The 108,780-nt window shown below is 42.3% G+C and overlaps 1 protein-coding gene and 2 long non-coding RNA genes across 4 annotated transcripts; 2 read left to right on the top strand and 1 right to left on the bottom strand.

The window, feature by feature from the left end:
* Positions 1-16,645: 16,645 nt before the first annotated feature.
* On the bottom strand, positions 16,646-61,484 carry adgra1a (adhesion G protein-coupled receptor A1a). Of its 2 annotated transcripts, none has more exons than XM_074663729.1 (7): positions 61,397-61,484; positions 59,744-59,997; positions 37,961-38,088; positions 36,104-36,227; positions 21,907-22,058; positions 21,357-21,452; positions 16,646-21,273 (listed from the first exon to the last, which is right to left on the bottom strand). In XM_074663729.1, the coding sequence occupies exons 2-7, from the start codon at positions 59,744-59,746 to the stop codon at positions 19,794-19,796; spliced, it is 1,983 nt and encodes a 660-aa protein (XP_074519830.1). In that variant the 5' UTR covers positions 59,747-59,997; positions 61,397-61,484; the 3' UTR covers positions 16,646-19,793. The 2 variants fall into 2 exon arrangements, with proteins under 2 accessions (XP_074519830.1, XP_074519829.1); XM_074663728.1 differs by having other exon boundaries at positions 59,744-60,002; positions 61,397-61,483.
* A 762-nt stretch (positions 61,485-62,246) lies between these two features.
* On the top strand, positions 62,247-96,603 carry LOC141785293 (uncharacterized). The gene is made up of 4 exons (XR_012597515.1): positions 62,247-62,371; positions 62,510-62,574; positions 91,962-92,034; positions 92,338-96,603. It is a non-coding gene; the product is annotated as an uncharacterized LOC141785293 (long non-coding RNA).
* Positions 83,207-84,157, top strand: LOC141784747 (uncharacterized). The gene is made up of 3 exons (XR_012597476.1): positions 83,207-83,290; positions 83,558-83,722; positions 83,809-84,157. It is a non-coding gene; the product is annotated as an uncharacterized LOC141784747 (long non-coding RNA).
* Positions 96,604-108,780: the final 12,177 nt, after the last annotated feature.

Below are 108,780 nucleotides of genomic sequence, written 5' to 3'. Positions count from 1 at the left end.
CTGGACATGATTTAGTTTTATTAGTTCAGAAAGACAGGGGGAAATGTTTATTCCTAAGTATTGAATATTCCCTAAATTTAGATTAATATCCTGATTATTCTGGAAAGTACAGTTGATGGGGAGAACAGTAGTTTTTGACCAATTTATGGAGTAATCAGAAATTGATGAAAATTTCTTAATGAGTGTGATTGTATGAGAGAGAGACATTTGTGAGTTCTGGAGGAAAAGTAATACATCATCAGCATAAAGACTTGTCTTGTGTTCTATTCTTTTACCGTGAATACCTTTAATGTCTTTGTTTTGTCTGATACTAGCTGCTAAAGGTTCAATCAAGATAGCAAAAAGTGAGGGAGAGAGTGGGCAGCCCTGTCTAGTACCCCTTTGCAGATTGAAGCTTGGGGAAGTTTGATCGTTTGTCCTGACTCATGCATTTGGGTCATTATATAAAATCTTCAACCAATCAGTAAAGGATGGGCTGAATCCAAATTTGTTCAATGTTGCAAATAAGAACTTCCAGTTGACTCTGTCAAATGCTTTTTCTGCATCTAAAGAGATGATTGTGGATTCTAGATTGTGTGTGGTGGCATAATCTATCAGATTTATTAGTCTGCGCGTATTAGTGGAAGAATGTCTACCCTTTATGAAGCCTGTTTGGTCAGGATGTATGATAAGAGGAGTAACTGTTTCTAATCTTCTGTCGAGGGCTTTGCAGATTATTTTGAGGTTGGTGTTTATTAACGATATTGGCCGGTAACTGGACGGGAGTGTGGGGTCTTTCCCTGGTTTTAGAAGTAGGGTAATGTTTGCGGAATTCATGTTTTTAGGTATTTTACCTTTTCCCTTGATCTCTAAGACCATTTTATAAAATGTAGGTCCCAGCATGGTCCAGAATGCCTTATAAAATTCTGCTGGGAAACCATCTGGACCTGGGGCTTTATTACTGGGCATGTCTTGTAGTGCTTTATAGAGTTCCTCTGTTGTGAAGGGAAAGTCCAGATCCATTCCCTGTTGTGGTTGCAGTTTTGGGAGGTTAATATTGCTCAGAAATTCTTCAATACTGCTGTCGGGCGGGTCAATTTGTGATGAATAAAGTGTCTCATAAAAGTCCCTAAAGATGTGATTTATTCTGTCAGGGTCATGGGTGATATTTCCAGCTGAATCTTTAACAGAGTTGATCATTGATTTTTCTTTGTTAGTCTTCAATTGATTAGCTAGGTATCTACCAGATTTGTTACTATGTTCAAAGTTCTCCAAGCGTAGTCTTTGGAGCATAAACTGAGTTTTCTTTTCAATTATTTCATTCAACTCAAGTTTAGCCTTCCTAATACTGTTCAGTGTTTGCTCGTCGGGGGATGCTCTGTAAACTTCTTCTAGTGATTTGATTCTCAGCTCCAATTCAGTTGTTCGCTGCTTCTCTTCCTTTATCTTGTGTGATGAGAATGAAATTATTTTTCCTCGCATTACTGCCTTTCCTGCTTCCCAGAGGACACAGGCTGAGGTCTCTGGTAGGTCATTATTTTCTCTATATAAAGACCATTCCTTTTCAAAATAGCTGACAAAATTTGGGTCTTTAAGTAATGATGAAATAAATCTCCAGCTTCTTGTTGGTGGTTTTATTTTCTTATTATTTAGAGTCAGTGAGACTGGTGCGTTATTACTGATGGTGATGGGATGAACTCTAGTTTTTAATATATCGCTCATTTTTGAGTTGCTAACTAAAAAGAAATCTATTCTGGAGTATGAGTGGTGCACTGATGAAAAATATGTGTATTCTTTAAGAGTGGGGTGGCGTGAACGCCAGACATCGCAAAGCCCAAAATCCTCCATGTATTGTTTAACAACCTTAGTGGACTGCCAGAGCCGATGGTTCCCTGTTGTACTCAGCCTGTCCATTCCTGAGTCCAAGGCCATGTTGAAGTCTCCTCCTATGATGAGTGTGTTATCTAAGTGGTCATAGAGTGAAGTGAACAAGGAGTAAAAAAAAGAAGGGTCGTCAACATTTGGCCCATATATGTTAGCAATGCATAGCTTCACACTTTGGATAGTTAATGTGATAATTAAAAATCAGTCTTCTGGGTCAGTAATTGTGATTTCCACATTGAAGTTTACCCTTCTGTTTATTAGTATGGCTACACCTCTTTGTCTGGAATTGAGACAGGCTGAATACACATGAGGAAACTGTGCAGTGGAGAGTGAACCCACTGCTGTCTCTGATAAATGAGTCTCTTGTAGCAAAACCATTTCTGCCTGTAGATCTTTCAATTTATTAAATATTTTTAGCCTCTTTTCCCTGGAACCAGCTCCACGTATATTCCATGAAATAAACCTGAGTGGTGTCATGTCTCGGCTAGCAGAGTAAGTCAACTAGGAAAACTATGTGTATGTGTGCAAGCAGTTATGTATGTATGTGTGTGCCTGTATGCATGCATCCTTGTGATCATGCATTTTACACTCATGTGCGTCAGTGAAATCCCCTGTGTGATGATTCTGTATCTGTTTATGTGCATTAAATCCACATGCTGGGAGTGTGTTTCTGTGCATGGTGAGTGTTGATATGTGGCCACATGCTGATTGAAGTGCAGAGGTGCTATAAGTGACATGTTTTTGGTTGGACTTGTCTAAGACCCAGCTGTTATTGCAGGATAAAAGAATAAAATTCGTAATATTCATGTTGCAGTTAGTTGTGGAAGGGAGAAAAGGAGAGAGAAAAAAAGAGAAAAACAAGGAAAATAGGGGAAAGAAAAAAACAGAAACAATGCAAACATTCAAATAGAAAAAACATCAAAAGAAACAACAAAAAAATAATAATTATAGTAATAAAAATAAACCCACACCTGGAGACTAGCAGTGAGCTTTCTATTATCTGTTACTGGTTACTTAGTACGTTAATCATGTTTATTTTGTTGATGAGTGGTGAGTAGTGTTATTTACCTGACGTTAATACAGCCAAGGAGTGATACCTGGATCGCGATAAAGTTGGTTGTTCACAAACAGCTTGTCAACAGAAATTACAGCTCGGGCACCTCCTTCCATGAACGTCTGACTTATTGGGAACAGGACCTTGCGTCTCTCCAAGATCTCTTAAGGGAACTGGTCGTTGACGCTGAAGTCCATCCCTCTCAGCTCCCTGCCCCGGCTCTTAACCTGTTCTTTCTGTTTGAAACTGACAAACTTAGCAACAATGGGTCTAGGTCTGTTTGAATCAGTCCTCTTACCTCCCAGACGGTGGACTCGGTAAAACGAGATTTTACTTGCTTCAGCTGTTTTCTGATAAAGGCTGTGATCGTGGCTTCTGGATCCTCCTCAGCCTGCTCGGGGATGCCTGCGAAAACCAGGATCTCGCATGCTACGTGCCTGTAGATCAAGGACTGTTTCCTTGATCTTCTTGTTTTCCTCAGAGAGTCGGGTCATCCCATCGGAGAGAGATTTTACCGACTCTCTGAGGCTGTTGTTCTCCGCCGCGAGCGTATCCACCTGGTGTTGGCTATACTCCAGCAACTCGCGCAGCGCCTGAAACTCCTTGTGGAGGACCTCCAGCAAGCTCAACCGGCCATCCAGGGTGGTTAACTTCTGTTCAATAGAAAAAAGGATATCGGTTGTGTCGCTACCTGGAGGCGAGATAGCGCCAGATGATTCCCCGTTGCGCGGTCTCTTCGCTTTGGATGAGGTGGACGGGGTCGATGTCATGCTAGGCTTCCCCATGACGATCCTTTCGTAGCACCGATCGATGTAGTCCGTTAAGCTGGCCAGGTCCTCCTCGTTCTTCTCCAGAATGACCCTGTTGAGATATGAACTACTTTTCGACAGATTAAGTTTGAATTGGCGAATGTATTAAGTTATGAATGAATGTTTTGAGCACGCCTAGACTGAGTCTGCCGTCTCACGGAATCAACGTCACAGTATATGCGTCACTTACCTGCGACCTTAAACTTTGATCCAACCTGCTCAACAGCTTAAAGCCCCGACCAATGGTGATTCTCCCAGCCGGGGAACACCTTCCGTAGAAGTGGCAGGAGTAGAGGGCAGACTTGACCAGCGCGAACTCCTCTCATCAATCCGTGACGATATCTCCCAAATATTCAAAGCCGAACTAAAAGCTGCACTAGGAAATGATTTAACTTCAATTAAAAGTGAACTTAAAGCCATTAAAGAGGAGCTATTGACCAGCATTGCTACAGTTCAAGCTACCGTGGTGGGGCTAACAAGCACGGTGAACGACATGGAGCGCTGCCTCTCCACCTGCACGGATGATATCACTACCATCCAGGGAACAGTCGAACGCCTTTCTGCTGAAGTACTGAGACTGAAGAATAAATGTGAGGATTTAGAATCAAGGTCTCGCCATAACAACATTAGGATTATCGGCATTCCCGAAGATGCTAACATAGCCCCAAACATGCTAGCCAACATACTTAAAGAGGCCTTTGGACTGGAGGCAGAGCCCCGGCTTGATCGTGCACACTGCACACTCCAACCGAAGCCCAAACTGGTAAATGAATCAGCACCTTAGTTCATCTCTGACCTTTTAAATGTCTACACTCCCAAGCGGTCCCTGAGGTCTGCAGATCACCTTTACCTCGCCAATCCAAAAAAAACTGGTTTAAGAACCCAGAGTGACTGAGCCTTCTCTGTGGTGGCTCTGAAATTGTGGAATGATCTGCCACTAGAAATAAAAATGTCCCCCATCCTAACAACTTTTAAATCACATCTTAAAACTCATTTTTATTCTTTGGCTTTTAATTTAGCATGAGAGTTGTGTGATCTCTGTTCTTTTGTCTTTTGTGGTCCTGACCACTGTGCCTTTATGGCTCTTGTTCATTTTCATGTATTTTCATTTTGTTATATTTATTTGTTCTTATTTGTTTTCACTATGCAGCAGCACTTTGCTAAACTTGTTTTTTTTTCTATTTAAATGTGCTCTGTGAATGTAGTAGGTTGGATTTGACTGGGTTGTAAGAAAAGCAGTGCAAATTTTTCAGTCTTCACAAAAAGCTTCAGTTAAAGTGAAAAAGCTCACTCACAGCACCCAGATGGATTTCATATTTGTACTTTTGACAGTAAACTCATCTGACATGGGACCTTTTGTGTATCTGAACATTTGGACAGACAGAAAACGACATGCTACCATCTACAACAGGACTTGCAGTTATTTCAGAAATCCCTGTTGTTGGAGGCTAAAGGTTTGTCTGGTACACTGAAACTGTGTCAGTCTTTTACTCTATGAACCCAGGGCAGTGAAATCTCTTCATTACCAGTCCCCCCATCTTATGATTAATGGAATGTTTAAAGCTGCAGGTGCTAATTAACACTGTTAGAGTCACAAGTCCTGGCAGCAAAAAAAAACAAAAAACATTAGTCTTACTATATTTAATATATTCAGATATGATTATTTATGGAAGTAAATAATTTTTAAAGCTGTAGATGCTGAGTAACACTGTTTGTCAAACAGGCTCTCTCTGCAAAAGCTCGGGCAGGTCTGCAGGCTTCTCTGGGCTTTAAAATAGGTCATGCTCACATCAGAGACGTCTGCATAATTTTTCTGACTCGTGTGCTGCTGAAGTGGTTCAGGCCAGAGGCAGAGGCAGAAGAGGGAGAGGAGGGGAGCTGAGTATGGGGGAGGGCAAGTCATCACAGACAGCGAGGCTGACACACCAACAGAGCTGACAAAGGGTGGAACAGCACAACAAGATATCACTTTGGTTTGCTTCCTTGGTAACACTTTAAATCAAGGTGCTTGTAATAAGCTCTTATTAATAGGTAAAAAGTCACTTATAACACGTTATAACATTTTACATCCTTATTAAGAAAAATAAGTCTATGTGATAGTAAAGGCATCATTAATATCTTTATCATGTTTTGTAAGACATGTTTTGGTATTTATTAAACATTTTTTAACAGTTTCTATACCACCATTATCATTAATATGATGTTTATTTAAATTAATGAAACTTCTTAAGGAAATAGAAATGCCTCATAAAGATTATTCAGTACTTTATTATGCGCTTATTAAGAACTAATAAACCTTTGCAGGTACTGGATCTCTACGTATAAAGATTAATAAGTACTGTATAATGCACTTAAGAGGTAAGACAGTAGGATGCTGCTGACACAGTGGTAAATGTGCGTGCCTCCCCAGACAGGGAGCCCAGGTCGAATCCCACCGGAGGTTCCTTTCAAATATACCTCACTCGCTGTCTACCTAATGTCTTCCACTATCCTATTTCTCCATAAAAGACACAAAATGCCAAAAAATGAAACTTAAAAAAAAAAACTATAATAAGCTCCTTTGTAGAGTCTGGAAAAATAGTAAAAAGATGAGTATAATCTATGATTTATTGTTCATGAATAAATGATGTGGTGGGGAAAAAATTGTGTATACATATCATTCAGTTGTCAGTTTTAACAGCTTTTTGGGTTACAAAAAAAAATCTTAATTTGATCAGAAATAATTACAAGTGGTAAAAAGCATAAAACAATAGAGATGTCAGAAACGTATTTAAAAAAAAAAAAAGAAGTTAATTAAATGATAATCAGTACAACTTAAACTCTTAGGGGTGCAATAGTTCCTAGTAATTTTACATTTATCAAATAAAAGGTTTGAAAAATGCACAGAAAAAAAATAAAACTTCTTTTTTTGTTGTTTGTTTTTTTAATTAATTTATTTTCTAACAAAAGTTTTGACAAACCAACATAAATGTAACCCCTAACTCAACATTAACCAACTGAAAACTTAAAACTTACCTTAAAATTACCTACCAACTTGAAAGTTACCCTTCCCCAGGGGCAGTAATTTTGATCTCTTCAGAGCCTGGACCTGGTCTTGGTTACCCAGGGGGAGGCAAGATGGCGGCAACCAGGACAGGTGTACTTGCACCTTTTCTTTTATACGTGTTTTTAACAGGTGTCCTAAAGCATTATGTTAGCAGACAGATTTTGAAGAATCAATTTCGTTTAGTGATGGTCTGAACCCGAACTGTGCAGTTAAGGTGCAAACCCTCTTCAAACCAAACGAACAAACACTTTGGCTTTGGGAGACTCTTCTTTGTTGTCACATTCATCTATCCGTCTCTACAACCGATCGCCAAAACGCACCAAAGTCATGTACAAACTTCAACGAAGCCACACTTTGATCTTCATCTGCTTCTTGCTATCCAGAGATATTCATCAGTGTCCTGGCCCGGAAAACAACGCCATACAGGATGAATCCAGCACTGCGTACACAGCCCAGGGAAGCAATACCACCTTCTCCCAGGTACAAACCATGTATGTCTTCATGAAAAACTACACCAAGGGACCGCATTCTGACCTGGCTGATCATATCACCTCTCTGAGCGGCACCATAGACATGGGGTTTGCAGGAGATGTACCTGTCAGCATGCTGGGTGGGAGTGGCATGCTTCCATGGCCTGGACGGGCCCAGTAATTACAGGCCTTTCAGCATTTTACCAATATTGTCCAAAGTTGCAGAAAATGGGCAGCTGAGCAAATTATACACTACCTGAACAACAGCATTTTTCATCTGCATCCAATGGAGTTTGGCTTTAGATCTAACCACTCAACTGAGACAGCAAATTGATTCCTTAATTAAAAAATCAAGTCACTACTGTTACAAGTGTGGGTGCATGAATGACTGACAGAGTCGGGCTGTGTCTCTTAGATATCTGTATTCTCCGGCTGTGCACATTACAGAAATGAGGAGAGGGTTAAGCAGAAGCAGGCAAGTACCAACATACATCTGTGCCCCCCAGGGGGAGCTATTACCTGCAACTCATTACCTACAACTACTAAATACACAAAAATACTCATCAGAATGGTGCAATGAAAATAGTGCATCTCAAAGACACATCAACGTGAAGTCTTTGCAGATCCTAGCAACAACTAATATTGCTGAAGCAAAATACAAGATCTGAATAATCTGTGAACATAACACTTTTCTTTTTTTCCTCTTTTTTATCTTCCTTGTTTAATGAAGTTACAACTGTCCTGTTTATCAGTCTTGGCTTGTTTTATGACCTAGAGGTCCAGTCTGTCTGGAGGCTTAATAAGCCTCCCACTCCGGGAGAAGACCCCGCTCTGCAACTCACGGCATGGTGTGGTAACAGCCTGTGGAGAAGATGGCAGCGACCCCAGGAATGACCACCTTGGAGACCTGGCTGGGCTGCAAACGACTCCCTCCATACCTCCCCTGCCTACATGGTCCCCTTCAGCTGCAGTCGTGCCCACAGGCTCCTCTGGTGGCTGTTCTGTGAGGGCTGACAGCTGTGTAGCCGCAGCCTCCTCTGGGTGGAGATCAGTCCTGTTGCGATGATATGTAGCACCTTCCACATTAACAAGATAGGATTGCGGTCCCACCTGCTGCATGCAGACACCTCTCTTCCACCGTCCCGTCCTGTCACCTGGGTGAGGTTTCATCCTGATTTTCTGACCGATGCTCAGCTCTGGCAGATCCCTCGCCGATCTGTCATAAGTCGGCTTCAATGCTTCACTCTCAGCTTATCGGTAATCCTAGTGATGACATGAGGCTGTAGCAGCTGGTCAGTCACTGGGAGTAGAGTCCTCAGCCTCCGTGACATGAGCCGTTGTGCTGGGCTGCAGCGCATGCCCTCTGTGGGCGTGTTCCTCCAGTGAAGAAAAGCCTTCCAAGGGTCCTCATTGGTGCGGTCCGCTTTCCTGCACAAACCTTTCACAATCTCCACTGCAGACACGGCTTTGCCAATAGATTTTGGGTGTCTTGGGGAGGACATGACATGTTCGAAGCCCCACTCCTTTGCAAATGCCCGGAACTCTCTGCAGTCAAACTGACCTCTACAGTCAGAAATGACCCGGATGGTTGTTTCTGCTGACAGGTCTGGCAGTAGATCAATCTCCCAGAAATCAGAGTAGTGATCCAACATGATGAGGAAGTCCTGCCTTGCGTAGCTGAACAGGTCTATGCTTACCAGCTGCCAGGGACGTGTGGGGAGAGGATGTGACATCATGGTCTCTTTTTGTTGTTCGTGTGCATACTCATTACACACTGAGCACTGCTGTACAAATTTATTAATTTCCCCCTGCATGTTGGGCCAGAAGAGAGTATCACAGGCCTGTCTGTAGCAAGCCTCACCCCCTATGTGGTTGTAGTGTATCCTTCTCAGCATCTCAGGACACACTGCTTTAGGAATAATCACGCGCTGGCTCCTAAAGAACACCGTCCCGTGCGTGATGTTTAGAATAGAATAGAATAGAAAATAGAATAGAAAATACTTTATTTATCCCCGAGGGTAAATTCAGGAGCCACAGCATTTAAGAAAACAAAAGTAAGAAAGAGTATAGAAAGTGCAAAAAGGTCCATAAGAAAATAGATGACGACATCCTGTCCACCACTCGTCCACCACTCTCCAGCCAGTCTCCACCTCCACAGGGTTCAGGACTGAGCCTCCCCAGCAGTCTGTCCAGTCTCTGACTCCTGGATCCTGTCTGCCCACAGCAGGCGAAGCTCCTCCAATGTGGCGCCGGCGTCCTATGTCAGCTCCGTCAGCCACGTCTGTGAACAGCACGATGCCACTCTGCCCTCCGGCAGCGCCTCTGCTGCTGGGCTAGCACGGCTAGCTCGTCCATCCCACCAGAGATAGATCCCACATTCCCAACAACGATGGATGGAAGGACAGGTCCACGTCGTCACCTCCCAGCTCATACCTGAGAACCAGCACAAACACAGGAGAAAAGTAGTAAAAATATCGCTGATGCAACAAAAAGTTTGGTGTCCGTGACCAACAATGAACCATACAAAGTAATGATCCACTCCAAATACAAAGATAAGGAAAAAGAGACGAAAAAAATTACAAGAAACGGACAAAGATGAGAGAGCTGCTGCAACAGGCAGCTACTTGGGCAGCGCCTAGCAACAGAAAAAAAAAAATAGATAGTCTGCTTGCTGAATGGCTGCTGTGTCATACTGCTCCTGCTGCATGCTGCAGATCATTTCACGTCTGTACTGAGTGTCTGTTTTCTGTGGCTGGGTGGTGGCTCTGCTGAGCCTGTCACTTTCGTACATTTCAGGGCCTGGCTTGTATACCACTGTGAGGCAGCAGTTCTGAAGCGTAAGGAGCATGCTCTGCAGACGCTTTGGTGCACTGAGAAGGGGCTTGTTGAAGATCGAAATAAGTGGAAGGTGGAAGAGCCTCTGACTGCAGAGAAGTCACATCACCCCTCCCATAGAGGTAGTAGTGGAAGCGTTGACAAGCCAATACATGCTCCAGCACTCCTTTTCAATCTGCGCATAGTTCTGCTTTGTCTGGTTTAGTGCACAGGAGGCAAATGCAATTGGCTGTCCATCCTGAAGCAGGCAGCAACCCAAACCAGTCTGACTGGAGTCCCTTTGTATAATGACTGGCTTGGTGACATCGTAATAGCGTAGTACTGGTACCGCAGTGACCAGCGTCTCGATTTCCTTCATAGTATCCTCATGCTTGGGCAGCCAATGCCATGGAACCTCTTTGTCCAGCAACCTTCTCAGCGGTTCACACACCTCACAGGGAACATGGCGCTTGTGTTGGCACGCCGTCTGTTTCACTCCCTGAATGTTGTGTTTGCTGTTGCTCTGTTTCTATTGCTTCATGCCTGTCGAGATGTGTTTGCTCTATGGACATATGATTGCCAAACTCTCTTAAAAATAAGAGCTTCATCAGAGATCCCAGTGCCATCAGAACGGTCATTATACGACTTGACAACATTTTCTCCTGTATTGGCGGACATTACCGATCACCTGCGCCGACAGCCTTGTGTGTCTCCCAGGAGGGAGCGCGGCCAGAAGCCTTAATCAGCCGGTTGTCATCACTGACTCCGGCTGCCTTGCCTACTTCCCCTCCACCAAAAAAAACTCCACTTCACTCCATCAGTGAAATATGTCCTACCACATGTATTTCTGATCATTTGCCTGTTCTGTTCGCCTTGACACTGTCATGTCCAGTGGATAAACCATCTGCCCCTCTGTGCCTCAGGCAAGCTATTAGTCCTTTAACTGCTTCTCAGTTTCGCTCTACTTTTAACGAGTCTTGTAAGTTCCAGATTGATAAGTGTGGTCTCAGTGCGGATGACATTTTAAATGTTTTTAACTCTAATGTACAGAGATCTTGGACTGTATTGCTCCTCTCAAACCTATCCGTCCAAAAGCGTGTCCACAGCCTTGGTTGAATGAATCTACACAGACTCTTCGACGTGCTTGCAGACGTGCTGAAAGGAAATGGAAGAAAGACAGACGCACTGTTTCCCATCAAATTCTTCATGGCTTTTTCTCAAATTTTCTCAAATTCAATGAATCTAAGACAGAAATCATTTTCTTTGGAGGATATACCCCCACAACGGCCTGCTTTGCTGAAAATCTGGGCTGAAAATCTTGAGTTCTAACATTCAGTCTAATGTTCGGAACCTTGGTGTCATCTTTGATAACCATTTTCACTTTGATAAGCAGATCAGTGCCATTGTAAAAGCAAGCTTCTTCCAACTCTGTCTCTTAGCTAAGACTTAGGCTTACTCTTCACAGGCAGATCTTGAAAAGACTATCCATGCCTTGTTACATGTAGATAGGACTACTGTAACTCTTTGTACATTGGCATGGATAAGTCATCAATCACCGCCTTCAGCTCATTCAGAATGCTGCTGCTAGACTCCTCTCTGGCAAGAAAAAAACGTGACCACATTACTCCAGTCTTGGCATCCCTCCACTGGCTCCCAGTCTGTTTTCGCATTGATTTTAAAATACTTTTAATCCCTTTTAAAGCCCTCAATGGTCTTGCCCTGTCTGAAGTGCTGCATCTCCACTCCCCAACCAGAGCCCTAAGGTCTTCTGACCAGCTGCTGTTGGAGGTTCCCAAAACCAGACTTAAGAGGTGACAAGGCCTTTGCAGCGGCTGCCCCTAGACTGTGGAACAGTCTCCTCATCCATATAAGAGCCTCCCGGACCATAGAGATTTTTAAATCTTCCTTAAAGGCCTACTTTTTCTCCCTGGCGTTTCATTAATGAGCTCATACAAATTCCAGGCACCTTAGTTTTTAGTTTTTCAAATTCTTACTATTTTATTACAATTTTTTCTATCTTTTTAATTGTTTTTATAGTCATATTTATTCATTTCTATGTATTTGTGTACAGCACTTTGATTGACAAAAGATGAGCCCCACTATCAATCAATCAATCAACTTTCTACTGTGCTGTTTCCCATAGATGGAGTTGATTTTATCATGGGAAATGATATCGCAGGGGGTAAGGTTTATCCTGCTCTTGAAGTTGTTGAGTTACCCATCTCTCAGTCTGGAAAGGATGAGTTAGCTATGAGCCATCCAGATGTGTTCACGGTTAGTGTGTTAACCAGGGCTCAGGCTCGTAAGCAGGACGAAAGTGTTGATTTGTCTGACTCTTTTCTTGCTTCTGTTCTGTCTGCAGATAGGTTGGCACCACCTGCTGGTGAACAGGTGAACTGCAAGCCTCTGGAGCAGAAGGAGGTAAAGCAGACTGTTGCTGGGCCTGCAGTATTACTGCCACTGACCAGGGAGGCTCTCATCACTGCCCAGGGGGATGACTCCTCCCTTGTGAAGTGTTTTAGAGCTGTTCAGGAGGACTGCAGTGGGAGTAACAAAAATCATTCTTTCATGTTGGATGAGGGATTGTTGATGAGGAGGTGGGTGTCTCAGGTGGAGGTTCCCATGAATGATTTGGGTGAGGCAAACTTGATGATGGTGTTACTGGGGTGTGCAGAGGTACAGTCAGATGTGAAGAGAGTGTAGAGCAGAGGGCTCAGCACTCAGCCCTGGGGGGAGCCGATGCCGAGGCTAATGAACCCAGATGTGTGGTCTCCCACCCTCACCCTCTGCCTGTGATCCAACAGCTGTAGATTCACGTACAGTTCGGAAGTCCAAGGTCACCCAGTTTACCCACCAGTTTGTAGTAGTCCACAAAGAGCATCCGCCCCTGCTGCTCCAGGTGGGACAGTGACATGTGGACCACTGTGGCTACAGCATCCTCTGTTGAGCTGTTAGACCTGTGGGTGAACTGGTGGTGGTCGAGACTCTCGGGGAGGAGTGGGGTGATGTGACGCCGTACCAGTTTCTCAAAGCACTTCATCACTTCATCGTGAGAGCTACTGACCAGAAGTCATTGAGGCAAGAGATGTGTTTTTTCTTAGGCAGGGGGAAGATGGTGGAGGACTTCAGGCATGGTGGAACGATGGATTGGGACAGGGACAGGTTGGAGATTCTAGTGAACACTCCAGCCAGCTGGTCAGCGCAGTCCCTCAGCACCTGTCCAGGGACAACGTCGGGTCCAGCCACCTTTCATGGGTTGACCCATGTGCGCCTCACGTCGTGCTCCTCCAGTGTGAGGCTGGAGTTTGCTCTGGACCGCAGGGTGTGGTGTAGCTGCCTCCTGAGATCAGGCAAAGAAGTTATTCAGCTCTTTGCCAGTGAGGCTCCTCCCTCAGCAGCTCCAGTGTTGGCCCTGTAGTTCGTGAGGTGCTGGACCCCCCGCCACACCTGTCTGCTGTTACTGGACCTCGATCCTCCTCCTATAGTCTCTTTTAGCCTAGCCTCTCTGATGCCCCTCTTCAGGTTGGCTCTGGCTGCACTGTACAGAGCCCTGTCACCAGCTCTGAAGGCGGTGTTTCTGTCTTTAAGCAGCTGCTGGACCTTCTGTGTCATCCAGGGCTTCCTGTTTGGGTACACCCGGATGGTCTTATCTACTGTGACGTTGTCTGTGCAGTTTTTGATGTAGCACAGAACACTGTCCGTGGGTCTGGATGTTCAAAAATGTCCCAGCTAGTCCTTTCAAAGCAGTCCTGCAGCAGCTCAGAGGCGTCATCAGGCCAGGTTGTGATCCTCCTTCTGGTGCTAGGGGCAGTTTTCCGAAGGGGGGTGTATGCAGGGATCATGATCAAGGACATGTGGTCAGACTGGCCCAGGTCTGCCAGCTGTTTAGCCTTGTAGCCCAGCTTGATGTTGGAGTACACCTTGTCCAGTGTATTAACTCCTCTGGTGGCACACTTAATGTGCTGATGACAGAAGTGACCCTCTGTGTGACTTCCTGTCCTATCTGGGGGGGGGGGGGGGGGGGGGGGGGGGCACGGTCCTGCCTGGGATTGCCTCCATGGGGGCGGGTTGGGGCATGCCTCTGGGGTCTGGTCTTTGCTCTGGAGACCATGGAGGTTTAGGTAGGGGGGTGCAAACTGTCCCGCAGCTCAGGAGGGTAAAGTGGCCCAATGTCCACGCTGTTCACAGTGAGGATGGGGAGCTGCTGACCTCAGCTGAGTATGTAAAGGATTTCCCAGATTCAAATATACTTATATCAATGACAAGACGACAGAATCAACTTGGCAGCCTTTGGGGATTTTATTGAAGTCACACAGCTCGAAACACAGCAATCATGGTAGATGGACGGACAGACTCTCTCCCTCAGCCTCGAACATGTATCTTTATGGAAGGTTTCAGTGATGTCATCGTGTGTCTGTTTTTGCCAACTCGTCACTATGGGGATAGTTTGGCTCCAGCCAAACTACCATTGGTCACGGCATGAGATTTCCTGTACTCTCCTACCAGGGTGGAACGTTTTTGGCAAAGGTTTCGAGTATTGTTTTTCGCTGCTGAGAAACTCACCTCTGACCTCTCTCACAAGCATCTTTTCCGAGAACAAGCCTGCTGCAGGTCTGGCTGAAATTACCTCAACTATAATCTCACAAATATCATATTAAATGGATATCTGTATGTTTTGCCTTTAAATTCGCCCTAACAAGTATAGTCGGGCGGTGAAAGGAATGCACCAAGGATCTCCTCAATTCCACCAACATGCATTCTGTCGAGGAAGCAGAGCCGGAGGACTAATGGACTAATGGACCAGACTAGGGGTTGGGCCCATCCATCACCATGGCTGAAGTTGCTAAGGCAGCTAAACAACTCCACAGCGGCAAAGCTCCGGGGGGGCTGACGAGGTCCTGAGTTCCTCAAGGCTCTGGATCTTGCAGGACTGTCTTGGCTGACACGTCTCTGCAACAATGCATGGACATCAGGGACAGTGCCTCTGGATTGGCAGACTGGGATGGTGGTTCCCCTTTTTAAGCAGGGGACTAGAGGGTGTGTTCAAACTACAGAGGGATCACACTCCTCAGCCTTCCTGGTAAGGTCTACTCCAGGGTGCTGGAGAGGAGAGTCCGACGGTTGGTTGAACCTCAAATCAAAGAGGAACAATGTGGTTTTCGTCCTGGCCATGGAACATTGGACCAGCTCTATACCCTTGTAGGGGTGCTTGAGAGGGCATAGGAGTTCGCCCAACTAGTCCACATGTGCTTTGTGGACTTGGGAAAGGCTTTTGGCTGTGTCACCTGAGGTATCCTGTGGTGTGTGCTCTGAGGATATGGAGTCGATGGCCCGCTGTTACAGGCTGTTCAGTCTCTGTATTCCTGGAGTGAGAGCTTGGTCAGTATTACCAACAGTAAGTCAAACTCGTTTCCAGTCAGGGTTGGACTCCATAAGGGCTGCCCTGTGTCACAGATTCTGGTCATTAATTTTATAGACAAGATTTCTAGGCCCAGTCAACTGGAGGAGGGAGACAGGTTCGGGGGTCTCAGGAGTCCATCTCTGCTTTTTGTAGAGGCTGAGTTAGCAGTGATGTAGATGCTATACCGGTCTGTTGTGGTGAGGAGAGAGTTTAGCCAGAAGGCAAGGCTCTCAATTTACTGGTCAATCTATCCTACCGATCCTATCCCTACCAGACTGGTCCACGATTTTATTTCTTCCAGGGTGGACTTCTGTAAAGCACTAGCAAAAGCCTGCAGAGGCCCCAATACATCCAGAACTCTGCAGCTAGGAACCTGATGAGAGTGTGGAAACATAATCACATCACCCCCATTCTTTAATCATTCCACTGACTCACCGTCTGCAACAGGATTGAGTATAAAGTTTCCCTCATTACACACCAGTGCATCCATGGACATGCCCCTTCCTACCTCAAAGTACTTATCCATCCTCCGATCACAACACGCTCCCTCCGCTCCATCCACTCAAACCTCCTCCGCACACCACTAACCAAGCTGAGGACCATAGGTGATAGGGCCTTCTGTGCTGCTGCCCCACGTCTCTGGATTGGCTCTCAGGATGTTATCAGGGACATTAAAGAATTTATCTATCCTTTAAGACTCTGGCTAAATGCTCGTCTAAAGATCTGTGTTAATCCCGAAGTTACCTCCATGAGAGAAAATCTAGCTTCGTAGTACAGGCCTCAGGGGTCTGAACCTGATCAGAGCGGTTGGTGTCTGGGTGAATCAAAATCAGAATCAGAAACTACGTCTGCATTTAATAAAATCTAGCTCTGACAGGGGAGAAGACAGTGTTAGATTGACAGGTGAGATATATCCGAGAGCTATTGATTAACATTCTGAAAGAAAGGCCCACAGTTTAATTTATTCAAGATGAATCTTTAAAAATATGACCTGTTGCCTTAAACCACAGGATAGTCATCACAATGTGTGTGTGTGTGTGTGTGTGTGTGTGTGTGTGTGTGTGTGTGTGTGTGTGTGTGTGCGTGCGTGCGTGTGCGTGTGTGTGAGTGTGAGTGTGTGTGCGTGTGCATGTGTGTGTGTGTGTGACTTTTTGATAAAGCAGACAGCAGTGACTCAGGTTTCACAGTTGGTCTTTATTGTGGTGCTGTCACACAAGGTGCTAAAGGTGTCTCTTTGTTGTTGACTCTAAAGGTGAGAAACACTGAATGTCACATCAAATCACAATGTTTAGACAGGATCACTGGCGATAAAGAAAGAGTGGGACCAATCGGATCACTGGTGATAAAGAAAGAGTGAGACCAATCTTTAGTGTTTCACAGTTAAAAATAAATGTTTAACATAAAAATTTGTGAGCTTCAAAGACAGACAAAAGGCTGATAAAGAAGATCAGAAATAAGACAACTCAGACTCTTAAACCATGACCATGGCCTTAAAAGCTGGATTTCTTGGATTAACTTGTTAAATTGAACCAAAACCACTCTTTCCATTCAGCTGCTTAATCCTAGGTCTGATAAAAAAATCTCCCCCAAATATAGAGAAGCCCAAAGAACCTCCAAAAAGCATGGCTTAAACTAACAAGTCTTGAATAAATCTGCAGTAGGTTTGGTTTAAAAAGTCTGGATAACACCGTAGACGTTTTAGCTTGAATAGTCTAGATTGAACCATTGGAGGTTCGGTTTGAATAGTCTGGATCAAAGCATAATGTGTTTAGGATGACAGACTGTTTTAAAACATAGTAGATTTGGTTCTGATGGTCTGGATTAAACCAGAGTACGTTTGGGATGAGAGACTAGGTTAAACCATAGTAGGTTTGGGCTGAGAAACTTGTTGATACCATCATGGGTTTGGTATGGAAAGTCTGGATAAAACCATAGTTGGTTTGGGATAAAAATCTGGATTAAACTGTAGAAGTTTTGGATTTGATAGTCTGAATTAAACAATAGAAAGTTTTGAATGAAAGTCCAGATAAAACCATAGTGGGCTTGGGATGAGAATCTGGTATAAAGCACAGTAGTTTGGGTTTTGATAGTCTGGATTATATCATAGAAGGTTTTTGTTTAATAATCTAGATCAAACTATTGAAGGTTTGGATCAAACTATTGAAGGTTTGGTTTAAAAAGTCTGACATAAGTCATGGTGGGTTTGGGATGACAGCCTGGATTCAACGATAATAGGTTTGTTCTGATAGTCTAGAATAAACCATAGAAGGTTTCATTAAAATAGCCTGGATTAAGCCATAGTAATTTTGGTTTTGATAGTTTGGATTTATGCATCAAAGGTTTTCTTCTGATAGTCTGGACTAAACCACAGTTGGCTTTGTAAAAGAAAAATAAAAGAAAAATGTCTGTTTTTTTTAAGTTTGAGGATTTACTTTTATTGTTGCTGATGATTCTTTTGAACTGAGATACAGTTTGTTTGGTTTTACAAACTGTGTGCAGTTTGTGGTGTGCACCTCATTTTACAATGAAAGTTGGAATGACCTGTTTGTTCTTTGGAGCAGTAAGATTTTTTTTTAAATGGTTCCTCACCAGACAAGGTTAACTAAACTCTGTTAATGCAGCATTTGTTGATAAGAGTCTTTTTGCTGCAAGAATCGTTCTTTTTTTTTTTTGACAAAATCATCAGTATTGTCAATACTCATAAAAGGGAATCTATCATAATTTATTTGAAATACTAACCAAACCCTGTCTCAGAAACTTACTCACGCACTGATGCACATATAGGAAAGACATACATGCTGACACAGTTCTAAAGTGTTTACACGTGTAATCACTCCAGAATAAATCACGTCACCTGAAGCACAAAAACATGAGCACGCAAGGATCATTTTAAAACAAACATCTAAAGGTGAATTCAGTGTTCCCCCACTTACTCTTTGCATAAAACTATGAATCATCATGTTGATGATCAATGCCTAATCTATACCTGCTAAGAGTTAACAGTTCATTTATTGAAAGAGAGAACTGTACTTCATATCTGTGTGCAAAACTTTCTAAAAAAACTGTTTGTTTCAAAAATATAGACACATTTAAGATCATTTAAAAAGGCTTAATCTGCAGCAAGTCTGCTGACTGAGTCAAATACAGATTTAAGATTAAGGTTCACACCTGTCTGGGAAACATTTATATAAAGGCAAAAATCATGCATCCAGATAGTAATTTTCATCAAAACCTGATCAGCAGAACTGGATCATCAATACTGGATTGACAGGGCCACATCAACAAAACTAGATTAACAGAACTTGATCAACAGAAGTAAAAAATATAAAAAAAAAACAGCCTAAAAACATGGTCTTCAACCAGACTAACACACAAGTTTGAACTTGACCTTCAACCCTAATTGAACTTAAATGTTACCTGACTTGAACCATAATAAAACCTGACTTGAACTCAAGTTTAAACCTAGTGAGGACCTAACTTACACATGAGTGTTAACCTGGCTTAAACTCAAGTTTAAACCTGACTTGAACCTTACTTAAAGCTGAATGTTAACCTGATAACCTGAACTGAATGTTAAACTTAAACATTTTCCTACATTTGGTTCTTGCTGAAATCTTTGGACTAAAGGAGAAATCTTTGGCAAAGAGTGTGTGTGTGGCTGTGTGTCCGGTGTGTGTGTGTGTGTGTGTGTGTGTGTGTGTGTGTGTGTGTGTGTGTGTGTGTGTGTGTGTGTGTGTGTGTGTGTGTGTGTGTGTGTGTGTGTGTGTTTGTGGGTGGTGTGTGTGAATGGTTGACTGTCTCTGTGTCTCGGCCCAGGGTAAGACAGGGTAAGTCAGCTGGCTCCAGCCATCTGCGATCCATAAGAAAATACTTGACAGAAAATGAATGAAATAATGTTTCTTTTTAAGAATGGGATGCCTTATTCCAAGAAAAGATCAACTGCATTACAAACAAGGCAAAAGGGTGTAGACCACAGGAAGCATAATAGCCCGTTGCCAGTGATTCCCCATGTGCAAAGTGGAAAAGATAATTAACACCTAAAGCATGTTTAAAAAAAATCATCAGAACACGCCATGCCGTACTCTTCTTATGAAGACAAGAGACAGTTTGAAGCAATAAATCAAGTTGAGAAAGGAGGGCAACATTAACTTCAGTTCAAGTGCCTCTAAAAATGGAAATGAAACACTCACAGATCACGTCACACAGATGGATGAGGCCTCACTGAGAAGTTTACATGTGGTTTAAGGGAAAAGTTGAAGGCATTAAGACCCAAACACTTTCAGAGAAGCTAAATAAGTGGGTGCCTGAAGGAGTGACAGGTGAAAAGTGAAGAATACTATACAGTGGTTTCATTCTTCCAAGGTCCCGTCCGTATATTCCCTGTAGAGTCTGAACCAAAAAGGCTGTCTTCCTGAAGGCTGCGGTTTCGGCCAATGGTTTCTCGCCTGGTGACAGCCGCATGCTGCCGTGGCAGAGTATTTCGAGGGAAACCTTTCTGTTCTGGCTCCACACACAGGCTGCCCTTTTCCTTTTCTGCTGTCTTAAATGGATACATGCCCAAGTCCTGCTGGTACTCAAAGGTAAAGGCTTCAGGTCTCTCACAGCAGCTGGCAGGAGAGGAGTGATCAGGTGAGCTATACAGGTGCCACTGGCAGGTGTGGACCCCATGAGAAGGCAGGAGGAGGCTGTGATAGGAAGTGATGCTGTCATGCATGTTGTGGGAGTTGCTGTGGCAGGAAGCCAGTGAGTCTTGCACACTGTGGCAGGAGGTCTGACGTTGCAAGGTGTGGCAGGAAGCTAGCTGTTTGTCCAGGTGAGGACTGGGGCAGGGCACCTGGAGGTCAGGATGTGGGCTGCTGGGAACCAAAGACGAGCCCTCCAGGTGTGGTGCAGCATGAGGGCTGTCCAGGTGAGAACTGTGCACACTCCCATCCACACTGGTAGATGTCATGTGAGAGCGGTAATCCTGCAGGCAGGGATGTGGGCGGTTGAAGGAGCGGGACTTTGATCTATTGCTAAGGCAGCTCTGGAGAGCTGGCACAGGGCGAGGGAGCTCTTCGGAGAGAGACTGTGGGCGTGGTAAGGACACTGGATCAGCAAGGGGGGGCATAGGGGTTGGACTAACAGTACCCACCACAGCCACACAGCAGGGGCCTGTCTGATTGGTTGTCGGGCTCTGGGGGGGCTGTAACAGTTTATGAGAACTTGACATATGGTGAGGGGAGAGCAGCTGCTTTCTAGAGGTGGGGGAGCTATGGTGACAGTGTGGCTGGTGGAGCTCTTGCAACGGGTTCTGTCCATCCCCATTCCTCTCCTTGGTCTTGGACTTGGATAGGCAACAGGCCCACCATCTATGCCACACGTCATCCCGTTTGGCACAATGCTGGATAAGGAGAAAAAGTCCAAGAGTCACACAAAAAGCACCGTACAAGCAGCTGAATATCATGTCCAAAAAGTGTCCCAGAGATACTGCCAGGGCTCCAAGAGCCCAGGTGGACAGAAACAGGAACAGAGTGAAGGCTGTGGCTCGCAGCTGAGATTTAAATGAGTGTTCATTGGCAAGAACTGACACGCCTGTTGCAAATGCTGGACAGTCTCCAACAGGCCCTGAGGCTCCAGAGTCGATGTGGCAGTGGTTAGACTCGCTGGATGAAAGCTGCTGCTGCTCCTCAGTCAGAACTTTCAGCTCATACTTCCTCTCAGGGTGGCGTTTGAGCTGGATGAAGGTACACAGGAAGTAAACTGACATGACAAGGACCAGAAGGCCTATAGGGGCGTAGAAACCTCCTAGACTGGGTTCCCAAGCCATCCAGCAGCTAAGAGACAGAAATGTACAACATGAGTTACATACTTAAAAAAAAATAATCCCAAAACTTGTTTGTAAATACAGACTACTTACTAAAGTGCATCATCCCTGCTGCCATAGTTATCCAAACCAAATGCTGCAGTGACTCCAACGATAATGACAGGAACTCCATCACTAATGAGGTAAAACCTGCAGAGAAATAAACATCATGACTCTGACGCCTGGTCCAATCAAAACAAAAAGATATGAAGCACAGGCTGAGAAGAAGAGTCAGTGTTGGATTAGTGTGGAATCAAAGGAACCGTCCACTGCACAGAAAGTCAGAGGTCTATTTCCAAATCAACACTGGCAGATGGTTGTAATAGTTTCAGGCATAGACACAACCTGTTAGCACAGTAAGCTAGGCTTTTCTTTGAGGTATCAATTTGATCCTTTTTGATACCAAAAGATAGGACATGTTCAGCTCTAAGGATATCAAATCACTCCATGAAACGTCTCAGCAGAAGGTCTCATCAGTGACTCCCCAAACTGGTCTGGATTGTTAAGTAGTTAGATTCACACTGAGATATTCTGACTGATTCTAACCTACATCCTGATTCATTCGCTCATTACATCTAAACTCTGCACATGATGACCTGCTGACCTGAGGACAGTGGGTTTAGAACGGGTCTGAGCTGCTCCATTCCGGTCCAAGATCTGAAGGGGGTCTTTGGACACATCTTTACAGATGTTTCTGGCAGTGAAGGTAAGCCACAGCATGGTGGACAGAGACGCATAGTGCAATACGATCCCCACCTGTCAGAGATAAGACAGTTTACAAACATGTCATGTCATAGAGTGAGTCCTTGAGTGTGTGTGTGCGTGTGCGTGTGTGTGTGCCTGTGCGTGTGTGTGTGAAGTGCTTGGTGTTATCTCAATCTGAAACTTTCTCCATCACTAGATAGATCTTGGGATTCAGTTTGTTAACTTGAAGTTTCAGAAATCGGAATCAGCTCTTGTATTAGCCTCACCTGCGAGTTACTTCTGTTTTTGTTATCTGTGTTATCTATTTAGGGTCCTCGGCCATAGGCCGAGGGCACTATTGTTCCAGCTGCGTTTCTTTCTAATTATTCCGTCTGCACTTTGAGCTCTAATTAGACCCCCTAAACCAGTGTTACCCAATCCTGGTCCTGGGGGACCCCTGCCCTGCATATTTTCGATATTACCCCACTCCAGCACACCTGATTTTTTTTTTTTTTCCCTTGTCCTGTTCAGCATCACGACAACAGAATTATGGTCCGGCTGCCGTATTGTGCAGAACACATTTGCTTTTCCAAAGGGAGCCGTTAGTGTATAAGGCTCCCCTTGAGTTTTAAAATTATACTCTTTATTAGTGTTTTTGATATATATTTTATACATAAATACACATACATATATATACATACATACACACATATGTATATATGTACATACATACGCATACATGTATCCATACAGTTTCCCTCCCGTATATTGCCAAGTTTGAAGATTACTGCTTAACCAGAACAAGGTGATATCAGGAAAGAAACAGTGATAAAGGGAAAGAGTGTAGAGAAGAGACTAGAGAGAAAGGGGGGAAAAGAGACAACAAAACAACAGTAGAGAGCAACCACAACAACAGAACAAATGACTACAGACAGGAGAAACAAACAACCAGCTGCTGAGCCTGAATAGAGACAGTATCCTGAGGTCTTTGACATCATAATCACAAGAAGCACCTGTGGAGAAATTAACTGGAGAAATCATGAGCAACAGTGAGCACATCAATGACCATTGTAAAAAGGTACATATACGTGTATAGAAATATACACAGAAGCATATACTCACCTACACATATAGGGGCACAGGTGACAGTACAGAATATTAGGTTTGATTTAGGTCAGGTGATCATGCCAAGGAGTGATCATGCAGATGTGGCCCCGCTGCTCCCAGAGGCCAAACACGCACTGAGACAGCCCTCATCCCCGGGCATCTAGCAGCCACAACAGAGCACAGAGCCCAGACAGTCCACCACGGAGACAGCAGTACGCCAACATAGGAGGAGGCAAGGAGGGGGCGTCTCGGGAAGGCAAGAGGCAGGCCCCGGACACTGCAGAGGGAGGACCCCAGGGGGCCAGAGACTGAGGCCCACAGGCCCAGCTAGATGCAGGGCCCCCGATCGAGTGCGGGGGATAGGACCCGGGGTCACCTGTGCCCAAGGGCCACCCAACCCCGGGGAGAGAGGGCTCGGCCAGGTACCTGGGAGGATGGACCCAGCCCAGGCCACCACCCACCACGAGTCGGTGCCAGCCCCCAGTATACCCGGCCAGACACCGGAGACCACAGAAGTCCTCTCCCCAAGACCAAGTGTCCCCCATACACAACCCCCCGTCCCAAACCACCGCTATCCCCCTCCCATTTGTACCCCAGCTCACCAGCCCTCCCCCCATGGTCCTATTGGTAGCAATAGGCACCCCAGTTCCCCGGGGCTCCCCGGGGCACACACATCTGAACGTGCACCCACATCTGCCCACAAACGCCCCCCCCCCCCACACACACACACACACACACACACACACACACACATACACACACACACACACACACACACACACACACACACACACACACAGTAGGGGCTGGTTTACCCTCTGGCCCATTAACCCCATGGTCTCCAGAGCAGAGACCGGACACCAGAGGCATGACCCGACCCGCCCCCATGGAGGCGAGCCCGGGCAGGCCCATGCCCCCCTGGCCCGGGCCAACCCCTTCCCCAGGATGGAGAGCAGCCCTCAGGCACCAGGGCCCACAGCCCACCTCCCCCCACAGGTTAGGAGTATTCCAGCTGTCCAGCCTGGTGCTGGCAGGCCGCGCCCAAGGCCCACCGCTGCCGGGACAGTCCCAACCCTCCCAACCCCCCTGCCCACCCCCACCCAGCACCCCCATCCAGCCAGACCCACCGCTGCCCCCACGACAGCCCAGCCCGACACCCCACGGGACCACCAGAAGCGCGGGGAATCCCAGCCCTCCCAGCGCCTGTCCAACCACCAGTAGACTCGGAATCCCTACCTATCACTGTCTAAGTAGTCTTTTGTAGAGTTCTTAAGCTGATACATGGAGGTTTGGCTTTCCAGAGGAACTTATTGATGACTGAGTCTAACGATTTAAACCAGGCGGAAAGGGGTTTGGTGGGGAGCATTGAGAACAGATAATTGACTCTAGGTAGAAACCATCATTTTTATGGTGGCAACTCTCCCCATGAGTGATATGGGTAAGGATGTCCACGGTATGAGGTCATCCTCTTTTGCAGTGGTCGGCAACTGGTGGCCCGCAGGCCGAATGTGGCCCGCCAGAGCCTTCCATGTGGCCCCCAAAACATTACTGAAAAATATCCTAGTGTGGAGAAAAACTATGGTTATTATTTTTTTTTTTTTATCAAATTGAACAAACGCCCTTAAAGTGATATTCTGGGATGGAACAAGTTGGGTCCTATCACAAGGTTTAGGGCAGAAATTACCCCTACAGCAGTGTTTTTGTGCAGCAGAAGCCCAGGGTGCTCGCACCAAACACCCCCTCCCTGCTCCTCTGCTGGTTTCCTCTGGACTCAGAAGGGGCCATATTTTACGTGACCAAAAACACAAATAAATGGACTCCCACCGAAAAAATCTGATATCGGTCTGCATTCACGCTTTATTTAGAGAATTTTCAGCGCATTACTTTCACACAAAAACACCGCTAAATAAGGCTCTAGTTCTCGTCGTGTCTCTTCGTCCTGGCAGACTACCTGTGTGTGAAAGTAACCATAGCCTGCTTTCAATCAAAAATAAAGACAAACTTGCTCTCATTTAGCATTTATTTTATTGTTTCAAGTTCACAACTTCCCTTGCTTCTTTCTCAACAAAATAACGCAAAATTGCAGCATCTCAATGAAAACCGTTAACAAAACAGGTTTTTAAGAGCCCTGCACATGAGCAAATCTAGATATAACAAATAATAGCGACAGGCCTCAGTTATTAGAAATGTTACTCTTACATAAAATTAAAGTAGCCTGTGATCCAACAAATCAAGACAAATATAACAAAACCAAGCCTGAAGTACTCACGTCTGGTTAATGGGAGAAGTTACATTTCCCCTCCGACACTATCTTTTTAACATTGGGAGTGACAGCTGTCAGGCTAATGCGCAAGCAGTCCTCCAAAGACTGGTTTGACAGTCGGTTCCTCCCGTGTGTTTTTATTGAGTTCAGATTTGAAAACGCAGCTTCACAGGTGTGCGTTGATCCGAACATGGTAAAAACATAAATGCCCAATGTCTTCAGCGTTTCATACTCCTGGGGACAAGCCACCCAAACGGCGCTTAAGCTTTCAGCACCACGGAGAGCAGCCTTCATGTCACCAGCTGCTTGAATGTCAATCAGTTCACTTTGAAAAGCTGCTTCGTCCAGCAGCATCAACTTCCTCACGTTAGCGGAGAATTCTCCATTTGGGCTGATAGTGAACGGGTCATGCACAAATCCAATGACATCCCCGGAAATGGTAAAGTCATCAAATCTTGCAGAGAAATTTTCTCTTAGCTGGGTGATGAATTTCCTCATGTTTTCCGTGACCTTGCTGTGACCCACTGTCTTAAGTGTGCTTAAGTGTAGCAGCCTCCCTGACATCAAATCTTTTTGGAAAAGATCAAGTTTGTTTCCAAAGGCATCAAGTTTTTCCACCATGTCCACCACCGTTTTTTCTTTCCCCTGTAGCTGTAGATTTAGTGTTTTCAAATGGGAAAATATATCTGTTAAAAATGCAACATTGCACATGTATTCTCTGTCTTGCATGATGTGAAGGTTGGTCAGCTGCCGATTTTGATTGACTTTGCCTTAAAAAATCCACAACTTGATCCCTAAGTTCAACAAAATGCTCCAGTGCTTTGCCCTTACTGAGCCAGCGCACGTCATTGTGGAGTAACAGGTCATCGTGATGAGATTCAGATTCCGCCACAAATTTTCGGAACAAACTGTGCTTGAATTTTTTTGTAAATTTCCTGAACAACCAGTGACCAGAATGAAGCAATTAGAGGACAGGTCCACATTAAGTGGAAATAAGTTCCTGTTTCCTTTTTACATTTAATACAAAATTTAGTACATGTGTCGTATTTACTCCGGGTTACAGGAGTGACATGCAGTTTGTTTATAACTTTATATTGTACTTCATGTGACTTGTTTGATTTTGTAATTTGTTTCACATTGGCTAATACTTTGCTCCATATCTGGTCACTTATTTTAGTGCCAAAATCAAGTTCCCAACTTTGCTTAATATTTATACGGGTGTTATTATTTTCAGAAAGTTGATCATATATATATGTCATAGTTTTACCTTTCAATGCAGCTGCCTTAAGTAAAATATTATCTAACACATTTGTTTTACCACTTTCTTTGTAACAAGGAATAGAATTAAGATAGCTTCTTATCTGTAAATATCGAAAGAAATGTTTTTGTGTGATATTAAATTCATATTTCAATTGTTGGAAAGACTTAAGGGTATTATATGAGTAGAGATCTAATATTTTTAAAATACCAGCTTCTCTCCACTCATTAAAAACAGCATCTAAGCAGGTATATCCAAAGTCTGGATTATTAGCAATGGGTGCTAGAAATGAATATTCTTTAAGCCGCAGATATTTACGAATAGCACTGAGTGATCTAGTAATATTTTTCAGTATGTAATTATTTTTTATCTTGGTATATATTTTAGTAAAGCATATAAATGGAAAATATTCTTGCTGAATCCCATACAGGCCTATACCTTCCAAATCAGGAAAGCGGAATTGGCTTTTTTAATCCATTCTGTCACAAATTTTAATTGTGACGCCCAATGATAGAATTTGAAATTTGGAATACTAAGTCCCCCTTTTTTAATGGGTAGCTGAAGCTTTAAAAGTTCCATCCTAGGCCTCTTGTTCTTCCATACAAAAGCTCCCACAGCGCTAGGTATGTTTTTCTGTGCATGGTGAGTATTGATATGTGGCCACATGCTGTTTGAAGTGCAGAGGTGCTATAAGTGACATGTTTTTGGTTGTACTTGTCTAAGACCCAGCTGTTATTGCAGCATAAAAGATTCATGCTGCAGTTAATTGTGGAAGGGAGAAAAGGAGAGAGGAAAAAAAGAAAAACAAGGAAAATAGGGGAAAGAAGAAAACAGAAACAACGCAAACCTTCAAATAGAAAAAAACATTGAAAGAACAAAAAATAAAAAAATAAAATGAAATATTAATAATAATAATAAACCCACACCTGGAGACTAGCAGTGAGCTTCCTATTATCTGTTACTGGTTACTTAGTACGTTAATCATGTTTATTTTGTTGATGAGTGGTGAGTGGTGTTATTTACCTGACGTTAATACAGCCAAGGAGTGACACCTGAATCGCGGTAGAGTTGGTTGTTATCAAACAGCCTGTCAACAGAAATTACAGCTCGGGCACCTCCTTCCATGAACGTCTGACTTATTGGGAACAGGACCTTGCGTGCTCCAAGATCTCTTTAGGGAACTGGTCATTGACACTGAAGTCCATCCCTCTCAGCTCCCTGCCCCGGCTTTTGACCTGTTCTTTCTGTTTTAAAAATTGACAAACTTAGCAACAATGGGTCTAGGTCTGCTTGAATCAGTCCTCTTACCTCCCAGACAGTGGACCCGGTGAAACAAGATTTAACTTGCGGTTTCCTCTGGAAGCTTCAGCTGTTTTCTGATAAAGGCTGTGATCGTTGCTTCTGGGTCCTCCTCAGCCTGCTCGGGAAGACCAGGATCTCGCATGCTACGTGCCTGTAGATCAAGGACTGTTTCCTTGATCTTCTTGTTTTCCTCAGAGAGTCGGGTCATCCCATTGGAGAGAGATTTTACCGACTCTCTGAGGCTGTTATTCTCTGCCGCGAGCGTCTCCACCTGGCGTTGGCTAAATTCCAGCAACTCACGCAGCGCCTGGAACTCCTTGTGGAGGACCTCCAGCAAGCTCAACCGGCCATCCAGGGTGGTTAACTTCTGTTCAATGGAAAAAAGGATATCAGTTGTATCATTACCTGGAGGCGAGATAGCACCAGATGATTCCCTATTGTGCGGTCTCTTCGCCTTGGATGAGGTGGACGGGGTTGATGTCATACTCGGCTTCCCCATGGCGATCCTTTTGAAGCATCGATCGATGTAGTCTGTCAAGCTGGCCAGGTCCTCCTCGTTCTTCTCCAGAATGATCCTACTTTTCGACAGATTAAGTTTGAATTGGCCAATGTATTAAGTTCTGAATGAATGTTTTGTGCACGCCTAGACTGAGTCTACTGTCTCACGGACTCAACGTCACAGCATATGCGTCACTTACCTGCGACCTTAGCAGCACATCTGATTTAAATGAATGGCTCGTTATCAGGCTCAAGTAAAGCTTGATGACGAGCTTATCATTTGAATCAGGTGTGTTGGAGTCAGGAACATGAAAAACATGCAGGGCAGGGGTCCCCCAAGACCAGGATTGGGTAACACTGCCCTAAACACACTCAAAAACTCACCAATTTTCATATAATAACAAACAAAACCCCCAACATCCCACCCATAATATGCCTGCTAGCGCCACCTAGGCACTCAAAAACACACTAAAACAGCCCTAGTATCACAGGAAGCCGGCAATTTGCCTTTCAAATTAAAATTTCAGTTTTCAGCTCCATGCAGGCTGCCACATTTGGGCGTCTAGACAAAAAAGTAAAAGTCGTACAGCTTTGAAATTGATATGAATAAATTCCTGACACAGTTTCCTACAAACATATCTTGCACAGATTAGGTCAACATTCTGGCCTATATGCTGAGTTATTTGTAAATTTTTGTGATTTTTTTTTTTAATTGAAAGTTTGCGAAATACAAACATCACGAACAATCAGTCATTCCAGTTCATGAACAGTGATATCAATGCATTCGTAAACGATTGTATAATAATAGAAAATTCATTGTTGACCAAGCAACAGATTAATACATAAAGAACATAAATAAAACGAACAAAAAAATAGAACAAAACAATCTGTAGAGGCAGACTTCATGTAAATATTGTGTAACATACAATTTATTCATGACAGTTTAACTATTGAATAGCTTTGTATCAACCATTTTCATATATTTCTTATTGGTAACTGTTTTAAGAGACTTGAAATAATATTCAATTTCAATCAGGAATAGTTTAATACTGGAGTAGCTCTTTGAAACGTATGTTTATGGATGTGAAATTTCCCTAATAAAATAAAAAGATTAACAACAGTGCATACATTTTTTTTTCTTTGAATTCAAAGTAGAAAATAATATCCTTCTTGTTAACTTTGATTTCATGAGATGTTTTTCTGAGAATGTAATTCTCAAGTTCTTTCCAAAATGTGTTAATATATGAGCAATCATAGAGTAGATGAGTTATGCTTTCAGGTTCAGTTTTACAAAAGGTGCATTTGTTGTCAATGTCATGAAATCTTGATATATATATGAGTTGGATGGATATATGTTTTGTAGTATTTTTAGGTGTAATTCTCTAATTTGTTACACAGTAACACTGTGCCAGTTAATATCACAAAATTAGCATTCCAAAAGAATTTCCCTCGGGTGTTATTATCTTGATATTATAGAAACATTCTCTGATATGCTTATTAGAACATTTTTGACTTAAAATATCAATACCATTGATATAAAGTTTATCAACAGTTGTAGGTTGCATATTTTGTTTTTTGTAGCTTTTTATTAGTTCTATCATGCTGCTCGGTATAGAGTTTAAAACAGAGCTAAATTCTTTAAATTTAATAGGGAATGCTTTTTCTGTGATAAAATCGTTATAATTAAGTAACTGACCATTGCAGTTAAATAGATCTTTCAAGTAAATTATATTTTTATCAATCCAAATTTGTAAATAGAGCGATTTTTTTCCTTTGGTGATATATTCATTATTCCATATTATTGATTTGTGTGGGGAAAAGTTATGTAAATAACACATTTTCCATGCCAACATAGCTTGTTGATAAAATTATGACATTTTAACGGGTAATCTTGTAATGTTATAGTTATATGACAACAGGAACTGAAGACCGCCAACATTTTTGGAAATGTTATGTGGAATGAAGTGCCATAATGAATCAGGAGTTTTTAAACATTCTTTGAGCCATTTAATTTTAAAGGTGAAATTCAAGTCCATGAAATCGAGTAAATCAAAACCTCCTTTGGCTTTAGGGAAGCAGATTTTTTTTTCAGATGATGGTGCTTATTCTTTCATACAAAGTTCCCAAATATATCATTAATATCTTCACATGTAGAATCAGAAACATTAAGACAAAGGGCTGGATACACAAATCTGGAAACACCCTGAGCTTTAGTCAAAAGAATCATTCCTAAAATTGATAGGTCTCTTTGAAGCCACAAGTTTAGTATAGTTTTAATTTTTTTGATTATGAGGGAGAAATTACGTTGTTGACGCTCTTTAACATTTTTACTGACATGAATGCCAAGATATTTAACACATTCTTTAACAGGGATATCAAATAAGCTTTTAGCATTTGTTTGGTACAAACATAAAATTTCACATGTAGATTTGTTAAGTTTTAATCCAGAAGCAACTAAAAATTTCTCTATTGATGAAATTGCATTTTCAAGCTAATGTTTATGTTTTAGGAATAATACTGTATCATCAGCTAGTTGGGTTAGTCTGACTTCCTTTCCAAAGATGGATAAACCTTTAATAACCAGATTATTTACAATATGTAAAGAAAGTAATTCAACAACAATTAAAAACAAAAAAGGTGAAATCAGACAACCCTAATGAACAGATCTCAAGATTTGGAATCTTTTAGATGTGTTTGGATATAGCATAACGCTACTGTTAATATCTCTATACAGCATTTCAATAACAGATACAAAATTTTGTCCAAAACCAAAAGTTTTGAGTGCATTAAATAAAAATTAATGTTCTACTGTATCGAAAGCTTTATAAAAGTCCAGAAAAACGATGAGAGAATCAGTATCAATATTATCAGAGTAGTCAAATAAATCAAGAGCCAGCCTTATGTTAGAACTGATATGGTGGTTAGACATAAAACCTGTTTGTGTTTCACCCATAATCTCTTCAAGATCTTTTTTTTGACCTTCAAGCATAGACCAGTGAGATAATTTTGCAATTTATACTTAAGAGAGTGATAGGTCTCCAATTTTCAATTAACAGGTGATCTTTTTCAGGTTTAGGAACGAGAGATATAACACCCTGCTTCATGCTCGGCGACATTTCTTTTCTGTCAATGCATTCCATAAATAAAGCAAATAAAGGATCTACAATGATGTCCCAAAAGTGTAAATAAAATTCTAACGAAAGTCCATCATTGCTTGGAGATTTGCCTTTCTTCATTGACTGGATTGCTTCTGACATTTCAGGTTTTGTCATGGATCTTTCACAATTTGATTTAAAGTGTTCTGAGATGGTAGGAGTGACATTTTTTTATAGACTCAATGAATTTGTCACACTCGTTATTGTTGGAATCTGACCTGTATAGTTTCTCGTAAAATAAACCAACATATTTGGAGATTTCTAAGTGATTAGTAATTATGTTTTATTTAATCTTAAGTGAAGAAATATTGTTTCTTTTTTGGTTTCGTTTCTTGAGGGCAAAGAAGTAGCTGGAGTTACTTTCACCGAGTTCAAGTCATTTGGCTCTTGACCGTATGAAAGCCCCTTTGGCTATATTAATATACATATTATCTATATCCTCTCTTAGTCTTTTCAATTCATTTTCTTCCTCATCTGATAATTTATCTTTTTTCATTAATGTGTTTAATTCATTTATGATGCTGATCTCTTTAGCAGCATTCCTTTTTTTATTTTCCTTACTCTGTCTCATAGCTGTTTCTCTTACCTTGAATTTAAAGAATTCCCATTTCTGTGTATGATTCATATCAGTATCCCCAAATATCTGTTCTGCTGTTTTTTAACTGTATTACAAAATGTATCATCATTTAATAATTTATTATTTAACTTACAGAATCCATGTAAGTTCATTTTTTTCTTGTTTCCTGTCTGCTAAGCAAATTGTGATTAATTTGTGATCAGAAAATGGCGCAAACTCATGATTGGATTCTGAAACGAATTGTAGACATAAAGGTGAAATAAACCAGAGGTCAATTCTGGACTTCAAAGATCTATTTGCATTACTCCAAGTAAATTTCTTTCTATGTCAGGGTTTTAAGTATCACCAAACGTCTATAACTGAAAATTGTTCACAGATAAATGTGGTGCTTTTAAATCTTGAGTGTTGAATTGTTCTTACCCATATTCTGTCTATGAGATCATCTGGGGTATCGGTATAATCTCCCCCAAGAATTAAGTGAACCTTTTTATATTTCAGTTTGAGGGATTCAAGTTTCTGACATAGTTGTATACACAAATTTTTTGCCTGAGTTGTGTTATTATGGTTATACAGATTACAAACAATAAAGAAGGTGTTATCCAGTTTGAAAACCAGGATGATCCATCGGCCCTCATCTGAAAATAATGACTCAATAATGTCACCTATAAATTTATTTAAAAAAAAATAGCTACACCTGTAGAATGTTGAGAGGCATGACAAAAATAACATTTATCACCCCACTGCATTTTCCAAAATTCTACATCATCATCACTTGAGTGAGCCTCTTGTAAAAAAAAAATCAAGTCAGCATTTCTTCGTCTACAAAATATGAAAATAGATTTTCTTTTGGTACTGTCACAAATACCTCTGACATTCAGGGATATTATTTTTAAAGAACCATGGAATGAGTCTGCCATGGAAAAAGAGAGAAAAAAACAACTGGATGTCTGTTCAGATAACTACGAATTAGAAATTTTAAGATATTTACACTCCTAAAGGTACTTTCGAAAGAGAACTCTAAATTCTGAGTACCATAATGAAGTTTTGATTGAATTCGTCTGACAATTATCATTAAATAAAGCAAAGAATTGCATTAAACAATTATTTTTTTACCAATGTAATAAGAATGAGCATTAGAACTTGGTGATGACTATACACATTGTAGCCCAGTGAACCTGAGGTATTGAACCATCTTAACAAGTTTTAATCAGTGTTACAGTAACCTGAAACTGATTATGTTTGATCGAGAATGCTTTCATTTGTAGCCTAAAGTATCTTATAAGGTAAGATGTATCTTATAAGGTTTGTGTTTTACTTAGTGAACTATGGATCACCTTATTGATTTGTAACTTATGCAGTGTGTTTTACACCATCGATAATGGCCGCAGGGCCAACCCACTCGGTTTTCTTTCCTTTGCTGTGAGCTTGTTTAACAATTGGCCAATTTTCCTCTGGGATGATCTGAGCTATTATATGCATCACCTCTTTTCCCACATCCTCATTACTGTGTTCTGGAAGATTTAGAAGACGGAGGTTCCAGCGCCTACTGTATCATCCAGTTTCTTCACGGTGTTGTTTGTCTGTTCACATTGTATCTCCAGCGACAATTCCGGCGGCGTTTTTAGTCACCATTTGTTTAAACGTAGAGAATCGGTCATTCAGCCCATAATAGCTTTCAATGTATCCGTATTAGATACTGCTTCCTCTCACCTCAAGGGTTTCGGTGCAGATCTTCTTCGAGTCAGGGCTTTTCATAGGGGTTTCTGGAAGAGGTTCGCATTCACCTGCGAAGGATTTCTCGGGTTCCATGTCCATTATGAGTCCCCCCTTTCTTCTAACTTCATTTTGGCCATATTCGCGGGCTTGCCTCAAGGCTGCTGGTTAAACCTTGTTTGAGCTAGCAGTCAACTTTCTCTGTAACGTGTCACCACAAAGATGTCGGTTTTCTCTTTACTTGGTAAAACAGTCCAACTGGTGGTGCACGAAATACAAGTGCAATTGTTCACTTCTATGAAAAAGTTATTTGAGACCGTCCAAGTCATTTAAAATGTTAGGTATTCATCGGGAATTCACGAGCTCACAGGAAAGCATCAGCGCTGGTCGCCATCTTGGCCCCCCAACTTTTGTGAATTTGAATCCTCCCTCTGCTTCTGTGACGATGTCACACACTGATTAGGAGTTCTATGAAGCTGGTCATGTGACTCAGCAGAGGAAATAATACATGATATCAACTGTTATACCAAGGTCAGTGAGAATTCCAATGTCAACTGGCGTGTTTTAGATTGGTCTAATGCACGCCAGTTGACAGTTAGTTCAGCAAGTTAAATCACCATTGTATCACTCCGCTGTGCATGTTACCATAGCAACGCATCACACACATTTCAACGCATGCGAGAGTAGCCTGCGCTCCTACTGGCCCCCATCTCTAAAGCCTGGCTCACACTACAGGATTCTCGCCCCGATTTTAACCAAGATTCGGTCCTCCCGACAATCGGAGAAGAAATCTGGTCGGGGACTAAATTCGGCCCCGACGTTCGGGCAAGGCTATCTTCTAGTGTGAGCAGTTGACAGATGAATCTTTAGCCCCACGATCATCTCACAGACTCGTCGGAGCCGCCCCGATAATTTTCAAACATGTTTGATATTTTTCTGGATGATAACAACATTCATTCTCACTGAGGATGACAACAGACAGTTAGAAAGAGCCCCAGAGACGGGACAACAGACAACAAACGCAGGCTCAAAGTGCAACTGAAAGGCTCCAGGTCAGCTGACTGCACGCTCCACTGACCCACTCGAGCCAGTTCAATTATGCCTTTGAAAATAACACATAATCACGCCATTTTTAGTAGGGAACTGTTGTTTTGTCAGTGATCGGTGTGAGATCATGCCATTATTCGCTGATGCAGCAACTGTTTCACCTCTGTCCCTCTGCGTGCGCGTAATGGATGAAAGGCACCGCTGCAGACAGCGCCGCTTCTCTCTCCTCCTGTCCCACCAGTGCGCTAAAAACCTCAGATCAAACAACTGAGCACATGTGGTGCATCACTCTCTCTGATCGAATAATCTTGTTGAAATTCTGTAGTGTGTGGTGGTCAGTATTTTCAAATCTTGTAGTTAGTGCGTGCTTAAGATTTAAGAGAAGATGATCTGGGAACATTCAGTTAAATTTTGCTTTTATCTTGACAACGATTGCTAAGACAAAAAACCTTTTTTGGTTGACTTACAAAAAATAGTTCCTATATTTGAGCACATTTAGCAAGTTTAAAGCAATTATTTATTTTTTATTTTAAAGTTTAGTTTGTGGGACCATGGTACAAGCGGATTAAACAACTCGGAAGTGTGCATTAGATCGTTCTCAGGCACTCCACGGAGTAACACCACTCCGCTGCGCGTCGTGGTGTTCCCACTCCATGTCATGTCTCACAACGGTCTAATGCATGTTTCCTTGTTGTTTAATCCTTACTTATAGCACAAAGAGGGCCAGAAAGTGATGAAACCCTAACAGTGGAGGTAATACCTTGACAATAGAGGGGAAACTGGTATGACAGACCGGCAGAAGGGACAGACGAGAATGCTAGGACACGTCCAACGCTGCTTGGAGCTTTTCTTATTGTTATTACTTGTCTAAGAACATATCTTCTCATAGGGCCCCACCTACTCAGGTGACACCCTTAAATTCTGTTTCAGGCTTTTTGAAATGGCTTTAGTTGCCTAAAAAAACAGTAGATTTCTGCTGTCTTCATACACCAAAGATCCAGATCAGATCAGTTCCTCAGGTGAGACTAATAATGTGTATTTCAAACTACTGATGTGTGTTTTACTGAGCCCTGTGAGTGAGTGTAATTATTTCTGTGATCATTCTAATGCTGGTTATTTCACAGGGATGTGTGAGTATCAGGATGCAGAACAAGATCTGTGAAATCACACTGAGAACATAGAAAAACAACAACTCACGATCTGACACATGAAGGGTAAGTTAATCTGATTGATGCCTCCGGCAAAAACTCCAAATGTCAGCCCGGTGTGGAACAGGAAGTTGAGGAGTGTGTGCCAGCCATTCCTGCTGATCTGAATCACACTGCATGAAAAAGAATAAGCGGAAGTGTTCACAGAAAGACATCTTTGTTCAAAGGGCAAGTCTGTAAAGTATATGACTTATTTTACTGTTTCACTCTGCAGCATCACTGTGTATTTTACTTACAGCACTAGGACTAATAAGATACTGAAGTTCTGAATCACAATTTCAAGCTTTAAAAAAAACTGGCTCAACACCACCAAGTCATTATGTCCTTCACCGTTTTGGGCAGAGAACACCAACTGTAGCGTTCTGTGCTGGTGAATGATCTGTTTTGATACAACAGCCATGTTTAAATGAATGAAGAACTGTAAACGTTTGCCTGTCGAGTAAGCTCCGCCCATGCATTGGTGCAAAAATTTTTTACAAAATGCGGAGAGAGTTTCTACACAGAAGATGGTGCTGTAAGCAGCAGCTTTGCTGCACAAAGCAAGCTGGGACACAGTAATGTGGACCAGGCAATTACATGTCTTTTTGTCACCTTTTATTGGTTACAACCACAATACCACACTACAGAGACCTGTGGAGAGGCAATTTGATTGAGAACACTCCTTAGTTTCAGTTACTGGTAGAGAATGTCACATTTCATGATATGCTAACTGCTGTGACCCAGAGGCGTTTTCTCCCAGAGGCCAAGGGATGCTATGCGTCCTCTTTTTTTTTCAGACTGTAGCTGTGATTTAATGAAAATACCCCTTATAACAGTTTTGGTAATTCATCTGTATTTCCTCACAGTCATCTCTTCCTCATTTCTCTCCTCTACTTATTGAGCATTTTACAATGTGTCAAACAGCGCCTCCCTAAATGTTATGAGAGGGCCGTGGGCATCGAGAAGCCCACGTAGAGAAGAAAAACTGGTCACAGATATTTCAACCTCCTAATATACAAACATTTATCAAAGTTATATGTAGAAAGTTCACTCTGGAAATACTGTGAACGAACCAAATCATTCTAAATAAATGAAACTTACGGTCCAGTGTGACTTGTATATGTTGTTGTTGTCTTCATGACACATTTTTTGACTGATACGGCTTCAAAATTATGTATAAATATACTCCAGAAAGTCCAGAAAGTATGGTACTTAGTTTTATTACTGAAAAATCACTGATGTAAATAAATATTTAAGCAGACAGTGTTTCTAGCTAGATTTTTAGTTTAGTTTTCATATTGTCAATTAATCTTTAACCTTAACAACTTTCATTGAATGCAATAATAAACTCCTCCTTTTGTAACTTTCTTTCAATGGTCTACATATTTTCATATTTAAGGAGCACAACCGTTTCAGAGCTGAATACCTGATTTATGTATTCTTTATTTGAATGTGCACAGGGGTCATTTACATCTAAAAAGGTTGTAAATCAATTTCAAGTTAACTTTACCATGTCATCATCCCCTTTAATCACATTAAACATAATTATCCAACAACAAAATTGTGGCCAGTGAAAATTCTGAGTGGCTGGTAACTCTGGGAAACCACTAGCCACAGTGGCTGGTGAGCAAAAAAGTTAATGTCAAGCCCTGAGTGTGTGTAAGTAAAATGAGCACTCTGGGCACTCTTAACAGGTCATTCCATTGCATTAAAAAGCGATAGACAAGCTGCAACATAGTCTTTTATGTACCCCACTCCCTAAAAACATACAGATTAGAGGCTTTGTCTCACTTGGCTTCCTCAAAAAATATCCCCACGCTACACCACTGCTGTGACCACTGTGACAGGTTGATGGATGTACTCTCACCTGTGGTGGATGAGGTAAGTCATGATAGAGACAAGCAGACAGAGGAGCATGACAGCCGTGCAGGCGTATACCACAGGATGCAGGTAGTCCCCAGGGTATGGTGGGAAGGACAGAACCCTCTTCAGATCCTGCAGACACCAAAGTTTAAACATCAACCACTGAAGAAACACATCGACATATTAATACTTTCTAGGTAAAAGAAATCATTAGGACTGTGCTCATCAGACAATCAGGACCTGAGCACCTGTATATGCTTCTGTCAAGGCTCAGGGATATCTTGGGTCTATATCAAACAGCAACCTCTGGTCTAACAATATGCGACAATGCTGAAGAACTACAATTTGCTGTTTCTTCATTGTCCACTTTAGGCTGGCTCTGGAAGTACCAGAGGTCTCAAACACACCAGATTACAAGTTTGCCCATCAAAGGCACAGCTCACATGACTGACAGGCACCCTATGGCTGTTAGTGTGGAGACTCAAACCCCACACCACTTCCAATATGGCCGTGCCAGACAGCTTATTTTAAAAATCTGTTTTGGAAACAGCGATGTTGGGGAGACTACTTTCATTAATTACACAGTTCATGCCACAGCTATTCATTTAAAAATTTGGTCTGGCCTTCCTGATTTTTTAGTCTAAGGACATTAGCTAGGCCGCACATTTTTGGCAGCAATGTCAAGCTGCTGTGGCCTTCTCATGAGCTATGCAAGTCTGCTTTATTGTAGTACAGTTACGGTTGTAAGATGTAAACAAACTCTGAATTTTAGCGGCCCCTCATGAGATCCCTCAGGACAGTTTGTCCAAAACACAACATGTATTTCAGTGTGGTGTCTTTGGACATTATAATCTTTCAGCACTGCAACGCACTCTTTGCAGATCAAAAACATTGGTTTGGATTTTTGACTTGGTGGTAAAATAAATACTTTTCATTCTACATGGGATTAAACCAATCATTTTCCTTGCCGTTTTTTTTGTTGTGGGTTAGAAAGAGACATTATATTTTCACCTGTGTAGGACTGCTAATGTTAACTTTTCAAACGCACCTTCTCAATGACACAATGCATGGTGGGTTAGTTGCTAGGTTATGATAGGTGTTGAAGCCAATATGTGTAATGTTGGAAGTTTGTAAGAACTTGTCAGTTAATGATGCTTTTCTCATCCCACCCAAGTGCATTCAGGCCACTCAAGGGTTGCTTTTGGGCGGCATGGGGCCTGCGGGCTGCTAATTAAATAGAGCTGGTCTGTGGGCTGCATGAGCAGTTATCTTCCTTTAAACAAAGCTTGAAAACAGCACAGAACCAACTCCAATCACTAACCCTCCTTAAACTACATCCAGAGAACAGGCCTGATCCCCTTCCGCAACCAAACCCTCCGCACCCAAAAAAAAAAATCATCGGATGAGCACTGTAAATTTAGATTAGATTTTGGAGTTGAATAAAGCTGCGTTTCCACCAAGCAGTACGGGTCGGTTCAGTACGGTTTGGGACAGTAAAGTCTGATCCCGTTTGCGTTTCCACAGCAAACTGTGCCCTCTCGTGGTGAGCGGCGTGTAAGCCGCATGCCAGAAACCACAGCTGGTAAACAATAGCGCGACGACGTAGCAGCTTACCCCGCGATTAAATCCAACAAAGAAGAAAACGCGACACAGTAAACAAAGAGCACGGATGGACGACATGCAGCATTTCGTCCTCTGTGATTTTCATGTAACTCTCTGTTACAAAGTGCAATCAAGCTTCGTTTCAGAGAAGTCTGTGTGCCGCAAGGAGAAATGCAGCCGCTGTCGGGGTGAGTGACGATTCGTTTGACCATTCAACCGTCTGCAGTGTGTTGCTCCACCTCCCGAGAGTGGATCGGTTCAGTCTGGCACCCATACGAAAGGGTCCCAAAAAAGTGGGACGGCTCGTCTCGGTTTTTAGGGATCCGTCCCGGGATGAGTCTGTGGAAACGCCGCTAAAAGCGCACCGTACCGAGACGAACCGACCCGAACTGCTTGGTGGAAACGCGGCTTATATATATATATAGATATAGATATAGATAGATATGATAGTTATTTGTTTTCTATAATTAGATGTTTTGCATATTTATTATCATTAGTTTTGTTTGTCTGGTAATAATTAACTGTGGGCACCAGATGTTATTTAGGTAGGTAGGTGAAAGACAGCCAGCATGCACCAGGGTGGGCCTGTGGTTTTTTACCAGCGTGAGAGAGGCAGCTGGAGCCACAATCTCCTTTGTTCTTTTGTTTGCTTGTTTGCCAAAGAATAAACCATTGGAAATCGCATAAATTTTGGACATTGGACTTCTTTTGCCTGCAAAAATCACTTCCCCACAGTGCATCAGTGATCCATTAAGTTTGGTTAAAGTTTCAGCTTGATATTTCGATCTTTTCTTTGAGTACTTTAAACAAGTGGTCCCTACATTTAGTAACAAGCACCCACTGTACAGGGGGTGATTCTTTTTCTAACTCAGCCGTTCCTGAGCTTTCTGGCTGATATTTTGGTCATTTTTGAATGCTGGCAGTGCACTGGCGGAGTGGCACAGTTGGATAGTGCGCTTGGTCGGTGATCGGAAGGTTGCAGATTCAAGCCCAGCTCTGGGCGATACATGGTGACATGTCCTTGGGCAAGTCACTTAACCCCAAGTTGCTCCAACCGCTGCGTCAGTGGTGTGTAAATGGGCATGAAAGGGCGTGAATGTGTTAGACATACTGAAGGACACCTAGAACAGAAAAACTGTGAGCGAGAATGGGTGTGAATGGGTTAATGTGACCTGTGGTGAAAAGCAGCTTTGAGTAGTCCATGACTAGAAAAGCGCTATATTTACCATCCATTACCATTTACACTCTAGTAACAATTGTATGGGTTGAGACAGAGTCTACAACCCATACAAGTGGCTCAGGTAGTGCAGCTCATCCAGGATGGCACATCAATGCAAGCTGTGGCAAGAGCATGGAGGAGGCGCTACCAGGAGACAGGCCAGTACATCAGGAGACATAGAGGAGGAGTAGGAGGGCAGCAGCAGGACCACTATGTCTTCTTTGTGCAAGGAGAAACAGGAGGAGCACTGCCAGAGCCCTGCAAAAAAAGCTCCAGCAGGGCACAAATGTGCATGTGTCTGCTCAAAGGGTCAGAAACAGATTCCATGAGGGTGGTATGAGGGCCCGATGGGTGTTGTGCTTACAGCCCGCACCATGTAGAACGTTTGGCATTTGCCAGAGAACACCAAGACTGGCAAATTGACCACTAGCACCCTGTGCTCTTCACAGACGAAAACAGGTTCACACTGAGCACATGTGACAGACGTGACAGAGTCTGGAGACGTCGTGGAGAACTTTCTGCTGCCTGCAACATCCTCCAGCATGACCAGGTTTAACAGTGGGTCAGTAATGGTGTGGGGTGGCATTACACAGTCCCCCATGTGCTCTCCAGAGGTAGCCTGACTGCTATAAGGTACTGATATGAGATCCTCAGACCCCTTGTGAGACCATATGCTGGTGCAGTTGGCCCTGGGTTCCTCCTAATGTAAGACAATGCTAGAGTTCATGAGGCTGGAGTGTGTCAGCACTTCCTGTAAGATGAAAGCATTGATGCTATGGACTGGCCGGCCTGTTCCCCAGACCTGAATCCAACTGAGCCTCAGTTTGACTTGTTTTAAAGACATTACATAAAAGTTGGATCATCCTGTAGTTTGTTGTAAATTTTGAGTGTGACTCCTAATCCAGACCTCCATGGGTTAACAAATTTGATTTCTGTTGATATTTTTTGTTTGATTTTGTTGTCCGCACATTCAACTATGTAAAGAACAAAGTGTTTAATAAGAATATTTCATTCATTCAGATCCAGGATGTTATTTTAGTTTTCCATTCATTTTTTGAGCAGTGTATTTTTCTGGAAAATAATTGTCTTTCACTAAACCCGTAGTAATATTGTATCAATATCGAGATATGAGTTTTTGTCCATATCATTCAGCCCTAGTTCTGATGTGTTATCTTTCTCTTCTCCAAGTCTGTTTTATTGTATGAATTTTGATATGATATGAAAAGTACTAAAATGTTTGTTTTTTTCCTTTCTTATCAATTTTCCTAAACTGAAATGTTTAAGAATAAATCTGAGATTCTCTCTTCAAGGTCTATGTTTGTCTGTTACAACATTACATTCTCAAGACAATTTAATTTTTCCACCATCAGCTGAATGGATAAATGGGAGAAGTATTTGGATATGCATTTGACATTAGGTGCAAGGGATGCTGAACTTAAAAACAAAAAAACAAATCTTTACACTGGCTATGTTGCTCCCACTCAATTTATTATGACAGCATTTGTTTTATCTTGTTACTGCTTATATTTTGAATAACAAATAACACAACACAACATTAAACAACAGTTGAACTGGTACCAATGCGCAGATGTTGATATAACTTATCAAGTAAGCTTTGGGGAGGCTTCAACAGTCAGAATGACTAACTAGAACAGGTCAGGAATGCAGGGTCATTACATTATTTAACATTTAATATCTGACAGAATGTGGGGCAGGAGACAATTCTTGTAAAAGTTTTCAAAAATAGTAATGTTGTTTGCCCATGCTGGGTCTTTATGAATGAGCATGATTTCAAGATCCAGGGGAGTCCATACCACCAGATGACAGGTGCCAGCTCCTGTCAGATACAGGTTGCCCCGAATCTGATGCCAGTGGTTGTGGGTCTGCTTCAGAGTCAGAAACCCAGTGACTTCATCCAGTTTGAGAAAAAAGTCCTTTGCTTCTGCTGCCTGAATTACAGCCTTCTTTCTGGCTGCATAGGTACATTTTATCTAAATGATGCAGTCATCGGATGCTATGCCCATCTGGGGAGCCACCAAGCAGGCGGCTGCAAGCGAGGAACACTCCGCTCTCCTGGATCGTCATGCCAGTGCGCTTTATGTATTCCTCTTTAGCCTTTTGGACAATTCCCCATTCACAATCCTGGGGGCAAGAAAAGAATTTAATACACAATGTGTATGGATAAGAGAGTTAAAACATTTTAGGTGAGGAATTTTGATTTTACATAAATTTTGAAAATGTGATTTCAAACATCTTTAAAGGTCAAAAATTCACTGTGGGCAAATTTACAATCCTTTTGTCCTCTTCTGACTGTTCACAAACTTTTGACCCTCTAAAAGATGTCAGATAATTTATTTTTCAAACATTTTTTACCCCCTAAAGGCAGGTACACACTACAGGATTATGGGGCTGATTTTTTTGCCCCGATCACCCCCTTATGATCAAAGCCATCAAAGGCCTGATTGTCTGATGACATTATGGGCTCTAATTTCATGGCGCACCGCCATGCGCTGCCAATTTCACAATTTGGTAGATTTTAGAGTCTGAAAAAAAATATTTCTGCTTTGCCCTATATGTCCATCATGTTTGTTTACACAGAAGTCACATTTTACTACGCAAGATTTGGAATCTTGAGCCCGAAGAAGCTGCTGAAGATTCTGCCAGTGTGTAATGTCCTCACACTGATCAGGAAAGAGAAATCTTGAAATCTTGGTAAGAGTTCCTCTTCACCACTGCCAACACAAAGCCAAAGGTGCTGGCTGTGAGCCTGTTCTTACAATATGCCATTCTGTTATATAGAAACACATAACAGTTAACCTAACTGACTTTAAGTACACCTAAAAACTATGGAAACTATCTTTGTATGTATCTTACCCAAAAGGCATTCTTAGTTTGCCCACATGTGGCTCTCTCAATGTCTTTCTTCTGCCATGGGCTTATAGCAAGGGATGAAAGCATATACCAAGCTTTGTGCTCTGCATCACCATAACTGGAGCTGGCCAGACTCTTATCAAAAGTTTTGTTGTGATGGCATGGGTCAAATGTCTGTACCAACAAATATCACTGAATCAGGAAAAAAAACAACAATTACATCCATGCAAGTCAACGATGTTCACTGCCATATACATATTTTTATCTAAACGGTGTGAAATACATTTAAATACAGTATGAAAGGGTTGATTTATGATTTGCAATGGTTTAAATCTGTGGATGTCTGAGTGAATTTATCATCTTTAGAAACAAGGGTGTGCTGGGATATCCCGATCTCATTTGTTAATGATTTAATGAAGTTTATGTGTGATGTTTCTGATAAAGTTGCACATGACACTTCAAAATACAAAAGATAGAAGTCAAACTATTCATTTATAACAAACCTTAAATCCAGGCTTGGAATTTAGCACGGAATAAACGTAGGGTCAGGATTTTTTAATGATAACAAAACAGAAAGCACGACTGCTGACCTCTAATTACTCCAAGTACTAACCTTGTGGCGTAAAAGGTGCAATCATAGACTCCTTCTTCGCAGCGATGTCCTCTGTTTTTGGGTGCCGTGGGTCTCTTCCACACACACTCGACATCCGTACAGTTCTTCTCGGCCCAAATGAGAAGAGCAGCTATGTGGTGGCACTTGGCCAATAGCACAGGAGCAAGTATTTGCCCTCACTTCCTGTCCCTCAATGTGTACCTGAGTAAAAACAACTTTGCAAGCCCTCACAAAAAACACTAACACTGCTGAAAAACAGAGAGCAACACTCTGTGTTGCGTTAGGTGGTACTAAAAGCTACGTAACATCCTTAGCTGTCCAACCTGTATTGGGCTTGTAAGACATTTCCAGGGCCAGTTAACTTGTCAACAAACCATATAAACGTATTCTAACATACCTAAACACACAATTAGAGCCCAATCGATATGGGATTTTTGGGGCCAATGCCAATACCGATACTGGGGGCAAAAAAAAAAAAAAGCCGATATCTGATATATTGGCCAATATCCGATATATCAGCTGATATGTATAATAAATTCATGAGAATCTCAAATAAATGAGAAACTTACACGACGTTAAAACGCTGTATTATAATCTTACATTAGATAATGGTGGACGTGTGAATTAACAGTATCTCTGTTTATCTCACAAAAAAGCAACTAACACGATGTTAAAACGCTGTATTATGGTCTTACATTAGATAATGGTGGACGGAGGGGGCAGGCACAAGGGCAGTGTACAGCCCAACACACAGACACACAGGAGCAGGAGCGACAGAATCTCCATGGAGCAAAAATTTTTACAATCTGCAACATTTTGGCCGATGTTGATTAATCGGTGACAGGCATAATCGGCCCAAATTATCAGCCAGACCGATAAATCGCTCAGGCTCTACACACAATAGTTAATGTTACACAAGTACAGTAAAATTAGCTTGATGACTGACACTCAACTGTTAGCTAGCTCCTTACTCACTTCAACCTTGTGAATTCTACTTTTCATTGAAGCCTTTACTATGCCTTTCAGACTTCCACCTGGCAGCACACGAACATTTACAACTCTATTTAAGTGGTAGGAGTTCAAACCCCTTTTCACTGACTTTGGGAAGTTGGTAAAATACGATGTGACCATGAAAAAAGTGACCGGTTCCCTGGCTACAGCCATTGCTGGTTAAGTTAGCCACAGCGGGTTGGACATGGAAGTGACATTGTGGGCCTTCATGAAATCACACTAGCCATCTCCATAGCTCCAGATCACAGCAGAAATAATTTAGAGATACCTAGCATAAATCCGGTTTATGCCTTGTTTTTTATTTTAACATTGTAGTGGACACTAGAGGGAGATCTCACACTAAAATAGACAGGAGGAAGTGAGTTAAGTGATGACGTGAGACCAGGGCTGGTTATAGATCAGTGTGCTGTTGAGTTTTGTTGGTTGGAAGTCGCACAGTAAACTTCAGAGCCTCCATACTCGAGTCTGCTCGTCTCTTTTGTTATCGACCTCCACATTGGTGACCCTGACGTGATTATGTCGGTTGAAGCCGGTGGCGACGGAGGGCTTGGAGCCTCAGCAGTAGCTTCTGCTGGTTCTCCGGCGGTTTTTGCTGCTACAATGAAGCTGCCGGAATTTTGGCAGCACGACCCGGAGCCGTGGTTCCAGCATATCGAGGCACAGTTTCACCTCCGGGGGATCTCGGTGGATGAAACAAAGTATTACCACGTGGTGGCAGCCTTGGACTCGTCAACTGCCCGTAGAGTCATGGGTTTCCTGAGGGAGCCACCGGCCGCGGGGAAGTACGAGGCTCTCAAGGCACAGCTCCTGCGGTTGTTCCGGCTTTCAGACACAGAACGAGCAGATCGCCTGTTGTCCCTTAACGGATTAGGAGACAGCAAGCCCACGGAGTTAATGGAGAATATGCTAGCGCTACTTGGCGCAGGTGACGTCTCGTTCCTGTTTGTGCACCTCTTCCTACGGCAGCTCCCGCCTCAGGTACGAACAGCTCTGGCAAACTCACCGCTTGTGCGCACCAAAGATTACCGCGGATTAGCAGAGGAAGCAGACCGGATCCTACTAGCATCCCGCCAGTATAGTATACAGGCTGTATCATCACCCCAACCCCCTCTCCTGAGAGCGGAGGAGCTGACGACTCCTGTGGCTGCCGTGTCGGATCGGCGGAGAGAGGACGGCGTGTTATGCTTCTATCATCGCCGTTTTGGCTCGAAAGCTAAGCGGTGTATCCCGCCCTGCTCTTTTGCTGTCCAGGGAAACGGGAGGGCCGGCGCTCGTTAGCGGCTGTGAGTGCTGGCAACGCTGATAAGCTGCTGTTTATTGAGGATTCGTTGTCCGGTCGGCGTCTGCTGGTGGACTCAGGAGCACAGCGGAGTATCCTACCTGCCTCGGCTGCGGAGGCCCTGGGAAATGGACACGGACCCCCGCTGGACGCGGCCAACGGCACCCCCATTCGTACATTCGGCACCAGGTTTGTGACTGTGTGTTTTAATGGGCGCCAGTTTGGATGGGACTTTGTGTTTGCTTCTGTGTCCGTACCTATATTGGGCGCGGATTTTTTATGCGCTCACAGGCTGCTGGTGGATGTTTCAAACCGCCGCCTTATTGATGCGGTGTCCTTTGCTACGTATCCCTGTACACTGGGGGGGCCGGGACCCCTCCCCCTTGCTAACATGCTTGCCACAGGGGACGTTTATCAGCGTCTCCTGGCCAAATTCCCAGCTCTGACTACCCCCACTTTCTCTGCTAAAGTGGCCAAGCATGGAGTTGAACATTACATCACCACTGTTGGTTCGCCTGTGTATGCAAGAGCACGCCGTCTGGATGCTGCTAAACTGGCTATAGCAAGGGAGGAGTTTTCTGCAATGGAACGGCTGGGCATTGTGCGCCGCTCAAACAGCCCCTGGGCCTCCCCACTGCATATGGTGCCCAAGGCTGACGGCAGGTGGCGTCCCTGTGGGGATTTCCGTCGCCTTAACAACATTACTACTCCGGACAGGTACCCAGTTCCACACATTCAGGACTTTTCTGTACATCTGTCTGGAGCCTGCATTTTTTCCAAAGTGGATTTGGTGCGGGGTTATCATCAGGTGCCAGTCGCTCAGCAGGATGTGCCTAAGACTGCTGTAATCACCCCCTTTGGACTGTTTGAGTTCCTGCGTATGCCTTTCGGCCTCAAGGGGGCAGCACAAACTTTTCAGCGGCTAATGGACTCTGTTTTGCGGGATCTGCCTTTCCTGTTTGTCTATTTGGATGACATTCTGGTGGCTAGTGCTTCTGCTGAGCAGCATCTGACACACCTTAACCAACTCTTTGAGAGACTGAGTGAGCATGGACTGATTGTGAACCCAGCCAAGTGTCAGTTTGGACTGCCAGCGATCGATTTCCTCGGCCACCGTGTCTCGCCTGAAGGAGCTGTCCCTCTGCCGGCTAAGGTTGAGGCGATAGCTGCTTTTCCACGACCCCGCACAATCAGGTCCCTGCAGGAGTTTCTGGGTATGGTGAACTTCTACAACAGGTTCATAGAGAGAGCGGCTCAACTGATGCGCCCTCTGTATGAAGCGCTGAGGGGGAAGAAGGATAGCCAGGAGGTGGACTGGTCTTCAGAGAGGGTCCAGGCGTTTGAGGGTGCCAAAGCAGCTTTGGCCAACGCCGCCATGCTCTCACACCCCTCCCCTACTGCACCTATAGCTCTTACTACTGACTCCTCTGACTATGCAGTGGGTGCAGTATGTGAGCAGTGGGTGTTAGGATCCTGGCGGCCTCTTGCCTTTTTCAGCAGAAAACTGCGTGACAGTGAGAGGAAGTACAGCACGTTTGATAGAGAGCTCCTGGCCCTTTTCCTGGCTACACGTCACTTTAGGTTCATGCTGGAGGGTCGCCAGTTCACCGCATTCGTGGATCACAAGCCCCTTACTTTTGCTATGTCCAAGACTGCCGAACCCTGGTCGGCACGGCAGCAGCGTCAACTCTCTGCTATTTCTGAGTTCACCACAGACATTCAACATGTGGCTGGAAAGGACAATCGGGTGGCGGATTGCCTCTCCCGGGTACATGTTAGTTCAGTGCACCTTGGGATCGATTATGTTGCCATGGCCGCGGACCAGCTGGTGGATGTGGATATTCAGGCGTTTAAGAAGGAGGAGACAGGCCTAAGGTTGAAGGATGTGGAGTTTCACGACTGCGGCACCACGCTTCTTTGTGATATCTCCACAGGGCAGCCTCGGCCGATGGTTCAGATGGGCTGGCGACGCAGAGTTTTTGAGGCCATGCATGTCCTGTCACATCCGGGGGTTAAAGCCTCTGTTAAGCTGGTGAGCTCCAAGTTTGTCTGGCCGGGCCTCAGGAAGGATGTGAAGCAATGGGCTGCTTCCTGTATGGCCTGTCAACGCTCTAAGGTGCACCGTCACATCAAGGCCCCTCTAGAGCCATTTCATATTCCAGAGAGGCGGTTCGAGCATGTCAACGTGGACCTGGTTGGTCCACTGCCCCAATCCCGGGGGTTTACTCACCTTCTCACTATGGTGGACAGGACCACTAGGTGGCCAGAGGTTGTTCCCTTGTCATCAACTACATCTGCAGAAGTAGCCCGGGCATTCATATCTGCATGGGTGGCACGTTTCGGGACGCCATCTGACCTCACCTCGGACAGGGGTGCCCAGTTCACCTCTGAGCTGTGGAATGCTGTGGCTCAGAACTTAGGGGTGAAGCTCCATCGCACCACTGCATATAACCCACAGGCCAACGGGTTGTGTGAACGGTTTCATCGTTCCATGAAAGCTGCCCTTCGTGCAGCCCTTAAGGACAGTAACTGGATGGACCGCCTTCCCTGGGTTATGTTAGGCTTGCGTTCAGCCCCGAAAGAGGACCTTAAATCCTCCTCTGCAGAGCTTGTTTTTGGGCAGCCATTGAGGCTTCCTGGGGAGTTTCTACCAAAAGCTTCATCACCCTGGTCTGTGTCTGCTCAGCGCTTGGCTTTCAGAGATGCCACCACTGCCTTTTCCCCTTTGCCTGTTCATCACTGTCTACCCCAGACCTATATACCGAAGGATCTAATGTCTGCTGACTATGTTTTTGTCCGGCATGATGCCCATCGTTCCCCCCTGCAGGCCCCTTATGACGGACCCTTCCGGGTTCTGGAAGTGGGGTCAAAGAACTTTGTTGTGGACATGGGAGGGCATCCAGAGCGGGTCTCAGTGGATCGTCTTAAGCCTGCTCATGTACTGAAGGAAGAGCCAGTTGAGCTGGCTCTGCCTCCCCGCCGTGGACGACCTCCCAAGTCTGTTCCTCTCCCAGGACCCGTTTCCAGTCCCAACAACCCCCCAGTGGCTGCTCCTGCCCCATCTGTCCGGTCTCGTCGATGGCAGGGGCGTCCCCCAGCCCCTGTTCCTACTTTTTTCCCTTCCCCGGTCACTGTGAAGCACAGTCGTTATGGTCGGCTGATCAAGCCCCCTTTGAAGGATTGAGACTGTGCCTGTATGGGATGGAGGACTGTTTTTTTTTGTTTTTTTTGTTATTGTTGTTCTCTGGTTTATTTTCCTGGCACAGTTTGGGGACATTTGGTTTGATTCATAGGTTGTGTGTCTATTTTTGGTGTTCCGGGGGGGCCTGTGTAGTGGACACTAGAGGGAGATCTCACACTAAAATAGACAGGAGGAAGTGAGTTAAGTGATGACGTGAGACCAGGGCTGGTTATAGATCAGTGTGCTGTTGAGTTTTGTTGGTTGGAAGTCGCACAGTAAACTTCAGAGCCTCCATACTCGAGTCTGCTCGTCTCTTTTGTTATCGACCTCCACAACATACTAAATAACCAAATGTTATTCATCTGATTTAAATGACCGGGGGCTGTTTGTATATTGCGTTCACATTTCTCCTCGCGCTGTTTTGTGCATCGCAAAGTTCCGCCACGCGCACACCCATGTGTGCGCATTTACACATACAGACAAGCACATTCCATATTGCAGACAGACAGCTGGGAAAAACACCACAAGAAACATTTTCCAGCGTCTTCTCTGTGAACATGCAATACTCGCTCTCCTGCGCTCGCTACCTCCCCCCTGCTGCCAACAGTGTCACCGTCCCCCCAAGGCTGTTAACCGAGGTAAAACACTGTATTGGTAACCCAAACCATGAAAAGAAACCCACTAATGGTTATGGCCTGAATGTTTCTTGGAGGGATAGCTTCAGGGAAACGAGTTGTAACATCCATGACTAGGGATGGGTACCTTTCACATTTGAAATGATACAGTAGCGATGCCAGGTACCTGGCAATTGGTACCGGTACTCAAGGGTACCAATTGCTGGTACTTTTTTGTGTTTATGTGATAAAAAATATAATTTTTTAAATAATAAAATACATATATATTTTTTTTATTCTTCAATAAATAACCTTGTAATAGTGTGTTCATGTCCAGCATGGAAAATCACCTACTCTTCCACTCCTTCACAGTCACAGGAATGTGTTTAGGTACCCAAACATGGTACCTTTTGATTTTTCATGAATAGGTACTTGGTACGTTTAACAGAATTCAGTCAGTACCTGTAAAAGTACCTAGTTTGATAGCCATCCCTTTCCATGACAGTCAAAAGGTACTCATTATCTTTCTTAGCTTTGGGCAAAGGACCAACACAATCAATAACCATCTTGGAATAAGGCTTCTCAACCACAGATACAGTGGTCAATGGTGCCACAGGGATTTTCTGAGTGACAAAAACGGTAAAAATTAACCACATTCCAGTGAATCTTAGGCCAATAAAAGTGTTTCATGATCTTTGCCTGAATTTTCTTAATGTCTAAGTGACCAGCTAAAGGGGTCTCAAGTGCTAGACGTAACACCTCTTAACGGTAAGCTTGGGACAAGACTATCTGATGATGCACTCCCCGCTCATCCATAGCAGGCTGAGTTGGAGGCCTCCACTTCCTCACAAGCACATGATCTTTGAAGTACAATCCCTCAGCCATGTTTTCAATCGCAACCTCAGTACCATGTCCCCACATGGAGTCCGGTCCTTCTGACAGGACTCCATGGAGGATCCTGACCCTGAGTTGTTAGTTGGAGACAACAAGCTGGTTACCACCACCTGTTTACGAGCTAGTTTGTTTCCCTAAAAGAGTGTAACTCTCTTCTTTTCACTGGGAGTTCAGGTGCCACTGCCACCAGAGCATAGCCAATGAAAATATTGGTTCCCTGTAGATTGTAACATCCTATAGAGGGGGGCAGCACTAAATGTGCCCCCAAAACCTCCAAAACCCGAAAGCACCCATTTCAGGCAGATACATAGTACCTGCAACAAAACCGACTGACTTGATGCTGTGTCCTTAAGGAATGGAAGCTAGCGTAAGTTCATACAGGTTACGGAAGTCATACACCCAACTGTGATCAGCTGACTGTTGGCTGATGTTCAATCTCTAACCCCTCTTAACCAATCACAGTGTGTGTCTGACGACAATGCGGTGTATTTAAATCATATCTTCACTCTGTCTTATCCCTGCTACCTCTTTGTTACATAGCTGCTGATGTCTCATGTACTAACGTATGAAAACATTCTTTTAGAGTTGGCTGTACAGCTTCCTTACCATCTCTTCAGCTAAGATGTTTCATCTGGAGCTCAACTCTGGAGATGAGTGCATAAGTGACTCTCAGTCGAGGAAGAAGAAAGGCCTGAAGCAAGCTGTAGTATGATGTATGACCAAAAAGCTATTAATAATCAAACGTTTCAAAAATTGTTGAAAAATTGATTAAAGCAAAAATAGAATAACCAGTGCTTAAGCTAAGCACAACAGTAAGAGATGGATCATATAAAGATATTTAGAGCCTCAAGGCAACTAAGTGATATGACTAAAAAAGCTTTTGATAGTCAAAAGCATTAAGAGATGCTCTAAAATTGATTTAATCATGAAAATAAAAAAACAGTGCTTGAGTCAAGTACAGCAATAAGAGATGGGCAAAATAAAAGTGTTTTGAAGATTCTAGGCCATATGACCAAAAAGCTAACAACATTGAAAGGTTTTAAAATTTAATTTAAAACTGATTTAGGGGGGGAAACAGTGCTTGAGCCAAGTACAGCAATGAGAGATGGAAAAAAGTGAAGATTCTGGGTCACATGACCAAAAAGCTATTGACAATCAAAAGTTTTAAAAACTGATAAAATATTGACTTATTCAGGAAAAAAAAAAAACACTGCTCGAGCCAAGAACAGCAGTAAGAGATGAACAATACAAAAAAAGATTGGGGGCTTCCAGCTTTCTTGACCAAACAGCTTTTGATGATCAAAAGTTTAAATTTAAAACTGATTTAGGCAAAAATAGCAAGAGCCAAGTACAGCAATGAGAGATGGACAAAATAAAAGAGATTTGAAGATTCTAGGTCACATGACCAAAAAGCTATTGATGATCGAAAGTTTTAAAAATTGCTCTAAAATTGATAGAACAAAAAAAATGGAAAACCATTACATGAGCAAAGAACAGCTATAACAGATGGACAAAATAAAAGTGTTTTGTATTTTCTAGAGCACCAGATGAAAAAGGTGTACCTATCATGACTTCACATGTCAGTTGGAACCCTGAAATAATCCTTAAGAAAAACCCTGGACTACAGATAAAGGGCAGATACTCTTCAGTAAATGTCAGGACCCTGTTTCAGGTACTGATGTGACATTTGTGAATGAGTTGTTCAAAAAGAAGGAATCATCTGGGTGAACGAAGTGATCTGAATCACTTATTCATAAGATTAACTTCCACTGCGCTCTCCTCTTTCCCGCCTCGTGTCTTTCATTCTCTCTCTCTCTCTCTCTCTCTCTCTCTCTCTCTCTCTCTCTCTCAAGACCATAAGGGTCGCCCAAGCCTGCCCTCCCTCTCCCTTTCATGTCAGTGATATAAATTATATATACTGACAAAAAAATAGACTGGTGAAAGCACACTGGCAGGAAGGGTCAGATCACTATTTTCTGAGGCAGCTTAGGTCCTTTAACATCTGCAGGAAGCCGACACTAACAGACTGAAGCAACTGATGTCTTTGTAATTGTTGTCTTTTTAGTTCTTGTGTCTTTTGTCGTAAAGACCCAGATGCTTGGACACAAATACAATCAATGTTGAATGTTTTTGTATGTACTTGTCAACAACGAGCGTTTTGATTGGTCAGATGTGGACTCATCACAAGTGAAACGTTGGAAAAAGCCATAATTTCGCTCAGTGAAAGAACAATGCTGGTGTGAAAGCTTGCATTGAAAAACAGTGGGACTGACAAAGTAAATAACGTGCAAAATATTCCCGCAAAAAATACGCCTGGTGTGCAAAGGGCTTAAGGCTCAGGGTCCTGCATGGATTCTACGGGAATCCCTCTTGTTACACAGACCATGTTTCTGCTAAAGAGTTATCCACATTGTTTAGTATCCAAAAAGCTGTCCAGGTCCCAGCAGCTCTGATGATATTGCTCTCTTGACGACATTCACCGAAGAATATCCGCCCCTTCTCTGAAGTTGAGGGTTTTTTTACGGATGATTTCAGGGTTCCAATTGATATGTGACGTCATGATATGAGGAGAGCATTTAAAGCACCACACTGCATGCATATCCCACTACTTTAACAGAATTAGTGCACTATCAAATCAAGCTTCTCTTCCATTCTGGTGAATACTTGAAATTTCTCCCAGGCTCTGCCACAGCCGATATCCAATGTAAACAGGAAACGTTAGCTGACTGATTTTGTGACATGCTTCGATGAAGACAGAGAATAGCGCCATGGTTTTATACCTTTTCCAGCTTTGTGAAATTATTTTGTGGTCCGTGATATTTATTTGTGTTCTGTGAAATGTATTTGTGTTTTTTTTTTTTTTTCATTTGTGTTTAAGACATGTTTTTGTGTTTTGTGATATTTATTTTACGCTATTTGAAATATTTATTCCCATTGGCCTTCAGGGGCCAATGGAATCAAGCAAACAAATGGTGATCCCTTGAAGAAGTAAAGCATTGCTCAGATATGTTGTTCCTTATGACATGACAGCCCAAACACAGCTGCTGCAGATCTGTAGCTGAACATTCGTGATGAGAATCTCCTCTTCCTCCACATCTTAGAGGAGCTGGACTGAGACCTGGTGAGTTTGGTGGCCGTTGGAGTCCAGAGAAGTCATGGTTTTGTTCATTAAGCAGTTGATGATCGAGATTGAGATGATCTGAGCTTTGTGACATGGAAGGTTATCCTGCTGGAAGTCTCCATCAGAAGAACTGTGGTCAGGGGATGGACATGCTCAGCAACAATATTCAGGTAAGCTGTGGACTTTAAACCGGGCTCCGGTGGTACAAAGGGGTCCAAAGTGAGACAAGAAAATCTCCTCCACACCATTACACCAGCAGCAGCAGCTGAAGCATTGATCCAAGGCAGGATTGATCCATGCTTTCATGAATCCTTCAAATCCTGAGCCAACCACTGAGAATGTAACAGAATTCCAGACTCATCAGACCAGACAAAGTTTTTCAGTCTCCTGTGGTCCAGTTCTGGTGAGCCCGTGTGGACTGTAGCCTCAGTCTCCTGTTCTTAGCCGACAGGAGGGTCACCCGGTGTGGTCCTCTGCTGCTGGAGCCAGTCTTATGGAATGAATATCCTATCTTAAATCAAGAGCATTTTAAATTGATTTGAGAGCAGTATTATATTGATTTCATGCTCAGATTTTGTGATATTGTCTCTCAAAACTCTGCTCTTGCGCTCAAATTTGCTCTGTGCGTGCTCAAACGGTGGCCCCGTGCTTGGTTATAATGCTGCGCGTGCTCAAACTGTGTCCTCGTGCTCGGTTAACATGCTGCGCGTGCTCAAACTGTGTCCTTGCGCTCGGTTATAATGCTGCGCGTGCTCAAACTGTGGCCCCGTGCTCGGTTATAATGCTGCCCGTGCTCAAACTGTGTCCTTGCGCTCGGATATAATGCTGCTCGCGCAGATTTCCTGCGCTCACACTCCAGTTCTTCCTCTCGCGCTGAGGGAATGTTTGCTCATTGATCTCTGTGTGCGCTCGAAATTTTTTGTGGATCAACCAATAGGAGGCTGACTAGTATTGACCAATCAGATTATCCCTGTTTGTTTATGGATGTGTTTGCTGTTGTTCACGGAGCGTCACATACGGGCGGGCACTCTTTCAACCTGGTTTATCAGCCCCTGACCTCCAGAGCAGTAATAAATGTGATTTCTTTAATGTTTTTGTCCAGTGTTTAAATCAAATATCATTCAATAAATACACGAGCACCCGTGTTTTTAACTGAAATGTATACCCATAGCTGCATGACACAGTGCTCTTTGCGGTGTGCTGGTGGAGAAAACAGTGTCACCATCATGAAGCTAGCGAGACAACAGCTCTCATTAAAAAATGGACCGACAGAGTCAAGAAAATCAGGCAAGTTGTTTTAAATTCATTCTAATGAAAACTATATTGTGCTGTGCACTGAATATTTGATCATTTACCTAGCATTATGTCTGAACAATACTACACCTGTATGACAGTGAATAAGCTACCTTACCCTGATTAGCCAATGCATTAAGTAAGGTATAAATGCCCTTATGCCCTTCGTTATCAGCTATAAATGAACATTAATTACTGATATTAGGAAGCCTCGATCAAATATTCAGTGCACAGCCCAATATAGTTTTCATTAAAATGAATTTAAAACAACTTGCCTGATTTTCTTGACTCTGTCGGTCCATTTTTTATGAGAGCTGTTGTCTCGCTAGCTTCATGATGGTGACACTGTTTTCTCCACCAGCACACCGCAAAGAGCACTGTGTCATGCAGCTATGAGTATACAATAAAGCTATTTCAGTTAAAAACACGGGTGCTCGTGTATTTATTGAATATTTAATTTTAACACTGGACAAAAACATTAAAGAAATCACATTTATTACAGCCCTGGAGGTCAGGGGGTGATAAACCAGGTTGAAAGAGTGCCCGCCCATATGTGACGCTCCGTGAACAACAGCAAACACACCCATAAACAAACAGGGATAATCTGATTGGTCAATACTAGTCAGCCTCCTATTGGTTGATCCACAAAAAATTTCGAGCGCACACAGAGATCAATGAGCAAACATTCCCTCAGCGCGAGAGGAAGAACCGGAGTGTGAGCGCAGGAAATCTGCGCGAGCAGCATTATATCCGAGCGCAAGGACACAGTTTGAGCACACGCAGCATTATAACCGATAATTCAGAGCTGGTGTTATCTTCACCATGATAGCTAAATATAGCCATTTGAAAGATTTTACATCATTCTGTGAACAATGTGTCAGGGGGGCAAACACTAACCCTTAAGAGCAGGGATGTCAAACTCGTGCCATGGAGGGCCAAGAGGCTGCAGGTTTTCTATCCAACTAAAAACTTCACCAGCTGGTTTCACTGATTAGTCCCTGCTCTCTTCTTGAAGGTGAGGTAATCAGTGAAGTCAGCTGGTGGAGTTTCTGGTTGGAAAGAAAACCTGCAGCCTCTTGGCCCTCGATGGCACGAGTTTGACATCCCTGCTTAAGAGGGATAAAGATTCAGACTCAGTCTTGCTTTTGTGCCCTGGTCTTAAAATAGCTTCCATCATTAAAGATGTAAAACTCGCTGACACACTCTACTGAAATATATATATAAACTATCAGGGTGGAACAGAGAAACCAGGTTTGTGGTCAACCGAAACGAGACTGAAACCTTCCTGACCCTGCTGCCATACACAACAACAACCCTAACACTACCTGTGTTTAAGGGCTACAGTCACAATGTTGTTCTCGCTCTCATACTGAACTTTTCAAAAAAGAGTCTGTTGAATTAAACCATTTCATAGTACAACAGCTAATTACTTAAGGTTATAGTGAGTTACGCTTAAAATTAACTAGCTATAGTAAACAAATTCCGCTCTAGCCCTAACCCAGCCTTAACACAGTAAAACCTAAATTGATGTACTTTCAGAAACATTACATTGTGTCTGTGAAAACCAAGTCGTCGTGCCCCTCCCCCCCCCATCTCTTGGCCGGACAGCATGCTCTCTCATCCCTCTTGACTCAGTGAACATCATCTCCTACATGCAGCCTGACTGATTATTAAGATCCAGAAATAAAAGAAAAGGAAAAGGGAGCAGTCAGAACCTCTTTGTCTGCAGCTCCCCCTGAAATTGAGATCCAATACCCAGCCCAGGCTCACATAATCTACATCACCAACACCATCATCATCATCATTACTATCACCAACATTGCTTTCTTCTGCATCATTATTATCACTGCTTTCTTGACCCAACTGGGAAACAGTTGAATGTATATTTCTCTATGCATAAACACAAAAGAGGCAAATCAAACCACTATGAACAAGACAAAAACAAAACTTCTGTGGATCAGAGGGAGGCCAAACTATGTACTTAAAAAAAAAGGTACTAGACTTATACTGACAAAAAGGTGGTCCACTGAGCTATGGACAGAGCTTTTGCGGTGGAAGCCCCTACTCTCTGGAACAGTCTGCCTCTAAACATCAGGACAGCTCAGACTCTTGAGAGCTTTCAGTCCTTACTGAAAACACACCTCTTTGCACTGGGTTCTAATACAAGTTGAGCAAGACATCCATGTTTTTACTTTTCTATTTATTATGGGGTCCTCTTCTGTTATTTATTGTAAATTTGTTGTTGCTACTGTTTTTCATTCTCTTTTAACACATTTTTTTATTTTTTTAAACACTTGCTTTAATTTGATTGTGTTCTCAGACTTTGCAGCACTTTGGTCAACCTTGGTGTTTTTTAAATGTGCTATACAGATAGGGCTCTAATTTCGTGGCGCAGCGCAGGGGGCGCAAGCCTGGCGCAAGCCTGGCGCAAGCCTGGCGCAGCCTGCGCAGTGCTAATTTCATGCGGCGCACCACCGTGCGCTGCCAATTTGACAATTTGGTAGACTGTCTGAGCACAGATGGGTGTGACGGCGCGCCAGGGGGAGTTGATGGCGCACCAGGGGGAGGTGTCAGCAGATTCATGTTGGCGCAGTGACAATTTCGTGCCAAAAAAGTGCGCTGAAAGCTCGCCAGCTCCAACCTGGTCTATCCTCAGCGCAAGGCGGAGCACACCCTCCACAGCTGTAATTTGGTGACAGGCGCACATGTCATCAAAGCCTCAGAGGCAGGTTTCCAGAGTGTCAGGCACATTTTAATGCAACAAACAATCACAGCAATAGCTATTTAATGTAACTGTCTGAACCAGCATATATATTTATATCTATATTAACTGTCCGTCACATCTGATGTCAGATTGAAGCCGTTTGTCATAATGGAAAGTTAACCTGACGGCAGCTGGAAGTTTGATGCACATCTTACAATTAAACAATAAACAGCCTTAACATCTGATACTGAGTATATATCTGGTTCTCTCATTTCATTTAATTCAAAGAAAAGAGGGAGAGAAAAGACGAAGAAAAAAGAGACTAAATAAATGTATGTCACTCAGGATTTACCCATGATTTCCCATATTTCTCTGTTTTAGTCTTTATTTTTAACGTGATCTAAAAAGATGGAGTACATTGTTGTAAGGAGCATGAGGTGGAAACACTGGGAAAGTTTACAATATATCACCAAAGGCTCTGCTTGGCGATGACAAACCAGGAGTGCAGGTGGATCAAAAGTATTCTGAATAGATAAGCCAGCTGTGTAACTGTCTCTTAATGTTGTACTACTATTAAAGACAAAGGAACAGATTAAATCTGTCCCAGGAGCTGGCCCACACGGTGACATGTGTCATGTCCTCCGATGTGCCCCGCTGTCCATTGACCTGCTGCAGGCACAGCGGCTCTGACCGTCTCCGCTACCAGCACTCTCTCCACGGTGCTGTGGATCAGTCAGACCAATCAGACGCTGCGCCTCGGCCGCAGGGCATTCAAAGGCAAGGAGAGGCGCTCATTTGATTGGTGAAAACAGCGCTCGGCTGTGTTAAACCCACTCACGGCTTCTCTCCTCCCTCTCTGCCATTTGCGCGGAGGGAGGCGTGGACACACAGCTCTGCGCTCATCTGCGCCTGGACTGCGCCTCTCTTGGCACTGCAGGAAACTTGCAAAGTGCGCCAGTCACGCCCTGTGCGCACGGCGAAGGTCGGCGCAGGGTAGGTGCGCCTGCGCCTGCGCCTGGTCTACGAAATTAGAGCCTATAAACTTGATTGATTGATGTTTGTGCTGCTCCTGACAAAGTGATCGATTTCCTGAGAAGTTCAGCATCATATTGTTTGTATTCATCGCTCTGTTGGAGAAAAGCTTTGTGCACAGGAGCAAGGAGCTCACTCCTTGCAGAGTCAACTACACAGAACAGACACACCATCAAATGGTCTGACATGCTGACCACAACTGTGTACCACTGATGGAGTAATGTCAGTGCGAATCAGGGTGTGTAGCCAGCTAAGGGGCCACCTGAGTCACCATACTGAACAATGAACTCACAAACAGAAAAGTTTTGGACAGGCAGGCCGATGTCATGGACAATAATATGTTTGGGTCTCACCATGAGTCTTGGTTCAGGTTTTCTTCAGGTCTGGATCTGAACTGTCCTGGGTCCCTAGCCTGGACCCTGCAGATCCATGAGGAGGAAGAGGAGGAGGATTGTGATGATTGTGGTCTTCTGTATGTTCTCAGGTTCTGTTCAAATGTTCTGGTTGTTGGTTAAGGTCTAAGTTACTCATCTCTAGTTCAGGTCCAGCACACCAGGTCTCTTTGGCTTCAGGGTCAGCAAGGTATGCAGGGTATGACCACCACCATCTAAACTAGATCAGAGTGTCACGAGTCATTTCATATCTTTATCAGAAGGTACCAAATCAGACTCCAAATGTTAAATCCTAAACCAAGTAAATAATAAATAATAACAATAATAATGCTAATAACAACAATAATTAGTATAGTAATAACAAAACCATTTAGGGATAATAATAATAATAATAATAATAATAATAATAATAATAATAATAATAATAATAATGATAATAATAATAATAATAATAATAATACAGTTATGTCCTGATCACCTTTCTTGTCCCGATCTGATTTTCATTTTCTCAATATTTGATGATACTCAGTCAAAGTTTTGGTACTTCTGTTAGTTCAGATTGTGTTTTCACATGAGGCAAGAGAGTAGTTGAATACTTTTTCTTTCTTTCTTTTTAAATTTGCCTATCAGTGTTTTCACTACTGACAAGTTGACTAAAAAGTTTGTGAAGTCCTGCATTTGTACAGCAGTTGTTTTCACTGTAGTTTGTTTGGCTTTGGGTGTAGTTCCACATCAGTGTCCATTTATTATTATTTCATCACTAAGTAGAAAATCAAGAAATATAATCTGGGACAAACTCTGTTGCACTCTTGCATTACAGTTCAGATAGTGTTCAGTGACAAGAATGATATGAAGAGATGATCGCCCAAAAGACGATCATCCTGTGTAACCTTACCTGTAACCAGAGTAAATGCTGAACTGAGAAATGGATCCTCTACATGTGATCTTTGGGAGATGTTTGACTAAAGAACTGGGTAGATTTTATCATGCTGCTGAATCCAAATCAGCCAAATTCAGCTCTGACTAAATAGTAGAGGTGGATAGAGGTAGATCAGGACATAAAAATAGTTAAACTACAAACAATTGGGTTTGAACATTATTCTTGTCATGAACAAGCCAGGGTGTTTTGTGTTACAAAATTTAAATCATTAATTTCTTGTTTCTCTTTCAAAATGTAAAATAAAAGAGTAGTATAATAATAATCACACATAAATCTGGTTGAAACAATGACCTCATAAAGCAATAGTGTTTTACTGTCATGGTTATAAGCATAGTTTCTGGTGTGTGTGTGTGTGTGTGTGTGTGTGTGTGTGTGTGTGTGTGTGTGTGTGTGTGTGTGTGTGTGTGTGGTGGTTGGGGGGCATCTCAGCTCTGTGATTTTTTTTAAAGTCTCAGATTAAAATGATTAAATGATTCAGATTCAGATTCAGGATTTTTATCAGACTATCGTAATGAATCAACTCGTTTTTAACCCGTAACATTTACGTTTTATCGGTTTCAATGTAAAGTCACTCTGCAAATCTGACTGTGCTGCAACATGTCGAAGCCTTTAATGTGTCACATGATAAAGAGACATGAAATAATAAATATTAATATTTTCATTAAATCACGAACCTGCTGCGTAGTCTCCTCACACTGGGATCCGGAGCTCTAATCCAGGTCACTGAAGATCGAGGCTGCTCTTCATTTTCTCACCACGACGTGCCGATGACGTGTTGTGTGATGCTATAAGCAGGGCGGAGGCAGACCCCTACCATACATATCTATTCCGTGGTATAAACATGATATAAATAATATTGTAACAGTTCTATTTTAATTATGTCCATCCTCATAGTTTCTATGAGAACCGGTTAGAAGGCACATGAAAAAAAGAGCTACGTTTCCTGCAAGCCCTGAGACAAAAGAAACACTTTTGAATTAACATACCTGATAAAATCTGTTTAATCATGGAAATGTTTTTAACTCTAATTATTCAATATTACAGAAATGTTTATGGTAGCGCTATTTTTAATAACTGTGAAAACATTTTTTATTGATGTGAAATCATAGTTCTTGACTATTTTGTTCAAATTGTGTAATTGTTCCAATTCAATAATACTTGTTATTATTTTCATAATTATTTTATGATTTATAAGATTTTAAAAATCATTCATAATGTGGCCAATAAAACAAACACTGGAACCTCCAAACGCACAAAACAGGAAACACAGCTGTGCTGCGTGATGCTACCTTCAAAATAAAAGCAGACCGATGTGCAATGAAAATGTAATAAACTTCTGTTTTTGTTTTTTTTTTTTTGTTGTTGTTGTTGTTGTTGTTTTAATTATTATTTAAGGCAGAAAGGCCATGCATATCGTTATCAGATTAGTTTGACAATGTACTTTTGAATCAGGTTGATGTTTAAAGGCTAAATATTGACAAATAAATGTGGATGTGACGTTAACTGTTAAATACCGACCTGTAACTTGACACTAGTTTATGACGTGATCAGCACGCTGCGCTCGTGTTACTGTGACAACAGGAGCAAACATGTCCGGTTTAGAGACTTACCCGAAGAAAAAAACGAGAGGAAAGGATGAAAGTCTTCAGGTATTTTATTTATGTATGAAGTCCTCAGTCTTTGTGACCGTGCTCGAGTGATGATACATGCAGAGCTGATAGTGTGATTGAAGAACTCATGAAAGAACACGTTTGTTTTCGCTATCGTCTTGTTTCTGTGCCAAACAGCCTCCTGACCTGACGGATCAGTTGCTCTCACGTCTGATGGGAATAAGCGATGATCAGCTGCTGATGTAAGTGACTTCCGAAATCACAACTTATCAATATAGAGAAATGTCTAACAGTTAAAGCTCCATGTACAGAGCCTGACATATTTGAGTCATTCTTGTAAATTAAAACTACAGAGGGGTTTGGGTTTGTAGCCATGGCGACTCCAAAACTTGTATAACATTTCTGTCGGTCCGTATGTAAGATTAACGCCAGCAATGATAATGAATTGCACAGAGTCATGGAGCTATTTGGCGTCTGCTCCACTTTTCACCTGGAGCAGACTAAATTGAGCTGTTAGCATCCCCACCCTGTGCTACACAGAGCTGCTCTCATCCTGGCTGAAAAAAAGTCCAATCACATGATCAGTGGCGTGGCGTGGGGATTTTTCTTGAGGAAGCCAAGTGAGACAAAGCCTCTAATCTGTATGTTTTTAGGGAGTGGGGTACATAAAAGACTATGTTGCAGCTTGTCTATCGCTTTTTAATGCAATGGAATGACCTGTTAAGAGTGCCCAGAGTGCTCATTTTACTTACACACACTCAGGGCTTGACATTAACTTTTTTGCTCACCAGCCACTGTGGCTAGTGGTTTCCCAGAGTTACCAGCCACTCAGAATTTTCACTGGCCACAATTTTGTTGTTGGATAATTATGTTTAATGTGATTAAAGGGGATGATGACATGGTAAAGTTAACTTGAAATTGATTTACAACCTTTTTAGATGTAAATGACCCCTGTGCACATTCAAATAAAGAATACATAAATCAGGTATTCAGCTCTGAAACGGTTGTGCTCCTTAAATATGAAAATATGTAGACCATTGAAAGAAAGTAACAAAAGGAGGAGTTTATTATTGCATTCAATGAAAGTTGTTAAGGTTAAAGATTAATTGAAAATATGAAAACTAAACTAAAAATCTAGCTAGAAACACTGTCTGCTTAAATATTTATTTACATTAGTGATTTTTCAGTAATAAAACTAAGCACCATACTTTCTGGACTTTAATCTATATATACTCTGGAGTATAATCATACATAATTTTGAAGCTGTATCAGTCAAAAAATGTGTCACGAAGACGACAACAACATATACAAGTCACACTGGACCGTAAGTTTCATTTATTTAGAATGATTTGGTTCGTTCACAGTATTTCCAGAGTGAACTTTCTACATATAACTTTGATAAATGTTTGTATATTAGGAGGTTGAAATATCTGACCAGTTTTTCTTCTCTACGTGGGCTTTGGTTCGTTCACAGTATTTCCAGAGTGAACTTTTTACATATAACTTTGATAAATGTTTGTATATTAGGAGGTTGAAATATCTGTGACCAGTTTTTCTTCTCTTTGCTGGTGAGATCAGTGCTGTGTGAGCTTAAATGAGCTCCATCCGATAAATGTCCCCACTTTTAAAAAGTTAAGGGAGTTTTGACACTAAACCCCGGAATCTGTTAACAATAGAGAGCAAAAAAAGATAGAGAACCAGATATATACTCAGTATCAGATGTTAAGGCTGTTTATTGTTTAACTGAAGCTGTGCATTAAACTTCCAGCTGCCTTCAGGTTAACTTTCTATTATGACAAACCGCTTTAATCCGACATCAGATGTGACGGGACAGTTAATATAGATACAAATGTGACACCTCCCCCTGGTGCGCCGTCAACTCCCCCTGGCGCGCAGTCACACCCATCTCTGCGCAGACGGTCTACCAAATTGTCAAATTGTCAGCACACGGTGGTGCGCCGCACGAAATTAGCACTGCGCAGGCTGCGCCAGGTTTGCACCCCCTGCGCTGTGCCACAAAATTAGAGCCCCATGTAGCCATAGTCCTTCTCAACAGCCACCGGTCTTGCTCTGAACCTCTTATGGACTTTGCTCCAGGAGATTTTGAACTTGGGCTCACCAACACTCTCTCCGTCTTGAAAAATAGCCTGTTCAAAAACAAAAACATAAAAATGGGTTAAAGATGTCATATAATCTAAGTAGAAAATAATGTGACACACTATTCCTTAACCGAGAAGAGTTATGACTATTTACACACCTGTTCCCTTTTCACATTGTTGTTAAGATCCAGAGCAGCAAGCATGTAGGCATGGATCATCACATCATATTCAAAATGTGTTCTCTTAGGGAGGTATTTGAGGTAAATGGAATGGAATGCCTGAAAAAAATATAATTTAAAATTATGAACTTAATCAAATGAATAAGTCTGAGTCACACTGTGCCATTGAAATACTGCCTAATGATATTATTGTAAAACTTTCTGCGGGATCATACATATATACACACCTCTAGTGATGTTGTGTGGATGCACTTTGTCAGATGACCCAGATCTTTCAGAAGGCGCTTGTCTTTCACTGTCTTAACCAGTGCGTTGTGGGCTTCAGATCCTGGCTTTAACCACAGCTTACTTCTCTGGCTTGTCTCATCAAGAGGCTGGTGAGCACATCGATGATAGTGACAATTCCCTGGCCAGTCGTGTCGGTTGGTAACAAAGTGTATTACAGACACCCACTTCTCTCTCAACTTCTCTGCATCCCCCTCACAGCTTTGTGCACTCCACCAGAAGTGGTTTATGATGGATGGAATCCACCCACCCAGAACTTCACAGTCCCTCCGCTTAGCTGCAGCTGCCAGTTTTTTAAAAACTTCTTTCACTACATGCCAGGGCTCAAATTCATGGTGTTTTTGTTGATGAGATACTCTCATTTCTTTAATGATTTGTGGATGTCTGTCAGTGGAAATAGTAGAGACATTCACACCAGATTCTTCAATGGTTTTAAGGGCTTCCTTAAAGCCCTTAATTTCCATGATATTAGAGCTTGAAACTTGGGTGCAGCTCATGACCTTAAAGTCCAAAACCTTTTGGCTCTGCACATCCAAAAATGTGTATGTGCAATATTTCGCCGAGTGACCCGGAGAGTCACACCGCCCATCCCCACACTGGACAACCTCAGCTTCTTGCGATTCCATGTTTGTTAACACTGCACTCTGCTCTTTGGCCCAAGTTTTTTTCAATGACAGGAAATATAACCTTTCGCCTTAATGTCGTGTATGTGTCTTCACAGATTGTTTTCAGATCAATGTTATTGCAGAATCGTTGAAATTTAGCAAAATAAATGCCACTGAAGAAAATTGATGCTGCTAAAAGCAGATTTCCTGCCCCTTTAGTCCCACTCGGAGTAGGTTGAGACTGCCATGTATAACAACAGCCACTGGTACATGTGAGCCGTAATGTCAGCTGGGACCCTTCATTTTGCAGTTCCTTCACATCTTCCTTGACTATCAAGGCGCCACACTTTAAACAGTGCTGAAGCAGCTCTTTAAGTTGTTCCTCAAACACTAAAAGCAGTCTGTTTTCTTCATGTGTGTCAGTTGAAGCATGTGATTCTTGGGTGCTCTGTGAAGGCTTTGATGAACTGACATTATAATCGGGATCAGACTGTCTGTACTGTGGCTCACTGCCCTTGCTGAAAAAGTCATCATCTGAGAGGAAAAGATCCAGCGAGTGACTGTCTTCCTGAAACTGTTTTTTCAGCGTATTTTCATAATTAGCAGCAGCATAAACGTGATCATTAGTAATAAGTTGATGTGCATCAGCTGGCCACTGTACCGCTGCATCAGATGTGTATTTTTCCGTCTGAGTTGCGACATCATTCATTTTTGGAGAATACTGTACACTTACGGACCGCTGTGTTGACTGACTGTAGGATTCCTCGACAGGTTTCTCTGTGATTGTGCCCCATTGGTTGCCACCAGAGGCTACGTCAGCAGTAGCGGTTTGTTTACATTCTCCCAGGAGATAATCCAACATCTCCTGCCTTTGACGTTTCCTCAAGTGGACTTCAGTGGTTTCCCGAGGAAGTTTTGTCGGTTTGAGTGCGAAAATAGTGGGCACAGCATTTGGGTTTAGTCTCCGTTTATAATTACCCCCACCTGTCAACTCTTTCATCAGTATGGGCCGGCTAAATGAATCAAATGCTTCTGGGGAGAAGTGGCGAGAACATAGCCGCAGGTCCAATGGAAGTTGTTTACGCCCACAAGCGATTTCCCACAACTTCCTTCTTTTCTTGTCTTTTGGGAAGCTGTGCAGACTAACATCAGTCTTCTTGTTTCCTTTCGACTGAAAAGTGCACCCAAAAGCAGCGCATTGTGGCATTATAACAGTTTTTTTCACTCCTGAAACCTAATGACTTAAGGCGACTAGTAGTGAGTAAACGGTGAAATCCAGACTCTCGGCACCAAGCAACCAATCTACGTCATCAACCAAGAATGCACTGTGGCAGTAAAACAATGGCTGCGCCCATAGGATAGAAACAGTGTTTTAAACTGTATTTTTTTTTAAAGAAAAAACAATTCTTTGTGTCTTTTAACAACAAATTCTTGTTTGAGACAAACATTTAAGCATTTTAATGCCTATTAGTCCTTCCAGTCGGGGTTCCCTTTAAGGTTAGCTGGAAAGATAAAAACTAAACTGAAAAATCTAGCTAGAAACACTGTCTGCTTAGATATTTATTAACAACAGTAATTTTTCAGTAATAAACTAAGTACCATACCTTCTGGACTGTAAGTCACTCTGTAGTATAATCATACATTTTTTGAAGTCATATCTGTCAAAATATGCGTCATGAAGAGGAAAACAACATATACAAGTTACACTGGACCATACATCACATTTGTTTATTGATTGACAATATTTCCAGAGTGAACTTTTTACATCAACCTTTGATAAGTGTTTGTATATAAGGAGGTTTGAATATTGTTCCTACAGCTCATTATATCTGTGACCAGTTTCTCTTCTCTTTGTGAGCTCCTCTCCTCTCCCCCTCTCCTCCTCTGCTCTAGGTGAGTGTTGCTGGTGAGATAGTGCAGCGTGAGCTTAAATGAGCTCCATCCGATAAATGTCTTCACTTTTTAAAAGTAAAGGGAGTTTTGACGCTAGTTTGTGACTTAAATCTCGGGATCTGTTTACATTAAAGAGCCAAAAAGACGCAAGTGAAGTTCTAAATGACGGTATCAGGCGCTAAACACTAGGAGCTGTCAGGTTGCCCAAGTCGGGGACCAGAGAGCTCCAGGCAGCAGTCACGTCAGCAAAAGACTTCGCGAATGGACCGATGAGCAAACACTGTGTGCAGGCAGTGCTCATGGGAGTTGTAGTGTCATAGTCACATACTGCAATAGGTTTAGTATTTCAGATGCCATTTCAGAAAACTACAATACAATAATTCAATCCGCCAAAGTGGCTAGTAGGAGTGACGGTGTTACCCACCACAGCTGAAATCCACCCACATTTGGCGGGTTGGCGGGTGTTAATGTCAAGCCCTGGCGATTGAACACAAGAAGAGGAGGGCTTGGGATGCCAAGAACCTCAAAGTGATCAGAATTTGGAGAGAACTGGGTACAGGCCTTCCTCTTTGAGACATGGAGGAAAGTCTAGGCTCAAGCAAAGTGAGTATCGCTGTTACGTCTTCTTTGTACATATGGAAGCTGTCTTGGAAAATCATTTCATCAACTTGATTCAATGGATTACTCCGATCCGATCTGCAGCAGATATCAGTCTTCGTTTAAATATTGCAAATACTCCATGCTCCCAAACCATTTGTGTGCTCCCTTTTACAAACTGCACTAAGCTAAAGTTAAACCTGCGTGTTTGCAGGATTAATGTAAACTTCAATTTGGTCCTGGAGTCACTCTAACCCATTGTCTTGCTTTTGGCTTTGTTTAATCGAGAACAGACAAAATCTATGACTATTTTAAGATTAATCCGTGCAAGTGACTTAAGTTAAACCAGCTCAAACTACATTCTTGTCTTTGACTAGGCTTAAGTCTTGTATGTGAAACCAGGCCATGTGGTATTTAGTCAACTAAAACTAGCCTAAGACTAAAAGGGTTCAGATGACTAAAATATGACTAAAACTTATTATTGTGAGATTCAAATACTTAGACTAAGACAAAATCAGAATTTGCCGTCAAAATTAACACTGGTAAGCAATTTGTGACACAGCCTTGGTTGTTGTTTGTAAGGAGTGAAAGGGTAACAGTCTACAATACAAATCAATGTCTCGAGAAATTCAGAAAATTCAGTATCATGAAATTCGATTTCAATATCTGAATAACTAGGAAGAGGCAATCAATCCCCGATCAATGGGCTCTGAGCACAGATTATTTCCAGTTACCGAAAGAAGACACATTATAAAGTGACAGTAGACGGGGTTGGGATGGTAGAGATTGATAAATAAGGTGTTTCCTCGAGTTGCTTGAATTGTCCCTCAATGATATTCAGACAATCATCCAGGTATCTTGTACAGCGCCATGTAGTAAATCGAATAAGGACTTTAAAATGTACGTAACTTTATTTCTTTGGAGCTTTGCAGTAATTTGCTTGTAGTTGCTAGCCTGAGTTAGAAGACTTGCTTTTGTGTTTAAAGTCAAGTGCTTCAGATCAATCATACTTTAAGATAAGTTTAGTCATGTGTATATACCTCTCACTTCATGTGTTTGTACTTTTATTGAAGCAAAAGGTAGAAACAAGGCGACAAGAGATCTCCTTGAGAACCCACTAATACATAACTCTCTAACAAGAGATTCCTTTTCCATTCGTTATACATCTAGATGGAGGTTTATATCGTTCTGGTAAAAAGAATAGAATAGAATAGAATAGAATAGAATAGAATAGAATAGAATAGAATAGAATAGAATAGAATAGAATAGAATAGAACTTTATTGTCATTGTGACAAGTACAACGAAATTGAAGCAACAGGAGCAAAAGAAGTAAAAATGTTACTGAAGCCACAAAAAGTTGTCACCAACAAATGAACCATACAAAGTAATGATCCACTGCAAATACACAGATTGCCAAAAAGAGATGAAGATATTACAAGAAAGGACAAAGAACAGAGAGCTGCTGCAAAAGGCAGCCATAGCCAACAGGGCGGTGCTTAGCAACCCCTTTTTCTATTTTATATATATATATATATATATATATATATATATATATATATATATATATATATATATATATATATATATATATATATATAAAATATATTATTCTACATTATTCATTCCACATCTGGAGCTCCTACATATAAAACCCAGCCCTATGCTAACATACAAAGGAAAATTGTGTTGATATGCTAGCAGTTAGCATACAAGGACAAAACGTCAGGTTTCAAGCAAAAATCCAACTTTCATCACTAAACACAAAAACAAGTGTAGTACTGTCTGTAGTACTGATTCATTTTTTTAACATGTTATAAAGCTCTTAATCTACCAAAAATGATATAGAGCACTTGGCAATAACTTGATTCTAACGTACATTGGTAATTGCATGGATATGCCAGTTCACATCAATAAAACTTGTTTTTTCAGCAGAATATCAACTTTTATCACTGAACACACAAACAAGTGCACATAACTTCATCACAATAGATTCATTTTTAAACCATTCTACATTTCAAATCTCCCCTAAACCACACAATAGTGATGTAAAGATGACTTAAAGAGCCTGAAAAGGAAGCTTATGTGTGATTACACGCAATAACTGAAAAATTAGACCACAATTAAAAACATCAACGTAACCATTAACATTAACCACACAGCAATGATGAAAAAAGAACAGTTTGGATGTTTTGACAACAAGCATCTTTTTGCATCATACAATAGCTGGGCATTTTACGGTAACCAGAAGTAAACGTGCAACCTGATTTTCAACCAGATATATGTCATGCTTGCTTGTTGAGTCTATTGATCAGGGATCGATTGCTTCTCCAATTGCTTCACCTTTGGTTCCCTGGTTGATGACATTGAATTTTCTGACACTTAATTCTCTGGCACTGAACTTCGCGAGGCATTGATTTTTTTTTTTTTTACGTTAGACATTTTTTGAGATGTTGAACTTTTTACACTGAATTTATTTCAAAATGGACAAAAAATGGAAATAAACAAATCAGTGCTTAAAATTTCATGGCTTTTAAAATTCAAAGTCTAATCTGGTACTGAAAAAATTCAGTGTTAGAAATTCATATTCAATACCTGATGGCACCTATTTACTTCTATAAAAATAATATTAACACTTTTAACCAGAAAGAGCTCCAAAAAGTATTTAATTTTCCAATCTGTCAGGATAAAAAGAACGAATGTATCTGAATTATTGCATTCTTTCATGTTGTATATCTGATAGACATATGAGTATTACTTGATGTGTTTATGTTTCAGGAAGGTGGATTTATTTAAGTTTTCTGTACTTCAGGTAAACAGATGAAGTTGTTGGAGACCTTGATGGAGTTTGTTGAAGCTTTAAGTCATCAGTGTTTGTTGTCAGAAAAAGAAACCCTGGTTGAAGACACAGAAGAAGTCTGTGCTTTCATCAGCCACCTTAAAATAGGTGAGACAAAACTAAAAGGCCCTTTCAGTATTTTATATTTGTGGAAAAAAAGGTGTTTACTCAACACTGTTCTTTCAAATACTACACCTGTACCTCTTAACACTGCACACTATCTTTAAATGCTACACGCTTTACCCTTAAATACTACACACTGTACCTTCAAATACTACATGCTCTACCTTTAAATACTACATGCTCTACCTTCAAATATTACATGCTCTACCTTTAAATACTACATACTGTACCTTTAAATACTGCATGCTCTACCATTAAATACTACATACTGTTCCTTTAAATATCCCAGAGGGGATCCCCAAGGGGAAAATTCAGGAGTCACAGCAGCAACACAAGAAAATGCATAGAAAGTTTAAAAAGGTTCATAAGAAAAAAAAATTTGATAACAGCTTGGCTATCATTCCCCAGTCAGCCGGCCTCCACCTCCACAGGGTCCAGGACTGAGCTTCGTCAGTAGTCTGTTCAGTCTCTTATCCTGTGTCCTGTCTGCTCACAGCAGGTGAAGTTCTTCCAGTGTAGCGTTGGTGTCCAGTGTTAGCTCTGTTAACCACCTGTGAATAGCATGATGCTATTCTGCCTTCTGGTATTCCCTCTGTTGCTGGGTTAGCACAGCTAGCTTGTCCATCTTATTGGAGATAGATTTTACACACACGACGTCACATGAGCAGTAAAATGTGGCCTCAGCCAAAAGCCATAGGTCTAGGCATGAGGGTTATAGCCAAAACATTTCATGCCTTTAGCTCAAGGTAGCTGGAGGGGCTGAAATTGTGAACCCCTGGGTGACGCTATGGAGCATTAATGTTGATGCAACCAGAGATAGAAATGCACTTAGGCTGTGACACTGAACCTCTCTGTGCACTTTGGTCCTGATCCAACAATAAACAAGAGAGCTAATAAGGTTTTCATGAAGCAGCCAAAATGGTCAACTTTGACAATCATTTGTGGCCATGCACATTGGCGTAGCAAAAATCCATTTGTAACTTTTAACTGACAATGTGAGTAGTGAACACAAGCCATGTTTGAAGTTAATCAGACAAAAAACCTAGGAGTTTTTCCATGTAATACATAGGCTGAAAATCGTCAAAATGTGATGTTTGCGACCAAATAGCGAACTTCCTGTTCAGAATTGACGATGGTCATAATAAATATTTTTGTAGCTCTAGGCATGGTTGTTATGCTTGTAGCTCAAAGTAGCCAGAGGGGCTGAAATTGTGAACCCCTGGGTGACGCTATGGAGCGTTAATGTTGATGCAACCAGAGATAGAAATGCACTTAGGCTGTGAGAGTGAACCTTTGTGTGATTTTTGGTCCTGATCCAACGTTGTACCTGAGAGCTATTGAGATTTAAAAAAACAGGCAAAATGGTCAACTTTGGCGACCATTTTTGGCCACGCCCCTCCAAAAATATCAAACATATTATGATTATTAATCCTCAATGTGTCTAGTATTGACATGGTAAGTTTGGAGTTGATCTGAGAAAAAGCCTAGGACGAGATCATTCAAATACGTACTATATGAACATAACTTTTGCCAATTTCAGGCCATTGCCATTAGGGGGCACTGTACTTTTAGGTGACAAAAATGGCATGGCTGCCTCTGGGGCACAACACTGAACATGTGAGCCTGTTTTTCGTGCAGATCAGACAAAGTGGGAAATGTCAGAACTTTGAGCCCTTGTCGTAGCCACACCCAAAGAAATTATAAAAAATGTATTATGATTATTGATCTTCATTGTGTGTAGTATTTACAAGCCGAGTTTGGAGTTGATAAGTGAAAAAACCTAGGACTAGTTTGTTCAAATACGTAGCCCATAATTTGCCAAATTGCGATGTTTAGGTCCAGATAGCGCAATTCATGTTCAGAAATCACGATAGCCATATAAGACTTTTTTTGTAGAGCTGGGCATGCTGTTTATACACATTATATTTCAGGGCTGTAGCTCCAAGTAGCCTGAGGGGCTGCAGTTTTAAGCCTCCAGGGGGGGCTATGGAGCATTCAAGCAGCAGATTCATAAATTTTCTCTGGCTGGGGAATTTTGGGGCTAGGCGGGTTTTTCCAGGCAAAAGGCACGCAATCTGGGGTTGTTTTGGCGGAAAGAAATTATAAAGTGGAAGAATAATAATCGCAAGGGTTTCAATAGGGGTCTCGGGCCATAATTAAAGCCACAAGCGGCAATAAGCAGGCTCTTGCCCATTGATGCGCCAGTCAGGTTTGTTGCAAGCCCCTGAGAGAGATTTCTGAGCACAATTGAAAAGAAAAAAAATATATATATATATATTTATATATATATATATATATATATATATATATATATATATATATATATATATATATATATATATATATAAATATATATATATATATATAGAGAGAGAGTGAGAGAGAAAAATATATATATATATATATATATATATATATATATATATATATATATATATATTTCTCTCTCTCTCTCTATATATATATATATATATATATATATATTAAGAGAGAGTAAAACACATGACTTCCTGTTGACAGTAGGGGGCGTTTTTCTTTAATCAGAAAAACACATATGAATGCATTAAAACTATGACACTGAACGTGTTCATATTTTGGTCCTGATCCAACTTAATACATTAGAGTTATTTACCTAAATAACTCTAGAATGATAGTTATTTACCTAAATAACTCTAGCCTGAAAAAGGTCAAACTTGGCATCAAGCCCAAAAAAAGACAAATTTGGCAGCCGGTTGCAGCCACTCCCATTGAGTTACAAAAAATCATTTGACAAGTTTTCATCATCAAAGTGTGTAAACACAAGGCAAGTTTGGAGTTCATCAGAGGAAAAAACTAAAGAGTATTTTGTTAAATTACATACCCCAAAATGTAATGACTTCCTGTTGCCATTTGGGGGTGCTTTACTTCAAGGTGAAATAATGACTTGGGCCATCACAATGAACATGTGTGTTCGTTTTCGTTTAGACTGGACAAAATTGTAAAAAAAACAAAAAACTTTGAGCTCATGTCTATTTAGATTTTATAAGAAGTTTAATAAGTTTTAATCCTCCATGTCTGTAGAATATACATGCCAAGTTTGGAGTTGATCTGAAAAAAGACTGGGATTTGTTCGTTCAAACACATACACCATAAATCTTCAAAATCCGATGTTTAGGTCCAAATAGCTAACTTCCTGTTTGGATTCACAATGGTCGTAAGAGACTTTTTTTGTAGACCTTGGCATGGTAGTTCTAGCCAATAAATTTCAGAGCTGTACCTCAAAGTAGCCCAGGGGGCTGCAGTTTAAGCCACTGGGGGTCACTATGGAGCATATCTTTTTGTGCCAACAGTTGATTTATAATTTTTTTAGATGTGACTGAATTTTCTGGCTAGTTCCGTTTGTGTTAACCTCAAGTGAGAGGCATGCAATTTGGGATTGAGGCATCAGGAAAAAGAATTATAATAAATATAGCTGCAAGCAGCAATATCGGGCTCGAGCCCGTCGGCCCATGTGCCCATTGGGGCATGTCCTGCCCACTGCATGCGCAGCAAAACGTGGCCCAACCAAAAGCCATGACTTTTGAGAAATAGGTGGAGCTGCTCTATTACTGGGATGCATTTGGAGAGCAATGCAGAGTAAGAGTGAGGTCATGTGTAAAATTTGGAACCAAGTGTTACAAATTATCTCAATAATATAATCATGCATTTCCAGAGGGTGGACCTACTGCAGTAGCTGAGATTTAAGGTTAAAGGACTGTTGGCAGACGGTAGGCTTGTAGTTCTGGAGACAGGTCTTGGTCTCGAGACAGGTCTCGGTCTCAAGACCGGTCTCGAGACCACTTTTTTGTGGTCCTGGTCTTGTCACGGCCTCAACAGTCTTTGGTCTCGGTCTTGTCTTGGTCTTGGGGTCTCCTGTTCTCGATGGGTCTCGGACTAACATGTCAGTCTTGGAGGGATCAGAAGCCAACGATATATCCAGGCACACTGCTGGCTTTGCGAAACACAACTTTCTAGAATGGCTTTTATTATTTTTAAGCCCCCTTTGAATATTTTGTGACAAACGTCTGCGCTCATCCTGTTTTTGATTGCAGAGAGGCAGAAGGAATGGAGATGGGCGATCCACATCAATTAAACTGGAGAGAGAGAGCTTGCTTGGGGAGTTGTTTGACTCTTACCTGGAGAAAGTTGAGTCCCATTTTGCACTTTAACTCCCTCTAATCCACAAGCAGAACCCTCTGTTCTGCATAAATCTATCTTTTGATGAGCGAAGCAACATAACGTACCTGCACAGAGATTTGAGATGACAGGCAGGGGTGTGTCCAGATATTTTAGACTGGGGTGCCCCGACCAGGGCACTGACTATTTATGTATGAAAAATACAGGATTGAAGGGAGACAGCTTTAACTAATTAAATAATAATAATACTTTAATAATAATAATAATTATAATAATTATAGTAATAAAAATAATCAAAACAAAAAGAAAAAAATTAAAGGGACTGTGAGGACTTTACAAGTAATCTTAAAATAGTTTCTGTTCTGTGCCTGATTGTTTGAAATTGTAGGAAATGGGCCTTACATCACAGATTTACTATTACTTTCAAGTTCAGGCCACATTTGGGAGTTTAAGGTGGAAGCATAGACACACCTTTCAACTTGAGGACATGACGTAAACAGTGGTGCTTTATGAACACTTGGGAGAGATTTATGAGTACAATTAAAAAGAAAATGTCAAAAAATGGAGGAGCAGAATTCCTGATAGTCATAATAGACCTTTTTGTAGGTCTATGCATGGTTATTACACACCCCAAAAAGGTACTATGTTTAGGTATGAATGCATCCTCGTGACTGTGAGAGGGTGGAAGAGTAGGTGATTTTCCATGCTGGACATGAACACAGCATTGCAAGGTTATATATTGAAGAATAAATTTGTAATATTGAATTTTTTTATATGTCATTATTAAACTAATTGATATTTTTTACCACATAAACACAAAAAAGTACAGGAACTTGGTACCGTTGAGTACCGGTACCGATTGCCAGGTACCAGGCATCAGTACCATATTGTTTCAAATGTGAAAGGTACCCATCCCTACCAGTGATAGAAATGCACTCAGGCTATGACACTGAAGTTGTGTTTGCATTTTGGTCCTGATCAAACATTGTACAGGGAGCTATTGAGATTTTTGTAACCTGCCAAAATGGTCAACTTTGGCGTTCCTTTGTGGCCACGCCCATTGACATACCATAAATGCATTTGTAACTTTTCATTGTCAGTGTGTAATATACACAAGCCAAGTTTGGAGTTGATCAGATGAAAGTCATTGTAGGACAAGTTTGTTTAAATATGTAGCCTATAGCCTGCTTCCATCAGTGTGCTTCTGTTAGTCTGCTCCTGTGGTGCTGCCCTGCTGGCGACACAGACTCTGTTGTGTTTGCTGCATGTTGTTTGTTTTAACTGTTTTTACTGCTATATTAGGTCTTTACTCTTAATTCTGTTTTATTTGCTGGAGACGGCGTAGTCACTCAGTCATCAAAGTGTACGAATTTCTGGGCAAGTACTTAAGTGTGTTTTTCTTGAGGCACACAACTAGTAAACAAGATGCAGGAGCAAGTGAGTTAGCATGGCTAACTAGCATGGCTCACTAGCTTGGAACTCTTGGTTAAACTCATTCATACCCCCTTGGCAAAGCAGTGTGTGTCTGGACTGTGTCAACACTTCTCTACTTGCTTTTACTCTAACTGGTGGCTGGCAAACTCCTATGCCCGAGTTTGCCACTCTCACCAGCCAACAACTACATCAACCTTTAAACAGAATAGAATAGAATAGAATAGAATAGAATAGAATAGAATAGAATAGAATAGAATAGAAAATAATAGAATAGAATAGAAAATACTTTATTTATCCCCGGGGGGAAATTCAGGAGTCACCACAGCATTTAAGAAAACAAAAGTAAGAAAGGGTATAGAAAGTGCAAAAATGTCCATAAGAAATTAGATGATGACTTCCCATCCACCACTCGTCCACCACTCTCCAGTCCAGCCAGTCTCCACCTCCACAGGGTCCAGGACTGAGCCTCCCCAGCAGTCTGTTCAGTCTCTGTCTCCTGGATCCTGTCTGCTCACAGCAGGCGAAGCTCCTCCGATGTGTCGCGGCGTCCGATGTCTGTTCCGTCAGCCACGTCCGTGAACAGCATGATGCCGCTGGATTAGCACAGCTAGCTCGTCCATCCCCCGGAGCGAGATCCCACGTTCCCAACAACGATGGATGGAAGGACAGGTCCACGTCGTCACCTCCCAGCTCACATCCGAGAACCAGCACGTCGTCGTCACCACCTCCTCCTCAGCTCGAGGGAAATCATCAAGCCCTACACTAGTTAGCATTGACATGCTACAGGCTGCTAACAGCTAATTTTGCATGTAAACAATGCAGCCATGGTTACATGTAGGATCTCCAGACAAACACAGGAGAAAAGTAGTAAAAAATACCGCCGAAGCCACAAAAATTTTGGTGTCCGTGACCGACAATGAACCACACAAAGTGATGATCCACTCCAAATACAAAGATTACGAAAAAGAGACGAAAAAATTACAAGAAACGGACAAAGACGAGGGAGCTGCTGCAACAGGCAGCTACTTGGGTAGCGCCAAGCCTAGCGCCTAAACGTATTACTTCCTGTTTCCATTTAGGGGCGTGATACTTTCAGGTAAAAATAGTGACATGGCTGCGTACAGGGCGCAACACTTAACATGTGTGTCCGTTTTCATGCAGATCAGACATAGATGAAAAAATGCTGAACTTTGAGCCCATGTCCTGGCCATGCCCATTGGGATATTAAAAATCTTTTAATAACTTTCAGTCCTGCGTGTGTACTATACACAATGCAAGTTTTGCTAGTTCATATGTAAATTGTCATAAATTGTCAAAATACGATGTTTAGGTCCAAATAGCGAAGTTCGTGTTTGGAACTTATGATAGTCATAAGTGACTTTTTGGTAGAGCAAGATATGGTAGTTATGCAAACCAAGGTTAAAATAGTTTTGGATTTGTCATTATAGTTTAGTTTAAGTTAATTTTGACATTTTTTTTCCATTATAGTTTAGTTTTAGTTAGTTTTGACATTTTTTTTCCATTACAGTTTAGTTTTAAGTTTTAGTTTTTATTTAGTTTTAATTTTTGCAACAAGGCTTAGTTTTAGTTTAGTTTTAATTAAGTTTTAGTTTATTTTTAGTTTTTCATACCTTAGTAACCAGGTGCAGGATTCAAAAAGGTCAGAGTAAATATTTTGTGATACTGTTTATTTTCCAGTCCAACATAGAGCTCACTGCTCAGTCAATGCTAATACTGAACTGCTGGCTGCTGCCTTAAACACAAGAAAATAAACTTGATATAAAAATATAAACATAAAGTATACAAAATAATTTTAACATGAATTAAATAAAAATAATAAAAACATAAATTACGGAAAAAAATATATAATATGAGCTTCAATAATTAGAAACTTGGACTCTATAACAATAAAGTCAGACTCACATGAAATTAAACCGTAACAGATGCTCTGATTCATTGCTCCACTACGTTTGGTCGCAACACAGCGCACAGCCAGTCAGTGCAGTAGACAAGCACGGCCCAGTATGTCGCGTCGCACAAGTTTTTTTTTCCCTTGGATGACATCAGGAAATCCACGCCCCCAACGCATGTGATTGGTTCCTGCAGCATCTCTTCTTCTTCTGTATAATCCTGCTGATTTGACATTGAGTGCATTACATGCGCCACCATCGATCTCCAATGGAAGTGAGGCGCCTCGCAGGTAGTTTACATTTACCTATCAGAATGATATATAAAATCAGAACAAGAAGAAACGCGCCAAAATTGCACAGAGTTCGAATATTTTTCTGTGGTAATGGCTAGCTTTCGTCAGCATTGCAAGCGGCCAGGAGGCGAAGACTCGAAAAGTCCGCTTATGGAGGTCAGAAATTATGTTAAAGTAAAATATTCTGCACTTAAATTACGTTCGGTAACAGCATCATCTGTATGCTATTTTGCATTTAGTGGAAATGCGCGCCTACCTTCCAAAGCTAATGTGGTTTTTCTTCACAACGTTTCAGCTACATATGGTTCTGACAGATGGAGTATAGAATTATTTGACGTTTGCAAATGAAAAATAGTACATATTCTCTTAAACCAACATTATGTTGTTTTTCAAACATAATATAGTCCTTCCATATCCGTTGTCATGGTCCTCCGCTTTAGGATGAGTTGAATGACACCTCTGTCGTGTTCTGAAGTGGTCTGTATCGCTTTCACTAGCGCTATGTAACTTCAAGGTGGCGGGTAGTAACCCTGCCACAGTAAAAAAAAACTACAATTTTACATCGTCTTGCCTGCTTACTGCATACGTCACTTCCCTTGATTCCCGGTTTTCAGGGAAGTGTCGGCGAAAGCCAAACGCAGAGCTGTAGCCATGGCGGAGGCAGCAAAGATCGTAAGGAAGAGAATTTTTTTTTTGTCGGAGGATGCAAAACAAAGAAAGCAAGAGAAAGACAAGCTGAATGCTCGGACCAGAATAAACATCGGTTCGGTGTTCACTCGCTGGCGTGAAATAAAAGACGAGGAGGGATGTCCAACTGATGCTGACTTGGCCCTGTTATTGCTGGACTTGTAAGTACTTGTTGATTGTTTACAAACCGTTTACAGTATTCTTGAGTTTGTAACGTGACTTTTTGTATCACTAAGAGCCATCTAATCCCTTTCATATTCATAAACAAGTAATCCCAGGCGGCAGCTATTTATTGCGAACATGGTAATTTTCGAAAGCTATTGAAACGATGACTGCAAACGGCTAAGCGTAAAAGAAAATGTATGTGTGTTTAGTTTCCTCCGGTGTAAAATACCGAAAATGGAAGATCATTATATTGAATATTCCTAAGATTATCATCTTAGGCCCCGTTTACACGACGCCGAAAACGGTCGATTCCGCAAACATTTCGTTGCGTTTTGGCCTTCCGTTTAGACGAAACCACGTTGCGTTTTCAGTGAAAACGCAAACTTTTGAAAACGCTCCTCAGAGTGGAAAGATCTGAATCCGCTCCTCCATCCAGCTTCGTGTAAACACAGAGCGGAGCGTCTCAGGGTGAAACGCTGACGTCACCGCATGCGCACTCGCGGTTTAATGTGAAGGCTCCGCGCTCAGCCACATTTCCAGTTGAGCCAGTAGTTGGCGGTAATGCGCCTTATGGTTGGATTGCCGACTGTCTCACACAACAAAACGGCAGAAAAAGAAAGAACAGAAGAGGAGACTTCTCCTCCTGGAGTCGTATGAACGCGGATCGTTTTCACGCCGTCCTCATGTAAACGCGGGTGGCTTTTGAAAGCGAAAAGGAGGAATCGTTGCGGGAGTAAACGGGGCCTTAGTGTTCATGTACCTGATCAAGCTGCTTGTGCTAACTGTAGCCTACACACAATTTTTTTTTTCATGAAATGTTTTGTTTCTACAGGCATCAACAGAAGCAAGTAACTGAATTTCTGTTTTCACTCAGAGGGGAATTTGGAATGGAAGGTGTACAGATACTGCAACAATGTGCTGAGGCTGAAGAGCTCAATGTTTTAGAAGCCTGGTGAGTTTTTAGTAGCCAGAAGCTGCAGTGCTCCCCTCCCCCCAGTACTTGGGAAAGCCCCTGGTCTTCTTAATTGTGTCCCTTGCATGCTGTCCTACAACACTTACTTATTTTTTCACAACAACAAGATAGTCTTGTACTATTCACCCGCTGTCCCGTTCTGTTTGCTCGCTGTCATAGTCCCATTTCATAGGAATGTCATGGAACATTATAACAATTGGTGCAGGACAGTTGGCAAGCAACTTCCACCACAAACAGTGTAGCACAGCTTTTGTTCAGGGAATGAATTTTTTTGATTTTGTATTTATACTGTCTGCTTGCAGTTTATACACTTTACCTATATTCTGCTGTCTTTGCAGTGTTCATTCTCTGTCAATTGTGGAGGAAGAAGATCCCCATGACTCCCCAGACGAGGATGCAGTCAGTGATCCAAGGAACAGCATGCAAGTATTTCTAATGAATTGTACTAAATTTGTGCTGTCATTATTTTTTTCCAGCTTACTGATATGTGTGTTTACGTGCAGTATTGAAATGCATAACAATTGGACAGACGCAAGATTCTGTGAGGATGGGGACAGCTAAGATAAGGAATATGCTCCATTTCTGCAACTACGGTATGTTGAATTTATCACATTTATCTTCTTGTATTAGTACTACTGGTAATAGGATTGTTATCTTCAGTAGCATTGTTTTTAGTAGTAGAGAAATCTGTGATAAATATTTAGGACTTGGTTTTAATTTTACATTCTTTTTTTGCTTTTGTATGCAGTGTTGGTGGTGTATCATCAAAGGTTGTGAACGTTGAGCAGCTTCAAGAAATAAGTATGGACGAGACTGTACTAGATGTCACAGTCCCTGACCCTGTGGACATTGAAGGGACAGATTTGCCTGACTACTTGAAAGTTGTCAAAGAAGATGACCTCATTGAGAAGAGGGCCTGTATTTGCTACCTTGACAACCTGAAGATACTGACCTCTAATCTGCGCTTTCTTTTGAAAGTGTGTGGCTACACAGACAGCATAACTTTGATTCTGTATTTTCAGATGGATGTTTTTGAGATTGTAAAGTCTTCTTTTTTTCACAGATGCAGACCATGGAAAGTACAAAAATTGGGGGCTCCAACATTCACTCGACATTTGGCATGCAGCGAAGAATTTAGGAAAGAAGCTGAGACGGGTATACTATTTCATTGTATTATGAGGGATGTGTTGGTGATTGCATTTCTACACTTTTATAAAGTGCTGCAATAAAGCAGCATTTTTTGTGACTGTCTAATGGTGTGGCCACACCAAACGCGAATTTGCGGCGCGATTACATACAAAGTCTATGCAAAGACGCGTTTAGCCGCCGATTCGCCTCTCGCGGCGCGATTCGCGCGTTTGGCGCGGCGAGTTTGGAGCGTTCACGCGTTTGGGCGGTAGACGCGAATTCGCTCGAGTTCAAAATATTCCCCCACGACGTCATTGTTTTGACAACGTCGGGGGGCAACTGCCGCCTGCTCCGGCTCCAACTCGGAGGATGGAGGAGAAAACAATCTGTGCGGTGTGTCATCATCCAGAGTTATACGATACGACGTGTGTACTCTACAGAGACCGGGAAAAAAGGATCAGGCTTGGTTGAAAGTCTCTGAGGAGACAGGTTTTGAATGTAAGTTCTGAAAACATTTGTTCCCAGCTGGATCTGCCTGTACGGGCTATCACTGAGTCCGACTTTGTTTTCCTCAGCGGAGTTTTAAGCCTGATAGAGAGGAGGAAAGTGCGGGGCAGGGGCAGAGCCAGGGAAAAGATGAAAGTTCTCTGTGCTCCTCTCTTTCCTCCACCCCTTCATTATCCCCAGGGAGACCTCCGGGAACATGGGTCGGGGGTTCGGGTGGTCGGGGGTACGGGGTGTCGGAGGTTCGGGGGATCGGGGATGAGATCGCAGGGAACAGCCAAGCAGGGCTGGTGGATTACCAGGGAGAGGCAGCAGGCATTGATTGTGATCTCCAAAGCTTTCACGCACTCTCCTGTCATGCTTCGGAAACCACAGCTCATTGTTTTTCAGCTGCTCTTTTGGACTTTCGGTCTTTAAATGAATGAGCTCTCTACTCCGCATGCGCAGTACCGCGCATTCGCGTGTTCGCGCCTCAGGTTGTCAAAAAAGTCCAGCGGCGAGACTCGGGCGTTCACGCGGCGCGTGACAGGCCATTCGCGCGAGTAAATTCGCGTGTTCGCGTTTGGTGTGGCCGCGGCATAACACTGGTCTTTTCTATTCTCAGGCTGGTACAGTGAGGGACCAGTCTGAACTGTTGCCTTGGATCCAGGACATTGTGAACCACTTCTGGTATTGTGCGAAGCAAGCATCATCTGTGGAGGATTTCAAAATATGTTTGTGGAAAGTAAATTGAGGCCGACAAAAACATGGATTACAGTAGGTTACAGATGTATTGTCTGACTCAAGTTCATACATGGTTTTTAATTTTGCAGATGAGGTGGCACACTGTCATTCATCATGTTCGCAACCAACACACATGGGCAACTGGAGCCTGTGAGCATGAACCACTGGATGATGAAGCTCAGGAAAAACCTTGGATAAAACAAGGTAATTCCAATGTATTTTATGAGAGGTGTATGTTGCTTTGAATGGATTTTTGTCCATCTCATAATGTGATATGTCATTACAGGTTCAGCAGCTCATCAAGCCCTTTTAGCAGTTGTCTTGGACAAACGGTGGTTGAAGGATGTTAAGAAGTTCATCACCTTCAGGTATACACTTTTGTCAATGCTAATGTCAGTGTGTCTTACAAAAGTAATTATCCTAATAGTGCTACAGCTGGTGCAAGTGTTGCTAAAGTCTCACATTACAATATCGATCTAAAAGATTTACTCACTGTCTGTTTATTGAGACATTTATACACTGATGGTAGAAGCAACAAAAAATAATGATAAAGTAAAAAATAAGCATGTTGATTGATAAGGTCAGTAATTACCATGATGTAATAACATTTTTACCTTTGTTCTCACACTGTCCAGGACTACATCAGATCTGGAAAATTTCCAGAACCATATACTGATGTATGCAGGGAAGCGGTTCTCATACACTCCAGCAGTCTACCGCACACGGACTCTGCTCGCTGCAATAGGCTATAACTGTCACAAAGGCCGCCCTCCTGCAGGAAACAAGGATGGACACAAGATGTAAGTTTATGCACATTTGCAGAGACACTCCCTGTTGTAATCTTAGAGCATTCTTTGAGTATTCTAAAATTGTATGATCTCTTTAGTTACAGGCAATACTACAATAAAAGGTCCAAGTCTTGGAGTGTTTACACACTGAAGGAGAACAAAGATTACTCCTACATTCCAGCACTGCAGAGAGCCGTTCTTAGGTAGAGACTACAAAGTGGAGGAGGCCTTCCTAGAACACAGACCTTTAGGCCAGATGACCCCCGGCGTTTAGGGCTGCTGGCTCCAGTACCACCCCCCTCAACAGCAGAGCTAGTTAGGACACGTGACGCGTGGAGAGGGTGTTTTTCCAGAGTTAACGCTGAGGATCATCCCTTATGTGTTTTGTTGAATGGACATGTTGACCTGCAATCTGACTTCATACACAAAGCCACAGCTTTACCTGTACCCACACTCATATTGTCTGCTGCTTTTACAGGGTTCAATTTTTATTACCAGTTTATTATTTTACTTTTCTACTGTATTTACACTTCTACATACATCACTCTCTCTTTACTTTATGCACAGTAACTTACTGTCCATCCTACATATTATTTATGATCATGAGTGGGAATTCTGCCGGAGTTTTTGTTGTTTTTTTTAATAATGTAAATAAAAGTTTGTTATGCTTTGCAAAAAATGTCTTTATTTTACACACACAAAAACAAGTGCACACAAAACAACAAAAACTAAAGCTCTGTTCTAAAGTAGTCGAGGAACCCTGAAACCTGTGTACTGTCCCATTGGGTCTGGAAAAGTGTCTCTTACTTTCCAGACACAGCAGCTTGGTATGACCACTCTGACGCCCACCCCGAGGCGACCATGCTGCCAGAGCACAAACTGGCGATACGCTGCGTGTCTGTACTGTCTTTGCTCCTCCTAAGGCTCCTGGTGATCCTCCACAGCAAAGATGTCATTCCAAGCTGCCCGGGCCAGATGCAACACCACCTCATCCAGGATGTATAAGTGCATGTGGGCCATGTTACTTATACAGGTCTCTGGTGTTTGCCGACAGCACAGTCTTTCCTGGTTCGTGTTCATTTCCCGGCAGTTAGAACAGGCGCACCAATGGAGGGCCCCTCCACCTGGGTCTCTCTGCTGTTCAGGATCCCTCAGCAAAGCCAGTGCATCAAACATGAGGCCAGGAAGTCTTGACAAGACCATTTGGAGCAACTGGTCTCTCTGCTCAGGGTCTAAAGTCTAGATAGTGGCCTGCATCTAAGCATTCCGCTGTTCCTGCAGATCCTGAATCCTCTGCTGGCTCTCGGGATCCAGGTCTTCAGGTGTCCTTCTCCCCCTTCCTCTCCCCCTCCCTCTACCTCTCCCTCTACCTACTCCCCTCCCCCCTCTACCTCTTCCTCTTCCCCTTCCCCTCCCAGTTGTACTGTGTGGGGGTTCAAACTCTGATGAGGCAGAGGTCGAGGTGTTCTCAGGAACAGCTAATTCCTGATGAAACAAAGAAACAGAGTAGGTATGATGTAAATGCACAGTTCTAAGTTCAATAATAATCAGTATTAGACTGAACTATAAAGCCAAGGGAATTTTCACATACAGGGGATTTGTCTTTGGTTTACATAATTCTAAAATGATTGAATGTATCAGCAACAGAATCATTGAATAATAATAGTAATAATAAAACTGTAATTCGTAATGAGGAAGCTTTATTACGGAAATGTATGACTGCCACCCAACAAAAATAAAACTTGATCAGTAACACGTAACATCTTAACTTTATTGTTAAAACAACAAATTTTCACGTTATAACGTGATAATTTATATTGTAGAAACGTGATAATTTATATTGTAAAAACGTGATAATTTATATTTTTGTAATGTGAAAATTATATTGTACGAATGTGATTATTATATTGTAAAAACGTGATAATTTAATGCAATGTAATTATCACATTTTTACAATATAATTATAATGTTTATAGAATATAAATTATCACTTTTTTACAATATAGCAAACTATCATGTTATAACATGAAGCGTTTCAGGTTCTTACAATAAAGTTTAGCTCGTTATAACGTGAAAATACATTGTTCCAACAAAAACACAACAAGTTTTAACGTTACTGATCAATCATTATTTATATAGGATGACAGTAATACGCTGCCGTACTTATAACACAATTGTAAGGAATTGTAAAAATAGAGGAAATAATGCAATGTTAAACGTATGAAAACGTATTGGGCATTTCTAGTATTTTCCTGAGAAAAATGAAAGTTTGCCAGGCTAATCTGCTAAGTATGAAGAATGGGCATTTTATTCACAAGTTAAAATGTATTTTGGGCGACCAATTTATGAGAAAGTTGCTCTAAAAAACTTGACAGAAAATAGTACAGCCCAACAAATCCAGAACGTACCAGTATGTAGTTTTTTTTTTAGACCAGCTATTTTAAGAGTGTGATATCAACAGCTCGTGGTTGTCTTTACTTTTATTCACTTTATCGCTTGAACAGGACGAGGGCGACTTCACGGTAATAAAACCAAGTTGAACTTAGAGATTTTCAACATCGTCATTTAGTCAAAAATAAATACATTACCTCGTCGCTATCCATCCTGCAAACAGCCGCTGAAGACAGAAGAATACTTTGGAGCGAAGTCCTGTCTTCTGTTTCGTTTTCAAAACAAATGCACGAGACCTGCAGATCCATATATTTACGACAGTACTCGCGCGCAAGGCCTCTTGGGTAGTTGAGTTCTCATAGCGGTCAAGCGGAGATCTTCCCCTACAACAGTGTTTTTTTGCAGCAGGAGCCCAGGGCGCTCACACCCAACACCCCCTCCCTGCTCCTCTGCCGGTTTCCTCTGCCCTCAGACAGGGCCATATTTTACTTGACCAAAAACACAGATAAACGGACTCCCACCGAAAAAATCTGATATCGGTCTGCATTCATATTTTATTTAGAGATTTTTCAGCGCGTTACTTTCACAAAAAAAAACCGCTAAATAAGGCTCTAGTTCTCATCGTGTCATAAAACGGCACTACCTCCACTGCAGAGCCACAGCTGGCTATGAGGCGCTCGCCGCTTAGTGTATAAGTCCGCGGCGTGCCAGATATAAACAAACGCAGGTAGTCTGCCAGGACAAAGAGACATGATGAGAACGAGAGCACGTTTCTTCTTGTTCGGATTTTATATATCATTCTGATAGGTAAATGTAAACTACCTACGAGGCGCCTCATTTCCCTTGGAGATCGATGGTGGCGCATGTAATGCACTCGTTGTCAAATCAGCAGGATTATACAGAAGAAGAAGAAGAGATGCTGCAGAAACCAATCACATGCGTTGGGGGTGTGGATTTCCCGATGTCATCCTAGGGGAAAAAAAACTTGCGTACGGTGCTGGCAACTGCTGAAAACTGTTGTAAAATTGGTTGGGAAAATGTGTCGGATTAATTTAAATCCTTAAGGCTATTAATATTGTCAAAAACTAAAACAAAGGGAATTTTGTCTTTAATTTTAGTTAGTTTCAGTTAGTTTTGTGAACACAAGATACAGTTTTAGTTTACTTATCGTTTTTGTTTTCTTTTCTAAGTTTTATTGGTTTGAGTTTACTTATCGTTTTTGTTTTCTTTTCTAAGTTTTATTGGTTTGAGTTAACTGAAATGTATTTTGAATTTTAGTTTTCCTTTTTAGTTTTGTTTTAGTTAACTATTATAACCTTGATGCAAACAAAATTTCAGGGCTCTAACTTAGAGTAGCCTGAGGGGCTGCAGTTTTTAGCCCCTAGGAGGCGCTGTGTAGCATACATTTTTGAGCAACCATCAAAATCACAAATTTTTCTGAGGAAGTGAATTTGTGGCTAGGTGTGTTCGCATTTTTTCAAGCAAAAAGCACCAAATTTGGAGTTGTTTTGGCCCAAAGAAATAATAGTGATTCTTTTTTTTTTTTTTAGATTTTATTTTTCCCCTTGTCTGCATTATCTTTTCTGCTGAGCACTGTGTCATATGACAGCGTTGAAAAGACCAATGCATTTTTTTTCTAGCAGTCAGAGAGATGTGAATATGATTAACTGCTATAGTGACCATCACCAGCCCTCCCTGTAGGCTACTCCATCATTCTAAACTTTATTTAACCCCTGATGTGAGCTGAAGGGGAGGGCCGTGCCACACCACAGAGTGAAAGAAGGGGAAATAATGACAGGCAGGACGAGACAAGACAAACAGAAGGGAGGACAAACGTTTACTATTGTTGATTTAAGATAGCAGTTCAAGTGCTGGGCTAATGCAATACAGGAAGTAAAGGTTGTACGAAACCAGGGACACCAGAAATGTGGGGTCTTGATAGTGTGGGGAGTGTGGGCCTACGTGGATAGGAGATGAAGTGGCATGCATCACAGGATGTGAGAAGTTGTGTAATAGTACCCGACTCAGCATGCTCTGACGGGATCTAGCATAACTCTTAGTCTCGACAGAAGCTTGAGTATCTGCATGCGTGTGAGGTGGTCACCGAATATCCAAGTAAGTAAAACACAGCCACGGGCGCCCCCCTGGCCACCAGGGCACCCGGGCCCCCCCACACAGTCCCCAAACCGCCAGGCCCAGGGACAACCCCAGGACTCAAGGGGGCACAGACCTGCCTCCCCGCTGATACCAAAGACAGCACCCAGGGCCCAGAGCAGCGGCCCCCCCTGCAGATTGCACCCGCCCTCCCCGACCACCCGTCCGCCCAGCCCCAAGCCACCCCACGCTCCCCGCGTACAGCCCAGATGACGCAGCCCCCCCCTGGAGGTATGCCAGGCCCCAGCGGCCAACGCACAGGCGGCCAGCCCCCCCCCCCCGCGAAGGGAGAGGGGGGAGCAGGTGAGGGGGAAGGAGAAGGGGAGGGGCCGCAGGGCGGACAGCAGGAAGGAAAAGACATGGGTGCAGCGCAGAGGAGCCCACCACTCCCAAGCCCCAGGGCCAGCCAAGGCACCACCGCAAGAGGAGACCAGCGCCATCCCCAGACCCTGCAGACTAAAACCAGTAGAGGAGAGGGAAAAGAAAAAAAAAACAGAAGAAAAAAAATACAAAAAACGAGAGAACAGAGCACGAGGGGGCGGTAATAGCTTACATGAGAGGGATCTTTGGTTAGGAATATAGATGTGCTAGAAAAGGTTGCCAGATTGAGTCCTGGTCTTCGGTCCTTTGCCTGTTTGATTCAGCTAGATTTTCCATTGATATGTGGTCGGCAAGGAGGTTTTTCCAGAATGTAATATTTATTGCTTCTTTTGATTTCCAGTTCATGAGAATAGTTTTCTTAGCAATGGTTAGAGCTAAGAGAAGAGGTCTATTTGTTTTCATTTTATGGTTTAATGATGATAAATTCCCTAGCAGACACAGTGAAGGGGACAGAGGGATGGGGCAGCCCAAAATATTTGAGAGAGATGTGATAATGTCAACCCAAAATTGTTGGACAGGTGTGCAGTTCCAGGTGGCATGAAGGTAAGTGTCTGGAGTGTGTTGGGAGCAGTGGGTGCAAGTGTCAGATTGTGCTAAACCCATTTTAAACATCCTGTACCCTGTAAAGTGAACCCTGTGGATGATTTTGTACTGGATTAGTTGGATATTACTGTTGGTGCTTATGGAGAAGGTGTTTTCACAGATTTGGTTCCAGAAGTCAGCATTGGGGGTGAGGGCCAGGTCTTGTTCCCACTTTATTAATGGTAGTGATATTGATTTGTCTAAGGTAGCAATTATCTTATATATTTTGGACAATGATTTTTTTCTTTATGGGGTTGATTTTAATTAGGTCCAAAGTTGAGGCGGGTAAGTTTAAGTTTGTACAAGTGATATCGAATTTAGAGGTAATGGCAGATTTAAGTTGTAGGTATTCAAGAAAATGGTTTTCCCCCATGCCGAATTCCTGGACCAGATCAGAGAATGGCAGCATAGTGTTATTTGTGAAAATATGTCTAAAATGAGAGATTCCCTTCCTGGTCTATGTATGGAAGTTAATTGATTTTTTGTTGATTTTGATGTCCGGATTGTTCCAAATTGGTGTGTAGTCTGACAGAGCGAAAGAGGTGTTTGTGATTTTGTGAAATAATAGTAATACTTGCAAGGGTCTTCAATAGGGCCCTTGCCCCTGATTCTGGGGGCTCAGGCCCTAATAATTGCAAGTGTTCCAATAGGGCCTTCGCCCGGTTGGCTGACTGACGAAAATACTCAAAGTACACCAGAACTCACGACAAGGAGGGATGCATTGTGGAAAATAGGGGACTTCCCGGTGCTGGAAATCGACAATGCCATAGCAACAGAGGTAGAGAAAAATAATGGTGTGTTGTTTGGCAGCTAGAAAAGTGGCATTGGAGGTTGTCAGAAAAAAACTTGTCTGCAAGAAATCACTGCAGTGATTCAGCAGTGTGGATTTGACAAACTAAAATACAACAGGGTTTTAAACATTTGATTTACATGTCCTTAATTATTACCTTGATTAATTAAAGGTATAATTGGTAGTTAATTTAGATACACTTTTTGTTGTGCTGGTTAAAATGATCCATATGTCCCGATGGCAAGCAATACAGCAGGAGTAAAACAGGGAAAACACCAACCAATCGACATCCCGGGACGCCTTGGTTGTAAACCAATCAAATCCCGTCGCCGTTCTGCCCGCCTCCTGCCCGTACATTTCACTGCCGTGCACATGATTTAGTGCACGTGGCCGAGCTGAAAAGGAAGGAGCAGCACTGCAGAATGGCGGAGAAGCTACCTATACCTCAATTGCCCGTTGCTGCTCCTCCAGCTAAACAGAGCAAGAAAAGAAAGACGGAGGCTTTCTTTTCTTGCTCTGTTCCCCTGCCTCTAACTACTGCCCCTCTCACTCGATCTCAGGCCTGTCCCCTCTGACCCCATGAGGTACTTGGCTCTGGGCTGTAGTTTGGATCATAGTCTAATAAACTCTCACCACAGGGGCTCTGACAAGCAAGAAAAAAAAACCTGTGATATTTAGTAAGTCCTTGAGAAAATGTACATGTACTGTTTGTGTTATAGCTTTACTCCTGATATCATGTCACAGGTAAAAGTGGACGATTCTAGCACGACAGTCGCGAGTACTGACAAAAGCCACGTTTGTTGATTGTTTTATTAGCATTACGTTAACGTTTTGGTGTTTCCTTACCTCTAAATGAGACATGACTCTACATAGTGCAAAACATAAAATGATGTGCTGAGTGCGTCTTTCAGTCATTCACAATCATAGTCGGGAATCAGCGGCGCCCATGCATGTGAGCGGGGGTGTTGCTTTGAAGGAGCTCCAAGGGGAGGGGGAGGAGGGGCTAGGGGGAGTCCTGACGAGATGCTACATTCAAATTCATGCTAGGGACAATTTAGAGCATGGATGTCAAACTCATGCCATGGAGGGCCAAGAAGCTGCAGGTTTTTGTTCCAACCCAAAACTCCACCAGCTGAATTCACTGATTACCTCACCTTCAAGCAGAGAGCAGGGACTAATCAGTGAATTCGGCTGGTGGAGTTTTGGGTTGGAGCGAAAACCTGCAGCCTCTTGGCCCTCCATGGCACGAGTTTGACACCTGTGATTGAGAGTGTTCAGTCAACCTGATGAGCATGCTTTTGGACTGTGGGCGGAAGCCGGAGTACCCCGAGAGAACCCATGCATGCACGAGGAGAACATGCAAACTCCCCACAAAAAGGCCTACCGGCCAAGCTGGGAATCAAACCAGTGACCTTTTTGCTTTGAGGCTGCAGCGCTAACCGTTGTGCCACCGTGCAGCCTATTACAGATGCATGTTCAACCAAAAAGTACCATGTTTAGGTACCTAAATGCATCCTTGTGACTGTGAGTGAGTGGCAGAGTAGGCAATTTTTCATGGTGGACATGAACACAGCATTGCAAGGTTATATGTTGAAGTATAAATATACTAAGTGGAGAGTTTTTTTTAATTTAATTATTAAGAATATATATATTTTTGCCACATAAACAAAAAAGTACCAAAAATTGGTATTGTTGAGTACAGGTACCAATTGCCAGTTACCAGGCATCAGTACCATATTGTTTCAAATTTGAAAGGTACCCATCCCTACAATCAATACGGCTTCCTTTAAAAATCCAGGGTAAATGTATATGTATTGCAGCAAAAATGTTAAAGACTTGAAATTAGGTGTTGAGTTCAAAAGGGGTGGGAACCACATCGAAGACAGCCTGTTTGATTGAATTGTGATTGTTTGTGTTTTTTGTCTGAGAAGTCCTTAAGTCTTTCCTTTTCAGTCTTTTTCAGAAATTTGAAATCTACCAATTTTTGTCCAGAGCACAAAGAGACAAGCTCCTGGTTGGAGCAGAGGTAAGAAAATGCATGGAAAATGCATGTGTGTGTGTGTGTGTGTGTGTGTGTGTGTGTGTGTGTGTGTGTGCCTTTACATTACCTTGTATGTAAAGAAGAACAAGGAAAATAAAATAAAAATGAAACAGAAGAGTGTATGTGTTTTGGTGCTGCCCTCTGCTGATCTGTTGGTGATGTGGTGTAATAGAAAGCCCTGAGGAAGCAGCACCCAAACCCTCACAACAAACACTTGTACTTGGGTTGTATTATCAGTGGGAGTGTTTCTGGATGATCCATACTAACTAAAATTATTTGGATTTTCAGAGAAAAGTCGAGGTGTTTGGCTGCCCTGCTTCACCCTTGGTGGAAGGACTTTCTGCTGAGTAGAGTCACCTGAAGTTGCAGTGAACTTGGCACCTTAGGTTAATGGACAGTTTATGATGTTAACAGGATCAGTGTGAGCTGTAATTCCTCCATCCGTTGGCCATTGTGAGGAGCTGCCTAGTTTTCAGTTTTTTTTTTTATTTTGAACAGATTCATTGTTTTTTTTGTTCAAATGAATAAATTAATAAAAAAAATGTAGCTGGTCCTCAGTTACCAGATTTCCAAATTAAATTCCAGACAATTCCCCAACAGGGGGCGTAGTTTGATATCAAGAAAAAAAAACACCTCAGCGTATAAGCATATGATAACAGCAAACAAAAACTGGAAGACTGATTTATTGTATTTAACAGCTGAAACTTAAAATTCAGATTTTGATGAAGTGATAAAACATTCCATCATGACCTTCAGGTATTTTGTTATTGACCACTATTTTCCACAGTTACAGTCAGACTTGAGGGAACTATTAGGTGTATCAGTGATCTGCCATGGCTTTTACTACGTGGACCATTAGAACAGACAGAGATGATGCACCTCTGTCTATTTAAAACTCTGTCAGGAGTCCACGGTGCTCAGCTCATGCTCAGTGTAGAAAAGGTGTTCTGCTTCAGGTTCTGGTCAACCGGAAGACTTGGACAAGAGCTTCAGTGGGCATATTTGTAAGGACAGGCAAACACACACATGGGGCTCTAATTTCGTAGACCAGGTGCAGGCGCACCTGCCCTGTGCAGGCCTTCGCCGTGCGCACAGGGCGTGACCGGTGCACTTTGCAAGTTTCCTGCAGTGCCAAGAGAGGCCCAGTCCAGGCGCAGATGAGCGCAGAGCTGCGCGTCCACGCCTCCCTCCGCGCAAATGGCAGAGAGGGAGGAGAAAAGCCGTGAGTGGGTTTAACACAGCCGAGCGCTGTTTTCACCAATCAAATGAGCGCCTCTCCTCGCCTTTAAATGCCCTGCGGCCGAGGCGCAGCGTCTGATTGGTCTGACTGATCCACAGCACCGCAGAGAGAGTGCTGGTAGCGGAGACGGTCAGAGCCGCTGTGCCTGCAGCAGGTCAATGGACAGCGGGGCGCATCTGAGGACACGAAGCGCGTCACCGTGTGGGCCAGCTCCTGGGACAGATTTAATCTGTTCCTTTGTCATTAATAGGAGTACAAAATGAAGAGATAGTTACACAGCTGGCTTATCCATTCAGAATACTTTTGATCCACCTGCACTCCTGGTTTGTCATCGCCAAGCAGAGCCTGCAGTGTCTCCACCTCATCCTCCTTACAACGATGTACTCCATCTTTTTAGATCACGTTAAAAATAAAGACTAAAACTGAGAAACATGGGAAATCACGGGTAAATACTGAGAGACAAACGTTTATTTAGTCTCTTTTTTCTTCACCTTTTCTCTCCCTCTTTTCTTTGAATTAAATGAAATGAGAAAACCAGATATATACTCAGTATCAGATGTTAAGGCTATTTATTGCCGTCAGGTTAACTTTCCATTATGACAAATGGCTTTAATCTGACATCAGATGTGACGGACAGTTAATATAGATATAAATGTATATGCTGGTTCAGACAGTTACATTAAATAGCTATTGCTGTGATTGTTTGTTGCATTAAAATGTGCCTGACACTCTGGAAACCTGCTTCTGAGCCTTGCGCCGAGGATAGACCAGGTTGGAGCTGGCGAGCTTTCAGCGCACTTTTTTGGCACGAAATTGTCACTGCGCCAACATGAATCTGCTGACACCTCCCCCTGGTGCGCCGTCAACTCCCCTTGGCGCGCCGTCACACCCATCTCTGCGCAGACGGTCTACCAAATTGTCAAATTGGCAGCGCACGATGGTGCGCCGCACGAAATTAGCACTGCGCAGGCTGCGCCAGGCTTGCGCCCCCTGCACTGCGCCACGAAATTAGAGCCCATGGTATGAATTCAGAAGTGATAAAATGCAGTCTTCCCTCTCCTCCCCACACCAGGGGCACCCGCTGAGCTGGTGTCCCAAAGTGCTAAGTGTGCTGGGAGGAGAGAGGAGACTGATCAGTGGAGTGATAAGAGAAGAAACATGAGAGCAGGCTTTGCAGACGTCTCACCTTCATGTGGGACGTCACTCACTGATTGGACGCAGCTGCAGCTCAGACTACTCTGAAACTTCACATCAACAGAGTTTAATCGTAGCAAAAAGACAGACCTTAAAACTGCCAATGGAGATTGTTCTGGCAGAGGACATAAAGCTGGGATAAAAATGGGTTTGAAGTGAGTTTGGAGCACAGAATACTGAATACATATATGTATTCAAATTCACTCTCAGAAATAATGTGTAAAATTTGTACCTTTAAGGGTCCAACAGCTTGTCACTGGGGCAGTACCCTCAAAGGTACACCATTTGTACCTATTTACATGGAAACATTTTTGTACCCTTCCTGTTAGTACCTCATGGGGACATTTATGCACCCTGGGGTACAAAAATGGACTTTAACACTCTGGGGACTAAAATGTACCCTTGTAAATGGTACAAATTTGTTCTCTAGAGGGTACAGCCCCAGTGACAAACCATTTATACCTTGAGAGGTCAAATCTGTACTCGATATAACATGAAATAGTCAAAAACACGTTTCATTCAATTTATTCATCTGAAACAGAATCAAACCGATAACAATCGATACAATTTAAAAAAACCCAACAACATAGAATACAATATCAGTTTCAATGAAACAAATGAATGAATGAAACAACTTGGCTTAAAACACCAGCCACTTAGATCTCTCAGCTGCCTTGATGGTGAGATAAACAACAGCAAGACGAGAGACAAGAAGGCTGAGCCTGTATGTACCCCAGGGTGCATACCAATCGGGCACATTTGACACATTCACAAAACATTTTTCACTGTAACATACAACTTGTCATCCACATGGTAGACATCAAGGGCCTGAAAATCAATTTCTTGCCCTGGTTTGATGATGATCCAGTCCACATCAACTTCCACCCTGTATGCATGCAAGTGTGAATCATAAACGGTTGGGACAAGAAGTTTGCCACAAAGAAGCCACAGTGTGTTGATATTTACAATATATTTTACCTGGAAAAAAAGAGGAATACCCTCTGCATGCACGAAACCAACAATAAAAACATCTTTACATGCATACTTCACACTGTCAATAGTGACCTCTGAAACACGCTGCATGTCTTTAAATGCATATTCACTCTCCTGTACATCAGCAAGTCGTCTCTGTAGCTCAAGTGTGAGAGACAAAAGTGGGGTATGTATACTTGTCCCTGTCACAATCTCAAAGTCATCAAGAATGTTGCTCTGGGAGAACTCCCAGCACTGTCTCATCTGGTGCCTCTCACTTAAAGTTTTTGCTACATTGATGAAATTTCGGCAGGTACTTGCAACAATCTTAAAATATTGATGCTTCGCCTCGAAGCGCATGCACCAAACCCATCGTAAGGGGCCATACATTGCAATAAGTCTGGCATAGTGCACCATGTAGTGGCATTTTGGAGTTATGACATTTCCAAAAACCTCCTTAAGTTTTGTCAGAAATTCATAAACCATCAAGTTTAAAAAAGGCAAACTCTCCCTTTTGATTTTAGGGGCAGTAACCACATCAACTATGTCACGACAGAGTAGGTATACATTCCAATAACTGCAAGTGGGGGGAACACGGTGTCCTATTAAGAATGGCAACAGCCTAAAGAGACACCATTTCTGAGCAGCAGACCCTGAAATTCCTGAGCCATGCATGAGTCGCTCTGTCAGTTGTACTGGCCTGTTTTTTTTGTCATTTTGACCAATTGCTAAATGCTGTAGTTCTTCATTTATTTCTTGTATAGTTATGTGTTTCTCTTTGTGTGCTTGGCACACAACTAGTTTTAGTACAAGTGGGATGACTCCTTCAAACAAGTCATGCATAATATCAGGTGGAAATGCTTTTGTTACATCAAAATAATTTAACTCACTCAAAGGAGAAGGACCAGTTACTCCATATGTCAATTTATGCTCAGGGTTATCAATGCACGATTTCAGGTGATACTTGTGTGCCTCTGGGCTTCTCAAGACAAAATCATTCTCACTGAAATTTTCTTTAATTTCTGTGCGAGTTGCCATGCAAAAGCGACAAACTCTGTGTGAGTTAAAGGACATGTTATTTTTTTCCCTGCATTTCAAAATGAAGCCACAAAGATTTTCTTTAAAACCTTTAAGTAGTTCATCCATATTAAGAGGTAAATCTGGCTGAGGCTGTAAACCAGTGTCGGAGTCATGTCCATCACTTAGATCACTGTCATTTCCGTTGTTCAGGTGAGTGTCATTTTCAGTGTTTAGATCAGTGTCACTGCTTTTGTTCTCAGGTAGCACATGTTCCCTGTGCTTACGATATACATGACGCCTGTAGGACTCATATACTGTAAAGGATGATTTACAGTTATTTAGTCCACAGGTCATATTAAAGTTGGATTCATGTGAATGGATGAGACCAACATGCTGAATCAGTTTCATTAAGGTGAAGGTGGTTCTCCTACACCTGGGACACCTATATGGTCGAGGCATGTCTAGAAGAGAAGATTGATCATTCGTGTGACAGTGACTGGAAGGGCCTTGTCACCCATTAGAGAAATGTTCAGTATGGTGCGTTGGATAAAGGTCAGCGTCTTCTTCATGTAGGTTGGGTAAGCCAGGTTGAAAACAAAATAGGCACAGAAGGCAGCCATTATACCATCTTCAACTCCTGTTCCTTGGCACAGATCCACACTGTCCACCTTTACTGAAAAGGGAACCTTCCTGGTAAAGGCCATCTTCCAATCGCCGTCTACCAGCTGTACAGTTGGATAAGGACTGTCACACTGCAAGAAATATGAAAACAATGGTGAAGCAAATAACACAGATCAGTTAATACAGTCAGATGTCAAGGCTCCAAACATTCACTTTATTTTATCAAACACATGAAAGTGAAAAAAATTGGCAAAAACTTTGTAAACCTGTTTTTTAATACAGTACATTCAGAATGTGTTAAGTCCCGCCATTTTTTTCACATTTTGCTGTGTCACAGTCTTATGTTAAAATTGATTAAATTAAGGCTGCAATAGAATGTGAAAAATCTGAAGGGGTGTGCACGCTTTATAAATAGACCCACTCATTGCTATGTGATTATTCTACAAAATAGAATAATAATAATTACAATAATCATTTTTTTCCAGTCAGATATACAAAAAACACAGTCCACTGACTTTTTTTCAAGAACTACATCCATACCGTTCCTGTTGAAACGAAGTGCTCCACTTTTTCTTTAAAGATGAGGGGCAGCAAGATTAGCGCTGCACGAAAGTCAGCCTCTGTAAGAGACAAGGAAATAGGTCTGTTTAGTTACTTTTAGACAAAGCATCATCACTTGTGGATGTCTGACAAATAGCAGCATTTAACATCTTTCCATACCCCCATGCCTACATGAGTGTCACCTGAAGAGCCCTTTTTGATTTTAACTGTTCTTTTACATTTATTCATTAATTATTAACAATCTCTGTGCATTCTTTCTGCGTTTTTGTGTAGCAAACTCTAGTAACCAACACTGCAGCGCTCAGGGCTGCCGTTTGTGGTGACATCCAGTAGAGGGCAGTGGAGACGACAGGTATACTCAGTGTACTGCATGGCAGAGAGCAGGAGGTTTCTGCATCCTCACCAGTGTTCCAATGAATATTTGCTAACAAAACAGTTGCCCCCATCAGAATACAAACTGGACAACAGGAATAAGAGAATGTTCTGCACGCGAGTATTTTTGGTATTTTTAGAGTTAACACTATGGGCATGAGAGTGAGTTCCAAACCAGAACCCCATCTGCTCATCTCTAAAAGTGTTGGCAGGACATAAAATGGATAACTTTGGACAAAATCCAACTCCTCTGGCTCCACCTACAGCCTGTAATTGTACTTGCCAAAATCCACAGCGACCGAAAGCTCTCCACCAGTCAGGCAGAGAGGAGCAGGAGCAGCCAATTGCAGTTCATACACATCGTAGTAAGCTAACCAAAGTGAAAGTAAAGTGCCTAAAGTATTGTCGTAAAGTTTCCAGCCAAGTCACCGAGTTTACTTTCACTTTCTTCAACTTACCAACTGTAGCTTTAGCTGAGAGATGACACGTAAAACAATACAATACCTGGGAGCTCCTCTGCCAGCAGTTCCTCCCTTGCCTCACGATACATTTTTGCCAGTGGGGATCTTTCTGTGACCAGCTTCATCACATTGGGAGCAATGCCGGTGAATCCCTCTCTCCAGCGACGGCACAGCTCTACAGAGGATGGATGAAGCCTATCGACCTCTTCCCATAGCTGAAAGGGTTAAAGGGATAGTTTGACATTTTGGCAAATTTTGCCATTGCCATAATCCTTATAGTCATAGCATATGTTTGTTACCTTTAATTGTCTGTACAAGCTGTTCTTGGATCTGTGGCACAGAGACCCGAGCTGCTCAGCTATCGCTACAGAGGCTGAATTGTGTATTTGATGAGATTAAAGAGGGAAACCAAGAAATTCCATTAACCTCTGTAGTGGTAGCTGAGCTGCTCACGTCTCTACTCCAACGATCTCAAAACAGCTTATACTACCAGTTAAAGGTAACAACTACTGCTGTGACTATTGCAATGTGCAAATTAGTCTCCTGTCAGCTTTAAATTGACTGAAAATACTGCAAATCATATCACTCACGCCTGAAGGTGTTCTCAAGAAAGGGTATTTTCTCAGTACATCCTCAACTGGCATGCTATCCTTGATCTCTTTCTGACGCCATGCAAAAGTCCGTTGCATGCGGTCTTTGACCACAGAACTGTTTGGCTGTATCTTTTCATATTGCATTTGTAGATCATGCACATGTCTCTCGATGGAGGATGCATCTTCACCAGTTACAGCAGGCACCTGCTGGAAGTTAAAACCAAAAACAACAAAACTGCATTTGAACTAGAATTTTGAAAAAGGATAAAACAAAACCAAAGATGATACAATTCTTGTTAATTACTAACTAAACCAAAAGAATCAATACATACACCTTAAGACTCCCACCTCCATTGTGCACACTAGCTTTTGTAATAAGTACAGGCTCCATGTAGCTACATGAATCCACTTACCCCTGACACAAATCTGTGCGATTTTTCTGCAGCAACCATTGGCGTAGACTTCTTTCTTTTGTGGCCAAATTTTTCTTTGACTCTTCTCACTTCATCTTGGTGGACCAAAGGTGCCCGCTCTGCTTTGAATTTTCTTTTCAAGGACTGATGCCAGGTGTGCTAATAGAAATAAATAAACAATAACTCTCAGCATTGAATGTACTTTAATAAAAATATCCAAGAAATGTTGAACATGTATGAATTACACTACCATATTAACCCAAATATAAGACATTATTTTTCATCCAAAAAAGTCTTAGAAGGACGAGTCATCTTATATTCAGGGTCTATTTATATATGTAAATCAACGGGTGACGCCAAAAGGCTTTCCCCAAGTGAGTCAGAGTGCTCTCTCTCTCCCTCAGACGTTAGCAACAGAGGAGTTATAAAGCCGATTTCATGATAATGATGATCAGTATTCTAATTACCCCACAACTTTCTAATTTTTTTTTAATACCCAGGGGCAGACGCGCATGCAAGGCACATCATGCTGAGAAAACAAGGAAGCTACCTGTACACAGGTGTCTGAAAATCGCATTGCATTCGATTTTTACTGGCAAGAAGAATACGAAATTACAGTTACAATTACATAATGATATCATATTTCAACCACTGCTGTTTTATTGATTGATGTCTTGATGATTTAATCTTCAAAAAAATATTTTTTCCAAAAACTGGTCTTGCTAAAGGGAGATCGTCTTATATTCGGGAATATGCAGCTGCTTAATATCAAAACTACCAAACTCTCTGACTTACATAGCCATTTCCCTCCAGATCTTTGAGAAAGGGGTACTTAGCAATGAGAGTCTGAACAACCTGGACATATTCAGCATTAGTAGGATACCTGTGAAATAGAATAAAATGAGTGAGTGTTATGAAAACTTTACTGTGTAACTGCAAAAAAAAAGTTAGGATTTTCCTGAAAGACAAACAGACGATATGCACTTACCAGCAAAGAAGAAAAATTTGGAAAAAATGTGCTGGAGTATTGGACCCATACCCAGCTGTCACCAGCAACAGTAGCTTGAGGGCTATGCCACAAGTAGGAGGGCTGCTGTGGTCCGCACAGATGCCTAAGGTGCGAGCCAAGGCATCTGCAGGTTCTAGCGCCGTTCCAACCAGCAACCACTGAGTTAGCACCCACATCGCTAACAAGGGTCTGGGCCCACACCTTGAGTTTCTGTGCTCACCACAGTAGCCTTCCTACTTATGATGGCAGAGCTGGCTCCCATTGCCAGAGATGGCTGTGTCGGGGCTCGATACTTCACTCTGACTGTATTCCTTTTCTTTGCTGGTAAGTGCTTATCATCTATTTCTCACGATTTGATGGCATCCAGTCACTATCTTAGTGATAGTAACAAATGTCAGGGGAAGTGGAGAAGGGTTCCATTTAAACAGCAGCAGAACATGGGTCAATCGGGAGCAGGGGGCATGCACAACTGAGCCCAAGAGGAGGGGCTCAGTTTGAATGTTTTGTTTACAAACTGCAACAAACAAACCTACAGGCTCGACTGTTAACATTCATCCATGTGGAAGCAATTTGAAACAATTAAAGCAGTGATAATGACACAAATATATGGACTACCTGTGGGCATTTCTGACTCACATTGTATATTCTATCATTGCTTCTTGGAGAACACGAATTATTCTATGTCGATCTCTGGATGACTTCTGACATGCTTCCTTGTTATCAAGCCTGTTTTGCAGATCTTTAGGGAAAGGTGGAATGGCAAACACAGCTGGAAGCCTCCGACTGACTTTATTTCTGACAGGGTGGGAGAGGGAAAGGACCTTGTGTTAGCAGTAAACAAGGTGACACCGTACAACTTTCAGGTACTTGTACTTAATTTCAGTATTTCCATGTTATGCTACTTTATAGCCTACTTCTACTCCAGTATATCTTAGGGGCAACTTTAAACTTTCAACTCAAATTTCATTTGTCTGAAAGTGAACAAGTTACTTTACTTTAATAGCTCAAGCCTTGCCTATCCTGTGAAAATCATTTATCTCCTGTGTTCATTTTAAATGTTTGTGATAAATGTCATAAACTGCAGGATAAAATTGTAAACAAAACTTACCCTTCTTCTACGAAAGGCTGTAAATACAGTTCTTCTGGAACTGGTTCCAGTGTTAATGTCACAACTTCTTTCTGCTCCCGAATGAATCTGTTAAATTTTGCTTGTTTTTTGAAAGACCCACAAAAAAGGTAGGACACCATGCTATCCGTCAAACCACACTCCACAGTCTCTCCATCCACATCATTGTCTGAAAGAGAAAGAGAGACCAAGATAATAATTTGTCAAAACATACAGAAAAGCATGAAGTGAGTACCTTAATCTGTAATTCTTAACTTAAGAGTGTAAGATAAGAATTACAGTGTGTAACCGCTCCCAAAGTTTTCTTCATGAACAGATCAGCCACGCTCCAACTGATGTTTGACAGGGTTTTATTCTTTTCTTTGCCACAGCAAACTCTCCCTTGACCGTCAAGCACCGTGAAAAACTAGAGCAAAATAACATAGCAACGTAAGAAACATACTTAAAAACAAACCTTAACAAAACGTACATATTCAAACAAAATACAATAACATACCGTGTGCGCCTTCTGTCCTGAAATTTAGGAGTTGTTAAAGTCCTGTCTTTGTCTCAATATTCCAAAAACAAAATATCTCCTTTCGATTCGACTGCCGCTGTCTGCATCCCACAAGTAATTTACGGACCAGAGCAGCCCATGCACCTCTTCCAATTAGTCATGTGAACACTGCATGACACTACCCATCGCAATACAGTGTTTCACCAGCAGGTGTCAGCAAAGAACAAGACAAGGTGCACACATCCTAAAACAAATATTGATACAAAAATAGAAACATATATACATACAGACACCATCTCTGTGCGACAGCTACACTGCCACCAAAATTACAAAGATTCATGTTCACTCAAATTTTCACAGACAAAATGATGGATGGATCTTTACCTTTCGCACTAGACCATCATCATCTTTATTTGCTTCAACTACTCTGGCTAGTTTCCACACATTTCTGGGAGTGTTTTCATCTTTGACGATTACTACATCTCCGACTTGCACATTTCTTTTGGGTGTATGCCACTGCTGTCTAAGGTTGATGTTAGTTAGGTACTCTTTGCGCCATCTGCTCCAGAATTGTTTGGTCAGAAACTGAACTCTCCGCCATCTTTTCCTGCTGTACAAATCTTCTCTGACAAAATTGCCGGGAGGAGGCAGTGGCACTGATGTCTTCATTGTGAGCAAATGGTTAGGAGTTAGAGGTTCTGCACTTTTGGGGTCACTGATGGTATCTGTGGTAAGTGGGCGATTGTTGACAATCGACATTGCCTCATAGAAGAACGTTCTTAGTGATGCATCATCCAGCCTTCCTCTAGTTTGTGCTAGGACTGAGCTCATTACACTTCTGACTGTCCGAATCTGACGTTCCCAAACTCCTCCTCTGTGGCTTGCTTCAGGAACATTCATTTGGAAGTCACACTGGTTTTGTGCCAGGTAAGTAGAAATCCTCTCTTTGTCCAACTCTGACAGACTTTTCTCCAACTCATTCTTTGCCCCGACAAAATTTGTCCCTTGATCAGATCGAATCTGTCTCACAGGTCCTCTGATTGCAATAAAGCATCTCAATGCATTTATGAATGCATCAGTGGTGAGATCTTCCAACATTTCGATGTGAATGGCTCGAGAGCTTAAACATGTGAACAACAAGCCATATCGCTTGTATTCTTTCCGACCTTGTTTGGTGTAGAAGGGGCCAAAACAGTCGAGTCCGATGTATGAGAAAGGAGGGGAAGGATCTACTCGGTCCGCTGGCAAGTCAGCCATGCGCTGTTCTTCGGTCGGTCCACGCACCTTTCTGCAAGTGACACAATGCTTGATATGCTTAGCCACAACTTTGCTAGCACCTATGATCCAATATCCGTTGGCTCTGAGCTCATTTAGTGTTTGACCTCGGCCTTGATGCTGTGTTTTCTTGTGACAGTAGTCAAGAACTAGTTGTGTGACAATACCTTCTTTAGGAAGGATTACTGGATGTTTCAGCTCAAAGGATGCAGAAGACTTCCGCAACCTTCCTCCAACTCTAAGTAGGTTGTCTACAAGGACTGGATCAAGCTGGTGCATTTTGTGAGTTTTTGGTAGCTTAGCTGATTTTTGTCTGAACCATTTCAGCTCATCTTCAAATGCTTCTCTTTGTGCTGCCTGAATGAGTGTGAGAGAGGCAACTCTTCTCTCTTCTACACTAATTGGCCCTGACCTGTCTCCTTTTGTCAGTCTTTTGATCCTTGCTACAACATTGAGAGCTGTATGCCAATCAGAAAATCTTGAAAACCTTTCAAGAAAGTTACTCTTTTCTTTAACAACATCTGTCGTCAAGACCTTTACTTCAGGATCACCTACGAGAAGTTCTGGTGAATGTTGAACCGTGACAATTTCAGGTTTCCATAAAAACTCAGGCCCAGTGAGCCAGTTGGAGTCCATCAGCTCTGCCACCTTGAGACCTCTGGAAGCATGGTCTGCTGGATTTTGATTGGTTTCAACGTAGAACCATTGCTTTGGATCTGTAGTGTTTCTTATTTTTTGGACGCGATTGGCTACAAAAACATGGAACCGCCGGCCTTCATTCTTGATGTACCCAAGCACCACTTGAGAGTCCGTCCAGAAAAATTCTTCATCTATCTTCAACTCAAGTTCTGTTTTGAGAAAGTTGCTTACCGCGGCTGAAACTGCGGCTGCAGTGAGTTCAAGGCGTGGGATGGTGATGACACTTGTGGGTGCTACTCGGGCTTTACCCATGACAAAAGCACAATGCACTTGCCCATCAGAGACAAACCTGATGTAGGAACACTGTCCATAACCTGAGCTGCTAGCATCAGAAAAATGATGCAGCTCAATTTTTCTGATCGTGCCTAGGTTCTCAGGAATGAGGCATCTTGGTATTTGAATGTTTTGAAGATTTTCCAAATCCTGGAGCCATGTTTCCCACTTGGCCTGGAGTTCAGAGGGAACAGGCTCATCCCATCCAACACCACGTTTGCACATCTCTTGCAGCACTTGTTTGCCAGTCAAGATGTAAGGAGAGAGAAATCCCAAAGGATCATACACACTGGCAACTGTTGCTAGAATTCCTCTTCTCGTGGCTGGTTTTTCTTTGAGAATGACACTGAATGAGAGCACATCAGCTTCCACATTCCACTTCACACCCAACACACTCTGCATTGGAACCTCTGTGTAGTTAAGATTTACATCTTTCTTTTCATTTGCTCGTTCTGTCTCTGGTATCACATACAGAACCTTCTTGTTGTTGCACACAAATTTGTGTAAGCGCAGCTTTCCTTTGGAACAGACTTCTTGTGCTTCCTTAACAAGTTGTTTTGCCTTTTCAACTGACTCAATGCTGATGAGTCCATCATCCACATAAAAGTTTTTGCGAATGTAGCTGGCTGCCAAAGGGTATTCTCTTTCATACTCACTAGCAAGGTGTTTCATGCCATAGTTAGCACATCCTGGAGATGATGCAGCTCCAAAAATATGCACTCGCATGCGATATTCCTTGGGCTCAGTGCTAGTGTTCCCATTTGCCCACCACAGAAACCTGAGGAAATCCCTGTCATTTTGGCTGACATGAAAGCGATGAAACATTTTTTCAACATCGCACATGATTGCGATTGGGTGCTCACGAAATCTGCACAAAACTCCAGCCAGCGCATTTGTCAAATCTGGTCCTGTTAATAGGTGGTCGTTCAAAGCTGTCCCTTCAAACCTAGCAGAGCAATCGAAGACTACTCTGATCTTCTCTGGCTTCCTTGGATGGTACACACCGTGATGTGGAATATACCATGTGCTACCATCCTTTGGTGTGGCATCTACTTCTTCTGCATCCCCATCTTCAAAGACACCAGTCATGAATTTGATGTAGTCTTCTTTATACTTGGGATTTTTGTCCATCTTCCTTTTCAGATGCTTCAGTCGAACTGTAGCAAGCTGCTTGTTGTTTGGTAGCTGTGGACGCTCCCTAAAAGGTAGGGGCATTTCCAAATGTCCTTCTTTGTTGTGATGAATAGTTCTATTCAAGAACTGTAGAAACTGAATGTCCTCTTGAGATATGTTTCCTTCTCCAGGATTTGTGTCCATGAAATCTGTTTCCAGGACTTTGATCACAGAGGCAGGTGTGATGGATGGAACCTCCTTTACAGACACACGATTGCAGACTCCTGTTACCTCCATTAGACTAGACCATGGTTTGATGGATCCTACAATAGTCCAGCCTAGGTCTGTTTTGACTGCATATGGGTCGTAATCATCTCCTGTTATGACTTTCCTTGGTTTCAGTGCCCTTGCACAGTCATAGCCAATCAGGAGTCCTGCAGGACAGTCTAACAGATCTGGCATTTCTCCTGCAATGCTTCGAAGGTGAGTCCACTTTTTTGCTGTCTCACAAGTTGGGATACTGTTTTGCTCAAGTGGAATGTATTCTCGAGTATAAGTAGGAGGCAAAGAAATGTACTCTTGCGAATAGTAACCTCTTACTTTCAGCCCTTCTACTCTCTGACAATACACGACTGAACCCCTGTCGGTCATTGTTGTCAACTTTAACTTAACTGGTTCTGTTTCTGCACGAATTTTTTCACAAATGTCTTGATCAATAAATGTATTGCTACTTTGAGTGTCGAGAAGAGCATACACTAAGGTCTCTGAACTGTTTTCTGTTGCACAAGAGAGCCATACTGGGACAATCATTGAAGTGCGATCACTGTTGCTCACTCTCACACTGCATGCAACTGTGGAGGTGCTTTCCTCTTGCGGTGGCATTTCTGATTTTTCTCCTTGAGGACGTTCCTCATGAAGTGGAGAGGGGTGGCTCCGTCTACAAATGTTACAAGTGACTCTCTGTCGACAGTTTTTGGAGATATGACCAACTCTGAGGCAGCCAAAGCACATATTGTTGTCAATGATGAAATTTTTCCTGTCCTTGAGAGGCATTGCTGCAAACTTTTCACACTTATAGATGAAGTGATCTTGCTGACAACAGATACACTTAATCTGCTTCTTATTCTGAGTTGCTGAGGGGCTGACTTTGGAACCTTTTCCACCCTGCGATGTGGTCTTTGAGGCTGGTTTTGGATTATTGGGTGCGTTTGTTGAAGCAATCAGGACACTGGCCTTGACACGTTTTTGTTCCTTTTCTGATTTTTCGCTTGTATGCTTTAGTGCATAGAGGGATGATACTGGATTGCATGCTATACGAGCCTCTTCAGCCACAAAGTCTGCAAACTCCTCAAAACCTGGATATACCTTTCCTTCATCCAGTGTTTCAGTGACATGTCTGTTCCAACGAGTTGTTGCCCAGTCTGGAAGTTTCAGTAGCAGTTTTTGATTTTCCTCACAATCATCTAAAACTCTAAGACCTTGCACATGAGGCATGGCGTTCTTACAGGAGATGAGGAAATCACTGAACTCTCTCAATTTAAGAGAGTCCTTTGGTCCAATCTTTGGCCAGGAATTCAGTTTTCCCCTAAAAGCTCTTTGAACTACAAAGGGGTGCCCATAGCGCTTGTTTAAGGCATCCCAAGCCTGTGTGTAAGCTTCTTCATCACTACGATAAAAGGTGCCTTCTAACACTGAAAGGGCTTCTCCACTTATGTATTTTTTCAAATAAAACAGCTTATGGGCTGGATCTGCACAGCTTGTCTCTATCAAAGCCTTAAAGCAAGTGCTCCACTCTGTGAATTTAAGTGGATCCCCGGTAAACATGAAAGGCTCTGGTGCCGGAAGTCTTGTCATTACAAGGGATTCTTTCAGTGCTTGGACTAGCGAGACTTCACTCTTTATGGGCTCAGATTTCTCGTCAGAGTTTTGTGGGACTGATGCACTGTGAGGAATGTTGTTGACCTTACTTTGAGAGTAAAGAGGGGCCAATACCTTTTGTGGATCTTCAGCACATGGCAGGCTGCTATGCTGCATTGGAAGCTGACTTGGAGGTAAAGTTTGTTTAACTTCATGATCCTTTATTTCAGCATTGAGCTTTGATTCCTCTTCAGCATATACATTGTATTCAGCCTCTATGATTTCAAGATCCCTTTGATCCTCCAGCTGTTTCAGTTTTTCTTGCTGAGCCAGAATCTCCTTTCTCTGGGCAGATATTTCTATTTCTCTGCTTATTTCAACTTTTTTTGATGCCAAACGTGCAGCTGCATCTGCTTTCTTTGCGGATATGTGGCTTCCTTGCTGACTGCGGCTTGACTGACTGCTTTGTCTCGCTCTAGACACTGTTGATCCATAAATTGACCTTGCATCTTCTCTTTGGAGTAACTGTGAGAGACTTTCCTTCACAGCAACTGGATCAAACTCCTTGGTGTCAACCTCTACATATCGTTCTTTCAGGAGAAAGATCACTTCAGTGGCAACTGCAGTGCAGCTATCAATCTTCCTTTTAATGTCTTGAGATGGTAAGGTAAGTGCACGTAAACTTTCGTACCCTTCCTTTATGTCTGACTCATACTTTATGACAGAATCGATCATTTCACCTAACTCAGTTTTAGAGCACTCTTTCTTAAGTTTAGATCTTGTCAGTTGAACCTCTGCTTTAAAGTTTACATATGATGACATAAACTTTCTTTCTCTTTTTGTTACTTCGTTTCTTGTGAGCTCAAGCATCTTTTCTGTAGGGCGTCTTTCTCTTTCTGATCGTCTCACCTGTGCTTCAACTTGAGATGACGACGATGGTTGTAACCCTATTTTGTGTATTTCAAGATCCGCACATATCTCTCCTATGCGTGTCTCGATTTCTTGTTTTTCTGAGTCTTCAAGTTCAGTTTCTAATTTTTTTTCCAACTCTTTTTTCTCATCTTCTAGAGCTGCAAGTATTTGCTGTAATTCAGGACTCTCTACTGTGCCCTGATCCATTTTCAAAAATGATTTTAACTCACACCTCAAAAATACGTACAATACAGGGAAATTTAGAAACTGCAAAGCACATGCAATATGAAACGAGTTACAATCTTCAAACAAATGAACAATACTTCTAGAAGCACTTCTTCTACCCCCTAGTTTGTTTTAACTTAGGAGTTCAACGTTTACAAACTTAGAATAAACCATCTGACTTAGTACCTCAAGGTTGTTGTGACCTTTTGCAAACTATATTGTCCATAAATGCCGCCTTGATCCCTGTTCAGCGGATGTGGAGAAAAGGCAGGTACGTCTTTTACCTGGACAGCACAGGA

The sequence above is a fragment of the Halichoeres trimaculatus genome, unplaced genomic scaffold, assembly GCF_033239565.1.
Source record: "Halichoeres trimaculatus isolate MK-OKI-2021-1 unplaced genomic scaffold, fHalTri1.1 fHalTri1_scaffold_23, whole genome shotgun sequence".
NCBI classification, from domain to species: Eukaryota; Metazoa; Chordata; class Actinopteri; order Labriformes; family Labridae; genus Halichoeres; species Halichoeres trimaculatus.
Note: the sequence above shows the minus strand (reverse complement) of the source record. Positions and strands in the feature narration are given on the sequence as shown.

Excerpts from the sequence above, each read along its gene's own strand:
- adgra1a (XM_074663729.1), bottom strand. Across the intron at positions 36,228-37,960 it reads ACTTACCTCATCCACCACAG|TGTGATTCAGATCAGCAGGA; the intron begins GTGAGAGTACAT and ends TTTTTCATGCAG. Across the intron at positions 21,453-21,906 it reads TCTAAACCCACTGTCCTCAG|GTTTTACCTCATTAGTGATG; the intron begins GTCAGCAGGTCA and ends ATTTCTCTGCAG.